At 39.0% G+C, this 144,179-nt stretch overlaps 3 protein-coding genes across 4 annotated transcripts in view; all 3 read left to right on the top strand.

The window, feature by feature from the left end:
* Positions 1 to 14,693, top strand: part of syne3 (spectrin repeat containing, nuclear envelope family member 3) — a 56,139-nt gene extending 41,446 nt beyond the window's left edge. Inside the window, exons 16-18 of the mRNA XM_053335220.1 lie at positions 5,070 to 5,255; positions 6,744 to 6,797; positions 14,318 to 14,693. Coding sequence (XP_053191195.1) covers positions 5,070 to 5,255; positions 6,744 to 6,797; positions 14,318 to 14,500 — 423 coding nt within the window. The 3' untranslated portion in view covers positions 14,501 to 14,693. The remainder of the gene's footprint in view (positions 1 to 5,069; positions 5,256 to 6,743; positions 6,798 to 14,317) is intronic.
* A 24,402-nt stretch (positions 14,694 to 39,095) lies between these two features.
* Positions 39,096 to 98,301, top strand: clmna (calmin a). Of its 2 annotated transcripts, XM_053335928.1 has the most exons (14): positions 39,096 to 39,463; positions 77,865 to 77,926; positions 81,567 to 81,662; positions 81,801 to 81,884; positions 81,971 to 82,063; positions 84,304 to 84,500; positions 84,594 to 84,787; positions 85,749 to 85,831; positions 85,954 to 87,892; positions 87,983 to 88,212; positions 91,136 to 91,314; positions 93,114 to 93,204; positions 93,313 to 93,374; positions 97,514 to 98,301. In XM_053335928.1, the coding sequence occupies exons 1-14, from the start codon at positions 39,379 to 39,381 to the stop codon at positions 97,635 to 97,637; spliced, it is 3,519 nt and encodes a 1,172-aa protein (XP_053191903.1). In that variant the 5' UTR covers positions 39,096 to 39,378; the 3' UTR covers positions 97,638 to 98,301. The 2 variants fall into 2 exon arrangements, with proteins under 2 accessions (XP_053191903.1, XP_053191902.1); XM_053335927.1 differs by having other exon boundaries at positions 85,954 to 88,212.
* Positions 98,302 to 109,306: 11,005 nt separating this feature from the next.
* dicer1 (dicer 1, ribonuclease type III) lies at positions 109,307 to 141,316 on the top strand. Its single transcript, XM_053335331.1, has 30 exons — positions 109,307 to 109,435; positions 113,546 to 113,593; positions 113,746 to 113,853; positions 114,923 to 115,117; positions 115,237 to 115,399; positions 115,554 to 115,684; positions 116,718 to 116,852; positions 116,932 to 117,092; positions 117,183 to 117,351; positions 118,563 to 119,035; positions 119,157 to 119,289; positions 120,430 to 120,672; positions 120,762 to 120,916; positions 121,463 to 121,595; positions 121,689 to 121,764; positions 121,849 to 121,988; positions 123,006 to 123,185; positions 123,690 to 123,903; positions 124,519 to 124,672; positions 124,762 to 124,944; positions 125,112 to 125,217; positions 126,199 to 126,374; positions 126,551 to 127,286; positions 127,431 to 127,583; positions 130,432 to 131,070; positions 132,237 to 132,495; positions 134,264 to 134,532; positions 136,278 to 136,440; positions 136,609 to 136,684; positions 139,218 to 141,316. Exons 4-30 carry the CDS (start codon positions 115,004 to 115,006, stop codon positions 139,381 to 139,383), a joined length of 5,700 nt encoding a protein of 1,899 aa, XP_053191306.1. The 5' UTR covers positions 109,307 to 109,435; positions 113,546 to 113,593; positions 113,746 to 113,853; positions 114,923 to 115,003; the 3' UTR covers positions 139,384 to 141,316.
* The last annotated feature ends 2,863 nt before the right edge of the window (positions 141,317 to 144,179 follow it).

Here is a 144,179-nt window from a genome sequence, read left to right as displayed (position 1 = left end):
AGAAGGAAGGAAGGAAAGGAAGGAGAGAAGGACAGAAGGAAGGGAGGAAGGAAAAGAAAGAAGGAAGGAGGGAAGGGAGGAAAGAAGGAACAGACGAAACAGACGGGGTCAATTTGACCTGGGAGGACGACACAAAGGTTAAGAGACTCCTCATGGCTCACCAATGCCCATTCACAAATAAAGCATAGTATAAGTTAAGGTAGAGCTCTGATTGGCTGCCAACACTTTGCTAGCATTCAAGGGAAATTGTACCATGCTGTTCCATAAATACAGGGTGGTGGATTTTAGTGGCTCAGTTGTTTTGGGAGGTTTTAATGCACTCAGTAATACTTAGTAAGCAGGGAGAAGTCAATTTGTTTTGGAGGATTAGCTCTCTAAGCAGAATCATCGTCACTTCTTGCATTTAAAAAAAAAATTCCTTCAAACAGCAGATACTCTTCCACCAAGTCTAACTGTAGAAGTAATTACCATTAATGGTCATTCTCTGAGGTAAGTGTCTCTGTGATAGGGCTGGGCAATATATTGATATTATATGGATATCGTGATATGAGACTAGATATCGTCTTAGAATTTGCATATCGCAATAATGTGATATAGCATAGGTATTTTTTCCTGGTGTTCTAGCTGTTCTTTTATTTGCCGTTTACACACTTTGTCTTTATTCTGCCCTCCCTAGGTTTAACTGATTGTAATATCGTGATATGGCAGAAGTGTTGTCTTTTCCTGGTTTTAAAGGTGGCAGTACAGTAAAATTATGTAATTTTTTGAACTTACCAGATTGTTCTAGCTGTACTGTTATTGCCTTTTACTCACTTTGTCATGATATCCACATTACTGATAATTATTCATCAAAAATCTCATTGTGTAAATATTTTGTGAAAGCACCAACAGTCAATATCGTGGTGATATCGATATTGAGGTATTTGGTCAAATATATTGTGATATTTGATTTTATCTATATCGCCCAGCCTTACTCTGTGACTGAACTGTTGAAGGTGAATCCCTGTAACCATCAAACAGCAACAGCAATATGTGTGTTGCATCTATAATCTTTGATTATGCAAATGCACTTTGAGCATTTAAGTTGTGCTCATTCATTATTCAAATCTACCAACAAACAGCAACTGACCTTCAATGTAGACTCAAGTTTATAGAGGAGGATCATTAGGAGTGTATCCGGCTCTTATAGTTTAAGATCATTTACAAACTCTATTTCCTCTGGTTAATCTAAATCAAGTCCGTTGTGTCAGCATCATCATAGTATCGTATAAATGGCCAGACTGTTGTTATTCTCATTACAGCAGCATAAAGGCCCATTTTGCCCAACGTTAAATACAGATCCGGATACAGACGGAGCCTTCTGTCCGTGCTCTGCGTTCATTTCGTCCGTATTTCTGCACGTTTCCATAAAGCTTACGGATACAGACCAAACGGAGCAGTACCACTGGAAACCATGGGGGGGCAGTGTTGCTGTCACTACTCGATACGTAACTCTAGAGAGACACGAAGAAGAAATAACAATGGCAAAACATTTTTGAGGAAAGGTTGTGTGAGTTGGTTAGAAACTTTAAACATATCGTTTTTGTCTTTTAGGCAAGAGGAACATTATCAATATCTCCTCCACAGTCTCCATGTTTGTTTTTGAGTTTGTTGTTGTTATAAACTTTTGACTCTGTGCTGCCCCCTGGTGGATGTATTGGTTAACATCCATGCCAACGTAAAGGACGCATGGAAGTATGTGAGCAGTGAGGGTAACATCGTTTGAAAAGGACGTATACATTTTCATACGTACGTTGAGCTGAAATGGGCCTTTAATGGCATTATTGTATCCTGGCATGACCATCTGGGGCTATTATTATTATTCTGTGTTTAAGCAGTTGAAAGTGCAGATTTAATAAGTCACCACTAACCAATAAGGTAACTGCAACAAAAGTAAAAGCTGACGCCATAAAGAGTGATATCACATGTAAAGAGCACACAAAAGACTATTTCCTGAGTTGTTCAGTGGAAGCACTTAAAGTGAGTGATGAGGTCAGAAATAGTACCATGAATCCTATTTAACAACTTAATGGATGATAATATCAGTATAATACATTGATGTGAAGGTGGATACTGCTGACTTGTGTCTTCAGTATAATAACCATTAACATTAGCTTGCAGTGTTGTTGTGTGGATGTTATTGTGTGTGTTAACATGCTACAGTTCCACATGTTGGTCTGCAAGAAGTGCTTCCACATGTACGGCAGTGATAAGGAATGTATGAATAGATGAGAGTAGAGAACAGTATAATCCACACACTGCTAAATCCCGCCAGAAGCAACACATGTAACATTTCAGAGATGCGGTGACTCTTTCAGAGAATGTGTCCTGTTGATAAGTCTGTTTTTGTGTGTGTGTGAAATGAACTAAACTGAAATAAGCAAGGAATTATTGGTATTTTTAAGTGCTGTAGAAAAACAACTGAATTTGAATTTGCAATTACTGAGCCAAAAGCAGGACAGATGTTTTCTACTGCAGGAGCCTGATAGAACAGAACATAATGTGTGTCCGCTGTCTCTGCTTTTATTTCCACTCTACTCCATCAGCTTTAAGATTGACTTCCTGAACTGAACTTGGGCACTATAGATAAAAAAAAATCCTCATTTTTCATTGGATGGCATTTAAGATTGGTCTAGCAGATGTTCTGTCACATAAAGGACAGAAATCATTTCACTGGTGCATCTGCAGGACAACTGATTCTTTTAACCCTGTAAAGTCTGAACCATCAAATCATTGCCAGAAAATTCAAATTCTTTGAACCGCTTGTGTTTATTGGACCGTCTGACAAATAATAACAAAAAATAATTAAATAAACACTTACCATATATGTTTTGTTTTGTATCACATTGGATTTTGCAATTCATTTTTCATAGCATGTTTTTTTTTTAAACAAATAAAAACTGTAGTAGCTTTATTATCATTATATTGAGGGTCAGACAACGTATTTTAGATAGCACTACCTGAGGCATAAAAACATTTAAGACAGTTAATACAATTTAAGATAAATAAAACATTGATAATCTATAAGGGCAATAAAGGCAATATGCAATATAAAAGGTGCAAACAGCAGCAATGCTTATTATAACATTAGGCCATATGTAAACAACCGAAACAATTTAAGGCACACAGGTTCTATTATAACACAAAAACAGTTTATATTTGTAGTCCTCCAGTGAGTATGTGTGAGTGAGTTGGATGAGGGGATCAGACCATTAGTTCATTAGTTTAGGTGTGTGACTGAATTGTCCTGTATCGCCTGCTATAGGGAAGTAGATGAAAGTTTTTAAGTCCTCATAGGTCCTGCATAAAGCTCATATTACCACCTACTAAATGTTTAGTATTTTAGTTTTGCTCACATCACTTTTTTCTTTCAAACAAACAATATAATACAGAGCATACCATTTTAAGCCCTTCTAGGTTCTGCATAAAGCTCATATCACAATATGAAATGCAATAAAATGACAGTTGACAGATTAACAGATAAATGAGCTTCTATGGCTGCTGTATCTAATCTGATACACACATTTTCAAAAGGAATTTACCATCAAACAAGCTACAAAACATTTGTCATTCCTATTGAAGTATCAGGAACTATACTTTATATATATATATATTTCTTTTCATAACTTTTTCTAAACTGGCAAAAATATCCAGGCCTCAAATAAAATTTCCCCTGGTGTTGTATCTGTGTACTACATGTATCTGATGGTATACATCAGGTTTTTACACTGATGATGTAGAGCTCTCTAAAACTCATGGATCGCACAAGATTCACTTGTTGTTACAGGGTTAAAATGAACAATAGTGGAGAGTGTTTTGTAAACCACGACGTCAGAGCAAAATAATTCCCCACCTCTGGCACAAGTGAGGTAGAGCACATAGCCGATCCTATGAGTTCAAAAAGATAAAGGATGTGCACATACAACTAACTAAAGAAGAGATGTGTAGAGAAGAAAATCTATATTTGTCTTTCTCTCAACCGCTTACATCACTCACCTTCCTAAACAGCATAGAAAATGCAACAATCAGTCCTGCTGCCTTTTTAATGGTGTTCATCCAAAACCTCCCAATTTATAACTGAAACACATGAACTTTGTATCAAAGCCTCACAACGTTCTTAGAAGTTGAAGATAGAACAAGCCCCAGTGTGCTCCATGTTCCTATAGTGAATAAACTAGTGGAGAACAGAGAATAGTGTATACTGTATCTATCTTTGACAACGATTCAAGGTTATTAATATTCTGTTTTTTGGCTTCTCGTGAAACTTGTTTGTTTGTACTCACAGTGTGTTTACAGGATGCTGCTCATTGTGAAGGTTTGATTGCTGGAGGATTTGATCAAGCCAGAGCAGTCATTGTGTTACTCATGGATCCTCAAAAAGTCTTAAAATGCCTTCCATTGAGTTTTTGATATTTTATATTAAGGCACTATATTTTATTTGAATGTAGTTTGTTCAGTTTATTTATTATTATTATTATTATTATTATTATTATTATTATTATTATTATGTATCTTTTTTTTATCATTATTATTTTACATGAACCAACCAATCAACTTCTTCATTACAGTAAAAAAAATAATCAGCAGTGGGAACTATAATGAAACTATTAGTTACAGTCACATGTGGTAATACAGACTATTACTGAAGTGACATCAATAATTTAAGTACAGTAAAGCATCTAAATACAGTGTTTGCTGAGCAATTTTAATATAAGAAATACATAAAGTTATCTATATACATGTTGTTTAAAAACCCTGATTACTGCTTAAAACAAACACATATACTGTACAGCAGCATGTGTTTGTTGTTTGGTGGTTATCCTGGTGATCAGCCAGTATGTTTTATTCACTAGATGTATGTTTAGCTGGTTTAAGAGTAGGTGTGAAAAGCTCTGTGTCACTGCCATCTTGTGGTTAAACGTTTGAATTCTGCTGTACCTGATGCTGTTGGTTTTTTCCTCACAGCTGGAGCTACCTGTTTCACCACAGTATATTATTAATCTCTCTCTCTCTGTGGTGTCTTGGCACAGGGTCTGAAGGCTGGAGTGAACTGGGGTCAGGAGCAGTTCCAGCTTCTGCTCCAGGAGGTTCAGGGTAGTGAGGTTGCTTCTGGACCAGCAGAGGATGTGGGTCTGGAGGAACTTCGTTACCGCTGGATGCTCTATAAATCCAAGCTGAAGGATGTAGGAGACATCAGAGTCAGGGCCAGTGCCAAGGTGAGTGGACTGACCTTCTGTTACTATGAACTCAAAGAACTGTCCTGTTTTAGGCTTTTGGTTTATCCATGCAATCATCCTAAATGGGATTAGAGAATAATCTGAGACTCTGTTTATAGAAACCTGGCATCCTGATGCCCAGTTGTATTTATGCTATTGCTAAAGTTCACTCTGCTTTCTTTAAATTGAGTCACAAATCTGCACATTGTCTATCCTGTAATCAACTTTATTCAGACGTCTGCTTATGTGAGCCACTGCATTTGTCTGACTGTGTCTTTGTTGTCTGAGTGATGGTTAGTCAACCTGTTTGTGAAGTCAGTGATATCAGTGTGATGTCAGTCAGATTCAGACTCCTAACAACCAAACATCATCTTTTTACTCTGAACTTATGATGTCAGAACATAAACGAAAGGACATATATGTTTCATTTACTTTAAACTGTGGTATCTCAAAGTGTAGGCGACACTGCAAATAGATCCAGATCAGATGTACAGTAGGGACACACAGTACTGTCTTGTGTTCCGTGTACTTTTGCCATGCATGTCTATGGATCATGCATAAAATTGGGTATTATTGATGTATGATTCATGCATGATGGGTTTTTTTCATCACTAATTCACTCAGTCTGTACCTTACTGTGCATGAAATCAGCATACAGATATGTCCAAAAGAAAACATTGAAGATTACTCACAAATGTATCCCAAACTTACCCCCCTAATAAAAAAAAGTGAGCTCCCCTTAAAGTCATGGCATAATTACTCTTCCCTGGTTATGTGGCCTACGATGTAACCATTCAGCTACCATGGTGCCCCCAAATCAGTATATTTGAATGAATATTTTTGCCTTTATTGATCATAGACTAGTGTAGATATCATAGTGGTTAATTATGCATTCATGAACATTGGGAGGGTGTGTGCATGTAAAAACTGAAACAGATAAAACTCATTAAACATGCTCCATAGTGCTGCTTTAACTTTAACTGCTGCCTTCACTGTGATCTGTTGTCATGGTTTTCCCTCTTAAGTGCACTGTTGATGTTTGAACACAGGGGGGCAGTGTAACATCATTTAGGCTCCTGCTTGCACAGTGAGAGGGAAAACTCAGTGCAGTTAGTTTGTTGTTCAGTAGACTCTGAATAACTTCTACAGTTAAAACAAACAAAAAATCACCTGTTAGGCTGAAGTGTCCCATGGGTGGGACAGTTTAATGCTTATTTTCAGGATCACTTCTACTCATTGTGTGTAAAAATTGAGTTGTGACTGTGATCAAAAGAGTTTAGGATCAGTAACTTCTTATTTTGGGTACATTGCTCTCAGAACAACCCACAGTGCTGTGCAGCATCACAGCTGGATACATCTGCCAGTATAACAGTGTACTTGTCATTGAGTCAGAATAAGGTCTGCAGTGAATGTAGACCAGTATACCAATGAATTGTTTGTGTAACAGTAAACACAGTGTATCAACTGATATATGTTGTGTCTCTGCAGAGAGTCCAAGCCAAAGAGGATGAGCCAGCAGCTGTCACAGCAAAGGTGCAAAAGGTAACACCAAACTTAAAAAACTAAATAGCTGTCAAATGTACATATTTCTCAATGTTGAGATTAATATTACCTTGATGATTCCCTGATCATTGAGACGAGGCATTTAAATATTTTGTTCTAAAACTTTCACATTCATTGTATTTAATACTCTCATACCAAAGTCTTGCATGGAAAAAGTCCATTAGGCTGCTGTGGCTCAGGAGGTAGAGATTGGTAGTTTGATTCCTGGCTCCTCCAGTCCACATGCTGATGTGTCATTGAGCAAGATACTGAGCCCCAAATTGCTGCTGAAGGCTGTGCCATCAGTGTATGAATGTGTGTGTCAATGGGTGAATGTGGTTTATAGTCGAAATGCTTTAAGTAGGTGGAAGACTAGAAAGGCATAATACAAATGCAGTCCATTCACCATTTAAAGTTGCATGTAAACAACATGAATCCTACAGTTAACATATTTGTGTACCAGAGTTATTTAATAGTTTAAAGTTTAAGTTAATATATGCTCATGCTTATTATTCCATTTGTTGTGCAGCCTCAATTTACAACAGGCACAGTGAAGTAGCCTTTTTGCCTTTTCTTACTGATTTGATCATGTAAGTTTATATACAGTTGTAAAATACAGGTGGTGTTTACTGCCTTCATCAGTCAATCAGACTTCATTTGTGTAGCACTTTAAACACATAGTAATGTAATACAAAGTGCTTTACATTTAAAACCAAAACAAGAAATAAATGATAACTCAATAAAAACAGGAAGTGTGGAATCACAAAGATAAGAAGAAAATGAAATAATAAAATAACTGATGAAATAAAAGCAGACATAAAAGGTGCATAATGGAGAGAAAAAAACAATCAAGAAATAAAAACTAGAGTAAAAAGGATAGTCCATGTAGTAAAACAGGATAAAACAGAATAAAAGACACATGGATAAATAAAATAAAGTTGAATTGAAATAAAGATTAAAAGGGTAAGTAATGTTTTAAGAATGTAGAGGTTAAGTACACATTTATTTTCAGTAACTCTAGCAGAGTATTGAGTAGAAATATTTCTTAGTGATCCTCGTTGCTAAGGTATTTAGTTTTTTATTGACCTACATGTTTGAGCAGTGTTAGATATATCTGCAGATGGTGCTCTTTCCTTTGTTTAAGCGGTGCACTGCTTATCCTAAACACACAGTTTGTTTTTTGAATTTATTCCACATGAACTAGAAATTTATTGTGGAGGATCAGGAGAAAAAATGACCTGCTAAAAATCCAAACATCCTCAGGCTGTAGAGCTAAAAACCTGACCTGACCACCCAGGACTGGCATCAAATCAAACATGTCACCGCCCCCCCCCCTTCTTTCAACACACACACACACCCTCCCACACCCCCTCAAACCCTCCTTCAACCAACCATTCATTTAATAAGCAGTGGGTGGTGAGCAGATTAAAGAGCGCCGCCCCCCTCGACCACCCTATTGACCCCTTAGACACCCCCACTGAAGCTACCCTCCAAACATTCCTGAGTGTGTTCACACAGTCTTTACAGGCTGAGGCCTCTGCATCAGCTTTTATATGTAGGTGAGGAGATGGTTTGTTGAGTCATGTCATTATTTCTCTTTTCTAAACCAGCCAGCTACTTCTGTCCTTAACTGTAGAATTGAGGCACTGAAAAAACTCTCAGGTCTTTCTATAGAGTCTTTTCAAATCTATTCACTGTGGAATGATTGTTATTTGTGCTGCATGTCAGCTCTTTATTGTACAATCAATAGTTGTCTGTTTTTGCCACAGTTGGTCTCCATACAGTCACAATCAGGCTAGTTTATCGGCCCTGTTTACAGTTTGCACTTAATCTTAACTTGTCTTTACTGGTACACGTTCTCACTCTTGATTACTCGCATTAGACAATACTAACCTGTTTCAATGACTACTTAATGCACTGTTCATAGTATTAGAATCTTTATTATCACAATTCCATCTATCCATCCATTGTCTGCTGCTTATCTGGGGCCAGGTTGTGGTGGCATTAGGCTGAGCAATGAAACCCAGACTTCCTTCTCCCCAGCCACGCTCATCAGCTCCTCCTGGGGGATCCCAAGGCGTTCCCAGAGAGAGATATGTAATCCCTCCAGCATGTTCTGGTGTCTGCCCTGGAGTCTCCTCCCAGTTGGATGTGCCCAGAACACCTCCAAAGGGAGATGTCCAGGAGGCATCCTCACCAGGTGCCTGTACCACCTCAGCTGGCTCCTTTCCATGTGTGTCTGAGGTCCTGACCCTATCTCTAAGGCTGAGCCCAGACACTCTCCGGCCGCTTGTATCCGCAATCTTATTCTTTCAGTCACTTCCCAAAGCTTGTGACCATAGGTGAGGGTATTAGCACAATGAACAATACAAAAGGGTTGGAGCAGCTAAAATGAACAAACACTAATCTAAAGAATGCTACCCTCACTACACTAACACACAGGTCATGTTTACCATGTTCATAATCTTAGTTTAGCATCTTAGCATGCTAACATTAGCTAATTAGCACTACACACAAAGTCCAATTGAGGTTAATAGGAAAGTCATTGTTTTTGCAGTATTTGTTCAAAATCAGTGTGTTGGACTGATACATTTAGATTTTGACCTGATGATAGAAAAGTCAAGACATGAATGTCTGAACCAAGTTTCATGACAATCTATTCAGTAGTTGAGATTTCAGTCTGGACCAAACTGGCTGACTAACAGGCACTTTTGTCCCTAGAGACACACTGCTAGCATTGCTAAAATAGTCCATCCACTGTTTAAGAACTGAACTTATTGATGTGTCTCCTCTCATATAACTCAGCGGGTCTGGTTCTTATGAGGAAAAAGTATCAGTGTCAAGCTTGGCTGTAGACCCCTCTTGTGTGTTGCTATAGTAATCCAAACAATTAGTGTGCATTAGGTCTGGTTGTGTCCCACTCATAGATTGTGAAGATGGATGTAGTGAGATGTGACATAGTTTATTTCAGCATCTTTTCAGTTTGGAGCCAGAAGCTTCTAATTAAGGAGTGCAGGGTGTTTCCTTTCACGCTCTGGAAACACACCCGCTACCTCAGACCAAAGCTAACACTAGCTTACTGGCCACACACTCGGGGTGACATTAGCTACTTTAAGTTTTACTTTACTTTAGGTTTTACTTTAAGTTTAACTTAAAGTAGCTAACATCGTTAAAGTAGCTTTACTTTTACTTTAAGGATTTCTAGAGAGACGTTGAGGCTGTTTTGAATGTGAGTCAGTTGTAGCATCTATAGTGGCTGTCAGTGGTATTGCACTTTAAAGTACCTCCACTTGAATTAAGCCTCCAGCCGCGTTCACAATCACCATTGTAAATAGTAGCCTTTGATTTATTATATATGACTCCTTTATAAATAACTTACATTTGAGGTTTTGAGTCTCTGAAGAAAAGAAGAAAAAAGTTAATGACATGGTTTGACTTGACTATATAAAAGCTGGTTGTTTTTCATAATCATTTTTAACACCTTCAGAACAAGATTTTTTGATAAATGCACCTACATGTGTTTTCATTGTTGAAGGTCTAGATATTACATGTGTATATATTCATATCTGATGAGATTTTTGACCCTTACTTTGAGCAGCACACTACATAAAATACTTCCAGAAGTTATAGGGCTCTAAGAAGTGTCAAGTTTCATTAATGGTGATCCAACCAACAGGGACTGGAACTATATTTATTTCCAATGAATTGAGTAATTTATTTGTTCCTGCTGGCTGTTTATGATCTAGTAGCTGGTGTACTGTGTGGGAGGTATACATCTTTCTAGGTTAGAAAAAAGAAGAAAGCACTTTAAATAACAGTTTTATCTCATTCAACAGTTGAAGTCATAGTAAAGCTCTCTCTAAACAACACACCCCTACTTACCTTTGCCCTGCAGGTGTTTGTCATGTGGTGGTATGATTAGTTAGTTTCACTTCCTGTTCCATCAATCATTAACCTTTACACACACACAATCTGTCTGTCTCTGTGTACAGCAGAGCAGACAAGCGTACATATGAAGTACTTGAACATGTTCTTAGCTTTAGATTACATTAGTGTTGAAGTTTTTTTGCTGCAGCCACTGTTTTCCTCACTGTCTTCCTGTGAGGACAGGTTGTTATTTAAGAGGCTGCAGATAGGAAGGGTTTGAAGGGTTTAGTGTTTACAGAATGACACACATGGAGACCTGGAGCTGTAGCCAGTAATTGATTGCATTAGTTAAAGCCTGTCTGACATAGTTAGATGTTTGAAGTCTGCAAGATCCATCAAGTTTTTTACACATATTAAATATTAATGCAAATATCAGTGTTATCCCTTGTATTATTAATCTACTATTAGAACTATTATTCTAACTATTCTACTGTGACATGGTCTATCAGGAATATAAAGGCACTACAGTAGTTACCATATATTAGTCCTACAGTGTGTCAGTATAATGAATTGTCCTGTCTTGTTGATGTACCTGTGTTCAACGCCCGGTCTCAGAGAATTTCATCTTTGCAGGCAATTGATTTGTTTTACATAAAATAATTTCCAGTGAGGCAGCCTGACGCAGTGCTCAGAAGGTGAAAGATGAATGTAGGCGGTGAGCATGATTCACAGAATAACAAGTCTGAGAGAAAAGAGGAAGAGTGTAGAGGCCTCAGCTTCATCAGTTTGCTGTTTGGTACATGATGTTGTTCACTGTGTGGGGGAGTTAGCAGAGTTTTTCACTCTGTTTGTTGATAAGGAGCAAAGTCATTTTTTTAACAGTTGTCCTGTTTCCACATGAATAATCACAAATCATGATGTCATTGTTTTTCATTCATCCTGGTGATTACTGATATTGGGAAATATTTCAAAATATGGATCCGAAATAAAGAAAAGAAACAGTAGAAGTACAAACAGACAAGCATCCTTTAAAAACGTTGTGCATGCTTCAAACTGATCTTCATTAAAGTCACATGTACAGACAAGCACAAAGTGATGATGATGATTCCTGTGAAAATGTATGGAGTCAGCGTAGCTCTAACCCCACACCTTCAGTCTGGTTTCACTGACTGAACTCCAGGTTTGCTTTAACTCCTGACTCCAATTAGCTTTAGTTTTTATGGTTTTTAGGTTCATTTATTTTTTCCAGCAGCACTGTGAACGTTTAATGTTCAATAAAAACAACAAAGATTATAATAGTTTGTTTGTTATGAGCTTCAGCACACAGGGTTTAGTTGAGGATAATGTGGGAAACTTCTGTTTGTTCCAAGTTCCCTGTTGAGGAGAAGTTTCAGTTGAACAGGTTTAGTATGCACTGTGAACATACAAGCTTCTAAGTGTACTGTTTGTATTGTAAACTATTACAGTTTCACCTTGTCTTTCTTTTTTTTTTACAGTAGCCAGAATTTCAATTTGTTTTTGTTTTACAACCAGTGCCTTCATAGGCTTGATAAAATTCATTTTTTAAAGAGAGGTGGCGTAAACATGATGAATCCCACCTGTTCTAAATGAACATGCGTTCCCAATAATAGTAAATTAGCGAGAAATTATGAGAAAAATGACCTGTACAGTGAACGCACCGTCTCAACTGCTGAGCACCTCATCACAGAGATAATAAAGAAAAGGTGTGACATGAAAATGTTTGACATGCCTAAAAAGTCACACTAGTGCCAAACCATAACCTCAATCACCTACGTTTGAATTAAATGAATACAAGTAATGAACAAATAGTCAGTTTGTATTGTGGAAAAGTAACTGTGGACAAGTCACTTTATAGTTTCAATTGCATATTGGAATGACTGATAATATCATGCCTAAATTGTCAAATACTTCTTTAATACTAAATTAACTAAAGTGTAATTGAAGCTCTGGTCTGTTCATGACATTTTGAGTCTTCTTTGCTGTCTGCTGTATTTCTTACTGACTAATTTTACACATTTTGAGCTTAGCTTGAGGGAATATGAAAAAATAACCTCTCTACTAGGTTACCTGCATCATCGTTCTATTTGTGAGAGTTTGAGATGGCCTGACAATAACACCTGTAGGGTTTTTTTATGTTTTTAGTCGTGAACTTTCATGTAAAAAACTCATTAAACATGTATATGCTTATTACAAAAGTAATAATAAATGATTAAAGAGGCATTGTCTCATTATTATTAAGTAGACATTGTTTCATTGTGATGCATTCATGAGGTTGTCTCTCCAAATAAACATAGTTTTGTATTTTTGATGTGGTTGGAGCTGCTTCTTCCTGATCCGCTGACGTCTGCAGAATCACATTCCTTTATGATCGACTGACTAAAACACTGAATAGATTTCACTAGTGCTGAGTAGTCAGGAGGTTATATTTATTGAAGGGGAGGTGTTGGATATAAAGGCACAGTGGTACAATTTTTTTTTAATGTTTCAGTATTCATTCGTTTTGTGGCAAAGTGTTTAGTGCTTTTCATAAAAGCAGCCATTTAATATTCATCTGTCACAAAACAACTCACAGTGTCCTAACACTAGCAGCTCTGTGACTGTTAAGCATTAAAGTCATTCAGTGCAACAACTGTATTATTTTCAGTCTCTAACTGTAGAAGGGTGTCTTCATTGATTTAAAAGTATCATTTCCCTGTAGAAATGTCTCTGCCACTGGACATGTTTGTCCTCCTTGTGCTGGTTTTTCATGAAGGTGAAGAGGTTACTGAAGTGGAATGAGACCACTGTATTTAGCTCTGCTCACAGCAGTTCTGTCCTGCTTGTGTTTAACCTCCTTCTCTCCAGCATAGTTCTACACACCATGGTCACAGCGTACTCTTAAGGGAAAAAGCCAAAGCTCCATACACCAGTAGAACATAGTTCCAGTACACTTGATGTCCTGTTGTTATTGAGACATTGCATGGAAATGATGGTCCAACTAAAGCCATCAACACATCCATGTAAGACTATTTTCCAACTGACCAGTTTAAGGTTTCCATCTATATACCTGTGCAGAAATGACTACTGTATTTAGCCCTGTGTGAAGAGTTAGATACTGGAACCATAATGGTGCATATTCAGTCCTATAAGAATTGCTCGGCCGGCACATATGCCAAAAGAAGTTTTTAGCTTCCAGGTTTACTTCCACATTATATGGCCCATCCACAAGTTCCAACTCAGCCCACAGATTTTACATTGTGAGAACATCACAGATTTTTAAATCACTTTTCATGGTTCGAGGAAGGTTTTATGAATTTAGAACTCCCATAGATGAACAATTCACTATAGAAATCATCATAATTGACTTTGTGTGCAGTTTGAGGTGTCCTGTCAACAGTTTTACAGATGTCTCTTTAACAATGGTGGTCAATGGGGATAATACTTCCTGGGTCACAGGGTTGTTGGGGGTACCACCCCTGCAATACCACCAGTGATCACTGGGAAAAAATGGCTGCAAGGCTGAGTGTCGGTGCCCTATCAGCTCTTTTGCAATAGGACAAAGAACTTTCATGTCATTTGTCACTTGTCACTGTCATTTATTGATTCATTAATACATCTCATGTATGTGTGTGTGTGTGTGTGTGTTGTTTCAGAAGCCTGGGTTGCTGCATCGGGTGTGTCGGCTGGCTCTTCCTCTGTGGCTGCTCCTGCTGGCTCTGCTGCTGCTGGCCTTCCTGCTGCCCCTCATGGATGAAGGTAGCAGCTGCTCCCTCTCAAACAACTTCGCCCGATCTTTCAATATTATGCTCCGCTACGACGGACCACCACCCACATAGGAAACCTCTCTTTGGACGGCACCAGATACAGTAACATATGATCTCACTCCCTACGTGCTATGTATATAATAGGAATGGCTTATGGTCCATTATAAGAAATGTTACCTGGACTTCATAAGGTGTCACATTCCCCTGCCCCTGGATCATCATGTGTGACTATAGCACATGAAAAGTTCAATCTTAAGGCTGTGCAACATTAAACTCATCAATGTTTCTTTGCCATATTAACTTTACTTATAACAACCGAAAATGGCTTTCATTGTTCCTGCTTTATTATGCCCCCTCTGAATGCTTTTTTGCAACTTCAGTATGATGACCTCTATGATATGTCAGACTACCTATCATGAAGGATCCATAAGGCTCCAGTAGGACTACGAATGACTGAGATGACTCATTCTGAGATGTTTAAATTACTTTGACTCAATTTTTCTTTTACTTATCTTAACTTATTGTAATTTATAACAAGAAACCCCTAGATGTAAACTTGAGGAGACACATGGAAAGCTTGTTAACACCATTGGTTTAGTGAGAATACTCAAAGCTCAAAGTCCTTATTTAGTTGAGTGGAATTCACCCTCACTGCTGGCTGTTAGATTTATATCACATAGTACATGGAATGAGACATGATACCTGCAAGACAGCAAGTAAGATTAAACAAAGCCAAAGTCAATGAAGGTCCATGGATAGAAGATCCAAACCAAAGACTACAGCAGCAGGACTGGACATGATGCACAAGCTAAAGCTGCATTTCTGTTCTGCTCCAGTTGTATCCTCTGAGATAGTATTTAGCCAGAAACTGATTCTTATTCACAACCTCCAAGTGTTCTAGTGGTCAGGGTTAGAAAAACCAGGCTAGGGACATTCACTCCAGTGAGCTAATCTTGTGCTCATCATATGTAGCGAAATGAAATTGTTTGCAAACAACCACAAAGTGCAACTTCTTAAATTTCAAATTATGTTTTGAATCTTTCTTTTAAGATTTTAAGGTCAAAGAATTAACATGCGTGTTCTTAATGTTACAAAATCAAGAAGCACTGTCACTGTGGTCATACTGAGAGCTACGTGGCTAATGCTAAACTTGTATTTTCCTTGTCACAGTGTTGACCTTGATGAATGTACTTTGAATTAATGTGTGGACACAGCTGGCAGTCACACAGCATTAAAGCCCCAGTGGTATACAGTACTGTGGCCCTGATATGAATGTAGACTGTAGGCTCCAGTCGAAAGAAGCCTAATCAAAGCCAATAACCTGCCCCAGTTGTCATAAAAGTAGACCCATTACATTTTTAGTCTTGTTGGTGCATCAGTCCTGTCACCTTTGCTCTTCTGTTTTATCAGTAGAATCAAACAGTCCAAACCACAGTTACAGAGCTATTCAAAATCACATGGAATTATTTTACATAGTTTTACATTATACATTAAACGTTTTTATTTTAACAGATGTTACAAGTGTTTTATGTCAATGTCATTTTGAATGATTTGTTCTGTTTCTAAAACAGAACTTTAAGTTTACCGTCAGCTCTCTGTGGTGGGTTCAGGCTGTAGGGAGGCAGTGTGTTCCACATTCATGAACACAGCCAGAGAGAGAAACAGACATTTAATAGATAGAATTTAAAAAGAATCCAAACACAGCTAGAAACTTTATGCATACTAAACATCACAGGCTCAGTACTTTGTAGGAACCTGTTGGGACAATACAAACTATGAGCTATACTTCCCAACAAGAATTACCATTAAAATCTCTACTGATTTATTGTAAAGCATCAATCCCAACAATGGATGCAGCTGTTCTGCTTATTTTTAGGTGTGACAGTCTTACAGTCATTTGATCATGTTGCTCACAGTGTGGAGATAAATGCTTCAGTAACTATTTATTTACATGAAGTGTCGGTGTGTTACATTACACATGAAGAATCAGAAGCACATCATCTCTTTCTGATCACTGTCAAATCAACTGGTGTGTTTATGTGTACTTGTATGGCTATCATTGTGAGGACCTATTTTTTTATACCTACAAAGTGAGGATTTTGGATGGTCCTGACTTCCTGACACAGCTTTAGTGAGCTGTGTGAGGGTGCACATCTGGTGTAGGTTAAGTTTCCGGTTAGGCATTTAGTTGTAATGGTTAAGGTAATGGTTAGGGGCTAGAAAATGTATTATGTCAATGAATGTCCTCTCTATGATAGCTATACAAACGTGTGTGTTTGATAGAAAGATAATTTGAAACAGTTCTTTATGAAAACTGCATTTACTGCTCTGAATTATAGATGTAAGGATGTTTTCAATATGTGTTCTATATATGACTGTCCTTTGCAGCACCAAAAGACCTTTTTAGTTTAACTGAAGTGTACATGTACATTCAGATGTTTTGTTTTGTTTGAGTTTTTAAACCTTTACTTTTGTTCTGTTAGCGCTGATGTCATGACAGCTACAGTATTCTGTAACTATGTGTTGATGATCTAGTGTACTGTAGATCTACTCATTTTTCAGTACAGTTAAAGCAGTCCTTTGTTCTTTCTGTGTACCTGTTTTAAACTGTACAACCATCTCACGAGAGCAGTTCCAGCTGCTTTTCTTATATGAAGGTGCTATTTTGGCTCGAGCACCACAATTAGAAAGCCGTCTAGCGTGGCCCCTGACGGCTTCTTGGACCGCAGCGTGCTCCTGATGCCAATGCCCAAGCTATAAAACTTGAAAACCATTGCTAAGTCTGGCCAAACACCTTTTTTTTTTTTTTTTTTTTGCAAGCCTCAAAATAACTTGTAACTGCTTTTTAAACCTGTATTCTCTCACATTGTTACACCACCGACACACACACACCCCCCAAAACACACTCACATACCTCCTCACACCCTCACACGCACACTCTTTCTCTCTCTATTTGGCTTGATTTCTGTGTTCTGTTGACTTGACATGTTGTCATAGCAACAGCAACCAAATCAAGTCAACCTATTAACATCTCCCTTTTATAAAACTGTGTGTTTGCTTCATATCCATGAGTAGACAAGAATGTTTTGGATGTCATGTTAAAGTTTTTTGGGAATGACTGAGCACAGGTGAAGACACTTAGAATTTGAAAGTAAAACTCCAGCAGCTTCTACACTGGTTTTATTTGCCACCTGAGGAACGTTTAGGATTGTTTTATGGCCTAAAGAGGAAGGAGGTGTTTTCAATTTATTCTGCACAGAAAAGGAAACGGTTACGCTCTTATTATTGGGGGAAAAACAGTGTCGTGCTGAACCACCCACACTCAACCAGTTTGAGTTTTATATAGCTGGAAAGTGAGGACATTTTGGCCGGTCCTCACTTTTTCCGATGTCCACCTGTGCTTCCTCGCCCATCTTCCAATTCTCCTGTAACAAGATGCTGTATATGACATAAAACAAGCAGGTTAATGGGAAAGGAGACAGACTTTCAATAGTGTCTTAGTTATATGTCAATCACGTATTTTACTGATGAGGTTTAATGTGTAAATATGCTAACATGTAGCACCTTTTAAAGAGAAGTGTAGCATATATTATTGAATGCATACAGTTATCATGGTCTTGAAGCTTTATTTAATCCATCCAGTTATTCATCTATACTCAGTGCCATAACCACATGTATGAATTCACTATAGCTTTATTAACCACTTGTGGCCAATGTACTGTTTAATAGTTCTATAACATGTATACGTTTAATGTAAGCTGTAGTCATAGTCCTGTCATGTGTGTTGATGCTGCATTGTAGACTGTATCTAACGGTACAGCTGCTTCCTGCACTGCTCTACTCTGTCTATGATGCATGTGTCCCTTTATTTAGAAACCTATGCAACGCCTGGCTCTAACTGTACGTTATTATGTGTCCATTGATACTTTATGCAACATATGAAGTGACTTGAATCTCCTGAGTACAGCTGGCCTGCAGATACAGAGTGTGTGTGTGGAGAAGAATGCCGTCAAATTGTCACATTGAGTTTACTTGTTATGCAAACATATCAGCTGTCAGACAGAGGTATTGATGATGAAAATGCACAGAGAAAGAAGTGAGCTTGTTTTTGTAAAAATTATGCAAGTCTATTTTATTAAAGTTTTGAAACAGAGTAGAAATGCTTCATATTATTCAAGAGGCTGTGTATGTTTTTTATTCTGATGAAATGAAAATAAAGTTGAAATACTTTCTGCTGTTATTTGTCTTTCTTTTTACTGCTCCAGAAAAAGCTAGAGTAGACTTTGTCAAACTACTACCCCACCTCTTGTCTTTGTGCTAAACTCAGCTACATAAGTACAAGATACACATAATGTAAAGTCATTAAGTCATATTTAACATCTTAATCTCACTGTGTCTCCTATAGCAAGTATGTATCTTTTACAAAATATTGTATTGCAACGTAAAAGCTTGATAGAGTCTAAATCAGTTTAATGGGAAACTGTAAAGAGTCCACAAGTCCTGTATTAACCAACACTATGATCCTGTTTACATGTGACATTAACATGTGTCTCAGGTGGGTTGATCACAAGTGGACAGCAGGGACACATTGTCATTAACAGCTGTCTCTATTATGCGTCTGGAGCTGACCATGTGTCCAGATCTCATTGCTAAACAGCCCCACTTAAAGTTATTACATCAGACAAGTACCAGATTTGTTGTCAGAGCTAAAGAGCTAAGAGCTAACTAACTCAATAACTAATTAAAGCTGCAAGCAGCGTTGGGCGGGACCTCGCCCCCTTGCACACATCGGGCCGTGGCGAAGCGGAAAGGTTTCTGTTAGGGGCATTTAGATGTCTTCAGACCTGGGCTTTTATTGGACACTGCAATAAGTAGATCACTCACACACACAAACTCACACATACTGTATAGACACACACACATAAACACACTCACACTCTCTCACTCTCTCCCTCTGACTGAGCAACTGAAATTAACTGCCAGTTAATTTCAGTCAAACAGGAGAGGAACTTATTTCCAGTGAAACCTGTAGATATGTTTGTAGGTCATGCTCTTGTAATTTGTGTTTGATCTAGACTTTGACAGCGATGTCAGTGAAGTAGTTGACTGCACAGATATCTAAAAACATAATAATACAGTCAATAAACTTAACTAGAAACAGAAAACTGAGGCACCTTTTCCTCATCAGGTATCATGAGTCATTACAAGTTTTCTCCACTGGGTGGCACACTAAGACCAGAAATGAATCAGGATGACTGCACAGCACAAATGAGCCAGCTGCACACACACACACACACACAGTCGTTGCCATGGTAGTTAACGACTGGAGCGTATGAGGACAGAGCATGCACAGACAGTATGGAGATTTGAATGGGAGGAACAAGGTGCACATGTGGGTCCGCAGATCAAGAAGTATAAAATATATCCAGACCAAATTACACACATCTATAGATGAGACTTGTGGCTACATTTTGACATTGGAATTTTGAATGGATACATTTAAAAGGCAAAATGTGCACTTCCTGTTGGATTTAGGTCAGGGGTGTCAGAGCGTGATTTGTAGGTCTTGATAAGACAAAAAATGAGTTTTGGTTTGATCTCTCTATGACATTCCTATCAGGCGCAGTGGCTGTTGTAGTGTTTCTATGTGGCGTTAGAGAGCTTGACATTGTCTGTTTTTCCATTTTATCGAATTTTTCGCCAGACCTGATGTGCGTCCCAAATTTGGTGAGTTTTCAAGCAGGTTTAGGGGGTCGAATTAAGGCTCACAGAGGCAGTAGAATAATAATTTGTTCTTGTGGTGTTGTTCAAAAAACAACACAAGAACAATAGGAGTCTCTGGAGTCCTCGTCCTCTTGCCTTTCGCCTCGGTCCCTAATAATAAACGTGTAATGTATATGCAATTCCAACTGTTCAGATTACTGCAACCACATAATCTATGCTCATCTCTATTTCTTTCAAACCAAATCAATCACCACATCCTGACATATTTCCTGTTACGTTCTTGCCGATGACACATCTGGACACATTAGCATTTACACTCCAAGATATGTGATCACATGTGTCCCAGTCCACCTCAGCAAGTGGTTTCAGTGATCGGATCACAATGTGTCTTGGTGGTCGTTTGTATTTAACACTGCACACCTGAGACTCATGTTAATGGCAGGTATAAACAGGGTCTATATATCTCAGTTAAAGCTAGTGCTAAACACTAAAGCTAGGTGTTTGAAAATGCCAACCTGAGGAGCTCACATTGTTGAGATCACACGTTGAAACCTTTTTAGTCATTTTATTATTTGACTGACACATTTTAGATGATTAGTTTGTTAATGGTAACTGAATGAATTGAGTATCTTAAGTAGACCTGTGCAGATAGCTAATTATTTGTACTGAACTATCAATAAATATGCTGAGTAACATCATATGTTCAGTAACATAGAGTCCCATACTGTTATTCCTGACATGATCTGATGATTCCATATCCTGCTTCAGCTTCCAGGCTGTGGTTGGGAAGTAAAGTGGGGAGTTCTTCACAAGTTTAGGGTTAGTTAGTACTTAGTTTAAAGTTCTGGTTTAACCCTCATCAGTAGACTGTGTATAGTTGATCCCACAGCAGCAGGACTGAATGAGACTGCCAGTGTTAATGCATGTGGTTAAACCTCTGTGTGACTGTGGACCAGATAAACTGTGACCCTGTACTCAGGTGTGTTTACTGTCATGACATCGGAAGAGTCTGTGGCTAATATTTACTTTTCAAATATAAATCAGGAAGCTTCATTTCCTCTGTGTCTTCTTTGATGTATCCTGTTACTACCTACTGCTACTTGAGTCCACTTTCTCCTGAGACATCATTACAGTTTCCTCTGATCTACGTTCATGTGTATGTTTGTGTCAAGAGTTTTCTCGATGAGCGTTGGTGTGTTTCCATTCCCTGTGTGTGTGTTCAGCCTCCTACACTGCTCTCCTCAGCCTCCCAGCCTGGCCCACCGAGCTGTGCTGCAATCTGGAGCTCTCACTCTGCCAAATACATGAAGCAAAAATACCAGAGCAGCCTGTCTTCCACACATGCTTCTAGTCCTCATCAATCTGCAGCACTTTCATAAAAACATCTTTCTCTGCTCTCTGACTCTTAGAGCTGAAACCAAACTGTCAATCACTTGTGTGCGTTTTGTGATTTATAGAATCATCTCACTGTCATGGTTGTATCTGATATGAAGTAAGTGAAACTATCACAACAATGTTCTATCACAACAAAAACACAATTGAACATATATCTGAGGTGACAGGTCTTAGATGAAAATTATGTTTTATGGTGTTTTGCTACAGCTACATTCATTCATTCATAATATGTGTTAGAACAATATTAATTCAATGTATTGTACATACAGCAGGAGCACATAGAGACAGAGTATACTCCTTTACATATGCACTTAATATTGTGCAGTACAGTTGTCTTTACTTGTTATAGACAGGAGCAGGAATGTGTTTACTTGAGATGGGAATTCACAGCACTATGTTGCTTGGAAAAGAAAGGTATATCTGTTCAGGTGTTGAATTAAGCAGAATCTTCCAGAGATGTTTATTGATGATTGTTGTTACCCTGAGCAACATGCAATATAAATGATAAATCATTTAACCACTGTACCTATATGATTAGTCATTCAACCACACAGTAAGTAAGATCTATTGAATTATAGATTGGCGTCTTTTTTTAGCTTGCATCCAAGTCTGGTCATTTATGATGCATCATCTGCCAATATTCACACAGGCATTTGTGTGCCTGTCTTCACTGAGACACGCTATCAGCATATACAGCAGGCCCATCAATCACCATCCACACGCTCCACATCCCAGCATGCACTGCCAGTCACAGCACAAAGCTCAACTAAATCACTAAATCCATTTATAAGAGCATGAATTCATCTTTGCTTTTTGCTCTCCTCACTTTACTCTGTTTTTGTGACAAAGATCCCTGCAACTTATACAAGGACCTGAGATCATCCTCAAAGATTTCTGAGTCCAATTTAAGGATGTATCGGTTTCCCTGGAACTAAATTAATGACCCTTTGACTTTCTCCTCAAGAAATCCTTTTCGGTGACACCTGGACCTTTCCCAAAAAATCCCCCAAACTCCTTTAAGATGTCCCTTTCTCTCCTGAAAGATTTATGGATTCCTGGAATCTCCAAAAAGCTTCTACAATTTCTTTACAGGGTACTAGAATCCCGTGTTAACTGGAAATTCTTCTTCTTTGGGAAAATGTTCAAGAATCCTTGGAATCTTAACACCTCTGAAACATGTTTTCCCTGGAAACCTGGAAATTATCCCTGAAAAATCTTCACATATTCCTGAGACTTTTAGTACCCCTGAACTTCCTTTAATTAAGCATTCTAAGGTATACCATAGGAATTCTTTAGGAATATTGGAAATGTACCTGGATTTAAACACCTTCTTCAGACAGTGATTGGCCAGCTGTGTGGAAGTGAAGAAGTAACTTCTCCCTTGTATTTCTGCCACTTTTAATGTGTGTAACTGTCGTCCAGGAGACACTGGAAGAGTCTGAAAATGTGCCACTATCCTCATAAGTAAACAATTATCACATCTTCCCCCTCTCCATGATCTATGACTTTACACTCATCAGCTATTAACACTTAAGCCTACAAGTCATACAAACTAGTTATTTTCTAACATAACAAAAGAGAAAGGGGAATTGTGAAGGTTCATAACAACAAGATTCTAAAACATACAGTAAAGTATTGTTTTCAATTCCAGTAGATTATAATCAGATCACTTTTCACTGTGCTTAGCCTTTGTTGTCTCTCTAAATACTCCTTCTCTATTTCATGACCAGCAAGGCCAAATGTACATTATAGTAGTACAGGATCACATGCAGAACAAACCAGCTGATTTTCATAAAAACTCACAATAGACTAATTGAGTTAAACAGAATATGAAACAGTATCCAATCCTCTTTAATGCTGGGATAAAAGAGGATTCCCTGTTTCCTGATTGGGCCTTACATGTTTTTTATATAATATCATCAAACAGAACATAAATCTGAACACTCAAACTTTGTTCAGCTTTAAGGAGAGATTCTGAATCTCATAGCAAGCTAGCTCCTGGAACTGTGCTGCCATGATTTACCCAATTACACAAACAAGATTCATCCCATTCTCATTTGACTGCAGAGTAAACACAGAGAAATCCTTTGTGAGGTTAAGTGAGAGAACAGTCCTCATTCTATTAGAGTCTATTACAGGCTTCTGTTGTTCTGACAGGTGGAAATGGCAGCTTCATTCCATGCATAGAAATGGACATTGGAAATTGTGTATGGCAGCAACTAACACTTATCTTAACAATCAGATAAAATGACCATTATTACTTTGATTAATAAGATTTGGAAATAAATCACACAAAAAATAAAACACATTTTTAGCATGTTTTTGCTTTAAATATCCAAAATATTGTATGTAAATAAACTGTACTTATATAGAGCTTTTCTAGACTTTTGACCATTCAAAGCCAAAGCGCTTTTAAACTACATGTCACATTCACCCATTCACATACACTGATGCCAGGGCACCAGTTTACCAACCTGCTCTAGGAGGATACTAACATTCATACACCTTTGGTTCAGCCATCAGGAGCAATTTGGGGTTAAGTATCTTGCCCAAGGACACATGGACATGTGGACTGGAGGAGCCGGGAATCGAACCTCTGATCTTCCGATGAATGGACAACTTGCTCTACCTCCTGAGCCACAGCCACTCCAGCTTTTCCTGATGTAACCAAATAGCAATGTAACTAGCTGTCATCATGTGTAAAAAAAAAAGTAAAGCTTTTTATAAACAGCATGTTGATTTACATTGTTCACAAAGTAAACTTTGTTCAAGTTTTAGCTTTAAGCACTGAACTGTTCACAAAACAATGGAGTAAACAATTAAAAAACACAACCTGAATGCTAACAGGCTACTGTATGTCTTATCAAAAGGCATCAACAACAGGACATGGTACCTTTAGGTTCACTTTAGGTTCACTCATCGGAATTCTTCTAAGACCATGGGAACCCACTCAAACAACTGTAGACTCCTCAAAATATCTGAAACGTTCAAGAACCATAGACCCTCCTGAAAGGTTTTTTTCTTCATGGTCTCTTTTAGAACCCCATCAAAGAATCACAGAACTTTAAAGACATCTGGAATCTCCTTGAAGATTTGTTCCCTGGACAGATCTCTTCCCTCTGACTTAAAAAACCCTGGACCTTTCTGAGGGATCTGCAGACTTTTCTAACAGTAAATATCTTGGGGACATCTTTGGATATCTTGGTCATTCACTCAAACATCACTGAAGCTTTTTCAAAGCACTGTTGAATCTTTTCTAAGACAACCTCCACCTTGTCAGTCAATTCTACAGTTGCAAACACCATGTCATGTACCAAGCTGTATCTTGAAATGTTAGCATTACACTATGACTCAAAATGATGTATACAGTATGTTGGCACTAAGCCTACTACAACTCACCAGAATGATAAAATGGAGTTGAATACTTGGTATATTCTTGTCATTTGCTCTTTCCATCATTATTATCATTCATGAAACTGAATATGTTCAGGCACTGACAACACATGCAACATTTTGCATTTGAACGAGGCATTCAGGGACAGCAGTGATTATTTGAGTAGATGAGAACGCTGAGCGAGAAGCTGTGGTTAAGCTTAGCGCTCAGATTGATTTGTATTGGACAAAAGCCTGGTGGAGTGACATTGATTAGTCAGAGAGCTTTCAAAAGCCTCAGTATTACAGACAATAGTAGACAAATCCCAGTCTGTGACATTATGAAATATTATAAGAAGATTCTCATTGAATCTGAATTGCAGCTTTATGATAAGAAAACCTTCTTGATAAAGGGAGGGTGCTTTTTCTTTACCCAGTGTCTTTCATAGCTGAACAGATTTGTGGATTTGTGTTTCCTGCAGGAAGTCAGAAGACACTTAATATGCTCATAAAAATTGAGGATCAACATGAAGAAGAAAATGGAGATAATTGAGAGTTGCTCTGATTAGCAGTATTGTATTAAGACAATGCATGGAGCTGCATTGAAGAACCAGTGGGATGCTGAAATAGGATCCAGGAAGTCCAGTTTGACTAATAGATCCAGTACAATTGCAACTTTTTTATATGTATTTTGTTTGCATTTGTTGGGTTGAGTTGGTTTGGGTTGAGTTGAGTTGAGTTGAGTTGAGTTGAGTTGAGTTGGGTTGGGTTGGGTTGGTTTGGGTTGGTTTGGGTTGAGTTGGTTTGGGTTGAGTTGAGTTGAGTTGAGTTGAGTTGAGTTGAGTTGAGTTGAGTTGAGTTGAGTTTGTATTGGTTTGGTTTGGTTGAGTTTGGATTGGTTTGGAGAAATAATGACAAACTAAAAAGAAAAATAAGAATAACAATAAATAAATAAATAAAGCAGTTTCTGACTGAAAATGTGTAGGCTGAAGCATTTTCTTACAAAACTGACTCTTTTTACATTATTCATTCAATAGATCCCAATGTACATAACACTCACAAAACATTTATAATAATTGGCCATATATACAATACACATATTATATATATATATATATATATATATATACACATATAATAATACAGTGGAAATACACACACACACACACACACACACACACACACACACACATATATATATACATATGCATGGCTATACATCCCCAAAATTGTATATTTGCTGATTGTGTTGCTGATCTTGTTTTGGGTGTATCATGGTTCATTGGCTTTTAATTTTTTTTTACTGATCAATACTTGGAATATTAGTTTGTGTGTTAGTGTTCTTTTTGTCGTGGCAGGTTGTTTTTCATATATTTTCTCTTGTGAGCTGTTTGACTGCTGTATCTTTTGTTATCACGCAAACGAGTTTCCCCAAATGTACATACAGTAGTTGTATTTCTGTCTGTCATCTATTTATTTCACTAACAAAGACTATGACAATATATATATTTTTAACGTCCTTTTTCCATGTTCCATGACTAAGACGAGACAATGACAACTGTGACTATGACTGTGAGAGTGAACCAAAACAGTAAAGTTGCAGCTGGACAGTTAAAACAAGAGCTGAAACTCACTATAAAGCTCCATAAAGCTGACAATATTGATTATAGCTTTAAATGTATCTAATTGGCCAATAAAATGTGTTGCCAAATGATGCAGTTTCCAGCAAACGCTGAGTCAACGTATTTTGCATGATGATTTATTATAAATCAAAGCCCTCATTGTAATGACTGAGGAGGCTGTATTTTTTCTCATAACCCTGCAGTGTAACACGTCAGCCATGTAACAGATGTACAGAAGAAAGACGCCTTTACACAACCATCTCTAGTGGCACACAAGACATTACATAATCTAACGACTTCAATAATATAAAGCAAAAAGGGCTCACTATGTTCTTTGTTCCATTGAATGTGTGTAGTGGGATGTACAGTGATCTCTGCAGCCTCCACTGCCAGTATAAGACTGTCATTAAAAGCTCCTGCAGGTCTCAGTCTGTGCTAACCAGTTGAGCGGATGTTCATTTGAAAGTGAAATGAGTAGTCTGAGAAATACAAGGCTATCCACAGTATGCAAAATTAATAGGAAAAGAGATCACATTATGACCATGATTTCACCAGCCCTGCTGCTTGTAGATACTTTTTTTTTGGTCATCTTAATTGCTCATTTCCAAGCTTGTCCTAATGCACCTACTGTATATAACTTCCTGTTCCAGATTCAGATGTGGACAACCACTCAGCATACAGTCATGCTCATTGAGATTGGACAGTGTGTGATGAGACAAACTGAATCAGCTCTGTGTTTGTGCAGTCAAGTGTTGACTTGCTCTTCCTCTAACTGCATGAAGTCTCAGTGCGTGGGAATGAGAGAAACTGATGTAGTGTGTGTGTGTGTGTATGTGGAGACAAAAGCCATGTTCCAAATCGGTAACAAGCTGATTTTTGGAGTCAGTGGTTAAGGTTGAAGTAAGGATTAAGGGTTAGGAGTTAGGGGAAGTCTCCAGAAAGTTAATGCAAGTCTATGTAATGTCCCCAAAAGTGACCATAGACTGATGTGTGTGTGTGTGTGTGTGTGTGTGTGTGTGTGTGTGTGTGTGTGTGTGTGTGTGTGTGTGTGTGTGTGTGTGTGTGTGTGTTCTCTGGCTGACTTCAGTCTTATGTATCCAGGCACAACAGGCACAACTCACAACAGATGGACAGGGAGATGGACACTGTGGCTGTGACAGGGAGGGGTTGTGGTTCTGACAGTGTGTTAGTATGTGTGTGAGTATGTGTGTGTGTGTGTGTGTGTGTTATGGGGATGAGGATAAGGTTTGAGGTTTGGTGTGATTTGTGTTTGTGATTGGATGAATCTGCTTCTGTTTGTTTGTGTGTTCTTGCAATAATATCATGTGTCTTTACTTTGACTTTTGTGTGTTTGTGCTTTCAAGTATTTATTTTCTATGACACGACTCAACCTACACTACACTCACTTCATAAAAATGTTAGTTAGTTGTTTACACACTGAACGTACTGTAGATCTGCTCACTATCCAATACTGACAGAAAAAAACTTTATTTCTCAGAATCGAAGGAGAGAATAACATAACGTTAGTTATTAGCTAGTACTGTTGAGTTATCAAGGACACTTTCTTGTTTTTGTGTTGAGAGGGCCTTTCATGTTTTTCACATGCTTGACAGGAGTGTGAGGGGGGGAAAATTTATTTTGTTGCAATCTGCAACCTCACAGCTAGATATCACTAAATCCTACACACTGGTCCTTTAATGTCTTAGTCTTGAGATGATCTGTTATTCCAACCATGGATCACTGGAGAAGTTTTATAATTTTATTACAGATACTTCTTCCACCACTTACATTTGCTAAATGCTCCTGTCTTTTTTACTTTTTTACTGAAACTGCTGGGGACAAGGTTGATGAAAGTGAGTGTTCACACACAGACAATAAGTACAGATTTGGTGATAATTCTCTATAGGATAGTTGCACCTTTCATATTATATATATAATGTGTTTATGTGTTGTTTAAATAAAACGATTACAGAAACTTTAACTGGCAGGGTTCAAGATGAAAAGTCACATTACACAGAATTGTCTGGGCCACATATGGTTAAATCTAGCCTACCCTGCTCCTGATTGGTTGAGTGTCCTGCAGGTATTGACTCAGTCTGTCCTCTCTCTCAGCCTGAAGACACAGAAATGTGTCCTGAAGATGCTGTGATAACTGACACCAGCAGAAAAACTACATTAACACCTACATGCTGTTACATGAGTCACAGACAGCATCTCTGCTCTGCTGTTCTACTCATATAGCTATAGATTTATACATAAATATAGATTTAAACATGGATATAGAAATAGAATGGCAACTTTTATAATCTTTCCTTTATGGAATTCTTACCAGCAGCACCTTACAGAACAACACACTGACTCATTTAAATATAGCGTACAGAGCGTACACATGGAGTCCCAGGAGATTTCCCACAATGGAAATTAAACAGATATAAAGACTCAGCCCCACCAGCACAAACATCATGTACACATTAAAAACAAACACAACACACACTAAACTAAATCTACATTCATAGATCCTTTTATTTCATTTACAATATTGTATATTAGATCCAGTTCATTAAAATAGTCTGTAATCTGCACTGTAAAGTATGAGGGTTTTTATCGATCATAATTAACTATATGTGACTTGTCTTATTCCAATGCCTTAAAAATATGCTGAGAATAGCAAAACCCCTCTCAATTCCACCATGGTCCATACCAGATTTCTCATTGAGAGGGATGGATAAGGGATAGGGATGAGAAACTCTTGTAGCCTGAGCACAGCATTAGTGAAATACTGTGAAAATAGTCCAAATGTGAGTCCTGGAGCCAAAGAGAGCAGCAGGTGAGCCAACTGTTAATCACAGCTATCAATCAACACCAACATGACATCAAAGCTACTACTAAGTTTTCAAGTCTTAATAACGGAGCAATCATTTCCAAAATGACAAGCAGCAAACTTATTGAAGAGCTTGAATTTAGAGATTGAGAACAGAATGAGCCATTGAAAAAAATTATAATTGCTGCTGTGTGTTCTACATATCATACAGTATGTAACATGTTGGTCCAGACTGAATTATCTTAGCAACAATTTAATGTTTTTCCTTGTAATTTCATGCATCCATGACATCCAGGTTACTCTAGGATGAATAGTAACTTTGGCTAATGACTGACTTTTCATCTAGCACCACCATCAGGTTTTCAATTTGTTCAGTACATTTATTTATGGCTAATTATCTGTAAAAGTAAAGGTGTTTGGTCATTTTAATATATGATTGTGAAGTTTGACCGCTGCTTTGAGCCTATAATTGTGTGTATCCTGAAGAATGCTCTCATTGATTACATTAAGGGGTCTGCTGGTCACCAGGTTCCTGGCTTGTGTCTAAATGAGGTAAAGATTTGAGGTCTTGGAAAGGCCAGGATGTGGTGAAGTGCCAGCAGATCATTTAAGGCTGAAGGCTCCATGTTCCTGAGTGCTGGGGATGTGTGACCCTCGCCTTGCCTGACATCATGCATAGGTGTAAATGAATGTGTTTGCTACAGTCATATAGGCAGGTATGTTTGACCAATCACAGGTAATTTCTGTGTTCCTTCAGAAACTATAATAGATTAGGTTTGCTGTTTGCTTGTTGAGATGAGCTGATGTCACTGATGTCTGTGTGCTGTCTTCTTATTGTACAATAATAATTGTTTAATATTTAACCCAGGTTGGTTGGATGGTGCGTTGGTTGGTTGGTTTGACTGGTTGGTTGGTTGGTTGGTTTGGTTGGTTTGATTGGTGTTATGTCTCGTCAGATGTTAATCATGGTTATGTCAGGTCATGTCTAGTTTAGTTTCATGTGTGGGTCCTGTATGTTTCAGTTTAGTCAAGTCACTCATGTCCAGTCCTGTCATGCACTTCCTGTTTTATTTTGTACTCACCTTTTCCCCTCTCGTTTCAGATCCTGACTTCCCCCCCTTTCCCTCCGTTGTGATTGTTAACCCCGCCCCTGATTGGTTCCACCTGTCTCCCTACCTCATGTTTAAATAGTCCTTGTCTCCCTTGTCTTGCTGTCAGTTCGTTTTTGTCTGTCTTCAGTTCCAGTCCTGTAGCCTTAGAAAGCCAAGTTTTGAGTTCTGTTTTTTGAGTGTTTAGTCTCTCCTCCTAGTGAGTGTTTTTTGTTGTATTTTCATCCTCCTTGGGAGCGTTTTTTGTTCTTAATAAACTTCTTTGAGAAGCGCATTTGAGTCCTCTCTGTCCGGTTCAAGGTCATTACGTTTGGTTGGTTTGATTGGTTTGGTCGGTTGGTTGGTTGGTTGGATTGGTTGGTTAGGTTAGGTTAAACTAACAAAAAAGTATTACTAAAAATACTAAAAAAATATATATATTTATATACATGTAAATACTTGGTGTACAAAAAGAGAAAAGGTGCCCTGATTAAGGTGCATTCAGGTGTATATCTATTTAATTTGGGTTTAAATACCTACTGTGATCTTAGCCAATGTAAAATTGTTTGCCCTTTCAGGAACATCAGTATAAGTGTTTTATGAAGTTCTAAACCTAAACATATTGTTTTGGCTAAATTCAAAATGGCACTCGATATCTTTTTCTGAAATTGACTAGACTTTATTCTTTGCACTCAACTTCTGCCATGTAAAAGGGTTCCAGACATATTCTTGCCCTGGTGGGAGTAAGTGTTTTCACTCAAAGGTACATTTCGGCGGCTTGTGAGCAATCCTGATAATGACAGGACCAAGCGATGACTCATCCTTCCTTTTTCCTTCCAGATTATTCACATCTCACATCCAAACAGCATGTCAGATTCAAAATGTTGCTAGGATGTAAAACCTCCTGATAGAGTCATTCTTTCATGTTTAGAATAGTTTTAAAGATAGAGAACAAAACCATGTTTGATAAAGAACAAAAGGGATGGAAGGGCAAATTGTAAGTTGATATCAAATGACAGGAAAGGCCATGATGTTCCTGCTACCAATGGTCATACTATTCCTCTATGTCACAGTGATATATGCGCAATTTGGTTTATATTCAAAATTAATATGTTTCTGCTGACAGTGGCAACATTTTACCCACAGTGTCATTTCCAGTGTATACTCCATATTGTCACAGACTGGATTACCAAGGAGACACTGCTCGGGAGTGGATTCATTGCAACGAATTTTGGTACAAACAGTCCCTAAAGGATGAATTCATTTTAGTAATCCTCAAGTTGGTGCCACCAGCAGGTCAAAGCTTTCACTTATTCATTGAAATATCTTGGCATTTACCAGACGAACTAGTACAGATAGAATAATGTGTACAGGTATTTATGGTTCATGGGTGAACCTAGTGATCCACTGACTTTTCATTTAGTTCCTTCATCAGGTAAAAATTCTACCTTGTCCAATATTTTGGTTTACTTTCATTATTTACTTAGAGTATTTACAGAGTATTTCTATCATAAAACACATGATTCAATAGTTGCTGCTGTGATACTTATCCAGAATTTTAAAATGCTTTCTGTGAGTATTACGTGCCAGTGTTTAGGTGTCTGATAAGCAGAACCAGCAGTGATCCAGAATGATAATTTGCTGAATCCTGCAGAATGTTTTCTTGCTTGTAATGTGATAGAAAATATTAATTTAAGATAAGAAATATTATTTCAAATGAATCAGAGCTCAGCCACATTGTTCTGGGAATAAAAAACAGTTTTCCCCCACTGATATCAAAACACATATCTCTTCCTGTCTTTGTTCATATTGCTGTTAGGTACTATGACTCAGTGTGCTTTTATATGTCCAGTGTGGCTGGCTACTTACACAGTCATGTTTGATTGGCTGAACTTTTATAAATGCCTCTGACACAGAGTAATTTGAGAACAGGAAAACAGGAAAAGATGTAATAATGTAAATATACTGATAATATTGATTTTATGACTGATATTTGGCATATAATAAGAGATAAATAAGCAATTTACAGAGGGACACATGATTAAAAGTGTGGAAAAGTAATTTTCATTTCACTGGGTCTTAACATTTTGAGTTTTACAAGCAGCATCTTAATTGGTGGAAAATGTTCAGAAGTCTGTGGAAGTGTCATCAGAATTCTGCAGACACATGATAAGTCTTTAAACTCATGGGTCTGTTACTCACGCTGGACCGTCTTCATGTGTTACTTGTATCTGAAACAACCTGTGAGACTGCTGGCTCTTATAAGAGTACAGCTCTTTACCAATAAATGAGTCACAACTGTTTATTTTAATAGTAAGAAACATGAGACTATGTCAATATTAAAATGTCCTGATGGGGATCTTCATGGCTCATTCTCACTGTTTTGCAACTCACAGCTATGACTCTTCCCTGCTATTCCACAGCAGGCTGTCCTCCCTTCATAACACCTTTCCCAAACCTTCTCACACAGACACTGAAATCTGTGTAGACTTTTTCCTCTCATCTGTTGCATTCTCCACATTCCTTCTGAGCAATTACCAGGTTGATGTACTTATAGATAAAAGCCACAAAAACCAACAAGGTGAACTGTGTCAACACAAGTATGAGACTTAAGCCACATAATAATCCATATGCGAGAGATGACAGCCGTGCAACACACACCAACAGAACCATTTTTATCATTGTGATTGGATGACTGATTGTATGACAGTAATGATAAGAAATACATTGTTGTCATGGAAGTGTTACTGTGTGATTTGATTATTCGTTGAGGACAGATGGATGCAATGAAATGTGCCAGATGGCTTTTAAACAGATTACTCCGGCCAGAGATTTGCTGATATTTAGCTTACAAAACATTAGGATCAACTTTAAGGCTGATACTTTCATTTCAGTGCCTTTCGCCATCAAAAATCATGTTCTTGTCAGTGGGTGGATGATGTAAAATGCTTAGGTAATATCTGCCTCTGCTCTGTATTGTGTGGGCTGAGGTGCACTGACTCTGCTGTGTGAAAGACAGCATCCGAGAGGAGGAAAAGAACCACTCAACTGTTGCACTGGGTTAATGTGGGTCAGCATGTAAATGAAAATCTCCCTCATGCTCATCTGTGTTTATTTATAGAAATCCCAGATTGTGTATTAGCTTGTGTGGGTTTCACCATGTGGGTTAAACAGAGAGGAGGCTGATCCTTGAAAAGTATAGAAATAAATCTAGTCGTGTATTGAAGTATCTGGTATACAGTTGTTGGAGGTTTCTATTTTATTATATAATGTCAGGTTTCTAAAGATGTGTTCAGACAGAAAGTGAAACAAACTTTCATGCTTGATTATTTATTTATCCAAACAGCAGATGTAGGACTGTGGTCAGAACCCTTCTACAGAGAGCCTGTTCATTTCCTATGTATACCATTACTGAAATTGGCTGCAATTCACCTAGAGGGCGCTCATGAGGGAGACTTCAATGAACATGAACGAATGGAGCTAAATGGCTAAAATAATAATAATAATAATAATAATAATTTGATTTTAGTTTTTGCAAATATAGTATTGATTATATATCACAACTGAAATTTTAAAATTACAGATGCAGTAATGTTTCTCTTTTTTTACCCCATAAAAGTTACATTTTGGGGCCACAGCTCCATAGGCCCCCATACCCATCAAGTTCTGAGAGTAGGAGTTCTCCTCCTATTAGAGACCCTAGTTGTAGGTTACAGTTAGCTCTAAGCTAGCTAGCATGTGAGTGTTCCTCTGACTCAACTTTTCCCTCTATAGTTTCTGAATATTTATGAAGTCTCGTGACACACATTTTGAAACATGTTCAACTCACACGGTTATGCCTTCATGCATTACATTTAAATTGACTTTTGACTTAAGATACAATACAGTCATGTATATGTATTATGTAATTAGAATATAAAGAATTATTTTCGTTCTTTCTGAGTATGAGATTAATATCAGTCTCATGCATGTGTGTTAATCACACAGCAAGTAAGAGCACTGCTCTTCAGCGCTCTGCTGTTCTCAATAGAGAGTATAGCCAGTCCACTGAGTCTGGAGTCAGTGCCTCTTCATTTACGGAGCTACCTTTTATAGTCAACTTTCATCCACTTGCTTTTTTTTCCTCCTGAAAGGAGAAACAACTGCGTCACGTCATGACTGACAGCTATCAAGGTGATTGGACAAATGATCATTTCCTCCTCCCATACCAGCCACTCAGCGTTAGCCTACCTTACTGACCCGCCCCGAGCTATTTCATTCACAAAAACAATACAGCTGCTGGACAGCTGCTTGGGGGGATTGTGGGACAAACAGCAGGGTAGTATTCATTTACTCAGTACTGTGCAAAGATAGGCCGAAAATAATAATAAACAATAAATAAAGTGAAATAAACATAAATAAATGAATAATGAATTAAATAATCACGAATAAAGTGTGAAGAAATGTCTTCAGCCCCTCTGTTTGTATGGGAGAGGCCTTCAAACTGACCTGGTTTTCTATCATCCTTCAATCATCCAAATTACTCAAACAAAAAGTTGTCAGTCTGTCTGTACCAGCACCTCTTTAGCCTTGTCCCAGTATGAACTCCAACACGCCTGTCTGAAGTATATAAACATGCTTCGCTAATATGACTCTCATTTCCCGTGTGGTGACAGAAAGCAGACACAGCTTCGGTCTGGACTTAATGACTGCAGCACAGGAAGGGATGCGTCGCAATTATCCAGCTGCTCATTCACTTTGAAGCCTTGTTCAGCTGCTGCTTATGCAAAAAATGAAATTAGAGGTATCAGCAAACCAGTGCAGAGCAGAACATAATGAATTGTTTTCACATAATCCTGCTTACATGAGGAACTCTGATTATACCAGCAGAAACATAAACAATGAGACAAAATCTTTTGTCTTATAAAATATTAAACTTTCTTTCTAATAAGGTTTTTTTTGTAGTTTTTTAATGACCAAAACTGTCATACTCAAGAAAATGTGGAATAAAAAAAGTGTAAGTTCTTATTGTGGTTGTCAGTATTTGTCCACTTGTACCAGTATGTACTGTGTGTGTGTGTGTGTGTGTGTGTGTGTGTGTGTGTACGATGCCTGTATATACTGTGTATGTGATGATATGTGTGGTTATGTGTAACTGAGGTGTGTGTGTGTGTGTGTGTGTTTGTGTGTGTGTTTGTGTGTGTGTGTGTGTGCATGTGTGCTGCAATCTGAAAGTGTTTTCATTGTGATTTTAATATAGACTTGAGCTAAAAGAAATCCAAATTAACAAATAAACAGGAACATATTTAATTGTTTTATTATTACTTTTTATTGCAGTTATAAGGGAAAAAAACATAATAGGCCTACAAGAAAACAAATGCATATTTTTTTTAAATCAGGAAAAGAAAACGATAACTTATAAAAGAGTAATGTGCAGCAGGAGCCAATAAAACCTTGGCTTGTGGCCCTCCTATAATGACACATACAACATAAACACTTATATTTGACCATGTTATGATTATGATCAAGTGTCTTCTTCCATCTATTGTTGAAAGAGAAATAACACTCTGAATCTAAATGTACTATACTGTCAGCTATAATCAATGAAGCTGTAGATTTCATTCATCATTTTCTCCTTTTTAACTGGCTGCATGAGTGATATAAGATTGAAAACACCTTTAATAGGCTACAAATCAAAAAAGACACTCAAGTATTAAAATATCATTACAAATCAATTCATCATTTTGTCCAGGCAATTTTAGAAATGTCTTTGTAGAATAAGCATGAATTGAGTTATTTTCACAACTTTTTTTGTTTTGTTTTGTTCCATTGCAAACCAATACATGTATACTGATAATCCTGACCGCTATCTACAACACACTTGTATCTGTTGCTATGGGAAACAATAGCGGATGTGCTCCAAAGATGCCATTTAAATAGCAGTTGAGTAATACAGATTTTAAATAGCTCTGTCTCTCTCACGCACTGTTATTATAAGCACCACTGTATTCCATTTCATATCCTCCAGAGCATTATCAAATAATCTGTGGGTTAGTTTCTCAAATAAAATGTCAGAAAATAACTGAGAAATATTCTGAGAGCCAAAGATGATGTCTTCAAATTGTCAAACAGTAAAAAGGAAATAAAAGAGAAGGAAGCAGCAAATCCTCATATCTCAAGTGCTGGGAATACAAAATATTTGACATTGCTTAAGAAATACTGTAAATAATCAGTCAATTATCAAACTTGCTGTATTTTATGTCTCTTTCTCAATCAATTATTTATTGAATCAACCAATCAATTTGAATCCAACACAAGTTTCCCTATGGGGACAACAAAGCATATTGTATCATATCATATCGTATCATATCAGTACCTAGTATAATACTATAATGATGTATTGATTATATTCTGCAGAATTTAGTTTCTCCTTTAAAAGGATGTTTTGGAAATTATTTGCTTGAAACTATAATGCCTTTAAGAATAATTGATACTTTGGATATAATGTACATAATTATAATTGTCAAAGAGTCATTCTTTTGTCCAATTCTCAGACACACAAAGTGGGTTTTTACTCTAGGTACAAATGTATTGAGCTGAACTTGACTCCACATGTGATGCCCTCTTCCATTCACACCTGACTCCTGTGGGAGGGAATGCCACCATAAATCAGTCTGCAGTGGTTTGATTTGCAGAAAAAATACACAGCAGCTTGGGTCTGACATATAAAGCTGTTAACTCAAAGCTGGATTATCTAAATAAGTTAATTGTAGAACTGATCCTAGACCTGAGAACTCCCAATTCTAGGTGGTATGAAAGCTCCACCTCACTGTATAACCAGTGGTTTGTGGTCATATGATGGACTGTTACTTTGTTATCTGAAATCTGAATATGCATGACAAAGACACATCAACATCAACAGACCAATTTATGAACTGGTCTTGGTCTTTTAAAAAGTAATAAAAGGTATACTTTTTAAAATCTAGTCTAAAAACCTTATCTTATTTCAGTTTTGTACTTTTATTATATTCCATATTCTTTCATTCAGATCCTCCCAATAGCCACGCAGTAAACATGAGGCCATGTAATGTTGCTGCAAAGGAATTATTACCTCATGTCTTTATGTGTCCATGGCAACCAGTATAATAAACTGCTACCTAAGGGTGTGTCCAAAAAATTGATCCATCAATTAATATCGATTTTCTATTTAAAAATTCAATATCAATTCAAAATTCTGTGAATGGATCTTTTCAGAGAGAATAGATGGAAGCATGACATTTAAAATAATAATTATAATTTGAGAGTTTACAACTTTGTCTTGTATTTGAACTGACATGCTTATCCATAATCTTTGGTTACATGATGACAACATAATTCAAAATGACATGATTTAAAATGCCACTGGTCTTCAGGGTAAATGCACATAAATGCTATCATGCTAGATCCCAGTGTTGGATCAGACTCATCATTTAACTTTACTCTTGAAGAATTTGGTGTCCACACATGACTGCGTGTTAAAAATATTGTCTGACTTACAAAACAGAAACTCAACATAAAATTGAATCAATATCGAATCTGGACCCTGTGAATCGGAACTGAATCGATGCAGGAAATCATTGACAATACCCAGCCCTACTGCTACCACTGAATGTCCAGTCAGATGTATGATCTACTGTCATCAGCTAAGTTTCTGACTGAATTTTAGACTCTGTTTATGAAAAGATCTAGTCTGATAACGTTTAGCATTTCAACACTTGTGAGGACATTGATGAATCTGTTGTTTTGCCAGTAAAATGTCAGAAAATGTCACAGAGGTTATTCTAACAGCTGTGTACAAATGACTCATTAAATCTGTTGACTTTCAACATCACATCGTGGAATAAATCTATGTCAAGAATAAATCAAAGCTCTCCCAGGTCATTAACCAAGCAAGCAAAATAAACAACTCAAACTCAAGTATCAGTCCCCCCCCCCCCTCAGTTATTACCATCAGGACGCCACTATTAAGTCCTCTTGGCCAAACAAAACACACACCGGAACTCAATTTCATTTTAAACAAAACATGGAACAACAATCTACTTTTACCCACTATGCCACCTTGTATGCACTCATATCATGTGTCATATTCTGCCTAAGTTAGCCTATTTGTGCTGTATATTTTATTCTGATTCGGATTCATTTTATTCTGATTTATTCCGATTCGGAGGATGTAGTGTGTCTGTGTTTTGAATGCGGAGCCACGTCTAAGAAACTTCTGAATCTGAAAATAGTTTTAAAAAGGCAACAAAATATTTTTCATAGTTCTCATTTGTTTTATATAGTTCTCACTTATTTGTGTTTGTAATGTCTAAATCTTTTCCATTTCATTTTAAGTTATCTATCTATCTATCTATCTATCTATCTATCTATCTATCTATCTATCTATCTATCTATCTATCTATCTAAAAATACATCCACCTCCACACACATTTTTTGTTTTCTGTTTATATTTCACACTTGCTTTGCAATGTAAACGTGTGTTTCCCATACCATTCCCATGAGAGAGAGAGAGAGAGAGAGAGAGAGAGTGTGTGAGAGAGAGAGAGAGAGAGAGAGAGAGAGAGAGAAATGGGCGGGGTCTGGATCAACTCCATCCCACCTCGGAAATACCAACCAGGTGCTGCAGCTCCTTCCTCCCTGCTCTCCACTCAGAGCTCCATCGGCAGCGCTGTGAGGGAGGGAAGCTATCCGCAGTAAGCAGCAGCATGCCCGGCTACTGAGAGACTGCTCCCCGTCATCTCAGCCTGTGTGTGCCTGGCTTGCATGGCTCCCGATCGGCCGGCAGGACAATAGACAGCCCGCCTGCCCGCTGCAGCAGTAACAACAGCAGCTTCTTCTTCTCCACAACCAGCCCGGGAGCTTTGTGAGTGTTCCTGCCCGGGATCCCTGCACCACTGTCCGCGGGTCCAGATGGCTGGACACGAGTGGGAGGACTGGTTCGAGCGGGAGGAATTTATCGGACAAATCAGTGACATCCGAGTGCAGAACTTGCAAGGTAAGAGCATCCTGAGCTGCGTTTCACTGCTGTTTAATAACAGAGAGGAGCTGTGTGTGTGTGTGTGTGTGTGTGTGTGTTTGTGTGTGTGTGTGAGTGGCCTGGTCACGCATGCACAACCTCAGTGCAAAGTGTGTGCATGCTGCCACTCACTCACAGAATGGCTTTTCTTCATTTTTGAACTTTTTGGCATAATGCTTTTCATCACTCTGAACAGCTCACTGAGTCCTAAACTTTCCAGATTTGTTTCAGGTTTGCATTCTGTCTCAGCCTCTCAGGCTTGTGCTCTGAGCTCTGTTTTAGCCGCTATTTGCAGAGGACTTCACTCACTGTGGAGTCATTCATAAAGAGCAGTGTGAATAACTAGAGCTCAGTATGCTGCTACAATGCTGTTTAAAAGCAGTTCCAGTCTAAAGTGACTTTTCACGGCTGGAAGTAGCATTCATTCAATTGATTAGTCAACTCTTCTCATTTAAGACATTCTATGATTGTGCCTTCTCAAATGTAAAGAGTCAGTGCAGCTCCTCTGTTAGATCCTGTACAGATCAGTGGATTCAGAGATATATTCATTAAATGTATCAGTATCAGAGTTGCAACTAATGCTGAAAAATATTCATCACTGTTTCCCAAAGTCCAATCTTACGTCCTCAGATGTCTTGTTGTGTCCTGACTAGCAGTCCCGAACTGCAGTTTTCATTTTACTGTCATAGTGGACAAAAGAAACGTCACTTTTGAGAAGCTAGAATCATGATTCATAATGTTTCTAATATTGTACATTGTGGCAATGTTGGGTTTCTTTAAATTAAATAAGAGTACAGTCTTGCTCTATGTGGAAAGTGCCTTGAGATGACTTCAGTTGTGATTTTGTGCTATATGAATAATGATTCATATTGTATCATACAGCCTATACTATACCTGGCAGATTATATAATTTGGTGTGTGTGCGTGTGTGTGTTTGTCAGTCAAATGTCAGATCAGCAAATGTCAAACAACATCATATCAGCAGCAGAATGAAAGTGTCATGCTCAATAGTTTTTGTAATGCACTTTTATCAGTAGACACTTTAGTGAGTGCATTCAGCCTGTCAGAGCAGATGTCGTGCACAGTGCAAAAAGTACTAAGGTCAGTTAGTATTGCATTTCCATGAAGGCTGAGATAACCTGGATTTCAGTGGATGATTGAAACTCCACAATCACTGACTTCTCCATTTCCCATAATGCAACTGCATCGTTCATTGGACCGTCTCTGCCTGCTAGATTCCCACATCTGTCAAACTCCACAGTCCTACTTTTAAAACAAGCTTTTTGTTATTTGTTTTATCTCCACACCCAAACCTGAGGTAATCATAATGACATCATTAGAGCCTTACAGTTACCTGAAAATAATGCACCTTATCTGGTTTTCTACCACGCTATAACTGCTCTCTGTGTTAGCAGAGTGTGGTAATAGTTTACCTTTACTCTGTCATCTGAGCGAGGTGGGAGGCAGTGTGTGTGTGTGTGTGGTTGTGTATTTGTTATTCTTTCAGACTCCTCCACAGCCACAGAAACCATTATACAACACTACAACTGACTTTGAGGTTTAACATTTGGTGGAGTAACCTTTAAATTCTCTTTAAATTGGTAACTTTGAGTCTGTAGTTATACTTGGTTGTACATGGGTGACAAAATATAAATATTGGGTGTGATGTTAGGTTTATCTCCTTATCCCTAAAAATAGCAATCCTACAGTTCCCAGAATTTGGTTGGATTCAATGAAGAATTGATGAAGGAAACCTTCTCTTTTATGTAACTGCATTGCATTCGGGTCTATTTTCTGCTCCTGTGGGTGTAGAAGTTGTTCTCTGTTTTTCTCTCCTCCATTGGATTTATTCCTGGATGACTGCTGAGGATTGCACCAGGTTGAAAGATGTTACTGTTTGATTTTGATGGACGGACACCAAAACCTGCTGTTCACTGTTTATATTTCAGATCACGAAAAAAATATTTTAAGATATCACATTTCACTGAAGTTTCTAGAAATATGTCACGCCAGATATTCACACAAATAAGATCCAAATGGGAAGCGCATCACACGAGCACATGAGCACATTTTAAGCTTGGAAACATTTATCTTTAATAACTTGCTCAAGTGTTAACACATGACTGTACTTAGGTTATATCATTTGTTAATTTTCTCCTGAACAGGGTTTTTGTTATGGGGAAGTTTTTCCTTTATTGGCATTATGGGAAATGAATAAGTTTGAAATGGGGAGTTTATTTTTTTTACCGGTTTATTGAGCCAGACATGACAGTAAATGCACCAGAGATAGTTGGCACACTAAGTCAGAGGACAGCAGTGTAATTAATGTTAATGTAGAATGTTGGTACTAATGTATTTTGGTATATACATATTGCAGACTGGAACACAACATACAGATAAACATTCAATAATATCCCAGTGGACCAATAGCATGCTCTGTAATTAGTCATGTGTTATGTCATATTGCTGACTCTTTATTCTGCTGGTGAACTGGAGTGATCCTGTAAATCATGTGGGAATATCTCATATAGTGAAAGTGTTGCCAGTGTGCCAAACAGGGCTTAACAAGAACTAGAGGAGCAGACTAACAATAATTGCTCTTTAAAGTGGAAGTAATTGATTTAATGAGTGTGGTGAGAATGAAAGCTTTGTTTTGGCTCTAACCCAGTTCATCCCTGAGTCTGTAACAAGCAGGCCTCATTCAAACCATCCCTGCATATCTTGTGTTGACGTAGAGTACAGGCGGGGTAGTGTAACAGCAGGCTGAGACAGAGGATTAAATAATAAGGCTTTTAGCCAGTGATGGTGATATATCATGGGCTGTGTGCTGTTTGGTGTACAGGTTGTGTTTCAAAGCTAGGGTCTGTCATGATAGCTACTTTTGTTGGACGATATATATTGTATCAGAAATAATCGCGATAAATGATGTTGTCATTTATAAACCATTTTATACCACTGATATAATAATAATTAAAGCTGCAAGCAGCGGCGAACGGGCCCTCACCCCCCCAATGCATGTCGGTTTACAGATACAATAGGGTTTCACGCTGGGGAGCGTTCGGGCCCTAATAATATACTAGCATAATATTGCAAGGGGGTCTATACCTTTTAATTCCATACAAGTGAGCAGTGAGGAATGGAGGACATTACTTGCTTAGCCAATGTAACATGAATAGCCTCTTAGCTGCTAATGTGAAGTGTGGCAATACTGAGGTAAAAAAAAAAAATATGATAAGTCCATATATAGACATGATGATGCTGATAATTACGTTATTAAAGATAAGTGGCAAATATAATTGTTGTGCCAGGCCTAGTACTGAGGAGAACTGAAGAGTAATGTAATAATTTTCTGTGGGTTCATTATCATAAGTGACACATTCTTCATATGAAATATTGATTAGTGGAGCTTTAAGTATTGAAGAGTCAATGTCAGCATTTATCAATACAGAGAGAAAGACAGCAGCCTTTAAAGACAGACTATACAACAGCAACCACAGTGTAACAGTGGCAATTATGGGACAATGGTAATGCTAAAACTTAGGGCATTGGTAGGTAAATAGCAGCCTGTGAGCCAAGTGTGTCCCTTCTGCAGAAATATTTGAAGGGAAAAGTACATCAACACTTTTCCATAATTTTCCATAAACACAAGGTCCATGTAAATCTCAGTGAATACAGTTTAACCTTGTTGTGTCTTATACTGCACAGACACAAGTAAAGGGATCCAAACTATGACTACACTGTGCTTTTTCAACAGTGCATGATGCTAAAATTGAGTCCCAGTAATTAAATTCTAATTTAATTCCACACCTTTTTCTGGCCTATCAAGCCAGAACAGATACATTTTTCACAAAGACAAATAGATGGTTGTCTAATAGAATTTGTGAATTGATGCCATGTCAACAGAACTTTCAATCAAGCAAAGAAGTACAACAAACAACATACATTCACATATGTGTCATTTTTCGTTGAATGTGTATTAGATTATTTGCCTTGAGATCCAATCACAATCCAAAACAGTGTTGTAAACAGTTGTAAACTCTTAAATGACTTACAAGAATTAAATAAAAATATAGTCCTGGAAAAACTGGCTCATGGTTGAAGCTCATAGCTGATCCCTGACATGAAGGACATTTAGCACGAAAAGAAAACCGTTACCAAAGTGAATCAATAACATCAATTATGCAGCAAAATCTTAAACTAGTTAGCATTAGCTAACATTAGCCATGATAAGCTACTAGTCAAACATGGCTATTGATCAGTTATTAGATAGATAGGTAGATAGGTAGATAGGGAGATAGATGGATGAACATAGCACAAACAGTAAGGAAATATGTGTTTGGTAGATTATTTCTTTGTTGTAACAATGCTTCTTGGCAATAAGCATTGTAAATCTTATACGGTTGGAAAGCCTGTTTATTTCCTTTTTAAATGGAGCCACATTTGTAAGGAACATGCATTTGTGGGATGAGCAGAAGAGCTCAGTACGTGGGTTGCGCCCATGACAAATGAGTCAAATCTTCTCTGCCTTCTTTGGTGGAGGCATTGTGGTGGTGTTGGCATCTCCCTCACTAGAAAAACAAGGCTTGTCATCATTGGAGGCAATCTCAATGCAGAGAGATATTGAGATGAGTTTCTGTAACCAGTGGCAATCCCATATCTCCACAGTCTGGGACCGAACTCTGTCCTCCAAGATGACAAAGCTCATCCCCACAGAGCAGCGTTTATCAGAGACTACCTCCACAATTTGGGAGTGGAGAGGATGGAATGGCCTGCCAGCAGTCCTGACCTCAACCCCATTCAACACTTGTGGGATCAGCTTGGGCGTGCTGTTCATGCCAGAGTGACCATCACAACCACGTTGGCTGACTTGTGACAAATGCTGGTTGAAGAATGGGATATGATCCAATGAGCAGTGTGTGAGCAGTCAGGTGACCAGTAGTTTTCATGGGCGCAACCCACATACTCAGCTCTGCTGCTCATCCCACAAATGCATTTTCCTTACAAATGTGGCACCATTTAAAAGGAAAATAAACAGGCTTTACAACAGTATAAGATTTATTGCCAAGAAGCATTGTTACAACAAAGAAACCAAACACAAAGTTCCTTACTTTTTGTGCTATGTTTAGATAGATAGATAGATAGATAGATAAATGACCCCTGACATGGAGGAAATGTCATCAAACTGACTCATTATGCAGCAACAAACAAACACTTAACCTTCAAGTCTCAAGCAAGTCCCAAGTCATTTTTGTGAGAGTTGAGTCAAGTCAAGTCAAGTCATAGCTTAGGTCAAGCAAGTCACAAGTCAAGTCATAGAAATATAATAAGCTGGAAGACAACCGTCTTAAAACTTTAAGAGACTGCAGCTTAAGTTTTATGTAGCCCTCCTTTGCACAAAAGGGCTAACAAATAGAGGGAGGGGATATAAGGCTAAAGGATAATTATAAATACTCACTAGGACCAGCAGGATCAGATAACGTTATATTAAAAAATAATGTGAAATTAGCTAACGTTAGAGACATTACTTACTTTTCTTTGTGTAGTCGGAAATGACGGATGAAATTTGACGTGGTGCTGGATGTGTCGGATATTTTTGCGCTGCACACATTGCACACGGCGAATCATTTCTTTTGTTGAGTTGAATAGTCTTTAAATCCAAATTTTATGATTTTGGGAACACTGGCTGCAGTAGCAGCAGAACTGGTAGCACTTTCCATCTTCCAAACCCTGACCGCTCTACTGTAGATGGCGGGCGCATCACCTAGTAGAGAGATTACTGGTTGCCAGGTTCGCCCACATGCAACAGGAAACATCCAATCGAAAATATATATATATATTTTTATAATTATTCACCAATTAACCAAGACAGCAATGACTTGTCGAGTCATTGCATGCAAGTCTAAGTCAAGTCTCAAGTCATGAGTAGCAAGTCCAAGTCAAGTCAAGTCTTTTCTCACTGTTGATCAAGCAAGTCACAAGTCCTCAATCTGGCAACTTAAGTCTGACTCGAGTCAAGTCACTAGACTCGAGTCCCCCATCTCTGGTGTATTTTAATCATAAGTTCAACTTTTCATTTTTTCAGATGAAGAATGAAGCATTTCTTCTTTCTAAAGCTGCATAGTCTCACTTTAAATATCAACTTTATATAGATTAGCATGATTAGCTTCTGGCTGCTATGACTGTGATAAAGATGATAAAGGCTTTGAAACATGATAGATGGAGATGGATAAAGTGGTCTGCCCCCCCCCCCCCCCCACACACACACACACACACCAGTGTGCCAGTGACAACACACAGAAGTGCATTAGAGTGAACTGTGTATCTTATTGCACCCGGGGAGCAACTGTTACCCTGGAAACACACAACTGTGAAACCGTGAGTCACAACACAATCATGGCTCTGAAGTCAGGGACAGCACACACAAGATAGAAATGTATTGGAATGTTGTACTTGAATTTATTTTATCTGTCACAAGTTGGTGTATAAATTTAGATATAAATTCAGTTGTCTGTTGTGTATAAACTCAGGATTTGGTTGGAGAGACATGAGTTTATTGATTTCTGCTTTGTAGCACTGGCAATGAATCAACAGTAAGTATCTCATTGGTTTGTTTATATAACCTCTGCCACTGGATCAGGTTCATGTACCGGCGGGAAATTGCAAAGTTTACAATGTCGTGAGTCAGACAGATGATGTGTTTGTGTGGCAGTCTTGGCTATGATGTATTGGAATTGGCAGAGGTGACATCAGCTACAGAGTGTCAAACCCCATAATAATGTGCTAAACATATTCCATCACTCTGTCTCTGCTGGATATGTGCACTAATGACCAGGTTGCACAGTTGCTACATGTCAGCTGCATGAAGGCTTCAGCTCTCTCCACACTCCTCTTGGCACTAAAGAAAGCTTTTCCCTTTTGAAATGATCGCAGAAGTTTTTCTACTTTTTGTTCGTATATTCTTCAACGCTGCCATATGAGCCCAAACTGTCTGATGAGAGGCTGGATTGAGCGGCTGCGATTCTCGGCATGAAAAAGCTGGAAGAGAAGTAAGCACTTTAAAACAATGGCCCCGCAGGCTCTTACATAACACATGATGAGACGGGAGAGAGAGAGAGAGAGAGAGAGAGAGAGAGAGAGAGAGAGAGAGAGAGAGAGAGAGTGCACTTCCCTCTGCAGCACAGTGCTGGAGTCCCTGAGCTCAACGTTCCCACATCACACATCCCACACAACCCTCTCTCTTTCTCTTTCTCTTTCTCTTTCTTCCTCACACACACACACACACACACACACACACACATACACATACACATACACATACACACACACACACACACACACACACACACACACACACCAAAACACAGTGCCTCCCACCTTACTCAGATGCAGAGAACAGTTACTGGTCTGAGCTGTGGCTTTTCACTGGCACAATATTTTGCTTCCTTAGCTTATATGGTGGGGAACCATTGATTCTGATTGGCTGGAGACCATGCATTATTTCAGATATGGCTGTGATGATGTCATCAGGGATTATCTCACCTTGAACAAGACTTCAATTTTTTGATAGAAAGCCTGCATTAAAAATGTATGTGTTTTACCAGGCAGTGAGGGTTTAATGAAAGATGCATTAAATTGCATTATGGGAAATGTAGGATGTACAGTTTTGAAGCTTAACTCATTCTAGAGATTATAAATCAGAATATCTCGTCCTCTGCTGCTTCAATTTGGAACGTTTTTAAAAAAAAAAAAATCTGCCTCTGTGTCGCCCACTCTTTTAGAAGTGAGTACAGCTCCAACTTCTCTTGTGTGCCCCTTGAAATTCAGCCTGTGGAAACATGAAATAAGTCAGCAATAGATAGCAGGGAGAAATGATACAGAGATGGAAAATAAATCAAGAAACCAACATGAAAGTAAGAAGGTTTTTGATAAGACAGAAAATGACCAGAATAGCTCAGAATAAATATGAAGTGTTGTTAACTCCTCTTGTGTGTTTTGCTTGTTACCAGGTTACAGCTTCTCCCACTGGTCAGTTAAGTCAGATTCATCCCAAAGTTCACAAAGATTGTGCCAACACACAGAGTTTCTATTTAAAGAATGTTCAGGCCCATATTTAGTGGCAGAACACTTTTAATCTGTGGAAAGTAGCGTCAGGTGTTGTTTTTTTGATAATAGCGTGTTCATACTGTGCTGTGCTGTACTTGACCCTTTGCCCCAAATCACCCAGTAAACATACTGTAGTGTGTATTTATATAGGTTTTACTGCTCACAATGTCCACCTATCTCTCTCTATCTTTTTTTATTTATTATTCTTATCATGTTTTCAGCCATTGTCAGAAATAGACAATCCAAAACATGCTGGTTTTTAGTGCTGGCATATTGATTCATCCAATATACCAGTTTCCATTTCCAGTACAACATGAATTTTTCACATACTGCTCAAACTCTTCAATAGGCAGCTAAATGTACAGTATAATCACTGCAAAGAGAGCTGTGTGTATTGAGAGGAGACCATAATAACTGTGTAACCACCCTACGGTAACTTTACAACACCACAATTAGTAACCCATAACAAGCAAAACACAACAATTGGTCACACTAATAATTGTACATTTTATAAAGTTACACTGCTGAACAGCATGATGGGTACACCTCATTAGCTTTTGTTAATGAGATTCAGGCGAATGGAGATATGTATAATTACGGTTATATGGGCAACCTCTGTCAGCAATCCACGTAACCTTAAAGTGATACTGATACCAACTGAGTACTTCATTCTTTACCCATTACACAGTGCTCTGTCTATTATCCAGTGCCAAAGGCAGGTAGTGTAGACACCATAGACTGTATAAAAGAAATGGACGTAACATCCGTGACGTCACCCATTGGTTTGTGGACTGCTGCTCGGAAGCCAATAGTTTCGGATCTGGGCAGCGCCATCTTGAAAATTTCAGGTGCATGCTGGGAAAAAATAAAAACACGGATTCTGGGCATGAGGCGGGGCCATTGGTGGAGCCAACAGCGGAGCGGAGAGGTTGCGAGGGCTGGATCTCGAGGACATTGGTCAATCAACCTGTCAATCACGATGTAGCCACGCCCTAATGCATACCCTGCTTTATCGTCAAATATAAAATCAGGGAGGCCAAAATTATACTGCATTGAAGAAGGCTTTAAACTAGCGATTGAGACCATAAACACATTTTGAAAGCGTTTACTGAGGTTAGAAATCAAGTGAGAAGTTGGTGAATTCTCCATTGACTTGTATAGAGACGGAAGTCCTTTTGACACCAAAACGGTCGCCCCCTGGTGGCCTTTTGATAGAATGCAGCTCTAAGTTATTTCCGCATTGGCTTCATTTCAGAGGACTGGAACTCCCCGCCTGGTAGACACACTTGAATTTAGGTGGCATCTTGGCTGCTGAACTGCTAAGCGCATTAAGTCAAATTCACCACAACTTCACCACCACAGACGGGTTGTAGCTGCTGTGGCAATGGGCCAATCATGTCGCATTAAATTGAAGAATGCAAGTCCATACAAATAGTCATATTTTCTACCTCTGGGTGCAAAATGGGTGTATTGCAGGTATCGTTTGATGGGAGACGCTACTACTTGGTATAGATTTATTTCGGTCTATACCTTAAAGATATCCAGTACCAATACCCAGCCCTCCTTCTGCTTCCTTAATACATTTTTTTTACATGAATTGCTTCAAAAGTTTGTGAGTCTGAATGACAGTAAAGACAGGAATCAGTGTGTTTATGAGTTTCTGAGACTGTGGAGAGCTCATTGTCTGTTCCTGTAGAGAAGTAGTAACTAAGTACATGTAAATACACTGAATGAAAGTTGCCAAATTGTAAGGATGAACTAGATCCACACTGAGCAGGTTTCATGTAGTATGCTGTTTACAGTATATAACTGTGAGTCACATTTTTCTAACCATGTGGAGATCAATGTTTGGTTCAGCTGGCCTTACTGATATTTTTCTGGAGGTTAAAAAACCTGGAGGTTTCCAGGACGACAGTGTTGATAAATGCTGTTAATCTATGTGTAGTAGTTAGATAGCTGGGATGACTCTCACCTGTGGACACTTGTAGATTTGTTAAAGTATGGCAGCAACAGCAAAAAGTTTTCCTCTTCCGTCGACTGCAGGAACAGCAGCAGTTTATCTCAGATAATGTTACTCTAAGTTGTCTTTCCTCACAGTCCTGCTGCCTTACTGTCTCCATTCATTGTTTTTCTTCTTTCAGCTGTTTTATCTCCTGTTTACTCCGGCTCAAGTAAATCCAGTTGGCAAATCCAGTGAAATGACTCATAATAGTCCACAGAATCATCCATCATTGTACTGATTTTTTTAGTTTCCTTATACAGTGTAACTGTGGTGTAAGTCGGTCTCATAATGTAAACCAACTGCCATGTGTGGATGAATATGTCAAACTGCCCTAAATATAGCTTTCTATACAGTTACTTATAATACTGCTACAGGCGCCTAGTTCCTGTGTTTACTGTTATTAAATACTCATTAAGTGATTCATGTAAACTCTATGTACTCCTGACAGTAGAATAAGCCACTATAAAGCAAGACATATACATATAATAAGATTAAATTATACATCACAGCTGTAATTGAAGCCTCAAAGAAGCCAGTTAATAGAAGACACATTAGCAGGGAATTAAAGCAGCTGAGTGTTAGATAACAGAGTTTTAATAGAAGTCTCTTCTCATTAAACATTTTAAAGGCTCAACTCAGACAGAACATTTAGCTGATGTAGATACTGTTAAATAATGGTGCACACTGAACATGATCATGGTTCATTGCTTTCTTCAGTGCACAATGCTAATTATTGCAAGACTTCTTACTGGTAGAGGAATTATGTGTGTGTGATGGAACATTTGAGCACAAGAACAGTTTGATGTATCAACAAAATCTATGTTGTGCTCAGTATATGTAAATGTATGTTAGCTATTGTTTACATAAGCACTAGAGAAAAATGGACTCCAAATGTGTTTGTGTGGCTGAATTGACCGTTTTTGTGTGTGTGTGTGTGTGTGTGTGTGTGTGTGTGTGTGTGTGTGTGTGTGTGTGTGCACACAGTCCTTTGCAGTAGAGGGGTCACATCTGTACGTATTGTGAGGCAGAAACATGTGTAAAGGATTGCCCTTTAAACCACTGTGCTGCAGCGTGTCAATGAGAGTTCAGACAAGCCAAACACTGATGCTTCCTCCTCTGTGCTCTGTTGACTCTGTGTGTGTGCATGTGTGTGTGTGTGTGAATGAGACTGTCTGCAAACAGTAGTGACAGCCTCTGCTCCTCACACTGGGCTGAATGTGTCCTTATTGAACACTCGCCCAGTCCCCCTACATCCAGTAGCAGTGTGGATGGCACAGAGCCTCGGCCTTCACCGACTCTCCGCTGTGAGTTATTTGGAAGTTTGGGAGGGGGGGGGCGGTGGCGGGCGGTAACAAAGGTCCCTTCTATTCAGTTCGTCCCCTCCATTCATTTTGAGTTTCCTCTTCCATATTGCTCCTGAGGCAGAGGCTGCGTAAACACTTTCAGATGTCTGCTTGGTTCACAACAAATAAACAGTCTCTGTCCAGAAGCCTCAGGGTGATACTTACTGTGTATGAGCTGCATTTTTCATGAGCAGCACATGTTGAACACACACCGCCACACTCAACTGTACAGATACAAATTAGGGCTGCACAATTATTAGAAAAAAGTCACATTGCAGTACCTTTTTTTTTTTTTTGTGGTGAGAATCAGCTGATATTTTTCTCTTCTGTGTTTAGAAGTGATTGAGATTCCAACTTAAGTAAGAATGACTGGTCCACTTTAAAGGTCAGTCCACCTTTCGTGAGCCTATCAATCCATTGTCACTAACTTCACGGTGAACCTCTTTCACTTGAATCAACAGGTGTTAAGCAGGACATGGAAAGCTTAGTTTGGGTCGTGAGGAGTCGTAGCATTAAATCACTGAAAAACAGTCTAAACCAGGGGTGTCAAACATATAGGCCCGAACCAACCCACCAAGGGGTCTAATCTGTCCCGCTCGATAACTAAGTATGATGTCAGGTTTCAGGAGCAAGTTCAGAGTTCTTTCCACCCTGACCAGCATATTTCTCTCTGAAAAAATAATGAATACATATTGTGGTCATATTTAAACCATTCACATATTAAAAAATTGTGAAACATGCTGTCAATCAGCAGCTAATGTGTAAAATAATATGTAAAAAATTGAGACCTAATATTATAGAAAACCCTTCCAAATTTTAATGATTTAAAAAAATCGCCAAATATATGAAATTAGGCTTCAAAGTTGTGTAAAAATCTGCTTCTTTCTTTGCTCCCAAATGCCTAAACCCCGCCCCCTACCAAGTGTCACCTGTCAGTCAAAGTCACCACCTCTACCAGAAACATGGACGCTGCAGCTCTTTCTGCTGCTAACTCACCTGCTAGCTCGGCGGCTAACTCGGCTAACTGGCTAACTGTAGACTGTATTGGTAATAGTTAGATGTAGTAACAATAACTGGCCACTAGGCAGGTTAACCACTGAGGAGAGCAGACTCTCGGTCTTATATAGTAGAGGAGGGACCAAGAGTACGCCACTACGTTATGGAGTAGCCCTTTCTTGCATGCTCAGAAAATCAGGAAAAATGAGTGAATGAGAAACAGTTTAAGGCTCTATCTGCATAGTTATCAGCCTTTGCACATGTTTTCTGTAACCATTTTCTAACATGTATAATATGTTTGGAAGTAAATAAATGAATTGACTTTACACAGACTAAAAATAGATTTATAGTTTTATTACAGTAAAGTTAAATTACATATCATATATTATATATTATTTACAGGTTATTATGAAATGATTTTACTTTTAAGGCCCATTTGAGATCAAACTGGGGTGTATGTGGCTCTTGAACTAAAATGAATTTGACACCCCTGCTCCAAACTGTACACATATTGCTACGTTCACAACTATACTACAGGCCTGTGTCACTAACTGTCTAACTTTTAACCAGCACTGGAAAAGCTGCTTTTTAGAACTGATAACACTTTCTGTCCCCTCCTTCACTCTATATCATCTGTCCTTATCATTTTTTGTGTACATTTTAACTTCACATGACTCTACAGTTGATGGTGACTCAAAATGATGACGATTGGTTAGTGCCTGAAATCTTGACTTGCTGCTCACTACTGAGTGGAAGCATTTAGTGTTATTATACAGTGAGTAGTGATTTTGGCACAGCCTGACTCTGCATACAGCTCATTATGTGTTCTGGTGAAGAGCTGCTATCCATCAGCTTATCAACCTAAACAGACAGCGCTCATTTTCAGGTTGTGGTACACGATTAGTGAGGCTGCTGCTGTCCTTATTTGATAAATTGATGAAGTGCACTACTTCATCAGAGCATGTCAAAAGTTATAGTGTAGTTAAGTTAATTTGCACATGATAGTGTTGATGCTGCAGTGATATATCATACAGCCCTACTCTAAATAACATTGTATTATGCTTGTTCTCATCCAGCCATGTGTGTAGATGTCAGTGCAAATACTGCAAGTTTAGTTCCAGAGTCAGACTCACTAGATATTTAAATGATTAAACTGTCTGAGTGAGAGAAACTTCTAGAATTAAGGAGACAAACTTGATTATTTCATTGATTTATTTGATTGTGAAAGTTTCTTTTCTATTTATTAACTTTCTCTGTTTGGAGTTAGAAGTGTATCCGCAGCAATCTGCTCCTCACTTGTATGAATTTAGTAGAACTCGGTTGTTTTCAGGCCTGTCCCCTCCGAGGAGTGTTTTGTGATTGGGCAACAGATTTTGGCCCAAAAACCCTGGAATTTCTTTTTAATGTTGTGAGACGAAGATATCAAAATAAAAATAGAAACTCCAGTTTTTATGTATTTCCATGGAAGTAAAAGCAAAAACATGATAATGATAAAGCAGGCGTGACACTGCTGAGCAGCTGCAGGTGATGGTGGTGGATCAGTGAAAGCAAAGCATGTAGAAAGCAGTGATTGAAGCCAAATGTGGCGACTGATTTGATTTAGTGGTGGTGTGTACTGCAACCTTATGAGCACAACTGATAGAAATGCTGTTTTTAGTTATGTTTCTGTTCTACTTTTCACATTTTTCTTAGATTTGGGGAAATGTTAAAAAACCTCGTCCCTCTCATGTCATGTATCTTCTCTCCTGATCAATTTAGCTCAGAGGTCTCATACTCATTTTTGTTGAAGGGCCACATACTGTACAACACAATTTGATCTCACGTGAGCCAGACCATTAAAACCACTGCCTTATAACCTATATATAATAAATAATAATATTTACTATATTATAACATTAGAATAGCAGTGTGTTTTATTAAAAATCAGAATTAGTCTTCTGCATTTTTCACACTTTGTAAAGTTATCCAGTGGGCTGGATTGGACCCTTTGGTCGGCTGGTTCTGGTCAATGGGCCGTATGTTTGACACCCCTGATTTAGTTAATAGATGACAGCATTTACTGCTCTTTCCTCCTAATTAGCTCAGTAAAAATCTATTGAGCTGCATGTCATTATATTACATATTTTAAAGTAAATGAAGACTTAGAGTGGATGAAAGCACTTGAATTGGTATCATGTATACAGAGGAGTGTGTTTCGGCTGAATTCCCCTCCAACAGAATGAAAGTCATACTGTACGACATAATTCAACTCATGATGTCATGATAAAATATTATATAATTCATACTAGGTCTGTCACAATAACTACTTTTATTGGACGATATATTGTATTTGAAATAATCACGATAAATGATATTATTGTCATTTGAAGATCATTTCATACCACTGATATAATGATAATGAAATAGTATAATAATGCAAATTGTGACAGGCCCAATTCATACAAAATTACTTAGGAACATACCAACCCATATAAGTTTAAGTAATGGAAAAGGTGTACATAGCTGCACAAACAGGATCTCCACAAAGTAATTCAGAGCTTTTTATGCAAATATTCCTGCAGCAGCCTGTGCTTGCCTGTCTTCTTTCCACCTCCAGACTTTGCATGTAATATTCATTTGCTTAGACAAAGTTTCTGAGCTTTAGTCTGCTGATGTTTTAGTACAAAGAAGAAGAAAAAAAAGAGTTCTGTCAGATGTTCTTTCTGTTCCAGCTGGCTGCCTCCACAGGTAGAGGAGGTGAAAACAACAGCAGGGCTCAATTTACCAATAACATGATGCAGCTGAGCAGTTTTTATTAATATGCCAGCTACAGTATTTGATTCATTATGCTTTTGGATGACAAATGTGCCATTTTCTATTTCATGTAATGGCTGGAAGCTGCAGTTTAATCCTGCAGGGTTTCATCCTTCATTTTTTCTGTCATTCTGTCACATGCATCCTTTCATTCTTAAAGAGTTATCACACCATCAGCTGTTTGGCACCCATCCTTCATAACCAAAGCTACTGACTTAATCACTCAGTCACACTCTTATTTCTACATTAGCTTCAAACTCAATCAATTCAACACATAGAGGAGGGGCTTTTTTATTCATTAGCCATGTTAGTGGTGATTGTAATAAAACTTTGTATAAGTATGCATGGTTCCCAGAGAATGAATCCTCCTGAGTTTGGTGATCACATGACTCTTCCTGTAGCACCACCATGAGATTCACAAGTGATATTTAGTGAAATATCTAACTATTGGGTGGATTGCCATGACTTTTTTTTTTTTTTTTTTTAACAGACATTCATGTTCCCCTCCGGATGAATTATAATAACTTTCTTGAATTTCAGTTTGTCCAGTACTTTTATTTATGGCCAAATACCTGCACAACTAATGGCATTTCCATCAGCTGTACCTCATCCTTATTGCACTAATCAGCAAGTTAGCCTGCTAACATCACTTTCTGTATAAGTTCAATGACATCATATTTCATTTTTAATAAGATAATAGCGACATAGCGTCCATGTTTCTGGTCGAGGTGGTGACTTTGATTGACAGGTGACACTTGGTAGGGGACGGGGTTTCAGCAAACTTGGCGGGCACTCCCACAGCGTTTGGGAGCAGAGAAAGAGGCTGATTTTTACACAACTTTAATTTCATATATTTGGTGATTTTTTTAATCATTCAAATTTGGCAGGGTGGTTAACAACACACTTTTCTGTGGTATGTCAAACTCAGAACACATATTTATTCTTACTTTACACAGACTTTAAGTAGCAAAGACACATTCACACACTGTATTCTGATTCTGTAATATGTATGAACTGAAACTAAAGAGTCCAGATACAAACTCTTAGTAGTATACTCAGCCTGTGTGGGCTCAGAGGCCACACTAAGCTGATTTCTGTGGAGGAGGTGATGAGAGATCAGTGATATCACACATTTCAAAAAGCTCTAGAGTTTCTTCTGAAGGTATCCTCATCTCATGAAGTCTGTTCTTTACCTTCAAAAAACCTTCCAGGTGCTCTTCAGTTGAAAACACTTTTTTTTGAGATACACTTTTCCTCCTTCTTGTAGTGATTGGATGGTTTTAATGACTGATTTCAAACAAACCCTACAGGTTTGCTGACTCTGACGTAATGCAAAGCAGGGAGCACATCTGTCAGGTTATACAGCTGTGACGTGTTACCTGCTGTCATCTCAGTCACACTTTGACTTTGTTTGGCTTATGTGATTATGTGATTATGTGATGGTGGGTAATTGAAAGCAGAAGACTGTAAAGTAGTGTAGTATACACATATTGTACTGTATATTACTGAGAGCTGAGCAGGGCTGGAGCCTGTTCAAATCACAGACTACAGCAGTTATAGGTAGCAAACAGATGATGTACCATTGAGTACAGTTTAATCATTTTGCAGATGATGCGTAACTATAATAGTTTCATCTGTATATACGAGTAAAAGTCACTATATATAAAGATTTTTATATTTACCAGCCTCAATTGCAATGCATGATTTGGGTAGAAGCAGGCTAGATCAACATGTTTCACCTTGTGGTCTTCATCAGGACATTACAAACATTTAAATAGAATAGTGAAAAAGTGAAAAAAATTTAAAAACTTAAAAAAATATATAAAAAATAAGCACTTATCTGCTTCCAGACATGTATCAGCCAATCAGGTATTTACCAAGATGGGTTGGGTATATGGTCATGTGACTTCAGGCCAGTTATTATCATCATATGACCCTAATGCATGATTTTGGAGTAGCTTTAATGTCCCAACAATGGTGGTTTACCTTTTTGTTTAATCTGAATGTAAAGAACAAGCTTTAAGACAATGAAACTATTAAAATTCCATCTCCTCTTTCTCCCTCATTGAAAAATCCTAGATTCTATGAATAAGCAAATATGCATACTGGAAAATGATTGGCTACAAACTAGTTATGATGTCACAGATTCCTGCTGGTACTGTACATGTGCAAGATAAACTGTGGTGATGTCTGTGGACATAGCTAGAATACAAAATGTATAGACTGTGGGTAAATAGTTGAATCATGTGATTGGAATATATTATTATATATCAGTAGTTGCCATGTATGTATTATAAGAGCTGGATACTGGACCCAAAATGGCACCCATTCAGTCCTATAAGAATTGGGTTGCTGGGGGATTTTTCATTGCAATACTGTGAGTGGCCATCGGGAAAAATTGGTGTCAAGGCAGAGCAGCGTTTCCCTGTCCAGCTCTTATAATACATCCATGGTTCAATGGTAGTTTCCCAGTTGTTTGAGTGCATTCTGACAGACATTCCTCTTGCCTAGTGGAGCTTTAAGTCAGTCCCAGTGTCTCCACCAGGCAGTTACCTGTGAAGTCATGGCTTGGTAAGTGTCCTAAAAGAGCTGGAATAAGTCTGGCAAAGTGCTCCTGTTATAAAGCTCTGTCCGTTCGTCCCCCCCTTGGCCCTTTTTAAAAGGTCAGTGGTTATATTGTGAGATAAACCTCCAGCTGGGGGGGGGGGGGGGGGGTGACGTAAGCTTGGGTTAGCTTTCTCTTGTGTGTGCAGTGTGTGTGATTGGTCTGGAAAGAGGGTTTTTTTATGAGATGCAGGTGGTTCTGTGGCCCCCAGCAGCACTAAAACACACTCTACTGACTCTACTGAAGCAGAGCTGCCTTGTAAAGGGTTAACACAGAGCCGTGTGCTCTCACCATGCAGTGTTTCTAAGAGACGACGCTCTCAGGTTGACCCCTGCGGCCCCCGGGGGCGTTCAGTGAGCAGGTAGAAGCGACACACACAAAAACGCACCCACCCACCAGCGGTTGCTGCTATCTCTCTCTGCTGGTTTTCCCCTTGCAGTCAGCTGATGTTATTTATGTGCACAGAAAATGCTCAGTCTACCTTAAAAACTTGCTTTTTAAAATCTAGATCTATCCTCCTTCTTGACACCAGTGCTTCGTTTTTTTGTTCTAAGGATTGCAGTCACTCCTCATCCTCAGGTGTTGTGTGAACTTATCAGTTAAATCTTACCCACGAGCTTCCTTTGAAATACAGCCGCTTTACGCAATCAGCTGGAATGTGATGTAGGATGACATCAGCCAGTTTGCCATGTGTTGAGCTCTCAGCAAGTGAGTTAAACATTTCAGACAGGAGCTCCCTCAAAGGTACTTTCACTGATTCAATCTAAGGGATCAAAAAGCTCATTATCTCTTTGTCTGTCTGTCAGTCTGTAGTCAGCTCAACTTAGAAAATACATGCAAATATAATAACACGTGCAGCATTTAGAATTGAATGCTGCTAACTTGCTAAGTGAAAAACCTCTGAAAATGTGTTTTCTATGTAACTGTGTGTTACTATCTGTTTCTAACTCTTTCTTTCTTCATGTTAAACACATATTGTCCCATTCTTCAAGAGACAATTTAAGTTTATGATATTTGCTCTGAACTACAGTCTGCAGAGACCCAAACCTGAATTTCATCATAAACTGTGGTGTCTGGGTGAAGCTGAAAAGAAGAGACAAACAAGTAGCCTCCTCCTGGGCTGACTCATGTCCGTCAAACACACATCTATCACCTGTTAGGAATGTGTATATTTTCAGTCAGACTGGATTATCTTCACTTTTTTTGTGTCAGATAGAGTCTCAAGCTTCTGAGCGGGGGTTTCCCATGAGGACAGCTGAGTGACAGCTGAGAGCCAGCATGGATACAAGATAGAAACCTGTAAAACCTCCCTAATGCTCTGCTCACTGCACAATTTACTGTAGCCTAGTAATGTTGATATAAGGAATGAATGTGAATATAAGCATTAAGCCATGAATCATCTTTTTTTGGGGTCATATCCATAATGTTGATTCAATTCTTACCCTTCATAAGCCTCATCTTCATTCCCTTGTAGTAAGGCAGCTGTCTGTTTTCAGCTGTCACTCAGCTCTGTATGTGCTCTGTGTAAATACACTCTGAGTCTGACAAAACATATAGAGAAATGGAACATGCAGAAATAGTCCTCCTTACTATCTAGTATGGAAACAGTTCTTTGGTGCTATATTGGAGATGTGCTGTAAAGTGTTCTAAGTCTAAACCAGGGGTCTCCAAACTATTCCACAAAGGGCCATGTGGCTGCAGGTTTTCATTCCAACCAAGCAGGAGCACACCAGACTTGATTCATTTAATCAGCTGATCTCAGTCTTCAGACAGCTGATTGGTCAAATGGTGTGCTCTTGATTGGTTGGAACTAAAACCTGCAGCCACATGGCCCTTTGTGGAATAGTTTGGAGACCCCTGGTCTAAACTAAAGCTGTGCTGTATATTCTGATATGACAATGGAGTTTGAAACCAGCTACACTAATGGAATTCAATAAAGTGTATTCACTGCCTTGTAAGGGTTTAACCATTACATACTTACCTTGAATGATTATGAAACATTAAGATCTAATTCCCCACCTCTAATACAATGGCTCAAGTTCCATATATAAGTATGTTTTACCTGTCATGACATGTATTGTTATTAATGTTGACATTATCAGGTATGGTGGGCTTCAGAACCTCCTTCTAACATGGCAGCTACCTGGAATGTAGTGCTGTGTTTAAAATAGTGTACTTCTGTACTTACACTTAATATTTGAGTGCATAAGTGTGTTCACACTGAGAAGTATGGAGAAATGCAGTACACTATGGTGGACTCAAAATGGTCAAAAAGTTGAGTGTGGATCTGTGTATACTTCTCGCCCTCAATGGTCACCATCTTGGCTATGTAGCAGAAAAGGAGGGAGCAGGAAATGGCGACTGAGGATGTTGTAACTACAGTGAACATTGCTGTATTATACAAATGTAAATTAAACGTTATATTGTGCGCAACATCATACTGTTGTCAGATATTAGCCATCAGCAGGTTTTTGGGGTAATTTACCAGTCTGTAATGACTTAGTATTTTGAATGATAATGCTAGCTTGCTAAAACTAGCTTGCTAACTAGCTAATCTTCATTTCCTGGTAAGTGCGCAATAGCTGTGATTGAATTGAGACAATGCTAACCTGTCAAAATTTGCACACTACTCAAGAATGTACACAGTGTACTACACAGAAGTGTACAGGGGTTAATTTGTGCCGGATCCTGCTGGAACAGGATCTGGCACCTCTTGATTTTGACCCCCCTGTGTTCCGGGACTTATTTGGGCAGATCCGGCACCTCTAGTGTATAAAATAGTAATGGCCTAATATAAAATATGTTTATAAAATAAAATAGTATGCATGCTCATTTACAAAATCAATACCACGAATTTTACGTTATTTATTAAGATTTAATGTAATTTTAGAGTCGGAGATTTGTTGATGCACTGGGCCAGCAAACCACGCCCCTGACAAAAAAAAACAACTTTTGAAATTTGCGCATCAGAGCTGCTAGCAAGAGGAGAACAACAAACGGCATTTGAATGGAAACATGTCTAAAAGACAATTGAATTTACTGTCCTTTTTTAAAAAGAAGGAGGAGATACATGATGCATCAAAACGTGTAAGAAAAGCAACAAGCGACGATGCAGACGTGCAAAACCGGCTGCAGCAGGAGGCTAGCGCCGCAACAGCTAGCCAGGTTCATGGACAGCTAGCCAAGCCGGGGCGGGAGGCTGATCACATCAACCGGCAGCCAGAATCAGAGCCATCTACAGCAGTCAGTCAGGTGGACCACCAACAGCCGGAGCAACAGGCCAGCACCCCGACACCGGCAGGCCCGATACAATCAGAGCAAGAGGCGGGAACCGCGACATCAGCACGCTCACAGGAAGATCCAGGAGAGGAGAGTGCACTGAGTGGAGAAGAATGTGGGACCTCCAGCAGTGACAGGTCAGAGCAAACAAAAATCGAATGCAGTTGAGAGAGTGTGCTGAGAGCCTCGATGTCCAGCTATGCAAAATAGGTCGGATTTTAGACACTAGATGGGTGGCATCAAGTTTTAGAACCGTTGAAGCTGTGTGGAAGAACTACCCAGCACTTCACAAGCATTTCAAAACGGCATCAGAAGATCCCTCCCGTGATAGCATCACGAAGCAAACTTATAGTGGGCTTGCTATGCGCATATCTTCACATGCGTTTGTGAATAACCTGGGCATCATGTGTGATGCATTACAAGAATTATCTGAGCTCTCAGTCGAGCTTCAAAAACGAGACATTAGCATCATTTCAGCACACAAGACAATTTGTCGGGAAATCAGGGTGTTTGAGGCAATGTCAGATCGGCCAGGGCGCTACACTGAACTGAGCCAAAGGGGAATTGAGGAAAACTCTTTCCATGGCGTCACACTGAATGGAGGAAAATCAAGCGACAAAACACTCGACCCCAAGCAGTTTTTCCTAACTGTGGCCAAAAACTTGGAGGATCGTATGTTATCACAGATAACAGATAAAACTGGATATAACAAGTTCATTGAGGAGTTGAAGGTGCTTTACGCACAGTATTGGCCGGAGGATGCAGGTGCGCTGTATGGAGAGACTGAGGTTGAGTCACTGTGTCAGCGCTTTAACATTGCCAACCCACGCTCAGTTATACGGGCCTACAGAAAGTGCAGAGACTCCGATGGAAAAGAGACACCTGATGAACTGATGGAGTTACTTGTGGCTGTCAACAGCATTCCCATTGCAAGTGCTGAATGTGAGCGCAGATTTTCTCAAATGAACTTGATTTGCACCCCCAACCGCGCCTCTCTGCTCACATCCACCATATCATCTATATCAGTGGGCATTTAAATGTTGTTTTGAGCACCCTTTTTGTGTATGTTCCGGGACCTGTGTCCATCCCGTCATCTCTGCGCTGTCATTAACACTTTGCGTTCCGGTACCTTTATGATTTACAAATTAAGCACTGGAAGTGTACTAACAGACGTATGTGATTAGAGACACAGTGTGTGCACTAGCCACTAGTCATTAAAACTCACTTTAGCTCAAAGCCTCCACCCTCTCCATATCTAGCAGGACAGGTGTATGTAAGTCCTCCCAACATAAAGCAGTATATTGAGCAATACTGACTGTCTCTACTCAAAGTTTACCCATATTACTCACTCCTCATAGTTTCAGTTTAAAATCATCAGTTTCCAAATAAAGAAAGACATGAAAAAGATGTAATTGACTCTTTTCTTACACTACAGTTTTTATAATAAAACCATTTTTCAATTCAATTTCAATTTCAACTTTATTTATATAGCACCTTAAACACAACATGGTTGATCACAGTGCTTTGTAAATGTTCAACAGTTCACATGTGAAGTAAAATGTTCCACTTATATTTCTGTATGAAACACGATGTTGCTACTTTTAATCTTTGTCTCAGTCTATAAAGTGTCCATGTTTTGGAATTTCCATGAGTAATGCCTGATGCACAGTAGCAGATAATCGTCCAATGATTCAGTTCAAGAAGATAAAATAAAAACATACTTTGATCCTTAGTATAATAGTACAATCAAGAACAAAAGAGCAGTCTGCTGAGACAAGCAAGGTTAGATGAGATGAGTCAGTGGTAGAGTTTAATCTAGAGTTTAGTCTGGATGGCAGGGAAAGACTCCATTTTCCTGAGAATCTCCCATGACATGCTGTCCGTCTAAACAACCCCAGCCAATGCCTGCTTGAAGTGAAAATCTCAGTGTAGAGCTCCTGTCTGATCCACTCTATCCATTTAACTCATGCCACCTCCAGTGTCTGCTCCGTCAGTCCTCAAACACAGCGTTCTCAGCTCTTCTCACTGATTCCCTTCCAACAGGAAAGATACACGATACATGGCTCCAAAAACGTAACCTGCTAATGAACAATAAGGTGAATCAGTTCAAAACGTGTATTTCTTCTTCTTCAACAAATCTCCTGTCACTCTCAGTCAACAACCATCTCAGAGTCATGAACCTGCTCTGTGTTTCTGTGCGAATGTCCGATGTTATCTTTGTCACTTATGCTTACCAATAAAATACAACACAGTCAGGAAAACACCAGTTTAGCCTCTTCATCTCTCCACCTACATGCACACTTCTCCACCATAACTGAGAACTCTGACACAAACATACAATTTATATTCCTACAGGACAATACATCTTCCAACATCTGTTACAGGACAGGTTCAAAAGTCTGCCTTAAAAAAAGAGTGAGGAGCTCAAATGAACATAGAAACCCGTTCCTCTACAATGGAAGTGATGGAGGAATAAATCCACAGTCCTCCTTCTGTGTAAACATAGATTTAAAAGTTGAAGCCTATATGAAGCTTCATCGTCCAAATGAGTCAAATCTTCATCTTCTATGTTTTAATGTTACAGTGTTTTTAGTAGCAAAGTCTTTTTGTTACTATACTTCCACCACAGCTCAACAGGAAACACTAAGAGGGAATTTGATGGTAAAAAGACTGTAAATATGTCAGATATCACTTGATATGGCTAACTCACACTAATGAAGCTCAATAGAAGCTGATCAGAGACTTTTAAATGATGGATGTAGTCCTCCATCACAGCACTTTTTTGTCTTTTTTTAATCTATTTTAATAAAAAAAATTCATATTCTCTCTTATTTTTATGTACTTATTTATTTATTATTGTCTCTTATTTATTCTTTAAAATGATTTAAAACATTTGTATCATTCTTGTTTTCTCTTGCATGCACTGGTCTCAAATTTAAATCTTTCTTTTTAATTTGTTCTTTGTTTTTGTTCCTTCATTTTTCTTCCTTTTCTTTATGTTGTCACTTGTTTTGTCTTTTTATCAGCTTATCAGTCAACTGTGAAGCACTTTGAACTACACTAACCTGAATGAAAGGTGCTATATAAAGTTTGATTTGATTTGAACAGGAGGAATGATTACAGAGAGGAAAACCTATTTCACTGATCATACGGACACATGACTTCTGCTTTTAACCAGGCTTGAAAATGTGTGATTTGCCCTTTAATAGACCTCTTGTGACTTTAAATGCTTTCTGAAACTAATAACAGAAAAGCAGGCACGTTCAGTTTGAGTTGTGACAGCGTCTTGGGGCAATGACACCAGGATGAATGCATTCCTCTGGCCATTGACCAGTGACTACACAAACATGCTGACTACATCACAGAGAAGGCTGATGTTCCTGTTGTGCAACTAAAAAAAAGAGACTCTTCAGAGGGAGGAAGGTTATGATGAATCTGTAGTATTCTATACTGACTGTAGAAAAAATAGTATCTGACACAAAACAGAAGAGTACAGCAACAAAGACCTGAGCAGACGTGAAATAAACCAGCATTTCCTTCAACCCACTTAACTGAGTTTAAACAACTGCTCATGTCTGGATAAACTTCAGCTGTTCACGGTGTATTTTAGTCCAGCAGAGTGAATCTAAACGTAGAAAGAGCAGTTCAGACTATCGCTGGGACTGTTTTGGAAGTTGCATCACACCTGCTTATTATCCAACTTTGTGATTGAAGCACATAAATAACCCTGAAATCAGACTTGTTTAGATCTGTAAAGCAAACCCTCTCATTCTGTTTTTTTTTCTTTCTTTTTCTCTTCCTCCTCTCGCTCCGTGACTCATTAACCCTTTCCACTAGATAAGCTGGAAGAGTAACCACATGCTGATTGGCTCCATCTGTTTTCATTCTGTGCAATCATTCATAGACATTAGGCTTTATTTTATAGTTTCATTGCACTTTATATGTCTTTACAAGGAGAGCATGGTGGTAGTCATGTGATAGCTCAGTGACTAATCAAGCAGGTAGTTGAGGTTGTTGAAAAAACTTTATTGATCCTACTGAAAGAGCACAGCTTTAGGAGTATGGTTATGTAATCTGGCTCAGACACTGTCCCATCCAGCCATCTTCCTTTTCTTTTCTTTTCTTTCCTTTTTTTTCTCAGTCACTTCCTGTCTGTCCAACAGTTTGGTTCAGAGACAGATGATCATTCATCAGACTGCCAGAGACATTGATCTGGATGTCTCAGTTTACAGAGGATGATGAGACTCTCACAGCAGACATGCAGACTAGTCTAACAGGTGGACATGAACACATTAACAATGGCTGAATTCCTGTCAGGTGTAGCAGTGCCAGGGTCCTGTGTGTGTGTGTGTGTGTGTGTGTGTGTGTGTGTGTGTGTGTGTGTGTGTGTGTGTGTGTGTGTGTGTGTGTGTGTGTGTGTGTGTGTGTGTGTGTGTGTGTGTGTGTGTGTGTGTGTGTGTGTGTGTGTGTGTGTGTGTGTGTGTGTGTGTGTGTGTGTGTGTGTGTGTGTGTGTGTGTGTGTGTGTGTGTGTGTGTGTGTGTGTGTGTGCTCAACTTGTTGGCACAGTAAGTGGAAGAGAGTCTTCTTCACTCTACCTTTTCCTGCTATGAACAGTAAAATGAGAAATCTACCTGTTAGGCAGCCAGTTGGCTACCACATGCAGTTGTTTTGGAAGCAAGTGAATGAGAGATGCTACTTATATTTTATATTATTTTCATACATTTGCAGGATGTATAGTAAGATTAATAATTGTAATATGACAACAAACATACTTAACATATTTATTTCTCAGCTTCACTCTATTATTTTTGCTACACCACTGCTTGCTCTCTTCATTCACTTTCTAGGACACTCTACCACTACTTTTACCACTCTCTCTCTCTCTCTCTCTCTCTCTCTCTCTCTCTCCCTCTCTCTCTCTCTCTCTCTCTCTCTCTGTCTCGCTCTCTCTCTCTCGCTCTCATCATATCATCATACGTTTCATAACCATTTCAAAGTTCCCTGTAGTAACATTTAACTTCACTAACAAGACAGAAAGTTAATCATGATAATAATTGTGATTTATTTCTATTCTTCTTATGATATATAATTACAATAATTCTTATTACATAACTATAAATGAATCCAAACAAATCATACAGCATATGTAATGAGTGTAGAGAAGTATGCATAATTCCTTGTAGTATATTATAAATAAATATAAATGATTGAGTGTAGTGAGTGTATCAATATATGAATTGTATTATTATCATTATTATTTGTAGTTGTAGTAGTAATCATTGTGTTTAATAGTCCTCATGTTTAAATGAATAGGTGAAACTTACAGTGACACACATTTCATTTCTCATTGTAAAAATATATGTAGATTGAGTGTGTTAATGTGAAGTGACATATGCAAACACATTTTTTAAGCTTATACAGATCTGAAATGCTAATGTCCAGCAGGTTACATGATTTATTCCAATAGACAGCAGTTCAGAGAGCCGCTGTGTGAACTCTGCAGTTATGTAATATAACTGCTGAATGATGCATCAGTGCAGTGTGAAGGGAAAGCCCTGTCACACTGCTCATGAATATTTCAATAAAAAGCCCTCCTGTTATTCCTCATATTTTACCTTGAGCCTCTTTCTAACACAAACATACATTCATACTCTGATTATGAAGTAGTTTGACACACAGGACCTCCACACAAAACAAGCAGAATCATTAAAAGAAAGGAGTCTCTGTGGGGAAATCTATCACTTGGTGTTATTCATCTCCTGAGTCTGTGTTCAAAGACTTTCTGCTCTCAATTTGGGTCTTTGCGTAGGTGGTTCAAGCACATCTTTTTACTGTTTTATCAGTGTGGAAAAAAGTGGACTTTGTGCCTGTAATTGGCCCCCAGTGAGACAGAACTCTCTCAGCTAAACACTGAGGTACCAAAAAAAGGTCCTCTACTTCCTATATTTGGCTTTTTAGCCAATAGACCATATAAAAGTAAAGTGTATTGATGACACCATATGTTTACAGTCATCCACATAGAAACTGATGAAAGAGCAGCTGGAAAAGGAGTGAAAATTAGCATGTCCACCCAGGTGAGTCCTGTCATTTGACCCAGTAATGAATGCTGATTAAACCCTTCTTACTGAAGACAAAGGCCACATGTTTGCAGGCTGTTTTGTTCAGTGTATGAAGAGTTGTAGTTCTCCTTATAACTTATAGTTCAGCCTGCAAACACACACATATGCAGTAGTGCTTTTGGTTTGCCAAGTAAAGCTACAGATGGCAGATGATGTATGGACTATGGATGTAAGGACTATTGTAGACGTGGTGACTTCAAATCAGTATTTGTGTTTATGTGTGCTTTATGACTGTTATAGTTCCACTTTAGAACTGGTTCCAAATGGTCAAATCCATTGGAATTGTATTTGAATTGAGGGCAGAGCAGCTTCCAGACTAAAGTTATCTTCAGCTATCTTGTAGTTCATCAGTTGCAAACATTTAATTGAATGACTTAATGTTAATAACAGCAGTTAATAACCACCTCCCTCTTATTTTGTTAATCTCATACAGACAGGAGACTGTAAGATGCTTTCTAATTCATTCATTCATTCTGTTAACTTTTAGCTGTGGACCTTTTATCTTGTCTACCAGTTATGTTTCATATATTCATCAGGTCATTAATAAACAGTGGAGATAATAAACAGTTGATCAGGAATTAATAAGGGAATCAATAATGAATCAAACCGATTAGGCAGATCAATAATGGCATTGGTATCAGTTCCCATCCCTAGTTATGTAGCCTAGTAGTAATTGTCTGTTGTTATAAAGGTATCCAGTAGCACAGACTGTACATTATAAATAGCTCTGCTCTAAAAATGTCCACATCTTAAACTGAGATCTTGAACCAAAACAAGTTGAACAGTAGATGGAAGCAGTGGCAGACAGTCATTGTAATGTTTACTTGATCCTTTGTGGTTACCACAGTTGTGATTGTGTTTGCTTTGCCCTGCTTTACTTTAGCAGGTGTGGAGGAAGCTCAGGTAGCCTTTCACCTGCACACACATTCATAACAATGACTAATTCTTATTGTATGTGTGCGTTTGTGTCAGAAGCACAGTCGTCTCTGATATCCATGAATCCACAACACAATGAACTGCTTTGGTCGGTTAGTGAGCAAAGACACACTGACGCCACTATTCCTCACAAAAGTCACTGCCTGTCTAGTTAGTTTTAATAGATGTGTGTTCGTTTACAAGCCTCATACAGCTAATTGCCACTTAGTTATATTTGCTGGCTCCCTCTGTGACGCCCAGAGATCCTATTAAAGAGCTGTCATCTTAAACACATCATTCATGTTAGCAGTTTGTGGCAGTATACTCAGCTGAGCCTCTGTTTGCATGACAATCACTCAGAGTCAGTGAGCGCTTATCTCAGATCAACTGCTCACAGAGATGAAGGGAAAGAAGAATATCACATTTACTAACTGATAAAAATCACTCTTTACTTCCTGTTATGTTATTTGCTGTTGGGATGTCTTCCAGTTTCGGTCTCAAAACGCTGACATTTAATTTTGATCAACAGAAAGTGTGTGTGTGTGTGTGTGTGTGTGTGTGTGTGTGTGCGTGTGCGTGCGTGTGTGTGTAAAAATAATGCTGCTGGTCTGGATGCACCTGTATGTCAAGAAGAGCCTCCAGTGTGTAATTTGAGAGTCAGAGCAAAATTATGCTGAACTATGAAACAATGATGTACGTTGTGTTTGTCGGGGGGGTTAAGGTCAGACACAGGTTATATTAACATACCTATATGTTAACATACTGGATTTTTGGAGCAGATAGTGATTTTAAAAATTATGATATTGCCCGATAAACGTATATGGTTGGATGCATGATATTTTATAGTTTAACAATAATCTTTATTGTATAACATGACTCATAAAATCAGTAAACTTCACTGTGAATTTAATAATTATGAATTACTATAAATAAGACCAAAAATAGGTCTGTCACCATAATTATCAACTTATCATGCAATATTGTAATTATCAACATCATCATGTCTATATATGGACATGTCCTGTTTTTCACCTTTTAATATTGTCACACTTCACATTAGCAGCTAAGAAGCTATTCATGTTACATTAGCTAAGCTAGTAGTGTCCTCCATTCCTCACTGTGTACGTCCTGAGTGGAGACTGTAGAAGAATTAGACGGAAATAACTCTGTCCCCAACCATAATGACCCCCCACCCCCTCTTTCATTATTATGCTATTATATAATCATTATATCAGTGGTATAAAATGATCTTCAAATGACAATAATATCGTTTATCACGATTATTTCTGAGACAATATATCGTCCAATAAAAGTCGTTATCATGACAGGCCGAACATAAACATATTCAACTTAAATAAAGAAAAAGTCAAATATGCATCAAATGATGCCTATATGACTTTAAAGTTAAAATTATTAAGTGATAATGAATATATCAGTCCATATCATACGACATATATACGCTGGTACCACTATATGATCATTATAGTATGGATAGATATGGATGGATGGATAGATATGGTTAATATCGGTCAATAATATTGGCTGACTGATATTGATTGTGCTCTATTCTTTATATCTGCTAAAGCATCAAAATTCCCTCATCTTGTCAAGTGAAAGTGTCTTACAGCAGCACTGAGCTCCATACATGTGCAGCATCACAAGCATGACTGGACATTTTCCTGCTGACATACAGGAGCTTTTATGTGTGGTGGCAAAACCAGTTTCTAAAAAAAAGAAATAGAAATGAGATCGATCACAAGCCAAGCTCTGAACTAACTCAAGGTAAAGTTATGAGGTGCATGATTGTATTTTACTGTCATTTTTAGGTCATTTAATGTCCTTTAATGGACAGTGCAGTGACATGGAACAAAGCTACCTGTTTGGACTGGAAACAGGAAATATTCTAAGGAGTTTGAGACTCCAGAGTTCATCTCACCAAGTTCAGCATTAAGATAAGATAAGATAAGATAAGAGAAGATGAAGATGAAGATGAAGAAGAAGAAATTAAGTACCGCATTTTTTAGCTTTACAGATATCTTTTTACAAATGAGTGATTTATCCTCATTTTCTGTAGTGTTGTCTCTTGTTCTTTAATTAGCAGTACACCGTTCACTAAAAATGAACCAGTAGGTTTCAGAATATAAAAATGCTCCTGTTAGTTTCTTTCTCATGACTCTAAAATAAAAGTGTTTTTCACATGTTTAGATTATAACTACCTGTGGTACACTCATTTTCAAGCTAATTTCTCTATAAAGGTTTGTAGAGTTGCTTTTAAAACACACCAAACAGTTGTGTATAAGGAGAGTGGGCCCTGTTCCCAGAGCCCCACCTCTCTCTCTCTCTCTCTCTCTCTCTCTCTCTCTCTCTCTCTCTCTCTCTCTCTCTCTCTCTCTCTCTCTCTCTCTCTCTCTCTCTCTCTCTCTCTCACTCGGCCACACTGGATATGTTTGAATGAATTAAAAAGGCTTGGCACTCGTCCCAATAGTGAGTGGAGCTCTATTTATAAATTCCACTCAGGACTCTCATAAAGGCCCGGGTTAGCCCCATATGCACACACATACACACACACACACACACACACACACACACACACACACACACACACACACACACACACAATATCATTATGCAATTCGATTCTGTTGTGTTTGAGTTTACTGAGTCATTGGCTGACATCCAGAGCAGACTATACAGCCAATCCTAATCCTTCATTCTTCATTCCACATTAACACCTGCTGCTATTACCACTGAGTTTAAATATCTCAGATAAACACAGTGTGATGCTTTTACTAATAGTCCTCACTGTGAAACTCACTCTGGTAACATCATATTATGGTACCTGTTACTATTGCAGTATATGATTATAAGATTATCATTATTCCATGTGTGTTAGTATAGCTCAGTAAGGAAGGGGGGGTGAGTCCTGACTTCATTCTTGGTAATGCTGACACATTCATGCAGGATGTAAAATTCATGCAAACAAGTTCAAATGAATAAAATCTAATAAAATGGAAAATATGTGGGTAAGTGCTTTCATATAAACAGCCGGAGTGTGTTGATGATGATGATCATACTCCTAAACACAAATAAAGGTAGTGTGTTGGTAGTGTGTAGGCCTTCAGTGCAGTTCTTGCTTTTTTATTGGTGTTGGTTTCTGTTGGTAAGCTGTCACAGCTGTGTGGCAGCACATTCATCTCTTCTAATGAAATGACTTTGTTTATTCAGCCAAAGAATGCAGGATTTAATAAAACACTGTTTGCCCTGCCAGCAGTCAGTATTGATCATTTCTCTAAGGACAGAACCAAAGTGGAAAATTTAGCCTTTGACTAATACTCAGCCAGATCTGCTGAAGATTACAGCCAAACAATGATAGAAGTTTATCAGTAGTAGCTTCTCAAATGTGAGGATTTGCAGCTTTTCTTTGTTTGATGTTAATTTGTCATATTTGATAGCAAGTGGAACATTTTTAGGTTTAGGAGTCGATGATGACGTCTGAACTACTGAGACGCTTTGACTAAGTGAAGGAGCAGAAACAATGATCATAAACTATAGAATCAAGGAAAAAGTGAACTTTGAATTTCCCTGAGCACGCATAATACATTACAGTTACTCTCCAATGGAATGCACACACACACACACACTCTCTCTCTCTCTCACTCTCACTCTCACTATCACACACACACACACACACACACACACACACACACACACACACACACACACACACACTGTCCATTAAAGACCTAAAATGACCTTAAAATCTAGGTTGTATGAACACACACACACACACACACAGCACCAAACTAACAAGGCAGTACATACAGAAGCATAATTAGGGTTTTTTCTCTGAGGCACTGTGGCTCAAATTTAATGATCAAACAGTAACAGTAAAGCTCACACGCCTTCTTATGGGCTTCATTTAGGGCTGTATATACTGTATATACATACAACACAACCACTGCAGTGTATAGTCAAGTGCTTTATATGTGTTTCTGCAAAGCTGTCATTTTCCATATAAGATGAACAATGCCTCTCTTGTGAGTAATTACCTAATTAGTTATCTTGGACACACAGACACAGTCAGGCCTGTAAAGTAACATGAGCCACAACTTTTAAAAGGAACCTATTATATGCAATTAAAGTGATGTAGTCTGCTGATGTCATGTTTCCAGGTGTTGTATCCAAAGCAGAGCTGTGGTTCCTGTAAAGAGAAGAACTGCAGCAGCCTCACACTGACTCTTTAATGAAAGATGAGGTCACAGTGTTTGGACCTGCTGGGACTCCATACAGTGTGTCCTTATGAATGTGTCATATTATAAGCTGTTGATTTATTTCTTTGAGATTGGCAAAGAGAGACGCATTAAGTGAAATCACTCAGCTCTTACTGGCTCGGTCTGGTCTCACAGAGAGTGTGCTGTTCATATTCCTTCCACATGATGTTATTGTTTATTTGTTTATAAGGAAAATACAAATCCCACAATGCAACATCAGATGGGAAAAAGAGAAACAGCTACTGGCAAGGTTTCCTGTATATGTGGTTCAGATATTCATGTTTCTCTTAGGGTTAGGTGAAGGTATCAAACATTAGCTATTAGATGGATTGTCACAGAGTTTGGTTACAGATACTTGTTTTTCCTCCACCATGAAGTCCACATCTCTATTTTTTTAATGAAATGTCTCGACAGTGAATGGATTGCAGTGTTATTAGCTTCAGATATTCATGTTCCCCTCAGAATTACTTATTAACACTTTTTTCTATCATCAGATCAATATTTCAATTCCTCCAGTAATTAGGTTACACAGTCAGCTGTACTTTGTGGTTAATGTTAACATATATTAGCGTGCGCTCGTGTTAAGTTAGCGTAAATGTGAATATTCTCCATTTTCTTTAGTCCCTTATGGCAGTAAACTGATTACCGTAAATTCCGGACTACAGAGCGCACCTGATTAAAAGCCGCATGCTCTAATTTTAGAAAGAAAATCAATTTTGTACTTGTACAAGCCCGCACTGGATTTTAAGCCGCAGGTGTCCCACGTTGTAATATGAGATATTAGCAAGGGTTGGTCCGGCGATGGCTGTCAAACCCCCCCCCGCGGCTACTCTGACTACACACTGTTCATTTAGGGCGCACTAGGCAATCGTACCATGCCCAAGCACGTTTGCCCCCTAAAGTCTGGATTATTTGGCTAGTTTGAGTGCAAGTGTACCGTGCTTGAGGGAAAAGAGGCCAATTTTCCAGGGAATCCCGGGAAATCGACGATTTTTTAAAAGGCAACATTAGCTGAGCCCTGGTCATTTCAAGCAACGCTAATGCAACACGGAGACATTATTCATATATGGGTTCCCAATCCGACCAGTTATTGTGTATTATTTTGTCATTGCTAAGGCAAAATGGACATTATAATGAATAGGCTATAGGCTTAATATTAGTTTGCATCCAGCGAGTCATTACATCTGCTGCACCGCTGCTACCACAATTATCAAATGGTAAGTTTATTGTCTGTGACTGTGACCCTCATAAAAGTAATATTTTACTAATCTGCATTATATAAACTAACGAAATTCGTTAAAGTAAGTCATTTGGCGACTTCTAAGTCATTAAACTAAGTCTTACTTTTACTGGAGTAATCTACCTCGTTGGCACCTGTCATTGTACGTCTTGTATTGGAAAACTTTGAATTGAAACTTACCCACTGAGCAAACTCTCCCGTTCTCTCCTATGAACGAGTCGGACAACAACAACGTGTATCAAACATGAAGCAAAGTGAAATAATAAAGTACGTAACAACAACACCCACGAAAAAAAAACATGCATTAGCCGCACCGTAGTACAAGCCGCATTGTTCAAAGTGTGGGAAAAAAGTAGCGGCTTATAGTCCGGGATTTACGGTATATTTGAGTTGTGGACTGTTGGTCACGACAAAACAAGACATTAGAGGACATCATCATGGGTCATCATGTGTTAGCATGTGTCAGTGTTACGTTAGCATGCTAACAAGCTAAACTAAGATGTTGAGCATTTTTGTCATGATTAGTCAATTATTGATTCCTTGCCAAGTATTTTGATAATGGAATCATTGTTTTGAGTCATTTTTTAAGAGAAAAAAGGTAATTTGTCATTCAATCAATCAATCTTTATTTATATAGCGTCAAATCACAACAAAAGTCATCTCAGGGCACTTTACACATAGAGCAGGTCTAAACTGTACTCTTTAATTTAATTTAAAGTGACCCAACATTCCTACATGAGCAGCACTTGGCCTTTTAACAGGAAGAAACCTCAACAGAACAGGGCTTTAAGTGGGTTAGGGTTAGGGTTAGTGGATGTCAATATTCTCTGTATTCTTTAGTCCTCTATGACAGTCATTTGAATATATATATGGGATATGAACGGTTGGTTGGGACGAAAGAAGACATTAGAGGACATCATCTTGGGCTTTGGGAAACTGTGATCAGCAGTTTCCTGACATTTTATAGACTAAACCATTCATCTATTGAGAAAAGAATTGACAGATTAATCAATAATGAAAAAAAAGGCAGTAGCTGCAACCACTAATCCAACTATTAAATGAACTGCCAACTATATTGATAATCAATGAATCATTTAGAGTCATTTTTTAAGTTTAAAATTCTCATATTCTTTCTTTAGTATTTTAAAACAAATAGAATATAATTAGGTTGTGGACTGTGGGTCTAGATGTCATCTTGGGCTTTGGGAACCCATTATCATCATTTTGCACCATTTTCTGACTTTTTATGGACCAAACAAATAATCGATTAACTGAAACAATATTCAACAAATGAATACATATTAAGAATAATTGTTAGTGGCAGCTGTAGTGTGCATTGATTTCTCATTGATCTCTTTATCAGAGATGGCTTTATTGATAGATTGTGTTTCAGATTTCAGCCATTCATTCATTCACAATCATTTATATTGATGACGCTCTGCTTTTATTGAAGCTTCCATCATTGAATAACTCATGCCAACATGTGGTGGGTTGTTTTCTGTCATTTATAACATTGGTTCTTTTCTAAATGTTCTTAAACACACTCTTCATTTCATCTCACGTCTCGCTCATCTCGCTCCAGGCTCCGTCTCTCACTTCCTCCGCATCACATCCTCTTCCTGTCATCCTCTCTCTCTCTCTCTCTCTCTCTCTCTTGTTTTCTCACCTCCCTCCATCCCTCCATCGTCTTCCCCCTCCCTGTGTCTGCTCTAACAAAGATTCATGCATTAAAGCCTCAGCGACGCCTCTTGAATACCAACTCTGGCATTCTGTGAGAACAGTGGGGGGAATTCTCTGTGTTGAGGAGTTCCCATGTGAGGAAACACTGGAGAGGACAGACATACTGTTGGACTGATGGGCTCAACACCCTAACTTTGACCCCCTCCATGATGTAAAGGGGACATTTCCCTCCCCTGTATCTGTCTCTACCCATCAGGCCACAGTGAAGCAGCCCTGACTCAAATCAATATTATTACAGCAGCCTCAGCTCTCATTACCCTCGGTGTTCACGAGGCACAGTTATCCCCGGTGCTTCCAGTGAGTCACACACTGGACATAAAGATGAATAACAGCTGACTTTGCTGCCATGGTAACCCCTCCAGAGCTCCTCCCAACCTCTCTCTCTCGTTGCCATTCGCCCCCATACGTTTGCGGTCTTTGCTCTGGTGCAGTCTGGACTCAGGGTTACAGAGGAGGGCTGAGACATGAGTGGAATTTTCCAACATAAACAAGTCAACACACCAACATGCTGCAACCCCCCCCATCCCAATCTATAACACGTCATGCTATTATCACCTGTTATTATAATATCTCATAGATGCTTTATACTTGTACATTAGTACATTAATAATCTGTGAAACTCTTGGTAAAATTAACTAGGGCTGCACGATATGGTTACATTATCTCATCTCAGTATTAAAGCCAAATATATCTCGATGTCAATACGATATACGATATGGCACCTGAAAAATGAAGCATTCTTAATCAAAACAAATAACACCAAATGGACCTTACAGTGCAGTTACTTAACAAAATAGTTTATTAATCACAACAGACAATAACAATAACTGTCTTAAGCTGCATTGAAATAAAAATAAACTATTTTCTTTAGCTTCTACTTTGCAACAATGCTTTAATAATATTTTAATGTAACAACAAAATGAAACAAAAAAGGACCTGTTTACTCATGAGTCCAGATGTCGTCATCAAGGAAAGGGAGGAATAAAGTTCAATTTAAAACAAAAATAAAATACAGCCACAATGGTCTGACAGACTGTCATATGTTGATGAAAGTAAATGGTGAATAGACTGTACTAATATAGCACTTTTCTAGTTTTCTATTTTTTGACTATTCAAAGCGCACATTCACCCATTCATACACATTCATACACTGATGACAGGAGCTACCACACATCAGGAGGAAACGAACCATTCACACACATAAAACTAGACATGAGTACATTTTTATTGCTGAATTAATCAGGATTTGGTGAGTCTCTTGTGCAGCAGGTAACATTCTAGATGTTTCCTCCAAATCTGTGGAGCAGTCTCGTAAATTGGTGTTGCAATTTCATCACTAAATTTATAGCATTTCTGTGCTGTTTATTTGTGACATATTTTTATAGAAAGACCTGTAATGTGCTGAGAACATTACATTAAAGACTATATAAAGTGAATTCAGACATTTTCTTCTAAACACATTAAATAGGTCATAAATGTATTTATAAAAAAGATGTAAAAAGCATTTCAACCATTTAGATTTGAATTGTGGAGCTAGGCTTTACAAACTGTGTTTCAAGATTTCTGTGTTCAGGATTTAGTGGGCGGGTCTGAAAATCATAAACCCGCCCCTGCTGCTGTAGAGGTATAAATACATTCAGCACACACTACTACTGCTATAGTCTACAGTTAGCTGAGTTAGCCGCCGGGCTAGTCACTGAGTTAGCAGCAGAAAGCTCTCAGACCTAGCATCCATGTTTCTGGTAGAGGTGGTGACTTTGATTGACAGGTGACACTTGGTAGGGGGCGGGGTTTCAGCAAACTCGGCAGCCACGCCCACAGTGTTTGGGAGCAGAGAAAGAGGCTGAGTTTTACACAACTTTGAAGCCTAATTTCATATATTTGGTGATTGTTTTAATCATTCAAATTTGGCAGGGTGGTTAACAACACACTTTTCTGTGGTATGTCAAACTCAGAACACATATTTATTCTTACTTTATATGGACTTTAACTGTGCATTACATGAAGTCAGGAAAAGATGATAGGAACTTCAAACATCAGCCAGTATGATAACATTGATTTGTTGTCCAGCTGTAATATGAAGACCTTTAGAGTGGAGGAGCAATACCTTCAAAGTCAGGACTAGGTAATGTATTTACCTGATTAGACGTCTCCTCAGGACTCTGTGGGTGTGATTTTGATTGACATGTCCCTCACAGTTTGTCAGCGCTGTTGCTCCCGTGAGTGCCAGACAACAAACACCTTCATTAGTCTAATTGGTACACAGAGTCTGATGATGTAACCATGTCGTTTTCCTGCATAATCAGAGCTGCGTGGGTGAGCAGGGACTGTAAGTGTGGGAGATATTCAGAGAAGCTACAGTGTTCAGTAGTAGTTGGTCATATGAAGGTTTAAAATACTGCATTACAAAATGACATTATATGTGTTAAATATGGGTTTAATTTCACTGAACCATGGCCTTGAGCCTTGAGCCTTGAGCCTTGAGCCATTTCTGTATTATTAAGCGGCAAGTCAAATATAGCAGAGCTTTCAGAAAAATCAGTTTCTCAGTTATAATTAGAAATAGGTGATATACATATAGATATAAATGTTGATGTGAACATATTTACAAGTTGAAAAGATTTTAAACTAGATATGACATTACTGTAAATATCAAATGTGATGTTGAGATGTCTAAGTTTATTAATGGTCCTCAAAAATCTGATTATTGCTCTCTCAGATTTCACTCTTATATCAGGAAGTTTAATGTGAGATAAAGCAAAAAAGAGAGAGAGTGTGTGTGTGTGTGTGTGTGTGTGTGTGTGTGTGTGTGTGTGTGTGTGTGTGTGTGTGTGTGTGTGTTTCCCAGTGCTGTTCCTCTGCTACAGAATGATGAAATCCCTTTGAGGGTGTTGCTTCTCCTCTCTCTGTTAGAACTCTGGCTCTGGCTTCATGATGACTGACATTATTTTTTCTTGTGTTTGTGTGTTGCAGTTGAGAGAGAGGTGGTTCAGAAGAGAACCTTCACACGATGGATGAACCTGCATTTAGAAAAGGTTTGTTTAGAGCTGCATGAAAACATGCAGAGGAGAAAGTGTAATCATGGTTTCCACAAGACTATTTGTTTTATCACCACTTCAGCCTTAAAGGCCAGCATAACTCCATCCTCACCACACTGTTGATCATGAAGCTGTATGTACTTTACTCTGCAGCAGAGACACGTGCTGCACATAAACACCAGCTGCACTCTCTCCATCACTGTGTGAATTATACATGCAGGAGTGTGCAGCATGAAACTTTAATGAGGATGTAAAGTGTTAATCTGGGAGAACACTGGTGATGTTACATGTCTGGTCAGCCCAAGGTGGTGTACTGTCCTCACCACCCAGCTAGCTGTATGTGAATAATGGCTGGGTGGAGGAGCAGCGCCCCCCCCTCATCCCCCCTGCCCCCACCTCCTCTGCTCCTCCAGGCTTTTCGCCAATGAGAGTTCTTCAACAAGTGGGACTAAGAACTGATTTGCGGAGGCCCAAAGGAGACAAATATACATAATAATACATACAAAATCAGCATTTATTTATTTATGTGTTTAGTCATGTATGCATATATTTAAACATGTATTTCTGTATCTATTTATTTGCACATATTGAAAGAAAGTTAAATAAATATGGAAATTAGAACCCAGCTGATATTAGTTAACTGAAAAAATAGATAGAAATGACCATAGGTCCAAGGTTCTCTAAGGATCTCTTAACATATCTAAAACTAAAGATGTTTGGTTTACAATGATATAAAACAGCAAATCCTCATATCAGAGAAGCCAGATGCATGTATGGTGTTATTGCTGGAAAAATTACTTAGATGATTTATCAATATTCAAATTAGTTGACTGTACATTTGAACCCTCTTGTTGTCCGTGGGTCAATTTTGACCATGGACAGCAGGACAGTTAACCCAAAAATGAAGTATAGTTGGTGCAAGGTGCAATTTTAGGTGAAGAATTTCTGTTTATGAATAAAACATTTGGCGTAAAGAATGACAAAATTAAAAATTATATATATATATTTAATGTATGTGGTGTAAGAGGTAGAAGGGAAAAAATCCATACTGACAATATAACAAAATGAATAAGAAAATAATGTGAACCTCTGTATTGTTAATGCACTAACCTTACTTTAATCATGTTTAGTTTACTTGATGGAGATCAAAAACTTAATAATAATAATGGTAATGTTGGATTGGTATCTTTATCACAGAGTTTACTGATGTTAGATTCTAGCACATTCTAAGAAGTGTCTTACCTGTAAATACAAGTAAACATTCAATGAATTCTATTCAAGTTTTACCCAAAAAATGTGCACTGAAGGTGAATATTTGTTCCACCCTCAGCAGGGTCTGCAGGTTCCTCCCAACCTGCACCAGGTAGGACAGCCTGTATGTAGCCTGAAAGGAAAAACTGGGGCTGAAAAGCTCCTGTAAATCCCTGTCTAGGCCTGGTGCTGAGTGCACAGTAACAACTACAGGCACTCAGAGAACATCAATATTTTCATCTACTCCTCAGTCTTTCCTCACTGTCCCTGTTTCACTCCTGAGCCTCTGTGTTTGTCTTCTGCTTTCATGGCTGAGTCAGAGTGAGCCGGGAGTCTGAACGTCTCATCAAGCCTTTTGTCTTGTGTCACACAATGAGCCTCTCTTCTCTTACTCACTCTTTGGCCTCGCATCAAATCTCTGACCCACTAATTGACAATCATACATTTGTCTTCTGTCATCTTTGGAAAGTTCCAGTCACTTTACCCCCCGACCGCTGCCACAGTTCACCGTGTTCAGACGAGTCCAACAAATGCCTGAGTTAGTAATGATAACATGTTAGCTGAGCCTCAGGGTCACTGACTGATCTGTAGAGATAAATCTGCATAGTCTATGCTTTATCACATGGTTTATTTTATTCCACTGAAATGTCATAAGAACATGTTTATCTTTGAGAGACAAGAGTTGAAAGGAGAGCTGTCCAGTACCATCTGAAGTGATGAACACACACCCATGATTTCTAACTCATATTTATCTATTTACTTGCATTTATATTTTTATTTATGTAACTTTATTATTATTGTTGTTGTTTGTGCAGAGCAGATTGTATGCAGTCTTCAAATTTATGACCTCCCATCATCATATTACCAACCACAGTTTGCTAATCATCATAGAAGCTGCAAATGATTCATGAGATTTTGATTACAAATCAGCTCAGAGCACAGCCAGCACTTCTCAGTATTATCTGAGAAGTGCATAAGCACTGCTGGTAATGATTATATTCATAAATCTATCAATTATTTTGTAATGAATTCATTAAAATGAATGATGAATGAGTGAGTAGTTGGAGGCTAACCAAACCCAAAACCTTCACATTGCTTATTTTGTGTCATTAGAAGGACAAGTGTGAATTGTTCTCTTATTCTGGATTTAAATGTATTGATGCTCATGATATTTAACCCCAGCATTAACCACATTTCTTATACCTTCTTATACCTTATTATGCATGTATGTACTGTAGGCTATTGAATATTATAAAGACTTAAGTTGGTGCATATTGGATCATGAGTTCAGTATTATGTTATAAGACATTTTCTGCCTTTCTTTCTTTTCATTTACTAACCTTTGATGGTACAAAGAAAGAACCTAAAAATAGAAATGTGTATATTTTATAATGGTATTAATTAGTAATTAAATAATTTGTATAAGTACAGGAAGTAATTATTGTTGAGATCCATATATGGAGGAAGCTGTTATTCTAGCACTCATTGATTTATGGAGAAGGTATGGGATTTAATAAGTGTTTACTTCTTCTCACTCCTTTTTTGATGTGGTTGACAATCTTGCATTGTGTTATGCTTACTGTTATGTGTAAGGCTATTGTTTTCACTATGACCATTTTGTTTTTCACACATACAAAATAACATTTTCAAATCAAAAGAAAGCCATTGTAGTGTGTTAGCTGTGTTGCACAATCTACTTATACTTGACTTCATCTGTCACAATATAAATTGTTATACTTGAAAGGTTTGCAGGTAGTTATGAGATATTAATATATATATATATATATATATATATATATATATATATATATATATATATATTGATATATTAATCAATGGTACAAATATATCTTTTGAATAAAAAGCTAGCTAATAAGCTTCAGGATATCTACTGGGATGAAATGATGTACAACACTAAGAACAAAATACTGAGGGGGAGAAAATGCCTCAGTACAGAGAAACTAGAAAGAAGCAGGGAGTGTTAGTGTGACTGACTAGTGCTAACATGTTTAGTGTTACTAGTGTAACATGACTAGCTTGTGAGCATTAGCTGGGCCAGCTTCATGAATAGCTGCAGGCACAGTCTATTTTGTGGATGAAGTTTGCTGTGCTACTTTGTGATGTGACTGTGCCTTTAATAATCTATATTAAAACAACATGAATCCTTTGTTTGACTACACTTTAAACAGATTAACACATGCTGCTGCTTTTCTTCATGTGTCTGACCGTAGCTGTTTGCTGCCCCTAGTGGTCATTACTCACATGGTTTCCAACAGAACTGTGGGACCTGAACTTTTAAAGCAAACTATTAAAACAAACAGGGTGAAAAAGGTGTTTACAGTAATGTCTAATACTGTCTTTCCTCTTTCTTTCCCTCCATTCTCAGTGTGACCCACCCATCGAGGTCCATGATCTTTTCCGGGACATCCAGGATGGACGCATCCTCATGGCCCTGCTGGAGGAGCTGTCTGGATGCAAGCTGGTCAGACTCTGTTTTTACACAGTATACAGTGTTGTGTATAATAATCACATTAGCAGTACTTGTAGTAAGAATTGTGGTTGTACAGGCAGGTTTTAAACTGTTTGATCAAATTTTGTCTCACTCTGAATCATCTTCCAGCTTCATGGCTTCAAGAAGTCCTCCCATCGTATTTTCAGACTCAACAACATCGCCAAGGTCCTGTCTTTCCTTGAGGAGAGAAACGTAAGTAATCAAGCATGAAGATAGTGTGTGTATGTTATATGGCTGAAGTGTTTTACATATACAGAATGTGTGCGTGTGGTCTTCAGGTAAAGCTGGTCAGTATAGATGCTGCTGATGTTGCTGATGGAAATTCCTCCATCATCCTGGGACTCATCTGGAACATCATCCTCTTCTTCCAGGTAATTACACAAAAAAAAATCCATACTCTTATTTAAAACCTTTTCATCCACTCTTATCTGTACCATGAGTTTCCATCCACCCTCCTTTTTCCTCCGCCTCTCTTCTCGCTCAAATGAGGTCAAGTGTACCAATAAAGTGTCTGCTTCACAGCCTGTGCACTTTCCATTCAATGAAGTCCATCTGGTAGTTTATGTAATCCACACTGCGGTTCAGTGCTTTCGACGGACACCATGAGGAAACAATTATCTCTACAGTTCACTCAGACTGTCCTCTCATTCTGTGTGAAGCTGTCTGAACTGGCAGGTCTGAGCTGGAATAAATGCTAATGATGAACAGGATTCACTGAGCCTCTATGATTCCAGTTCCCCTGCTGATGCTGGAGATGGAGATGTGATATATATATATATATATATATATATATATATATATATATATATATATACACACACACACACATATTAAAGGAAAACCAGTACAGGTGTGAATGCTTGACCCCTACATTGAGGGGGTGAATGCTTGACCCCTACATTGAGGGGGTCTTGTGGTTTTGCTGGCGAGGTTTGGGTCCACTTATCCCATGATGAAACATTTCTATCCTGATGGGAATGGTCTCCATCCAGGGGACATGTGGGCTCACTGAATGGTTTGAGGAGTATGAAGATGATGTGAATCATATGCTGCGGCCTTCACAGTCAACAGATCTCAGTCTGATTAAACACCTATTAGATATTTTGGACCAACATGTTAGACAGTGCTCTCTACCACCATCAACACCAAATGAGGGAATATCTTTTAGGAGAATGGTGTTCATCCCTCCAGTAGAGTTCACAGACTGTAGAATCAATGACAAGGTACATTGAAGCTGTTATGGTGCCACATGGTGGAGCAAAACCTTCTAACACACTTGTTGGTTTTTCCTTTAATTTTACAGCAGTCTGTGTGTAAAGTTTTCTTATCATTATTGATATTACGTATATTCCTGTTCAAAGTAGGGCTGTAGCCAACAATTGTTTTCATTATTGATTTATCCACTGATTATTTTTTCCATTAATTGTTTGGTCTATAAAATATCAGAAAACTGAAATATGTCCATCACTATTTCCTAAAACAATATTTTACAATCACATCAAACAGAGAAATGACAGTTAGGAACCAGCATTTATTGGTTTATTATTTGCTTGAAAACTGACTTACATGGTTATTCAGTTATTAAAATAGTTACCAATTATTTTCATGTTTATACAGTAATCAATTAATTGGCTACACATAGCAACCCTAATCCAAAAACATAATCCACCAGTGAAATTACCTCACTAAAGCTAATAAAGTCAGTCTATTATTACACAGTGGTTCATCTATCACTAATAAGTAATTGACCCTCCTTAAAAAAGAAAGGTGGATCAGCTTTTAAATAAAGGGTTATGCAATTAAGCATTTATTTAATGGTCAAAATATGTGCTGCATAGGCTGAGATGTCCTGATTTTTTTCATCCCTGGTAAAGGTCAAACTCCCAGAACACTGGCTCCTACATTTCACATAATAAAAACCAGCAGTCTCTTTTCATTGGACCCTCATACAGTGACACCTCCAGGTTATAACACAGGTTTAATTTTATAAATGTGACTCTGAATCTTGATTACATCATCAGGGTTATTTTCTCAGACTTTAGAAAAGCTCCCACAGAAGCCACAGAGAACATTTCACATCTGTTCTCACAGCCTGAGTAATACTCCCCATGATGACTTAACTTATCTTTTAATAAAATAGTTAGACTGCCCCTTTAATCCCATCTGTAAGGTCCAACCACAGATTCAAGACTGGACATATCCTCTGAGTGTTTGAGGGTTTTGATTACAGCTGTGGAGGACAGCGGGTGAAATGTGTACATGGTGTGTCATGGTTACCATGATAACCATTATATAATAAATCCTGTTACTAGCTGGGCTTTTCACTTTTGTATTGTCCTAACATGGAATTTTAAGCTGGTATGATCTTATTTTATACCTGGGATATAATAGATTCTAAATACAACCTTATGCACTGAGCATGAACAGAATGAGTGATACACACTAAGCAGTTTTTGGTTTAAGGATTACAGGTAAGGATTACAACTAGCCTGGCCTTTATTAGCGACTGGCCCTCTGGTGTAGTACCAGCTTTTATTCAAGAATTGAGCTGTTGAACAGTCAACTCCAGGCCAGTGTGGGTAATATAATCTAACTATGTGTCTCCTGCCAGATTAAGGAGCTGACTGGAAACATCAGGAGCCAGTTCCCCTCCTCCTCCAGCTTGTCATCCATCCCCACCAGCTCTGACTCTGACACGTCCTACAGCAGCACGCCGTCAAACGAGAGACAGTCAGCGTCAGCGGCCATGCGAGAGCACAGCAGGGCCATCAAGAAGCTGCTGCAGTGGGTGCAGAAGCGAACACGCAAGTGAGTGTGCTCTGCCATGTTCAATAAAGATTGCTACATTAAATCTTACAAGTCTTGAAAAATAACATTGACACTGTTTATGCATTGTCTTAGGTACAGTGTGGCAGTGCAGGACTTTGGGAAGAGTTGGACAAGTGGTCTTGCCTTCCTGGCTGTCATCAAGTCCATTGACAGCAGCCTTGTTGACATGAGGAAGGCCCTGCTGAGGAGCGCCAGGGAGAACCTGGAGGATGCCTTCAGAATAGCCCACTTTAGCTTGGGCATTGCACGCCTCTTGGAGCCTGAGGGTAACAAGAATATATCTTACACATCATTGTAATCTGAATATAACAATCAAGTTAGAACAGTATTTACCCTGCTCAAATAAAATGCTGTCATAAAATAATGTTCCCATCATGTGTGAGTCCAAGCATGAGGGTGAAAACCAAAAGTGAAAGGTGTGTTTTTTAATAATGTGTGATATGTTTTCCCACAAAAAAGTATAATTATCACTGTAAAATCCTTAAAATCGCATATTCTTCTCACTCATTAAAAATTCTATAACCTATTAATATGCAAATCTATTAATTTCAGAAGTTTGACTGCTTCACTGTCGAGTCCATTCTTAAGTGTATGTACAATGGAAGCTTCATGTTTCCACATCACATGTGTTAGTTAAATATTGGACTAGGATTGGACCAGTCATTAGGTTGTGACTCTCATTTAATTCCTGTTTGCTCACATGGATATAAAATATATTGCTGGATATTCATACTGTTAGCAGTTGGGCTGGATAAAAATGCAAGGAAACTGTCCGATGATTGATGCAGTTTCCAGATGATTTTTCCCCTATTTCCCTGAATTATGAGGTTAAAAAAGCAAAACCCATTTATCCAGGCTTATCCCTTGACACAAGACAGCTGCTCAACAATCTACAAATCTCTCTGTGTGTCTTTGGCCTTGTGCTGCTGTAGCTTTTGGGTTAATGTGACAGAATTCAGCTTGGACTTGTGCCATGTTGGAGCCGCTACGGAAATGTTAACAAGGCCAGCCTTGTAAGATTGCCCTCATGAGTTTTACAGAAAAGTGGCTCATGGTTTTATTCAGACATGAGTTCTACTTGTAAAATTACCATTTTGCCATGACATTTGCATAATTAAGTGCAACTCTGAAAGGGGGCTTATGACTGTTAGGAGGAGGAGGAGGTGTGATTGACATGGTAGCCTTTATGTAAAATGTCACTGTGGTAATTATTCTGTATCTGCCCAGACGTGATGATCAATACACCAGATGAGCAATCCATCATGACGTATGTGGCACAGTTCCTGGAACACTTCCCTGGAATAGAGGAGGTACAAGTCCCTACATACACTGCATGATTTTATGAGTCTTACATCAGATTTTGACTGAATACACACTTCTTAAGGTGAGCCCTGATAGATGTCTGCATTCTTCTTCTTTGTTTCCCTCTCAGCCGGAGAAGCCCTGCAAGCTGATTGAACGAAGCGTTTCCATGGGTGGACTAAACTACCGTGATCCTGACTTCCACCACACGAGGAATGGAGCCTCCCGAGGCCGAGTGAAAGAGAGGTCCTTCATGTTCGAGAAGGACTCTTCCCAACCCCCACCCAAAATCTTAATTTCTTCTGTGTCAGAGGACAGAGGGATCTTGTCACCCCGCTTCAGACCGGCTGCATCTCGCTCGTGGTCTACCGAAGAATTCTTAATGGATTCCCCCCACATGGATGACAACTCCAGTAGTGTGGTAGAAGACCCCAATGAACCTGACAGTGAAGTCTTACCCAACTCAATCTCAAACTCCCCACAGCTGTCGTACACTCACTCACCCACTGGCTCTTCAGTACCAGAGTTAGTGAACACAGAGTCAGTAATGGGTGACTCAGCTATCAGCTCACCAGACTCCTGGGTGGAGAGTGAGTTCGGCGTAATGCCAGAGAAGTTATGCGAGAGTCGAAGTGACAGTTCATTGTGTGACAGCGGAACAGCCTGGGATGTGTACCGTGCCACCCCCGTGGAGGTCACCAATCTTGATGAAGGATTTGTCCCTGCCATAGGGGATAGAGTCTCCGATGACCAGTCGATTACTGAGTCATACATCGATGAAGGGATTTGCTCATTGAGCTCATTGGAGAGCACCCAGGAGAGGAACCAAGGAAATACTGAGAAATATCAGGAGGACAATCAAGAAGTCAAAGAGACAGAGGAAAACCTTGAGAATCATGAGCAGGACTTGTCAGCTGAGGATACAAAAGAAGTAGACTCTAAGCAGATGGATGCAATTCTGCCTCAAAAAGACGAAGTACCCACAGAGCAAGAACCTTCTTTTGGACTCCGTGATGCAGAAGAACTGGCCAATTCTACTGTTGGAGATCTCCTTGAAACTGATCAAACTAACCAATCCCAGCCCAGATCCAACACTGAACTACCACCTCCTGGCCATATTGAAAAACTTGTGCAGAACAGTGTTGAAGCAAGTATTCACAAAGAACCTGAAGGTTTAAAGGAAGCGTTGGACATCACTGGGAATGCACAGGACTGTAAAGGACTATTTAACGGTCAAACTGATAGTCTGAGTGAGAGAAATAATCCTGAAGAGGTTGAGGTGGAAACTGAATGTCAGAAAACTGATTATTCTTTAGAAGAAGAAAAAGACAAGTCAAAAGATGAGTCAGAGATTGTAAAGGAAAAGGATGAGGGGGTCAAAGAAATACAAAGTGAAGCAAGTGAAGTTCTAACAGGCTACCCAGATCCCCAAGAAAAGATACCCACAGAGACTGGTGACTCACATTCAACCAATCAAGATGGAGAATCAATACCAAATTCCTACCCATGCATGGGCATAAATATTCCTCTCATCTCAATTTCCAGTGAATCAAAAGAACAGGATGAAGAGGAAACATCTGGCCCAGAAGGACAAGATCATGCTGGGGATGAAGATGTACCCCAAACAGAGGCACATGGAAGTAAAGGAACTGACACAGATGTCAACAGGGCTGAATATCCTGATGAACTGGCCTGTGATTCCAATGAAGGAGATGCCAGCAAGCTTGCTGAGATTGCAGAAAAAGCAACAACTTTGGAGCAAATTACAGACAGGCATTTGGATGATACAGATGAACATGACATCAGGAATTCTTTAAACGCACACATATCTGGGTTAGAGACAATAGATGACATGGAAATAAGTGAAGACAAAGAGGAACCTCCTCAGACAGGTGATACTGACAAAGACTTGATTGGTCAATCTTCTACAGATGCTGAAACACATCCTGTGAATACTGAGCAGGACATAGATTCAACTTATCAACCTGATGAGCACCAAGATAAACTGGAAGAAACCATTCCAGCCACTACACAGCAGAACACAGATCCAGAGAACATTCAGCCCAGTGGTAAGATGGGGGCTTTGTGTTTTGAACAAATTAATGTGTCCAGAGACATGGATTTGTTTGATACAGACTTTGACCCAAGTTCTCCCACAGAGGATCTGGTCGGTGATTTTATGGAGCCCATGGATCTGTTCTACCCTGACAAAGAGGAGCCCATGTTTACAGAGCCACCTGATAATGAGATGCAGAGCTGGCCCTCTGTTTTGAGTGTATCTGCTCTCCAGCCAGCACCAGCTTCAGATACTCTTCCAGAAGACCAGCCTCTTAACCTGCTGGAGGATGACATCAGGAATGGAGGAGATTTATTACAAGAACAGGAAGAGGTAAATATATTGACTAGGGCTGCAACTAATGTAACATTTTCATCATTGATTAATCTGTTGATATTTTCTTGGTTAATCGATTAGTTGTTTGGTCTATAAAATGTCAGAAAACTGAATATATATATATATATATATATATATATATATGTTCAATTTACTGTCATAGAGGACTAAAGACACCACAAAATATTTAGATTTAACAAGCTGGAAACTTTATTTTCCCTTTTATTAAAAGATGACTCAAAACAGCTCAAAAATAGTTGGGTGATTAACTTTCTGTTGGTCGACTAATCTTAATCGGTACAGTCTGTGTTTAGTGCTAATTAGAACACGTTAGCATGCTAAGATACTCAACACACAATAGATGCAAACAGGCCTCTTACGTACTAGCATACATTTGGGTCAAAATATCTTCCGCTGAATCATAAAAAAGATTTGTAATCTGTTTCCCAGATTGTAACTGTTTCCTATCCTGGTAGCCAGTGGAAACAGAGTCACATATGTAATAGATATCAAAGGTAAAGGAGCAAAGGAGCTAGAATGATGAGGCTAAATCTACAGAATTCAGTTACTTTTGAGGATAGTTTTTTATTTTTTCTGTCAGTGTATATGTGGCATCTTGGAATACACTGCCTTCAGAGTTTGTGTGTGTGTGTGTGTGTGTGTGTGTGTGTGTGTGTGTGTGTGTGTGTGTGTGTGTGTGTGTGTGTGTGTGTGTGTGTGTGTGTGTGTGTGTGTGTGTGTGTGTGTGTGTGTGTGTGTGTGTGTGTGAATGTATAATGATCCATCTGTCTGAACAGGAACATGAAGCACTGTGACATTTCACACTTCCACACCTAACAGGCAGCTGACCTGCTGACATTCATCAACTGGTCACACCATTGTGTTCCACTGATGCTCTGTGAAAGCTTGTCAATGAGACTGGCTCATACTAAAGTTATCTGTTATTATGAAATATTCCCTGAAAAGGGTGTGGATGTTCAACTAGAATAGAATCACATCATTTTCAAATAACATACTCTAATCATTAAAGATCATTAAAGATGTCACATTGTGATAGATAATGGTTAAAAAATTAACTTAAGCATATGAACTGAACACAGTATTCTTTTATGAGTAGTTTGTTGCAGTAAGATTATATTTAGAGATTCTAAACAATAATAATTATGACCCAGTTTTGATAGTGGCAGTGTAGCTGAGTAGTTAATAATGTATCAGAGCAGTTTTTATCTGCACTGCATTGTTCCAGAGGTTAATCCACCACTGTGGTCCAGACTAAAATATCTCAATTACTGCTAGATTGTGTTGGCGGATCGGCAGGAAGGAGTATGTTTTAAAAAAGGTGATATTCATTGATTAAAAATACTAATGAAACATAGGCAAAAATGAACCATGGGAAACATAACAAAAGTAAACTGAATCAAAACACAAAAAAATCAGCAGACTCTCCCTCACTCCTTCATTCATCACAGTCACAAACAAACTTTTACTCTTAAGTATGGCGTCAAATTGAATATGTAGTGTGATCCAGCTGCATACTATATGGATTTTGTGGACATGAGAAATACGCAGATATATACTCCAGTGATTCCCACAGAATTTTGAGACTATGGTGTTTGGACTTCAGTCCAGGGTCCGGCTCCCCTGGAAGAACATTTTTTTACATTTTTAAGTCAAATGCATCATTCTGCTAGCCTGGCTAACACCAGACTACGTCACAATCTCATATGAGATTGAGGTAGGGTCTGGCGAGGAGCCGTTCATTTCCTCGTATTTGAGGTGGGATCAACGAATGTCTATCAAATGCTTCTGTACGCTACTGGACAAAATTACAGCCAATCATATCAACGATACACGATTACATATTCAGAGTGTGTAGGGAGCAGCGTGAACGCTTCATGTTTATGAAGGAAAAATCATGTAACTCAAGTTTTTGTTCTATTTTCAAAGTGAACTTGCCTTCCAATGTATTTAGCACACAATCTACTGCTGCTTTGAACGGTTGCTGCACCTCCGTGGCCGCCATGCTGAATGTAAACAGAGTCGCTCTACGGTCGTCATTGTCTTGAGCCCGCCTCCCCGTTCTGTGATTGATTCCCTATCTAAGGCAAAAATTTTGTCTTGGTGGCCATGCTAACTTTCTGAGCGAAGTAGAAATTCCCAGGTGATAAATCATCTCCTGACTTTTACTGTAGCTCCACCATAAGGTTGACAATTGTCAGACATAGTTTTTAGCCACAATTATTGGATAGATTTAATGAAATTTCCTACACACGTTAATGTCCCTTGACTTTTAACATCAGGTCAAAATTTCAATTTGTGCAATACTCCATTTTATGATCAAATACCTGCTGTACTAATGACATATCCATCAACTTCAGCTGCCCTTTCTATTTTGTGCTAATTAGCAGCATGTTGCTAATTACAACAGTAGATTCTAATCTTGATAACTAACAGAAGAGGAAAGATCTCAGTGTACTTCAAATGATGTGCGTAATAGGATGTGTTGTCTGACTATGTCTGAAGGTAATAAGGTTTATAGGGTATAAAGTCAAATAATTCTTCTCACTTTTGAACAGTCTCTCCTCAAACACATTCATCTTGTTGTACTCAGTTGTGCAGATGTAAATTGAAAGGGATATCTGTGTGAAGAATTAAAGAAAAGCTTGAGAGAGAAGTTTACACCTCTGTACACCTGACCTTTTATAAAGGCGGTGATTGTCAGATTGTCTGCTTTAGTTTACAGGAATAACTGCGACCCCCTGCTCTGCTAGGTTTCAGCTGCTGTTAGATGATCCAACATCTAACAGGTCATTTGAAGCATCCAAATAGTTAAAGAGCCCTTCTTTAGAAAGGCATAAATGTTTGTTACACCTCAAAATATAAAAGTAAAAGTACATATTTTGTTTCTTCTTGTTTTTAGGTGATCACTAAACTTACCCAGGAGACTGACAAAGCATCTGAACTGCAGGAACAGTGTTTATTGCCAGAGCAGAGGAGTGGAGGATTGTGGGATGGTGATGTTCCTCCGGATGGCAGTGATCTCAGTGAGGCTGAGCTTCAGAGCTCAGACTCTGCCAGGGAAAACACAGAGGCTGTGAGGTAGGCTTTCTATTCTTAGTCAGTTCACTGGTACACTGAGAAACACACTGCACCCAGGGGGAAAGCAGTGTTATGGCAATGGATGGGACTGCTCTGACCCGGCCTCTCTCAGTTTGCTCACATATTTCCTTAAATGTACTGAACAAAGTGATCTTGTGTAGGCTGGTGATGGAAATAAAGGCAGGCCTTATGAGGATAGAGTGTGACTGTGGCATGAAGAAAGGTGATGAGGATACAAACACCAATATGGTTGAATTTATTTATCCTTACATACTGTTCATATTCAGTCTTGAATCCCTGAAGAATCTCCTCATAAAGTGTTTATACCACATTTTGAAGCACAGATGTGTTTAGAAAGCATCAATAGTTTATCTGACTGATCAATAAATGTGATTAAACCTTGATTCATGTTTCAGAGAGCAGAGAGAGTGTATTTTTAGCTCCTATCACAATATCATGTCCTATTTGACCTAAGACATGAAAATATAACATAGCAATAATGATGTAAATGTATTTAATGTAAAGGTAAAATGAGCAGAACTTTATGGAAGTGTGGGGTTTATTGTAGAACCATTAGAGCCATCAGTCTTCACTGCTACATCATAAAAACTACTATCTTATTAAAACTATTAACTATTCATTTAACATAAACACATGGCAATAGATACAGAGATCATTTAACCCAGAACAGCCTCAATGGACAAACATTTGTAACATCTATACAAAAGTATAACATTTTAAAATATTTTCATTTTTGTGCCTTTTGGGCCACTTTAGGAAAAGTCATCATCTGTTAAATTTGACCTGAACAGTATATAAGGGTAAATAAGAGCATAATTCTGTTAAAGTTCAAAACTGGAATTAAACTATAATATTTAATATTTTATATATATATATATATATACTATATACTATATATGGGTGGCATTTTTCAGCAATAACCATTCATTTGTATTTACATGTTCTGTCTCTGTTTATACTCTAGTAGTTTTCATTGTTACAACCAGGATTTATGTATTATGTATTCACACGTAAGTGAGTTTCAGAAAATGATGCATGCATGTGCTGGATGGGATGCAGAGGGTAGAAGTTGGTGCATCTGATCATATTATATAATACGGAATGAAGATCATATTCTATCATCATCATCTGTTTACTAACAGTGTGACATGATGAATTCTCTCAGCACATTTTTTCAGAGTAGCTACTTTTAGTCAGAAAGAAAAGAGAGAGAGAGAAGAAAAAGGAGGAAGAGAAAGAAAAGAACAAGAAGGAAGATGAGGAAAGAAATAAAAAAGAAAAAGGAGGAAGACAGAACAAGAGGAAGATGAAGGCTGAAAGAAAGACAGAACCAGAAGAATAAAGAAAGAAAGAAAAAGGAAGATAAAGAAAGAAAGAACAAGAAGGAAGATGAGGAAAGAAAGAAAGAAAAACAAGGAACAAGAAGGAAGATAAAGAAAGAAGAGGAAGTTGAAGCCTGAAAGAAAGAAAAACCCGAAGAATAATGAGTCAAATCTTCATCTTCTATGTTTCAACGTTAGTGGTTTTTTGTTACTATACTTCCACCACAGGCAGCTCAACAGGAAACACTAAGAGGGAATTTGATCTATTGGGTGTTTTGTTCCCCTCTCTTAATACATTCTACATTTATATTATTTAAGCAAAAAAATACATTTCATTGCAGCTTTTAGCACTGTTTCCTGTGTCTGCTCTCTCTCTCTCTCTCTCTCTCTCTCTCTCTCTCTCTCTCTCTCTCTCTCTCTCATTCAGACCTAAACTATGAGCTCTTGTTCTCTCAGGTGTGACAGTAGAAGCTCCAGCAGACAGGAGGATATCCAGATCCCTCCACTTCTCCGTCACAGGAAGGGAGCTCGCTTCACAGAGGCCACGGTTGGTTTGACACTCCATTTCCTCTGTGGAGATATTGCTGTCCTTGGATAAATATTCTGTCTGATACTGTATACTGAGAGTACGCCTGCTCTTTTATCCCACTCACAGGACAATCAGACAGCCGTCACTGCTCCCACCAGAAAAGATGACAATGCTGAATCTGATTCTTGGTAAGAACTTTTCCTTCCTTGCTTTAGTTATCTTTCCTGCAGAGAGCTTACATGACTACTACTCTGTCAGTGAGCAGATAGTGAACATGTGTGTCAAACAGGACTTTTAAAGCCTGTGTAAAGGAAGAATAAATATGTGTTCTGAGTTTGACATACCACAGAAAAGTGTGTTGTTAACCACCCTGCCAAATTTGAATGATTAAAAAAATCACCAAATATATGAAATTAGGCTTCAAAGTTGTGTAAAAATCAGCCTCTTTCTCTGCTACCAAACGCTGTGGGTGTGCCGGCCGAGTCCGCTGAAACCCCGCCCCCTACCACGTGTCACCTGTCAATCAAAGTCACCACCTCTACCTGAAACATGGACAATAGGTCTGAGAGCTTTCTGCCTAGCTTAGCTGCTAGCCCGGCGGCTAGCTTGGTGGCTAACTCAGTGGCTAGCTTGGCGGCTAACTCAGCTAACTGGCTAACTGTAGACTGTAGTAGTAGTAGTGTGCGCTGAATGTATTTATACCTCTACAGCAGCAAGGGCGGGTTTATGCCAATCACACGGCAGCGATTTTCAGACCCGCCCACTAAATCCTGAACACAGAAATCTTGAAACACAGTTTATGAAGTCTAGCTCCACAATTCAAATCTAAATGGTTGAAATGCTTTTTACACCTTTTTTAGAAATACATTTACGACCTATTTAATGTGTTTAGAAGAAAATGTCTGAATTCAGTTTACACCAGGGGCGATTGCTCTGAGACAACAAGGGAAACTCGCCTTCCCCTAAAATTTCATCGAATAAATTGTCACAACTGTCATATTAAATTCACACTAAAATTATAATTTACATCAAATCTGTTCAATTTTACAACTATGTCATCCTGTAACCAGCTTGGCCGACGCTGTTATTTTCCGACGTGATGGACTTTATCTGTCTGTTTTATTCATGTTTGTTGCTGAAATACGATCGGGAGGCTGCACGGGTTGTTTTATTTTGAAAAACGAAAGTTTTATTATGCCGATTCAGTGTCGGACTTCCTGTCTGGTGCAATCTGCTCTGTTGAGCTTGTCGCGATTGGGAAACGGCTCCGTCAAAACTAGAAATGCTACCTATTGATAGCGCTGCGGCGTCGAGAGCCGCTGCTGAGACGTTCCCGGTGGAAACACTCTCATTGATTATAGTGTTACCTATCAGCTCCGGTGACCGCGGTGCAGCTGTAATGCGCCGCTGACGGACCCGGTGGAAATTGGGCTTGAGCGTCAACAGCGTTCAATGAAGCTTCTCCCAACAGCTGTTTTGGGCTAGGGCGGGAAAGCCAGGATAAGACGCTCATTGGATAATGCGACAAACTCGTCCCGCCCCTGGACGCTGAGCGTCTCTGGCGGTCAATGGAGCAGTGGGCGAGGTCGGACGCTCTGCTTCTGTATGATGATTGGATGAAATGCTTTATAGGGCTTAAAGCCCTTGATAGACAGCTTTGGATAGGCTGACTCTTCTGAGTGTAGTTTTGCCAATGTAGCTTGACTTTTTCGCTAAATCTGGCGACTTTCCAACTCTTCTTAGCAACTTTTTTTCTCAAAGGCGACTATCGACAAATCTAGCGAGTGTTTCTGGTGTTATTGGAGAGTTTTCTGATGTTTTGGAGACTCTGACATGAAAGCACGTATCACTCTGTCCTCAACGAGCAACGGGTGCTGCTGCGAGCCCTGCCCCTGTCCCAAAGCACTCACAGACGATCAGGTTCACAAAAAAAAACCAAAACAACAACCTAGAAATCAATCTTGTTACTCATCAATGACATATCCAAGACTGTTGTAATCCCTCCAAACCAAATTCAATTTGCATTAATTAAATCAATGGTTTGGATCAATAGAGGAGAAGTGGATTAGAAGATGCATGCAAAAACAAAATGAAAAAAATCTCAAATATGCCATCAAACACGTTGGACACTTTTGTCCAATGTGGTACTTGTGCCAGTTTGGTTCTGAGAGTCACATGGACAAAAAACTAAAACCCCCTGGAAATCAATCTTGTTACTCATCAATGACATATCCAAGACTGTTATAATCCCCCCAAAGCAAATTCAATTTGCATTCAGTATATTGGAAATAATCACCTTTTCATAGGGTGATTATTTCACCTTTTACTATAGGGCTCTGTTACCTGGGTGGGTGAGGTGTTAAGTGTTGCTTTAAGGCCCTTTGTCCTGTGCTGGCCTACCTGGGCAGGCTAGTGGCTAGTTTTGAAAATCTTTTTTTGTGTGTGTGTTGATGTGGTTCTATGGCATAGATGAAGCATACAACAACCTCAATTAAACACTCCTTTTATTTGTAACGGCCTCGCTTCAATATGACAAGTTTTATGATGAAGATGTAAAGTGAGCATCCCCTGTTTAAAACACCAGCAGCCGCCACTGCTTTACACAGTCTTTAAAGATGAGGCTTAGTGACTCACAAGTATGTGTTGGCCAGCCTCACCGGCATTGTTAACATTTCCTGTGTTTCCTTTTCACAATAAAGTCACAAATCTTAATCTCTGTGTTCAAAAATGTCATTATTTTAAATATAATGGGCCTAGTTCTACTTTTGTACTCAGTATATTTTAGACAAATGATAAAGTTATTGCTGTATATGGAGCCCAACCAATACAGGATTTTTAATATTGATATATATTTGCCAATAATATTACATGTACTGAATATATAATGATCCCTCAAATGTAATAAAGGTGTGATATTTTGCAGTTTAACAATAAACTTTGTCGTATAAAATGACATCAGTGCACTGAAAACAATAAACCTAACTGGGAATTTAATCATTAGAATTATGAATGAATATGAATGAATATGAATAAAACATGTATTATTTTATAATAGATACATAAAACTTAAATGAAGAAAAAGGTCAAACTTAAAATGCTGCCTATATAACTGTTTTTTTTTAAAAAAAAAGGAAACACATAAACACATACACCGATATATCTGTGATAGGCTAATATCAGCTGACTGATATATATCGGTCAGGCTCCAGCTGTAATGATCCAGACTAGTAAAATTGTCACTCATAGTATTAGAGCTGCAGTCGATAAGTCACCAACTATTAAATTAATCAGCAACTAATAATAATAATAATAATGATAATTTATTAATTGTTCAGAGTCATTTTTTAACCCTCACATACTGTTCATATTCTGACTCATAATTAGACTCTACACCAATTCTCATTCATAAATTCACCATCAGTTATTATTAATATTTGATTAATCTTTAAGGAATAAGCAAATAAAGTGTATTCTATTAATTTATGGTGAAAAAATACATTTAAATCACTATATATAGTCTATATATAGAATATGAAGAATTCAACATGTTTGAATGGTGACTTGTTGATGTTTTTAATATACACAGGTCAAAATTGTACATTTGCATGAACAACAAATGTGAATCAGCTGCACACACATGCAAAAATGATGCGTTTTATTTCCATTTGTGTATACTGTGGTTCACATTAGGAAAAGTCAAACTAAAATAAATATGTATATGGTGTTTTAGTGCTTTCATATCTGATTCCAGCTTTTTAGTTGTGAATGTTTACTGCTTCTTGTGCTGCGTCACGTATCAGGAACCTTCAATGAACCTGTAATGAACCTCTCAATGCAGACTGACAATAAGATCAATCTGGCTTAGTTTACTTACATGCTGCACTGGCTTTGTATTGCACATTATGTCATATATCTACCAGTGACATATGCTCACTTGAGTATGTCAAGTTTACATATTTCCAGTGTGACGGAGGCTCACTCAGTGTACCAGCAAACATTGTGGAGTATTTCTCACTCTCATTTCTTAGAATAAAATAGTTTTGTGGACCCAGTAAGACTTAATTACTGCTGAATGCAGACTGGCAAGAAAGTGCAGCCTAAATCAGGACACAGCACATGAGAACACCCAAAATAAATGTATCATGAATATTTACTTTGTGGCTAACATGAGATTTGATTTGTCTAATGACTGGAACCTGGTGGCAGCAGCGCTGCTTGTGACTGTGATCACTGACCTTGTTCTAAACATTCTTCTCTTTTTATTTCTGTGTGTGTGCGTGTGTGTGTGCGTGTGCGTGTGCGTGTATGTGTGTGTGTGTGTGTGTAGGTGGAGTGACAGCTGCGAGCCATATCTGCTGCTGCTGCTGTGGCTGCTGCTCTATTGTTTCTGGTTACTACCACAGATGGATCTGAAGTCACTGCCCAGCCTGCTGCTTAACCTCAACCACTGAAGATACACTCCCACACACACACACACACACACAGATACAGATACACAGACATACATGTACACACACTTGCATGCACACACACACGTCACATGAAAAAAGAGTTTATTTTATCAGATACAAACATACACCTTGGCGCACCATAACAAACACACACACACACATACAGCTCAACTGCCACTCCTATTTCCTTCTCAGTACACTTATTCCAGATCAAGTGAAGGCATTTAAAAGATGTATATTTCAAACTACTAGAGCTTTTTTTTGTTAGTTTTTTTGCTTTCGATGTGGCTTGAAGTGATCTGTATGACAAAGTAATAGGGTAACTGCTGGGGAGGAATACAATCATACACTAATCATTTCTACACAAAACTCAATGTTATGAGAGTGAAATTGTAATTTTATGAGAAAAAAAGTCTTAATGTCTAAAGATAAAAGTCATAATTTTATGAGAAAAAAATCATGGTTGTATGAATTTTAACATTTTAAACTTGTGATATTTTAAAGTAATCATTTGTACACAAAACTCATAATGTTATGAGAGTGAAATTGTCATTTTATGAAATAAAAAGTCATAATGTCAAAAGATAAATGTCATAATTTTATGAGGAACAAAATCATGGTCGTATAAATTGTAACAAAAAAACTGTTATAATTATAAATTAAACCTGAGAAAAAGGGAAAAAGTAAGTTGTAATTTTACAAGGAAAATAAAGACATGCAGGCCAAGAATAAAGTCATAGTATTTTGAGAAAAAATATAATTTAAAAAAGTAATTGTAATTCTGAGAAAAAGTTTCAAGAATAAAGTTGCAGTTGTACAAAGAGGAAGTCATAATGCAAGAATGAAATCATGATTTTACAAAAAGATACTGTATAATGATATCTTAAAGTCTGTGTAAAGGAAGAATAAATGTGTGTTCTGAGTTTGACATACCACAGAAAAGTGTGTTGTTAACCACCCTGCCAAATTTGAATGATTAAAAAACCGCCAAATATATGAAATTAGGCTTCAAAGTTGTGTAAAATTCTGCCTCTTTCTCTGCTCCCAAACACTGTGGGAGTGCCCGCCGAGTTCTCTGAAACCCCGCCCCCTACCACGTGTCACCTGTCAATCAAAGTCACCACCTCCACCAGAAACATGGCCACGACGTCTGACAGCTTTCTGCTGCTAACTCAGCTGCTAGCTCTGGTACTAGCTCAGCGGCTAACTCGGCTACTAGCTCGGCGGCTAACTCGGCTACTAGCGCGGCAGCTAACTCAGCTGCTAGCTTGACGGCTAACTCGGTGGCTAACTCAATGTATTTATACCTCTACAGCAGCAGGGGCAGGTTTATGCTAATCATGCGGCAGTGATTTTCAGACCCGCCCACTAAATCCTGAACACAGAAATCTTGAAACACAGTTTGTGAAGCCTAGCTCCACAATTCAAATCTAAATGGTTGAAATGCTTTTTACACCTTTTTTAGAAATACATTTATGACCTATTTAATGTGTTTAGAAGAAAATGTCTGAATTCACTTTACACAGACTTTAAGAAAGAAGAAAATTGGTATTTCACAAGTCGTAATTGAAAGAATAAAGGAAGGAAAATTCATAGTGTTACAAGTTAGATTGTAATTTTATATGAAAGTTTAAAAAAAGATGTATTCTCTTCATCTTCACCTCATGTTATTAAGACTTTTTCCTTGTAAAACCGTACTGCCTAACTTACTGCCTACTAAAAATGTCTTTATTCTCATAATGTTTCCATATATTACAATTTTATTCTTGAGATCTCCTCAGCGTGACCCTAATCCTCTGTCACAGACCTGCTCCTGTTGTTTGTGGTTTATTGCTGTGCAAAGCAGACGGGTGTACTGACTGTACAGCACACACTGATTTGTAGATAGAGATATATAAATATAAATATATATATACTATGGATGTATGGATGCACAGTTGCCTATCTGAAAAGCCATTTAACCCAGAAGAAGATGTTTTAAAAAGTGCTTCAGGCCGAAATGGGAAAGTGAAAACAAGAATATAAATGATAAAGTCAGGCTTGTACTTGTGTTTGTTGTAAGGAGAGCTAATCAGTCTGAATGAAGGGTGACCTTTGGATCTGTTGCACTTTTTAAAGAGTTCACAAACTGCCAAAGAGTGTTGGAAATGTTGATACAGAGAGTGCACAACTCACCATAAGCCCAACAATGAAAATATTATTTTTAACATGCAGGACATTCTAGTAGAACTCTTGTACTAAACCATCAACCCCCCCCCCCTATATTGTAAAATAGTTGAGGCAGAATATGTATTTGTAATATTTTATGGCTCATAAGATTTATGAATGGATTTCTAAAAAGTTTTATGATAAAGAAATGTTTTATGTGATTCAGCTATGCTTGATCTCATCCAAGCCTGTCAATGGAAAGAGAATGCTTTACAATGAAATATGTTATTTTTTGAATAATGTCTGTAGTGAAACACAATGACAAAGTGATACTCAACATCTTTCATTTATTTGAACATTGTCACACTTTGTCCTCCATACAACAAGCGCAAATGTTGTTCTGCAACAGCCCGTCCAGTGCATAGTGTCTCTGTTTACTGTGAGGATAAATAAAGCTCCTTCATACTCAGAGGAGCAGCAGAAAAGCCATTCATTCAAATTCAGTCCAAACTGGGTCGGCCCACGGCACAGTGCATCATAATCACAGCTCAAGTATGTGTGCGGATGTGTTTTTGTACTTTTATCCTTGTGAGGACAAGAGCTGTGTCCCCATTCCATACCATTTACTGACTGCACACAGTACAGACTGTAGGACAGTGGTACTGTTTGTACAGTTATACAAGCAACAGAAGACTCAGCAATGAATGCATCGACAGATATAAATCAAACTGTTACTTTGAGAAAAAGCCACTGCCAGTCAAATCTTCTCCAAAGAGGAAGCAGCTTGTTTCTTAAAGACTTACTACTTTTTTAAGCATTCCTGATGTTTGAAATATTTGACGAAACATTCCTAACTAAGGGTCCACTTCCAGGCTTTTTTTTTACCCAGAGCTTTTTTAAGTGTAAGCCAACACAGACAAGAACATTCTCAAACAAATGGAAGTTAATTAAATTACCAAAAATCAGCAGACTCACATTAAAAACGGCTCTGAAGGGTTTATGGTCCTGAGGCAGCTGTGTTTCCACACTCAAAAATCAAACAGATTTAGTTTGTGTATTTACATTTATGACTCCAAACTTAGCTAACAATGAATATGTAGTATAGAATTGGGACACAGCTAAGTTTTACACTTTGTTTTTCTCAACCCGCCTTCAATCAACAGCTAGTTTAGAGTTTAGGGTTGTATGGAAGATCATTGAGGCCAAGAGAGTTATTATGTTTTGATTGTGGAATAATTATATTATGATCTTTACATGATGTCAACTTTCTTCTCATGATCATTAGATAAATATTTGTTGAATCTATAATTAAGGCAAAATTATTTCAATTAACTTAAGTGAGTTAAAATTGTCAGTGGTTTGATTTTGGTTTGGTTGCGTGATCCAGCACTTGCTGAAGAATTCATTTGGATGCACATGCCTCCCTCCTGCCTTTTTAATATCTATACTTTACTAACAGGAAGTAGTTTTGCAGGGATTTCTTCATGTCAAATAAAAGGTATAATTATACTGTAAATGTTGGCAATGTCAAAATGTAGGATTGAAGGCATATTTCAGTGCCTTTAGTTGCAGCTGCAGTCATTGTTATCAACTCATATCTATAAAAAATTAGTGATTTAGACTCAGAATTTTCAGAATCTCAGGCATTACAGTGTCAGTAATGCTGAAATAAACATTAAATTATTTGGATGTTGTATCATAAAATAATGTTCTCTGTCATGAGAAAACAAACATTGGTCATCAAGTAGTCTCTTTGTAGAGTTTAGAATGAGCATACTGTACTCCCTCCAAGAGTTCTTTACAAGTGACTATCAAGTAATTTGAGGCCTTTAGCTTTATCCTAAATGTGAATCAGAAGTGAGTTTAGGTTCATAGCGTGTCTTAACTTTCCAGGCTGGTTTAAGGGGCTGGAAATGATTGTATGTACCAGATGAACCTTTGAAATACAAACATGTCTATCTTAATACTGTGGATAATGTTGACTACTTAACATGCCTTATGCTAAAGTCTTATCATGCACAGATGATATTACTCCAAATTTTCCCAAGATACACTTGGGCAATTTTTGGCCTGAGTCCCAAAATACTGCAGCTGTCCTTCAGAGTCTGGGACACGAGTTAAAGAGAGAGAGAGGGAGAGAGGAAGTTTATTATGCATCTACCAGGATCTCCTTTGTTGCTCTTTTGTTTTTATGGAGTTTTTCATTATTTGAATAGAGGGTCTAAGGACAGAGGCTGTTATGTTACTGTACAGCCTGTAAACCTTCTGAGGCAAATGTGTTATTTGTGATATTGGGCTATACAAATAAAATCGATTTAACTTTGACTACTTTGACTTAAGGTCTTTACAAGGATGTAAGGTGTGTGTGTGTGTGTGTGTGTGTGTGTGTGTGTGTGTGTCTGTGTCTCAAGTGACCATGGCTACCAGCCATCCCCCACCCCAGCCACCACCAAAACATTGAAAGGACTGACCTAGTAAAAGCATATTATTAGCTTTTGTATGGGAGCCTCAAATATACAATGATTCCAGTTTCAACAGCACCAACCATGTGCAATAAATGACATCTTTTAAACTCTTTGTCCCTTGTTGTGTGTGTTTTGTCTGTGCTTTCCATAGTGTTGGCAGAGGTTTTGGATGTCTAGGAATAGTTTAAAGCTATTCAAATGAGTGAACTATGTTATTCAGGCTATTTTTGGTTTGCATTGTGAACATGAACAATCAGCAAATGGTGAAATGAAAGAGGCGGTTCATAATGACCAACCCACAGAGAATTACTGCTAATTATTAATAATTGTTTTTGTTTTTCAACTCAAATGAAAAATAACACACTACTGGTTAAATCCATGTGATGTAGTTAAAAGTCCCAGAAAAAGCCAGAAGGTTGAGTTTAATTAAAGTCCCACTCCATTCAAAAATGTGTGTTTCTTCTTGTTCCTTTAGTCGATTGTTCTCTTTTCTGTGCTGAGTCTGTTTTTTTACATCCATCTGCTGGAGATGGAAAGTTTCTCTGAGTTCTTCTTAAATCTCAATTGAAGATGTATTTGTGACATCAGAACCAGTTTAGAGCCAATCATGGTCCAGTATACAGCATTTACAATTAATAAACAATGTCATAAATGATGTATATTCAAACCATAATCCTGATTTATTATGTTGACTGAGGTTGTGTAAAATACTATAAATCTCACATTAGGTTGGTTAGCTCACAGACATATTACATAGATGCCACATTGACTGCTGGATTGTATGTGCCGTAATATAATATGCATAATGTGATATGCATTCCCTAATATTCATTTTAATATCACAGCCAAATGAAGGAATACATTTGTGTTTTTACATAGGTGTAAAGTAATTACAGTTATTTTACACCTGTGTAAATAATTCATGTTTTTTTCAAAACAAAATCTTTAAAACATGTAATTCATAAAAGATAATTACGAAACAGGTTTAATGAACACAAACCAAAATGTTCTTATTGCAGAACAATGGAAATATACCCTAGTCATAATTGCAAAATTATATGGATTTTTTCTGCAAGTTGAAGGCATTTCACATTGGCTAAATAATTTTAATGGGATTAGCCTATAAGCTACTCATATAGGTCAAAAACAATAGCCTTGTGATCCAGAATCCAGAATCCAGAATCCGCTGTCCTGAAAATGTAATGTGGTCTACCATGTCAAGTCAACCATATAAGCTCTATGTGTCCCACGAAGGGGGAGCGTTTCACTGCAGGAGTGCATGTAAGATGGCAAATTGCCATAACTGTCAGTAAACTGGACTGGAAAAAAAGATGTCAGGCTCGTGTGCAGCTTCAGGCTGTACAAATCTTTGCATAGTCTTGAACAATTGTTGGGTCTTACCTTTCACAGGTAAGACACAACAACAGACTTTTAATAGCTAATGTTAGCAATAATTGCCCATAATCAAGATTTTCTATATCTCTATATTGGTGTTTTAAGGCAAGTTACTAGTTTCGGCTGACATAATGAATGTGACTGTAGTTAGCTGGCCAACTACCTTTTCTCAGACTTTGAAGGTATCCCAAAGAAATAATAATTTGAGGAGGCAGTGGGGAGTAACAGTAAGAAGGGGAGGTTTTTCTACCATTTGTGAGTCATTTGTGCTCTGTGAGCTCTGCAAGCCAGAAGACTGACAGTACAGGTCAGAGTGTCAGGTTTAGAGATGGAGCTAAACCATCTGTCTTCATTTTCCTTCTCCAAACAGTGGGTGTATCACTAGGCTATACGGATTGATAACTAGTTAATGTCACACTTGGCTGTAAATGTTTTTGTTGTTCTCCTTTCTGAATGTTCAGTTATTGTCAGTGATGCATTGTGAGACAAAATTCAAGAAAAGCTCAAGAGAGCCGGTCAGAGGACTCTTCTCTGAATTTGTAAAAGATGGAAATTCTGCCATAGGCTGGATATACACACAGATACTCTAGGCACATGTCTAGGACCTCCTTGCCACTAGGGGGCCTAGACAGAGGGGTAAAGAACATCAACTGCTGCCTACTTTAAATAATGTTTATCATATATCTATTTTAAAATATTGAGCAGCAGGGACATTGGATACCTACTTTTTCATTTTACAAAGGTGGATGGGTTCTGTGGATGCCAAGCCTGGCCCCAACATAATGATGTTGGACCTGCTGAAGATGAGAGGAAGACCCAGCTGAATATGGATGTGTGAATCTCACGTCAGATACCATGGCTGTCAAAAAACAGGTCCAGTACCATTCTCATACCCAGAAAATATCCGGATTTGTGGACATGGGGGATTGTATGAATGAAATGGATGTTGCCACTGAGGCTCTTTTTTACGGTGGTTGGCTTACAAGGTCATTGGAAGGCTCCAGTTGCATAGTACCTCACCAAGTCTCTGTCACCATATACACAGGAGGTCCAAACTGGGCATGCGTTGGAGGAACTGCATAAGCATAGAAAGGGAAGATTTCCTTGCCACTGTCACAAAGTGCTGCTCCTGGTGGAATGTTGTGTCTCTTTAAATCAAATTAGAAAGCACAGTCTAGACCTGCTCTATATGAGAGGTTGATTTGGTGCTATATAAATAAAGATTGATAGCATGAGAGCACTATGTTTTACAATGAATATGCATGCCTCCAATGTTAACATGTGAAACCCACTTGGGTGCCAGTTAAAGGCCCTCTTAAACCCCTAAAAACCTTTTTTGCAGATCCAGTGACTGTTGAGAGGGTGTTTGTGATGATGGATGCTTGCCACATGTTGTAGCTTGCATGGAATATGTTGCAGGCTTACAGGCCAATAACAATAGCACCGCTGGCAAGATCAACTGGACATTCATTGTTCATCTAAATGACGTCCAAGGGTTAGGGTTAGAAAAAAGATGGATTGCATGCTGCCAACAAGGTGACAGACAAACATGTATTTCAGTCCCCTGAAGATGAAGGTGTCCTTGAGTCTCTCTGTTACAGTAGCTCTGTGCACACAGAGGGACCTTGGCTTCCATCACAGTTTAAACACTCAAGCAACAGCCGAATCCATTGGGATAATACTACAATGCAATGCAAACATTGTTTCTCATCAAAGTTTACTGGCATGCTAGGGTTGATTTTTTTATATTTTAGAAATGATTCATGGAAGCACAAAACATTATATATTTATGGTGCATTCAGGTGCTTTCAGTTAATGCCAACATTTTCTTTTAGATGATTGACAGGCTCTTTGACATAGAGAACAGCTGCAATCAAAGCTCCATAGGGCCATTTGAATTGGACTGAGAGAGAAGAGTTCTTGTTGAGAGGCAAGGAATAGTTGATCAGTTTGGTGATGAAAGATGGCTCACTCCTTCCAACCAATGAAGTCTTTTAAAATTGTGAAGCTTCTGTTGTAAGTTAAAAGTTTCATATGACGCTCTGTTCTCTCTGTTTCGATCTTTTTGCAGTCTACTGTTTTGTTACTGTTGGAATTATTCTATGTCCAGTGTTTTTCAGTTCATACAGGTGACAGTTGTGGCACAGTTTTCTTGTAATATCATTCCATCCATCCATCCATCCATCCATCCATTTTTTTACCGCTTATCTGGGGGCCAGGTTGTGGTGGCATTAGGCTGAGCAATGAAACCCAGACATCCCTCTCCCCAGCCATACTCATCAGCTCCTCCTGGGGGATCCCAAGGTGTTCCTGGGCCAGGAGAGATATGTAATCCCTGGGTCTGCCCTAGGGTCTCCTCCTAGTTGGATGTGCCCAGAAGACCAGGTGCCCACACCACCTAAGCTGGCTCGTTTCGATGCGAAGCAGCAGCGGATCTACTCTTAGCCTCCCCCGACTGTCTGAGCTCCTTACCCTATCTCTAAGGCTGAGCTCAGACACTCTACAGAGGAAACTCCTATTGTTCCTAGTTGCTTTGATGTCCTTGAGGCATCCTAACCCTGACACTGGTTTATACTCCTAAGGTGCACCCAGTAATTTTGCAGTAAAACAATTTGCTGACCAGAAAACCGGGCCTGAATGTTTTCTCAATAGCCTGAAACATTTCAGGTTTAAAAATAACTTTGTATCATTTGCCATCAGTCTCTCTGATTAAACTCACTGTGAGTCAACAGAGCAAAATTTCCATTACTGGAGGTACAGTATCTATTGGTCACTGCCCTAACTTGTTACCCTGTGTTGTTGTGTCACATCCCATGAATATTTATAGAGATGTCCATTTACAACTTTTAATGAACCAAATTACTTGGTGCTCTCTTGAGGCAGACTGTATCCTTGTTTACCATCATGATCATGATGCCATGATTGTTTTCTGGGCTGCTGGAATAACAATCCTCCTGCAGGTAGGTTCCCAGGCATTTTCTGTTTTCTCATGGTGAAAGAGCACAGATGTACATTGTTGAAGTAATCTGAACAGTTGGAATAGGTCATATATGTATTATTATCGATTAGCTCTTACCTCTTAAGCCAGCACTAAGAACAAAACTGGTGCTTGTCTGATGTAATAACTTTGAGTGGGGCTGTTTGACCTTCTAGCAGAAGTGAGTTAGGCAGCAATGAGATCTGGACACAAATGGTCAGCTCCAGACACATAATAGAGACAGCTGTTAATGACAATGTGTCTAGACTTGATAACATGGCACGTTATTGCCAGGAGTAAACAGGACTGATAAGACCATGTCACTATCTGCTATTGAGATATTCTCTGCTATAGCAGCAGAGGAAATTGAAAAGTTTTTGTTAACACCTCTGCAATTCTGCATGACCATAACTATCTACCAATCCACATAGGTGTCCTTGTGGACAATGCTCTTGACATTAAATCTGTGCAAATAATTCAGTTCATGTACTGTTAGCCTAACATTGATACACACTCTTCTCTTGAGAGTCTAGCAGTGATGATAGCCTAATTATCATGATTCTGCATAACTAAGTACTCCATGTAGATCATAAACCCTTCAATATAAAAACAACTAATTAAAATGTAAATGTTATAGTGTTTTTTATCCAGAATTGCAGTTACCCAGTTAACTTGTATTTGTTTACCACCAGTCTTGCCTGGTCCAATATGGTGGACACGTTGGCCTGTCACAGCAACAGGCTGAAACATCCAGTTAAGCATCTATATACAGTACATATATTTGTCTGTATGTTGGCTGAAACCTGCACATTATGTTATAGTTTATTCTTTTCTGCAGGTCTGTGTATCTGGACAGTACCTCTCCTTCAGGACATGTCATGCCTTGTATGTGTAGTAACACTGCCATCTAGTGGACATCACATAGCAGGTAACAATTTCCAGAAGGCTGAACAGATTTAGGAGGATTACTAAACTGCACATAAAGACAGAGAAATGTTCTTATATTGCTACACTTAAGTTGTATCTGAAGCATGCTAGATCAGGAAAGTGTTTATCATATGAATTTTAAATAACTTGCTGATAATTATATGCCCATCTCTTGCATAATTCCACATTGTCATGTGCTCTAATGTCTCACCATACAATGTATTTGTGGATAAATACTTTATAGAGACACATAGATGTAAATGATCGAATACATCTGCAGTATTTGCTTTTCAGCTCTCTGAAGGTGGAAAATCATGGAAAATATATGAAACTTTGCCTCAGAGCCACAGTGGATAAACTGCATATGTATTATAGTTTGGTGTCAGTTGGTAGATACCATCATGTTCATCATTATATCATCTCTATCAGTCTGTGGCAGCCGGTGCTCTGGCATTAAGCAGAATAAATAAGCGGGTCAGAGAGGTCACATCTGCTGTTGAGCTGGACCTACACAGTGTGGAGGCAGAGGCAGAGAGAATGAGGGAGAAAATCAGTGCCATTGATAACCCTTCTCATCTCATGGTGAAGTGTTGCACATGGACAGCTCATTCAGGCAGAGACTGATCCCACCAAAGTATAAGATAGAGTGCATATAAACATTATATAACACTTTTGTATCTTTATCTATGTATTTTATATTTACATACATTAATGCAACTATAATTATATTCACATTATATTACATGCTTTATTAACTATAGATATCCCAGCTTCCATATGATTAACAAGACTCATTACTTCTGTGCAGGCACATTTTTTGTACAGTGTATAAATCATGTTTATGGCTAAGCTACGCAATGTACTATGTATAGTTACTGATGTTATTTTTCTTATTTTTCATTTTATTTTGTTTTATTCATCATGGTGGCCTTGAGCGTCAAAACACAACAACATTTGACCAAACACAACATTTCACAAAACACAACATTTAAGGACAATGACATGTCATTGTGTTTTGTGAAATGTTTTTGTGTTTTGAACAATTCTCAATCTGTTCCTTTCCTTTTTAGACCGTTTCTTTTTCTTATTTTTCTTATTTAATCTTTGCCATCAGACTTTACAATGATAACATCATAAGATAGTGACGGGGCACTGCAATTATTATTCTGAATAGTCTTTCCTACACTTAATATAATTTTCTTGTATATTTTTGCATAGTTTGATCATTTTTAGGTTTTTAAATTTTTTTTAAATTATTTTTTAACTTTTAGGCTATTTGTATATATTATTTGTTGTTATTTATGTATGTATTTGCGTTTCGTGTTTATGTATGAGCTATTGGATACATGAATTTCCCTTATGGAGATGAATAAAGTCTATCTACCTATCTATCTATCTATCTATCTATCTATCTATCTATCTATCTATCTATCTATCTATCTATCTATCTATCTATCCTCAAGTGTTCCTTCACTTGTGCTTTTATTAATGAAAGAAAAAAATAGAATAAAAAAAACTGGTGTAGTGTAGTGTCATGCTAATCAAGCAGAGCTGCCAAATGTTGCTCTAGAACACATGAACTGAGGGCAGCTCAGCGTCTTTCTTCTCTCTGATGAGGCCAGTGACAGAGCTCCAGACTTCTGGCACATTACGGAGAATAGCGATTCTCGTTCACTTTCCTAGACTGGCTTTCCGGAGTACTAGCCGATGGTTACGCAGTTTACGTTAATGTTTTGGCGTAGCAGAGGCCCAGGTGAAAGGAAGTGGTCCCACCGTGGACGAGTAGCCACCAAATCGGGACAGCAACAGTGAATGGCAGTGAGGATAATATACGAATCACTTCCAATCTTTTTAGCCAAGAAGATCAATTGAATAACACACATCAGGTGAGATGGTGTACTGCATTCTGCTATCCGTCTTGCTGGTATACTCTTTTAGATATGTTGGCCTTTGCTAGCTATTAGCTGTTAGCTGTGTGTGTCTATGTGTGTGTGTGTGACATGGTGCATGGTGGCTGCAGTCACTGCTCACACGTTGTGTTGCATTACACGCTGGACATTTTGGATGAAGCCTTTCTTCATTTTAGCTCCATAAACACACAGGCAGACGGTGGTTTTGCTTATTCAGACGCTCAATAACTGCGTCTCATTCCATACAGTAGTGCTAGCTGAAGTTAGCTAGCTAAGACTGCAACAGGGTTTCCACTGCAGTTCAGCGAGTGTGTGTTGAGTTGGTAACGTTGTGTAAGATGCTAATAAACTATCAGAGATATTGTTGAACTTAGTTTGTAAGGAATTTTTCTTCCCAGCGTGGTACACCAAACGTAGAGCTAACCAAACCTACATATGTGTGTTTGTCATGTTAGCGTTAGCAGCCAGGTGTTTGTTCATGTTAGCTAACGGCTCGGCTACTTTTTCATCAGCTGTAAGGCCAAGGACGTTGAATTGTTCTGTTATCTTTGGAGTGAAGAAAACTGAAAGCTGGAACACAGGACATTTAATCAAATAGTCTTATGATACTGCGTATTTACCAGGCTAACTAGTGTTAGCTAACGCTTGGCAAAATGATAGCAGCTTGGTTGCTAACTAACGTTAGTCAGCATGCTCCCCGCTAGCCACTCAATCGTTAATGGTTAGATGTCCTGCTTCTCAGCTGAAGGCTTTCTGTTATAATATATTCATTCACACTTATTATGTGAGTGCAGAACCTGTTAATATAATATGATCATACTCCACAAAGATGGACGTGTGTTAATACTAGGTAATATAGTGCGGGTTGGGTTGAAATGAATGTCATATTGTGCTGAGGTCGTACAGTTGGAGCTTGTCGATAGAACGCAGTGCTAATGAATGATTGTGGCTAATGTTGTTCTGAACATTGAGTTCTGTATGTGTAACTTGCTGATCACAGCTGCCACACACACTGGACTGAGTTGCTGGCAGCAACTGTTGTTCCAGACTGTGAGACAACATCAGATGTGTCAGTGTGTCAACATGAGCTCACAGCTGTGGCACATTTAAGTCCTTTAAGACTGAAGTTTGGATCAAGGTTATCAGACCAACACTTGTAGTAAATATGTAACACGCTGTTATCATGTTTAAAAGAAGACAAACATTGAAGCTGTTCATACACATTTCTGTAGCTCTCAGTATATGTCTGAAGACTGTACAGTCACATTAATAGGTACTAACACATATAGTGTAAAACTCCAAATGTCTTAACATACAAAGTGTGTCTTGTGATGAAAGCTTCTCATGACAGTACTTGCATATATACTAGTAATTACATATGTAGGCCAAATGATCATCATACGTGAATCTGTTTAATTAACCATCTTATGAACAAAATATTGTGAATGTAGCAGTCTTAAGTCAAAGAGCTAATGTTCATGATTCTAGAAGTGACACAGAGGTTGATAGTGTTTGATGGTACGACAGTCTTGTTTTAGAAGCATGTGTTGATGAGTGATATGTCACTGTTCTTCATAAACTGCTGCCTAATTTGCCTTATGTCACTAATAAGGCTAATCTCACAGGCTTGTACAGATTTTTACTGATGTATGACACTGTTGTGGTAACTACTGATCCACAGACATATTCAGTTTCTTACAATAAAGAACAGCTTCGCAATTGTTCAAGTCTATCTTGTAACAGCAGTCATGTGTCCATATGAACAGTAAAGAGTTTTCCTCTCTGTAATCATTCCTCCTGTCCACAGTGTGTCCACATTTAGTGCATAAATCTAGTGTAGTGGTTTCAATTTCCCATATGAGATGACATTTTCATATACCTTTTTATATATAGCTTAAATATTAGCTGTGACTCTTGAATAGGTGGGAACATTCACAGTATAATCACCACAAAGAGTGCTACAGTTGAGGCCAACTGAGAGGGGAACCCTAATACCTGCGTAACCTTCTTATTATAACACAACAATTAATAATCCACAGCTAACTAACTAACTAACTAACAAGGCAAAGCACCAATGTACATAACAGTTTGTGACGCATAAACAATTTGTAACACTAATAATTGTACATCTGGAAAATGACACTGCTGAACGGCATGCTGGGTACAGCTGGCTAGCTAGCCACATCCTGGACATTCAGATTGAGATTCAGGTGAACGAGGCCTCGTGTATAATGATGGTTTGAGAGTCTGAATGAAAGTAATGACAGGAACTAGCTGTCTGTAGCAGCATTATGGTTAACTGCAGAGGGAGCTACATCCAGGGCAGTTCGTTCATTGGTTCATTTATGTCTGAAAATATATATATATATATATATATATATATATATATATATATTTGGGGGGTAGAGCCAGACTGATATATCCATCAGCCGATACTATCGGCCAATATTGGCCTATCACAGATATATCAGTATCGGAATATGTACCAATATTTTATATTTGATCCTTTTTATTTTTCAGTTTAAGTTTTTTATGCATGTTTTTTTTTTGTTGAATGCTTTTTATTATTTATAGGAAGTTATAATTATTGGGCGGCACAGTGGTGCAATGTTTACTGTCTCTTCACAGCAAGAAGGTTCTGGGGTTGAACCTGCTGGCCAGCTGGGCTTCTTCTGTGTGGAGGTTGTTCTCCTCCGTCTCTATATGTTAGACCTGTGATGACCTGTCCAGGGTTGTACCCCGCCTCTCGCCCAATGACAGCTGGGATTGGCTCCAGCCCCGCTGAGAGGATAAGCTGTTTGGATAATGAATGAAAAGGATAATTCATTTATAATGATTAAATTCCGAGTGAAATGTACTGTTTCAGTGCACTATGTTCATATTTAAACTGTAAAATAGCCTACCCCCATTTATTACACATCTTTATCACAAGTGTTTGATAACCAGATTGCAAAAAAAGTGCATTTTATGAACATATTCTGTATATATAAGATTATCAGCTGATATATCTGTATATTGAATATTGGAATATATTTACTCCCTAATATTGGTATTGGTATTTGCCCAAACACGTTTCCATCTTTGAGCTTTAAAATTGTGTGTATGGTGTTGTGTGAGGCTACAGAATTCATTTTAAAGTATTTTCTATTGGTTTCAGTGCTTTTGAACTTTGTGAAATAGACAGCAGAACTCCCAAGAAGGTTTCATCAAAGTACAGCAGCTGTAATGCTGCTTTTTTAACATTACTGATGCAGGGGAATAAGGACAGAGGTGTATCGTGACATGGTTCTGCTCATCAGGCTGTACTGACACACGTCCATGCTGTTTGATATGTGAGCCGAAAACCAAAGATGCAGGTTGTGAGATAGCCAGAATAAAATTAATAAGTAAATGTATAAATTGTGTTACTAAAACTGCAGCAGATGGCCCAACATTTGTAGCAGCTGGACTGTAACAGTGTTGAAAATGCAGCTGTAAAGAAGCAGAATGATGGTGGAGGTGGAGTTCATCACATCACACACCACACTTAGCTCCACAGTGCTGTAAAACCACTCTGAGCTTTTAACTTCTCCTCTTAATTCCTCACCTGAGTGTTGACATCTTGTACGTTTGAAACGTTGAGGCTGCCAGTATCGGAATCCCAAGTGCAGCTCTGTTCTGGTTGGAAACACCTCTTTGGCACTGAATATGTCAGAAAACTCACTTTCAGAGCTGTTGAACTTCATTCTTGGCAAAGGCAGATGAATAATTACGTTAGATTTGATTTACTCCTTGAAAGTAGCTCCATAGATGAGCATCAGGTTGCATTATGTTTTTGATTACCAGCAAACGTGAGGGCGCTCCTTTTAATGTAAAGACTTGTCTCTGCTGCACAAAACTGACTGCTATGATTGGTTGCAGCTGTGGGGCTCCGAAATTTCACAGCAGGGCCGTGTGGTCTGGTGATGATTTTAGGCTGTGTCAAAAATGTGTTGAAAAGCTTGTCTGGGACTAGTGTTGGACCCTTCTTCCCTCCACTTCATGTACCTTTGTCAGCATCTGGCACCCAGCAAGACTTTACCATTCTTTCTGCTTTTGTTTTCACAGAGCTGGAGGACCCAGTCACAGTCCCCACCACTTCCTGTTTGTGTAGAGGTGAGTATTAACTTTTATATTATAACAGTTCTAACTATTCACATAGCCTTGGAACATGCTGATTCTTATTCATAAGTCAATCAGAAGTATTAATAAATATTTATGGCAATGTCTCAAATATGTGATTGTTACAATGCTTTTTGTTTTCTCAGGTCTGTTCCCACATAAATGTGGGCAAGCATCAGGAGTTGATTAAGAGATATTTTATCATGAAGCCCAGATTAAGTGTCTGCTTATTCAGAAAGTCTCACTTATTACCTGTAAGTATATTTCCAAACAAATCCATTTTGTTTTGAATGATTCCAGCCAATTCACCTCTTTCCTTTTAAGCATGTGTGTTTTCATGGTCCAAGCAACCTCTAAACAAGCTGTTCTCAATCTCTAAACAGTTTACTCTCGTACTCTAAAAGAGCTGTTCTCAAGTTCCAACTTCCTTCAAGTTCTGAACAAGCTGTTCTGGAAGTTTAAAACATGTTCTCAACCTCCAACCTCTTCTCAGACTCTAAACAAACTGTTCTGAAGCTCTAAATAAGCTGTTCTCAAGGCCCAAAACTATTTGGCATCGCGTTCCTCAATCAGCTCACTGTGTGTAAACCCGATCCTCCCTCCACAGGTATTGTCAAGCTCTAAACAAGCTGTTCTCAAGCTCTAAAACTACTCTTCTCAAGCTCTAAAAAGCTGTTGTCAATATCTAAACAAGCTGTTCTTAAACTCTGAGCTGATCTCGAGCCAAATTGTTGACAAGCTTTAAACAAACTGTTTTAAAGCTCTAAATAAGCTGCTCTCAGTCTGGAAACAAGTCTGTTCTCAGGGTCTAAAACTGTTCTCAAGCTCTAAAAAGCTGTAGTCAGTACCTAAACTGGCTTTTCTTAAACTCTAAATAAGCTGTTCTCAGGGTCTAAAACTGTTCAAGCTTCAAACAAACTATTCTCAAGCTTCTAACAAACTGTTCTAAAGCTCTATACAAGTTGTGGTGAAGCTCTAAATAAGCTTTTGTCAATATCTAAACTAGCTGTTCTTAAACTCTAAATAAGCTGTTGTCAAGGTCTAAACAACCTGTTCTAAAGCTCTAAGCAAGCTGTTCTGAAGCTCTAAATAAGCTGTTCTCAGACTGTAAACAAGCTCTAAATAAGCTGCCATCAGTCTGTAAACAAGCTGTAGTGAAGTTCTAAATAAGCTGTTGTCAATCTCCAGAGAAGCTGTTGTCAGGCCAGATACTTGAAGTGTGATGGTAGACATATTGCTAGTTGCTGTGTGTGGCTGAGGTATCTCTTCTCAAACCTGACTGTGGTGATATATATGATCTGTTGTCCTCATCTTCCCTGGCAGTGAACTCGTGAGAGGATGATGAAATGAGATAAAGTGGACACCTGGAGGAGCCCAGCCCCCTCACCTCCACCTCTTTGAAGCATGGCAGGCCTGCAGCTTGTCACCCCTGCCACTTCACCCATGGGGCCTTTCTTTGGTCTGCCATGGCAGCAGGAGGCTATCCATGATAACATCTATACACCTAGGAAATATCAGGTAAGGAGGCTGCTGTCCAAATGGATGTGTGGATGTAAACTAATACAGGATATGACATTAATTTGGCATCGCGTTCCTCAATCAGCTCACTGTGTGTAAACCCGATCCTCCCTCCACAGGTAGAACTTCTTGAAGCAGCTCTTGAACATAATACTATCGTCTGCTTGAATACTGGCTCAGGGAAGACCTTTATTGCAGTACTTCTAACAAAAGAGCTCTCCCACCAAATCCGTGGACATTACCAAGAAAATGCGAAGAGGACTGTTTTTCTGGTGAACACAGGTACCTTGCAAGATGTCTGCTATCATTTAGAGATCATCAAAGAAAACAGGAAGGAAACTATGATTCATTCGCAAGTTTCATGCATTGTCTTTGGTGTGTAGAATAACTCAACTTGCCCACAGTTTTTCAAGTGTCTCTTGTGTACTTTATCCAGCTTCGTCTGTAGTTCAGCAAGCAGCTGCAGTCAGGACTCACTCTGACCTCCAGGTGGGAGAGTACGTAGATTTGGAGGTGACCTCAGCATGGACCGACCAACAGTGGAGTGAAGAGATAATCCAGAATCAGGTGAGAACATTATACTCACTGCCCTTGACAGTGTTTGGCTTATTAAGCAACACTGGCTTCATGATTCTTTCTATGCTGTGACTGCCCTGCAGATGTTCAGTAAGAATGGTCCTAGGTGGCTCTTTTACATATGCTATTTTCATTAATATAATGTACAGTTATTAGAAAACATATATTACTACCTTGGGCTACTCCAGAAAAGTGGATGATTCAAATCAGTACAGAAACTACAGAGTCAACTCAAGTTTTATCAGTTGAATCACTGCCTTTTTATAGCTAAATAAGCTGTTCTCAAGCTCCAAACTGTTGACAAGCTTTAAACAAGCTTTATACAAACTGTTCTAAAGCTTTAAACAAGCTGCTCTCAGTCTGGAAACAAGCTGTAATGAAGCTATAAATAAACTGCTCTCAAGGTGTAAAACTGTTCTCAAGCTCTAAAAAGCTGTAGTCGGGGCTCTTCTTAAACTCTAGATAAGCTGTTCTCAGGGTCTAAAACTGTTCTCAGGCTTCTAACAAACTGTTCTCAGGCTTCTAACAAACTGTTCTCAAGCTTCATTTACAGAATAACAAAATAAAGGTCTTTTTATACCTGCTTTAGATGACTCTATGGATAAAGAAATGTTATTCCACTGAAAAAAGTAGTTCCATAAATGTCGACCCTTAATATGTGATTATAAATGGATTGAATTGAATGTCAGATGATTGGGAGGATTAAGATCAGATGGTTGTCTGGTTGAGTAAGAGTTAGTTTCAACATATGACCTGAAAGTTTCATGTCACCTATGACAAACACAGACAGGTCAGGAGTCTAGAGGAATAAAACATGAGTAATAATAGTAAGGATTAATAAGAATGAAAATATATATGCATGTAGATCATAAAAAGGCATACGACGACATCATACACCAGAATTCATAGACTGAGAATGAGAAGGCTGACTTAAGTAGTTTCACTTTTAGCAGGCAGCTCTAATAAATTCCAAACAGTCATTTGATGGTGTGATCCTGTCTTTCTCTACTCTCATCTCATCCAGGTGCTGGTCATGACTTGCCACATATTCCTGCACGTACTGAGGAATAAAATCTTACCGTTGTCTAAAATCAACCTGGTGGTTTTTGATGACTGTCACCTGGCCATCACAGACCACCCCTACTGTGAGATAATGAAGGTGAGATTGGTGAGATCTGAGTCCCTTCCTCTCGTTAGTGGAAACGTGTCTGACTTTGCATCCTTTTCACTTTTCGCAGCTGTTTGAGGGTTGCTCGTGCAGTCCTCGTATTCTGGGCCTCACCGCCTCCATTCTGAACGGAAAGTGTGACCCATCAGAACTGGAGCACAAGATCCAGAATCTGGAGCGGATCCTGAAGAGTAACGCTGAAACTGCCACTGACCTCGTGGTCCTGGACAGGTACGACAATGCAAAGACACCTACGCTTTAAAAGTTTGAGGATTTCCTTTTGCTGTATGCTGAAGCCTCCTGCGTGTCCACTCTCTGCAGATATGCCTCTCAGCCGAGGGAAGTGGTGCTGGACTGTGGCCCCTACGTGGATAAGAGCGGCCTCTCCTCCCGTCTGCAGGTGGAGCTGGACGAAGCTCTCCACTTCCTGAACGACTGCAACATATCTGTGGCCAGAGAAGACCGTGACCCCACATTCATTTCCAAACAGGTCAGAGCCACAGAGCTTTGTGCTGGTAATGATCAGGTCATGGCTTCAACTGAGAATACAGAATAAGTTGTGTTAATTTTCACTAAAAGTTATAATCTTGGCACACTAGGCTGCATACAAACTGAAAAAGCTTCTGTATCATTACATTTTCTAGACAACATAAGACAACGATTCAGATAAAACTGCAGGTGCAACAGCATCCTGATGTATGTATGTGTGTGTGTGGTGCAACTAAACACAGCTTTAATATACACCTTTTTTTAAATACTTCTTTCTTTATGTAATTCAGTCACTCAATCTTTATTTATATAGTGCCAAATCACAACAAAAGTTATTTCAAAATTAGACCCAGTCACATAAGTATAATTTACTCCTTCACAAGTGTGATGTTGTGAAAGATTTGAGAAAGCAGCGTTCAGACTTTTTCCTTTAGGACAAAGAAATAATTTGAGGTAAAGCTGCACTATTCAATGTTTTCATATTGAAAATACAGTAGTAAATACAATAAGTATTTGGACAGTAACTCCTACTCTTCTGTGCGTCAGCACATTCACTTAGAGATAAATAAACTGATATTACATATATTACAAGGCTGCGTCTGAAATCACACTCTTAATCACCCATTCACTAGAGTTCACCCAGTAGTGAGCAGCAAATCAAGATTTCAGATAATAACTAATCTTTGTCACCATCGATGATAGTTTCTACATCTTTAAAATGTGGAGCATTGCATTGTGGGAAAGTGGTGTACATGCCATGGACACTATGTTTTTCATCCATGGTGTCAGATATACTATATAGAGCCCTCAATATTTGAAGGCTCTATATAGTGGAGATATTTACACACTCAGCATTCAGACACTCAAATAAAATGACGGAGGGTAATCATAGTAAACAGAGTGATTTCACACACAGCCTAACTGTCAGCTTTAATTTGAGCAGGTTTATGTCAATGTAGAAAGAACTGTGGGGGAGATGAAGCTTTTTTTAACACAGACAGAACTATGTTTCTTGTCGCTTCAATGTTAGTTCAGAACAAAAGAGCTCACATGTGGCTCTCAGTTGATTGAGAGTTGAGAGTTACCATTTAGAATGAGGTGGAGCGATTCTAAAAAAGCAGCTGTTCCTGGTTCCTGGAAAGGAGATATAGGAAACATTGGTGCAAACATGTCATATATCACAATGTCTCAACCTGCTCCTGTCCCATCCAGGTCCTGAGTGACTGCCGGGCCGTGCTGCAGGTTCTGGGGCCCTGGTGTGCAGACAAGGCGGCAGGCATCATGGTGCGTGAGCTCCAGAAGTACATCAAGCACGAGCAGGAGGAGCTCAACCGCAAGTTCCTGCTCTTCACCGACACCATCCTGCGTAAAGTGCACGCCCTCTGCGAGGAACACTTCTCCCCAGCCTCGCTGGACCTCAAATTCGTCACGCCCAAAGTCCTCCGGCTGCTGGAGATCCTGCACGAGTATAAGCCCTTCGAGAGGCAGCAGTTCGAGAGCGTGGAGTGGTACAACAACCGCAACCAGGACAACTACGTCTCCTGGAGCGACTCCGAGGACGAAGACGAGGACGAGGAGGTGGAGGCCAAAGAGAGGCCTGAAGCCAACTTCCCCTCACCGTTCACCAACATCCTGTGTGGGATCATCTTTGTGGAGAGGCGTTACACAGCTGTCGTCCTCAACCGGTAAGATTCTGAACAATTTAATCACTGTTTTAAGAGAAATGATTGTCATTGTCAGCTGAGAGAAACAGTAAAATATCATCGATGTGTTATCAGTGACATTGTGTCTGTGTGTCCTCCTCAGTCTGATTAAAGAGGCGGGGAAACAGGACCCAGAGCTGGCTTACATCAGCAGCAACTTCATCACGGGCCACAGCATTGGTAAAAACCAGCCCCGCAACAAGCAGATGGAGGTGGAGTTCAGGAAACAAGAGGAGGTACACACACTGTCACACATCATGTGGAAACAGCTCTGGACATTTCACTTATTTGTAATCTCTTTTTTTAAATTCATTTTGCATTTAATTTAAATTATGTATATAATGATGATATTTTAAAAAATTGTCATCATCATCAAGTTAGGAGATAACATGACAGAGGTTCCTTGTCAAACGATAGAGAGACACTAAGGGAGAATCTGTCTCATTATTATTATTATTACAAAGATGCTGGAACTTTGTTCTCTATTATAATGTAAAAATCAACAAAGTAAGCAGATCTGTGCTCATACTGTGTGTGTCACTGCTGCAGCGCTGCACTTTAATATGCTGCTGGTCAGTTTGGTGTGTAAATACTGAAACATCACAGCAACTAGTGTCTGAAATACTTCTGATCAACACACTGAATCAGCACACACCTCTGAACTCAATCAATCTTTATTTGTATAGCACAAAATCACAACAAAGTCATTTCAAGGCACTTTACACATAGAGCAGGTTCTAAACCGAACTCTCTTCACTCAGAGTGGGAGAATATCTGCCTCGACCAGTTGGAGTAGAGAGGAGGGAGAGGAAACTAATAATTTGTGAACAATACATTTTTACACAAAACAAACTCTGTTACCTTATTAGAAAATCTTTAAATTAGATTATCTCTAAATATATAAATATTAGTTGCTGCTGGAAACAGGATGTCTCCTACTTTACTGTAAAGTCTATTATCATTGTTTGTGCACTGGAAGATTCAAATTTCCACATCACACGTGTGTTAGTTGGATACTGGAACATGTTGTGATGTCATAAATCATGCCAGTATGTACATTTGTTAAATTGAGGACAGAGATACTTTCCTCTTTCAGCAGATAAATTTGAAAAACTCTTCCAGTCATAAAGTGTCAATTCAAGCAAAAACGAAGTTAACTTATTTATTTATTATTTATTCCAGTCATCAAAACAGATATTAAGTTGCATTATGTGTGTTATTTTAAAAGTTGTACATTTAGAGAACAGTGTAGAAACACAGAAAAATGGCCATAAGAGAAGTTGGACAAAGGTCAACCAATATAAGGTTGTGGTGATGTTTTCATGTTCCTGTGTATCATGTCCTTTACTAACCAGACCTGCTTCTTCTTCCTGCAGGTCCTTCGCAAATTCCGTGCTCACGAAACCAACCTGCTAATCGCCACCAGCATCGTGGAGGAAGGCGTGGATATTCCAAAGTGTAATCTGGTGGTGCGCTTTGACCTGCCCACAGAGTACAGGTCCTATGTGCAGTCCAAAGGCAGAGCTCGTGCGCCCGTCTCCAACTACATCATGTTGGCCGACAGTGAGAGGACCAAAGCCTTCGAGGAAGATCTGACCACCTACAAGGCCATAGAGAAGGTCAGGTTCTCCCTCTGATCCACGGTGTAGAACACACAGTGTCACACTGAGGTATTTACGATGATGTCATGTTTGTTTGTTTGGAGCAGATCTTGAGGAACAAATGCTCCAAGTCAGTGGAGGTGAGCGAGTTTGAAGTGGAGCAGGTGCTGGACGATGACAACATCCTCCCACCGTACGTGCTCCGGTCTGAGGACGGAGGCCCCCGAGTCACCATTAACACCGCCATTGGACACATTAACAGGTACCCTCACACTGATTCTGGTTGCCACGGTTACATTTTCCGCAAAGATTTAAAGACTGTAAAGTGAATTTTCTTCTAAACACATTAAATAGGTCATAAATGTATTTCTAACAAAGGTGTAAAAAACATTTCAACCATTTAGATTTGAATTGTGGAGCTAGGCTTCACAAACTGTGTTTCAAGATTTCTGTGTTCAGGATTTAGTGGGCGGGTCTGAAACCACTGCGTTACGTAACTCCGAGTTAGCCGCCAAGCTAGCAGCAGAAAGCTCTCAGACGTAGCGTCCATGTTTGTGGTAGAGGTGGTGACTTTGATTGACAGGTGACACTTTGTAGGGGGCGGGGTTTCAGTGTTTGGGAGCGAAGAAAGAGGCTGATTTTTACACAACTTTGAAGCCTAATTTCATATATTTGGTGATTTTTTTAATCATTCAAATTTGACAACACACTTTTCTGTGGTATGTCAAACTCAGAACACATATTTATTCTTACTTTACACGGACTTTAATGAGCTTGTAAACTATCCTATCGTTCCTCTGGTGTTCAGGTATTGTGCTCGGCTGCCCAGCGACCCCTTCACCCACTTAGCACCCAAGTGTAAAACAGCAGAGACGCAGGAGGGACGCTCCCAGTCCACTCTCTACTTACCCATCAACTCCCCTCTGAGAGTTCCTGTTAAGGTGAGGAGGGAAGTCTTCATACACTAATACAATGTTATTTTATCCAGCCTGCTGGGGTTTCTAAAGGCATGATGCATCTCTCTCTCTTCACAGGGTCCTATAATGAACTGTGCCAGACTGGCAGAAAAAGCTGTTGCACTATTATGTTGTGAGAAACTCCACAAAATAGGTAAAAACCAGTCTTTCTTTCATAGTGTTTCTTATCATGAGCGTTTGCTGGTTTTGGTGTTGAACCTTTGCTTCTTTCTCTCAGGTGAGCTGGATGATCACCTGATGCCGGTGGGGAAGGAGACAGTGAAGTACGAGGAGGAGCTGGACCTCCACGATGAGGAAGAGACCAGTGTCCCAGGACGACCCGGCTCCACCAAGAGGAGGCAGTGTTACCCTAAAGCCGTAAGAGAACCACTCTGCTCAACTCTTCTCCATCACAGGCAGAATTCAGTAACACAGAGAAATAGGAATGTGAACAAATCTGTTATGAAAGGTTTAAAAGATTTTAAAGCAGTTATATAATCCTGTAGTAGTTGAAAGTGGTTATCAGACATAGCTTTTGAATATACATTTTATTAACCCTTACATACATATATTCATATTCTACACCAGTATGTTCCAGTCAGTTTGGACCTGGAACATAAATCAATAAAGAGTCCCTGTGTAGTTATTTTTTCACCTACTTGCTTGTACATATTAGTCATAAGTTCATGTTCACTTATGTTTGTGGATTGTTTTTTTAACACTAAATAACTTTATACTTAGCAGCTCTACTTATAGAGTGCATGAGAGACAGTGTTGAAAATATACAGTGAAAAGTAAATAGATAAAAAATAGTATAGGTCAGGAGTTTTAAAAGTTTTGTTTTTAGCCGATGTTTAAAATAAACCTGGTGTTGATTGTAGACTCATTATACAGTTAAAGTGCCATGTCAGCAAATACAGGGTTAGTGTTGTTTCCAAACCTAGACTTTGGAACTACAAGAAGAGCTTTTCATGACAACCTAAGTGTTCATTCTCCTACGTATGAGCTTAGCAGCATAGAAATGATCCATTTATTGTCTTATGATAAATTTAAACCGTATTATTAATGTAATTGGAAGCTAATGAAGGGATGCTGTAACTGAGGATAACGTGTTCTCCTCTCTTAATTGCAGTTAAAAGCTGAGCAGCTGCATTTTAGACCATTTACAGATGACTTAGTGCTGAATAGCGTGTTAGTAGTATAACATGCTTCATCAGGACTGTGTGGGGCTGCTCTGATCAGAAATGATTGGCTACAGTGTTGCCCTGACAACAACAATGATCAGATTCTGATTCATAGATTTCTGTTAACCCTCTGCAGCACACTAAAATCCCTCTATGTGTATACGTGTATGTAGTTTGTGTTGTGTGAGATATTCTTCTCTGTGCTCTGCAGATACCAGAGTGTCTGCGGGACAGTTATGCTGTACCGGAGCAGACCTACTACCTATATGTGATTGGGATGGTCCTCACCACCCCTCTCCCCGACGAACTCAACTTCCGCAGGAGGAAGCTCTACCCACCGGAGGATACCACCAGGTGCTTCGGCATCCTGACTGCCAAACCTATACCTCGAGTACGTCAGATCAACTACCTGAGTGCTTAACATAACTCATTACTTTAAAGACTGTGTATTCAGACATTTTCTTCTAAACACATTAAATAGGTCATAAATGTATTTCTAAAAAAGGTGTAAAAAGCATTTCAACCATTTAGATTTGAATTGTGGAGCTAGGCTTCACAAACTGTGTTTCAAGATTTCTGTGTTCAGGATTTAGTGGGTGGGTCTGAAAATCAGGTGATTGGCATAAACCCACCCCTGCTGCTGTAAATACATTCAGCGCACACTACTACTACTACAGTTAGCCAGTTAGCTATTTTATATTAGCGATTTTTTTTAATCATTCAAATTTGGCAGGGTGGTTAACAACACACTTTTCTGTGGTATGTCAAACTCAGAACACATATTTATTCTTACTTTACATGGACTTTAACACCAGTTCTTTGATTGACAGTAGTCATCAGCAGCTTATTTGGGGTTTGAATCATGGATGTTAAACACCGCTCTCCCTCTCTCCAGATCCCACATTTCCCGGTGTACACTCGCTCGGGGGAGGTGACCATCTCCATTGAGCTGCAGAAGTCGGACTTCACACTCAGCGCCGCCCAGCTCGACCTCATCACCCGCCTGCACCAGTACATCTTCTCCCACATCCTCCGCCTGGAGAAACCTGCACTGGAGTTCAAGCCCACGCTGGCTGACTCGGCTTACTGCGTTCTACCTCTGAATGTTGGTAAGTAGAGTCGCACGCTAACTTTCTCCTCAGCGTCTCAAAGGTCTCTTGTAAGACAATAATTAGCTCAGCTGCAACACATCAAACAGTATTAGCAGAGGAACCAAGCTGAGATAGGGAGAACAAAGCACAACCATGTTTTTTCATAACTTTTATATAAAAATAATGTTTAAAATTAATGGTTGTATAAAAATATTCAACTGCAAAATTTAGTAGTGAAAACCCAAAATAGTGAAAATGTATCACATGTATCTCTGGAGATAATCATCAGAATGACACTAACTTTGGACTGGATGTTAAGATCTAAATATTTCTGACATTTTATAGACTTAAAGAATTAAAAATATAATCTACAGATGAATCAGTAAGGTAAATAAGTATTGATTGCACCTCTGGGTGATGTGTTCAAGCTGCAGAAAGCATATCTTTTGTATGTTAGTAATTATGTACAAGATGGAGAAATCAGGTTACAATTTTATTAATGCAGATTTAATGGATAGTTTATTTTGAGGCCTCATATTACAGTTCAAATGTAGTGGTGAGGCCTTATTATCCAAATGATTGATAGTTAATACATGAGTAATACATACAGACTGATTAGTTTGTTTTGTTTAGTTGGGGATTCCAACACACTAGATATGGACTTTAAGTTCATGGAGGACATCGAGAAGTCTGAGGCCCGCACTGGCATTCCTACCACTCAGTACACCAAGCAGAACCCCTTCACCTTCAAGCTGGAGGACTACCAGGATGCTGTCATCATTCCAAGGTACCAGCGCATTCACAGTTACATTCACTGAGATAGTGTAAGAAGTGTAGGGCTACATGACGACATAACAATACCGTTGTCTTTCCCAGGTATCGTAACTTCGACCAGCCTCACCGCTTCTACGTTGCCGACGTCTACACGGACCTGACGCCGCTCAGCAAGTTTCCTTCACCAGAATACGAGACGTTCGCCGAGTACTACAAAACCAAGTACAACCTGGACCTGTCCAACCTGAACCAGCCCCTCCTGGATGTAGACCACACCTCCTCCAGGTCAGCGACACGCAGATCACATGATCACATACATGTAGCTGTAAACTCGCACATGGTTAAACAGAAACATTCAAGTCAGTCCTTTAATCAAACTTTAAATTTCAATGTCATGAAGTGTTTGTGTTGGTGTATATTTGGGTTTAGTTTTTGCCCTCCTGTGCTCACAGACTGAACCTGTTAACCCCTCGCCACCTGAACCAGAAGGGCAAAGCTCTGCCGCTCAGCAGTGCAGAGAAGAGGAAGGCCAAGTGGGAGAGTCTGCAGAACAAACAGGTAATGGCTGCATGCCATCAATCCTCACATACTGTTCATATTCTACACCCTCACAGTATTTAGGATTAATTTTGACCCGGTCTAATCTATCTCCTCATAAAAAGTGTTTATATCAGTCTTATCAGTCTTCACTGCTACATCATAAAAACTACTATCTTATTAAAACTATTAACTATTCATTTCACTAAAACACATAATAGATACAGATCAAATTTGACCCAGAACAACCTCAATAGACAAACATGTGTAGGATCTATTTAGGAAAAGTAATCAAATTTCAGGATAAACAACATTTGGGGTGTTTTTATAGTTGTCAAATGTCAAAACGGGTCAGATTTGACCTGAACAATAAGGGTTAAAAAACAATGGCGACAGGGAAAAAAAGTGAAACCTTTGCAGCAACGCATGTTGACGTCATTCAGCTACAAATAGCACTGACCAGTCAAAGGCCACATCAGAGGTTTACATGACATTACTCAATAATATTCAGTTATAATCAGCTGTTATTTTTCTTGATAACAGCTGCATAGTTGGAGCATTACAGTAATGAGGAAACTAGAACTGCTGCTTTTGGAAAAGACTGTATTATGTTTATTTTCAGGTCTATCAGTATTTGACATCTAACTGTTGACCAGTGATGATAGGCTGGCAGCTCTGGACTTCAGAAGTTAAATCTGATGTTTTGCATTAAAGGAATTTAGAAGAAGGTCCATTCTGTTGGTGTTTTTGACCAGCAGAAAGAAACCACACACTGTTTTTTGTGATTTTGTTAAAAACAAGAGTTGAATTGCCCAGCAGTACCTGTATATGAAACTGTCTGCCTTGCATTTTTTAACACATGGCTGACACAACTCCTTGGTTTCCCCTGTAAAAGCACTGCTGTTGGTATAAACTTACATACGATGTGATTGTGATCTACATTGTCTTTTTTATTTCTGTACGTCAGCACTCCCTCTCTAACAAGCGTGTCATGTTTCTAAGATCCTGGTTCCAGAGCTATGTGCCATCCACCCCATCCCTGCCTCCCTGTGGAGAAAAGCAGTGTGTCTGCCCAGCATCCTCTACCGCCTCCACTGTCTCCTTACCGCCGAGGAGCTCAGAGCCCAGACAGCCAGTGAAGCTGGAGTGGGAGCCCAGAACCTCCCCCCTGACTTCAGGTCTCTATGACATACTCTATATAACCTGTCAGTCTGGACCAAAGTGATGGACCGACTGACTGACAGACATTTCCATCCCCAGAGTCTTGCTGCTAGCATATTTTTCCGTGAGTTCACCTTAAACTCTACATCACTTGCACTGTAATGTAAAGCTGGTGTCTCTCTCTCTGTGGCAGGTATCCAAACCTGGACTTTGGCTGGAAGAGATCCATCGACAGCAAAACGTTCATCTCCTGTTCTGAATCCTGCGGCGAGGATGGCGAGGGTCACTGTAAGCACCACGAAACTGTATCGCCCGATTCCAATTCCCTAACACATCCCAGTAGTCACCACTCTTCCAAGCCCGGAGACGCCACCTGCACCAGGAACCTAACTAACGGCACTGCCCAAGTCGCCCCCTGCGGCGACAACGGCCACCAAGAAGAGCACCTTCACCAACATGACAATTGCCAACGCTCCCAGTCCAGGTCCCCTGGGCTGCAGAGCTCCGAATCAATACAAACCACTACCTCAGTTCCTGTGCAGCCCTCTCACAGCTTGAAGAAGCCCAGCTCGAGTCCTCCGCAGCCTAGTGATGAATGTACACCAGGGAGGACCTCAGACCACACCAATAAAGCTACCTCAGTCTGCAGCCGGGCAGCAACGGGTCCCAACGCTCCCACAGCACCTTCTCCCAACCTCGCCATCGTCCCCCAGCCCAGAGCCGAGGCAGGAGACTCCCCTAAAAGCCTGGGGCCCAACCCGGGCCTCATCCTGCAGGCCCTGACCTTGTCCAACGCCAGCGACGGCTTCAACCTGGAGCGCCTGGAGATGCTCGGCGACTCTTTCCTCAAGCACGCCATTACCACGTATCTGTTCTGCACCTACCCCGACGCCCATGAGGGCAGACTCAGCTACATGAGAAGCAAGAAGGTGAGACACTAAAAAACCGAATGAGGTAGTGGTTAAATAACCACATGCACTGTTCACTGACTGTCATTAGTTATTATCCAGAAAGACAATAGCAGTATTACATGTCACAGTGTGTTGATTATGTTTGGTCTGCCTGTTGTCCAGGTGAGCAACTGTAACTTGTACCGTCTGGGGAAGAAGAAGGGGCTCCCCAGCAGGATGGTGGTGTCCATCTTCGACCCCCCTGTTAACTGGCTGCCTCCTGGCTACGTGGTCAACCAGGACAAGAGCAGCACCGACATACTGGATTCAGAGGAGGTCAGTAGACTTCCTTCATAAATCATACTGTGCATCGAGGACATTTTTCTGATCCCTACACTCCTTCAGTTGGATTAAGGTTAGAAATTAAAATGAGCATTAGCAGTATATTTTAGGGTCCATTCTCACAAACGTAAGGTAAATTGAATTCATTCATTTGTGTCATGATGCTGACTGGCCTCTAGAGGGCAGAGTTCACCTTGTTTGACAACACAAGTTTCAATTGTAATTCCCATAAGACTTAACTCTACAGTCTACACAGTCAGATATAATATATGAATAAATGGTAGCTTTTGGACAAAAAAAACATTTAAACAAACATTAAAAAAACAAAAAACTCAGTAACAGGTTTATTACACAAGTTATTAATCAGTATACAAACATTTCATAAAAGGTTTTTAACACATATATAACACATATAGCTACAAGCAGCCAAAAGAACATGTTGAAGTGTTTATCAATGTGCAGAATGTAATTATAACTTCTCTTATGAAGACGTATTATCTGTAATTGGTGTGTTATATCTGTTTATACAGCAGCCTGCACTCATTGGTGACCACAGGAAGAGTTCTAGTACATAACATTTAGCATAACAACAGTTGTGAGGTGGGATCTCCATGGATCACACTTGTTTTTGCAGCATATCTCACAGATGCTCAATCACATTGAGATTTGGAGGCCAAGGCAACACCTTGAACTCTTTTTATAGATCTACTGTCACAATGTCAAAATCCATCAGATCCTTACGCTTGTCTATTTTTCCTGCTTCCATCACTTCAACTGACTGTTCACTTGCTGCCTAATATATCCCACAGTCTGACAGGTGCCACTGTAACGAGATAATCAATGTTATTCACTTCACCTGTCAGTGGTTTTAATGTTGCAGCTGATCAGTGTAAATGTTACAGAGGATCTCTGATATACTGCTTTTTACACCAAAAATGACTAAAGTTTCAGAAAGTTATTGTTTTAAATAATCAGTTTAAGGGATGAAGATAACACATTTTATTATTAATGATGATCTTGGTTCCAAAAGTACAAAGTAACGTCTTCAAATGTCTTACTTTGTCTAACCAACAGTCCATAATGTTCAGAATGATATATACACAGATATTAAATAAAGAAATGTATTTGAATAATATGAAATAATGAATTAAACATGTTCACTTCTCTGATTTTGCTTCAGACAAACTTTCACATTCTTGTTAAAGATCTTTAAATCTTTTCATCAATCAGTTTTATCTTGGTTCTTAATGTGTTCCTATAAATATGGTTCAGCTGTAGCCTAATAAATCTGACACATCTTTTTTTCACAAATTACTTGATACAAATGGTAAAAACTATTACGTTATGAAGGTAAGATCAATGATATGATGTGAATGAACGTTAAGTTGGAGAATGCAGTACATGATCAATAGGATCATTGATCTAGACATGACTCGTCACTCTGATGGCATTTTGGGGACCACAAAAACATTCAGTCCTCTATGATTGGACAGTGATATTGAATTGAATTTGCTTTATTGTCCACCTTAGTGGAAATTTGTCTTCGGCTTCCTCCAATACATTAAAAATACAAACAATACACACCATATCACACCATACTGTTCATATTCAGATTCACAGTGTGTCTTCATAATTAGTCTATGTTCCACAGTTCTGCACAACAAATCATGAATGAACCTCATCAGTCACAAATAAATGTGTGATTAATCCTTAACGAGGCTCTCAGAGAGCAGAAAGAGCTTTTTAAACAAAACAGTAATTTTTCAGTTTTTGAATAAATATAGTTCAAACACTCGACAGAAATGTATTTCCGCTGCACACAAATGCTTTTAAGAAGTAGAAATATTTCCATTTTTTGTATATTCTGGTTTACTTTAGGATAAGTTGTAAAATTTAAGGCTAAAAATAGAAGTATTTAGGGTTGTTTTTTTACAGCTCTCAAATGTCAAAATGGGTTAATTTTAACTGTGAATAGTATGTGAGGGTTAAAAACATATACCAACACTACACGTCATCCAAAAACATGTAACAACTGACAATTGTGCAAATGGGCAGGAAAACAGCAGCAACCATTGTAACAAGCTAAAACCTTTTAAAAGGTGTCTTTATAAAATAAATAAAATATAAAAAAAAGTTAGTAGTGCATTCATTTTACATTCAGTGCCTGCATGGCATAAGGGATAGAAGATCTCTTATATATGTTATAATAGATTGATTTCCTTCACAAACAATCTTCAACTGTACTGAACCGAGTTTCTGACAAGTCTCATTTTGGCCTGTCAACACATTGCTCACAGATTTAACAGTAATTAAAAACAGCTGATATCAGAAGCTGCTGGCATCATTAGTCACTTTAAGCTGCTACCTCAATGTTTTCTGCATTGCTTTTTGCTAATAAGACAAAGAGGAGAGATTGTTTTGATAACAGTTTGTTAATGTTGGAGTTTAACAGATGAGTTTTTTGCTAAGTTAACCATATATGGAGTCACTGTGCTGCAACACTAGCATGCAAGAGGTGAACACAGAGCAGTGAAAGGATGAGCTGTGTTTGAGCTGATAGTGTGTGAATCAGTCCTGATCCAGACTCCTGTGATCATTTCTGTGTTTCTACAAACAAATAAAATGTGAATTATAGCTTTATTATTTTTTATAAAGATCATTCCCCATCACAACCCAAGTGTAACTGATGTCTGAGTCATGGGTTTGGTTTGGCAGCATCTCCTACACACTGCACTGCGGGGGGGTTTGACTCAGCATGTTAACCTTTACGAAAGGCTCGAGAAACACCGAAATACCCTTAAAATCATTTCTCATTACTTTCCCCTTTATGTCTATTATTCAGGCCAAAGAGGAGCTACTGGCTAACGGGCAATCTGGGAATGACTATGATGAAGATGACGAGGAGGTCGAGGAGGCGGACGAGGACGGCGAGCTGATGCTGAAGGACGAGCCGAAGGATGAAGTCAACATGGAGGACGACCTGGAGTACTACAAGGAGCACATCAAGTTCATCGACAACATGTTGCTGGGATCGGGGGCGTTTGGTAAGAAGATCTCTCTGAGTGGCTTCCCTCCCCCTCTCACCCCTGCCTCCAGCTCATCGTCCCCTGCCATGGAGGCTCCATACGAATGGAAGGCCCCCAAGAAGCCCCTGCACCCCACCACGGCCCACTACCCACCGGAGCCGGCGCACAGCGGACCCTCGGCCGACGAGTTCGACTACAGCTCGTGGGACGCCATGTGCTACCTGGACCCCAGCAAGGCCGGCGAGGAGGACGACTTCGTGGTGGGCTTCTGGAACCCGTCGGAGGAGAACTGCGGCGCCGAGCTCGGCAAGCAGTCCATCTCCTATGACCTGCACACGGAGCAGTGCATCGCCGACAAGAGCATCGCCGACTGTGTGGAGGCTCTGCTGGGCTGCTATCTGACCAGCTGTGGAGAGAGAGCCGCCCAGATGTTCCTCTGCTCGTTGGGCCTCAAGGTGAGCAAGGATCTCCAGGCCGTCTTGGGAGATGTTCGGGTGACGTCTAGGTTGTCTTGTTATGATACAGTTCACATTACAGTGTGCATGTGTATAGTGGTATCCATGCTGTTAATCAGCTCTAAATGTATATACAGTATATCAGTCATCATAACGCTCGTGCTGCGTTTACTGCCACAGAAGAGAAATGTGCAAGGAGCCTCGCTGGATAAACTTAGAACTAGAGTCTCCCAACCACATGTCACATTGTTGGAAGGTAACTCTACAGAAGCCACATGAAACTGATAAATAACATATGAAAAACACTGATTATTAATTCTGTTAGCTATAACTCACAGATCTACTCTCTCGGTCCAAATGTGATCTCACTCACTGATGTCACTTTAAAGAATGCAGAGCAGATCATCATCTTGTAACATCATTGGCAACGTTCTCTACAGTCTGCTTTTGCACTTTGTTTCCACTCCAGTGACATGGAACACACACAAACATCTTTAAAAAATCCTGTTGGTTTCACTCACCGTGAGGTATACAGCTGCATCAATTGATTATTTTATTTATTATATATATATTATTATCGATTAATTGATTAGTTGGTGATGAAAACAGTTGCCGATTAATTTAATATCTAATTGGTAATCTAATCAATTAATCAACTCGACAAAATTTGACATAATGACCACTATGTGTGTTAAATTCTACTAAATGTTATAGAATAATAGAGGATTACTAATGGAAGTGCATTTTGGGGTGAAGTTACTCTTCAATATGACACAAAAGTAACATCTATGAGCCTTGTCAGACCAAGCAAAGTTTGGAGGAGTGCTTTATAAGATCAGATAAAAGAATCCTTATTAGTCGCATGATGGGGAAATGTACAGTGTCACAGCAGCAAGTGGATAGTAAAAATAAAAAGAGCATTAATAAAAAGAATAAAGAACAATAAATAATAAATACACAAGCAATAAATGAGTAGTAAAAAAAAAATTAACATTATACAAGAGTAATGTTGGTGTTGTCAGAATGATAATGATATTGATATTGCACAGATTTTAAAGGGGAAAAAGGACCTATGATATTGCTGCTTCTTTATATTATATATCATCATATCTAAGTCAATGTATGTGCTTGTGTGAAACCATGTGTGTCTGCATTAATGACTCCAGGTGTTACCATGGGAGAGAGGGAGCCTGACACAAGCAGTGGTGTTACACAGCCGTCAGACCACAGCTCTGGACCTGTGCTACGGCTGGCTGAAGATCCCACCCCGCTGCCTGCTGGCCCACCCAGACGCAGAGCGGACCCTCAACCACCTCATCTCCGGCTTCGAGAACTTCGAAGCAAAGATCAACTACACTTTTCAGAACAAGGCTTACCTACTTCAAGCCTTCACCCACGCTTCCTACCATTACAACACCATCACAGGTCAGACTGCGCCGCCCAGCGTCGGGTCATTTTGGGTTGTTTTTTTTGTGAGCGAGAGTTCAGAATAAGATGTTTGGGAAGTACATGTGACATCTGTGGAAAAAGTATTGGCAGAGGATGTTGAACATATGGTTTTAATATGCTTGTTGGTTGATAATGTTGACTGTTTATTTAGATTAAATGCAATATGACAGACTTTAGATGAAGGCAGTTGCCAAAATTGATAAAGGAATAAGTTGGTTATCTATCCATCTTTTTTTTTCTTTTGGAATTGGTCAGTGCATGTCAATTTGTCCTCTTCCCAACCTCAGATGCTGCCTGGCTTTGGTGCACAAGCTTCTCCACAGAGATGAGAGTTCAAATCCATACAGCACAACCACAGATATATTTTATTTTCCTTGTTAAAACCTGGTGCCTACATTTTCCAACTCAATTTAGCTCACTTGACCGCACAGATTCAGCCATGTTATGCTAGTTGCAGCTAATGTAGCCTGGAGCTGCTAGCTGTTTTCTTGTTGTCTTAAGCCCCAAATGAAATCACTGGAGTTTCTTTTTAGTGTTATCAATATATAAAGTTACACGTTAGCTCTGCCGTAGCATGCTGCGTCACTACTGAATCAGCTGTAAAACATGGATAAATAGTTTTTTAGCATCACACAACTCCCACAAAATGACTCATTTCAATATCAGACTTTAATCTCTTTATCTGATAACACTTAGAAAGTCTAGTAGAGCCACAAAATGAAATGATTTTATTGCTATTAACGTTAGCAGAGTGCTAACCAGAAGTGAACTGCTCAGCTAGCTAGTGCTCATACTCTGCCCATAGAGGGAATGTTAAACCCAACACCAGATGAAAAACTGTAAAATATGCAGATATTTACCCATTTTATTACATATGTTTTATTTTATTTTGTTATAAACTCCAACACTAACATATTATTACTTTCTAACTCTAACCCATTGGTTAGCAAGCAGCTAGCTAGCAGCTGTTTCACCTCCAGCAGACACAGAACATCATTAGCATTGAAATGGAGTTGTGTTTGCAAGTTTAATCCCCTTGTAGTTAACACAACATATTGTAAGTGTTTATTAACTGAATTAAAACGGGTCACAGGTACACTACTGTGTAACTGCCTGAACCAGCTAACAAAATAGTTTTACTCATGTGCTCATGTTTATATTAAGAGTAAAAAAGTATAGATAATAATCTAAACTGGGGAGATTTTCAATGACATTTAACAAAATAACAAAACAAATGTTATAAAGCATTGGAAATTAAGTTTAGTTAAGCCTTTGTGCTGTAGTGACCTGCTGTTTATCTAGTGTATAGTTTTCAATTGGACAGCACTACATACTGTTGTGTTGTTTCCCAGCAACTAATTTACACCTTATAGAAGTCTTTACTAACAAAGACTCTCCTGATTAAGTTAATCACCAGTTTGAAACTAACTACAAGTTAGTAAGAGCACAAAGAGGATTTTCCACACAAACCTCATGATAGTTTTAGACTTTTTCACTGGAAACAGCTCCAGCTGGAAACCAGGTTGATGAGAACAGAATTGGCCGGCAAGACAACAAGCTAAAAAAGACTAAAAGAGACTGCAGAGCTGAGGCGAACTGCAGAGTGGGTGATAATGTGTGTGTTGTTCACAACAAGCGACACCTTTCATAGTAGACATGTGGTCATGTGGTCCATGTGGAGCTGGTGCATGAATAAACTCCATGCACATGTGTGACTGTTTGTTTCCTATCCTCTTCTCTTCAGATTGTTACCAGCGGCTGGAGTTCCTCGGCGATGCAATCCTAGACTACCTCATAACGAAGCACCTTTACGAAGACCCGCGGCAGCACTCTCCCGGCGTTCTGACCGACCTGCGCTCTGCACTCGTCAACAACACCATCTTTGCCTCTCTGGCCGTCAAGTACGACTACCACAAGTACTTCAAGGCCATCTCGCCCGAGCTTTTCCACGTCATTGACGACTTTGTGCAGTTTCAGCTAGAGAAGAACGAGATGCAGGGCATGGACTCCGAGGTGAGCCCCGTTCCTAGCAACAAATGCGGCCTTGTAGGAATAAACCTAAACGTTTTTCTCTTCTTCTTCAATAATAGTCAGCTTTCAAAAAAAAGATCTGCCCGAACAACACGGACTGTCAGCTTCTATAAATCTGTTTCATATTCAATGATTTCAGTACTGAAGAGAAAATGCAGTTGGATTTAATTTGCCTGGAAATGACTATCTTGGCAGCAGATCTGCCTCATTCTGCTCGAGAGGTACTCGTATGCCTCAGGGAGAGCAGGCACATGCACAAACACGCTGAGCAAAACAGCTGAAAGGAATAAAGAAATGCGCTGCAGTAACATGGTACCACTTTACTGTTCACCAGATCATCAAATGACACAATGAAGCTGCTAATGTAGCATGCTTGAAACCGTTATATGCCGTGTTAGTACGTTAACAGTCTACATGGTGTCGGAAGAGAATTTTATCACCAAGTGAAGTAGGAGGAACTGTGTGTGTGTGTGTGTTGCATTCATTCACTCCCAGTAGTGTGGTGCTCTGTTCAGTTTCTGCAGTAAATTCATGTTGAAAGTTGAGTAAGTTTATCTAAAAGTGCTTTGATAAAATATTCTTATCACAAGGCCCTTCCTGAGCTTTCAGTCACATCTTGTGGTCTTTATCAGCAGATGGACATGTGTTAGTTGTCAGTCATGTGATAACAGGTGATTGTATAGAGCTGGACCTCCTATCAGTGGATGCTGGGAGTGGTTTTGGTCTGGTGTGTTTCTGCTGTTGATTCAATCTCTTGTCTAGAGTTGTTGCCATGGTGATGTCACTGGGGGTTGAATGTTTTGTGGAAAGTGTTGCCTCCTTCTGGCTTGTAGACTCTGCTCAGGACTTCTATCCACTCCCTCTTTGTTTGTGTGTTTATGTGGAGGTTCACCATATTAAAGGGCTGTCCCAATCAAATTAGCACAGAGTTTAAGTGCAATGTGCGGGCTTATAGTCAACCTAACAAGACGTGCAACAGGAGAATGAAGGAAACAACACGAATGTAAGAGTTTAAGTCACCTTTGTCTTCTTCACACTAACTTCACATCTGTGTGAAACATGTGTCTGTCACCAGCTGCTTCCTTGTTCCGTTTGAGGTGCAAGGGCTATCCATTAATACTGCCCCCTCCCCTGCATAAGAAGTGCCCTCCACAGCTGGGAACGTTACTGGATTTGTAGTGACACTCAGTGGTGCAGTGGTAATGGGTTTGACTGATTTGGGACTGGGCCTACATGTCTGGTAGCAGTTTGGTTTAGCAGTTTCTCTTCTGGTCTTAATTCAGAGTCATGCCTATTCCTCTCTCCTTCTCTGACTGATAAGTTGTTGGGCTCTGTGCTGGAGACTCTTCACCACTGACATTCTCTGACGTGGCCAAACTGTGTGCTGGTTAGAGTTCAGACTGAGATATTGATCTTTTGTTGTAGATTGAAGCATTTTTCAGCAGAAAAGTGCCAAAAAATCATTTAAATGAGGATTTAGTTTTTCTTCCCAGATAGTAAACATAAGATGTTTTAGTTTTGTTGGTTGGACAAAAAAGACCTTTTTAAAATGTCAACTTGGGAACTCTGAAATTATGATTGGCATTAATCACTATTTGTGACATTTCATCGACTAAACAGTTGTGTGTCAGTGCCAGGACCGGATTATTAAGTCATTATTGTCCAATCATACAATGTTTGTTCTGCTCTGTTAACGTGTGCGTGTGTGTGTGTGTGTGTGTGTGTAGCTGCGACGCTCTGAAGAAGACGAAGAGAAGGAGGAGGACATCGAGGTCCCGAAGGCCATGGGGGACATCTTTGAGTCGCTAGCCGGGGCAATTTACATGGACAGCAGGATGTCACTGGAGACTGTGTGGCAGGTGTATTATCCAATGATGAGGCCACTTATAGGTGAGGAGGAGTGACAACACATGGTTCTTATTGTGTTTTTTTGATTGTTTAGTAGTTCATGTAGAGAACTTGAAGTGATTCAGGATTTTGGCCAATTGAAGAATTGAAGGTGTGAAGATGTTTATGATGTCATCATCTTTTTTAACCTCACCATTTTCCCACTTACAGAGAAGTTCTCTGCCAATGTGCCACGCTCTCCTGTGAGGGAGCTGCTCGAGATGGAACCAGAAACTGCCAAGTTCAGGTAGGAGAGCAGTACTTACAGATGAAGCCATTTCAAAGTTCCCGTGTTTCCTTGATGGCTCCTTGACTGGCCCTTGACCGGTCCTTGGCTGGCCGATAATGGAAGTAGGGGGGAAATGCGATCCCCCCGCGATGACGTGGTCAATGAGGCCCCGACTGGAAACGCCCCTAAGCTGCCCGAGTGAAAACCAGCTGCAATGCCTCATTTATCCACGGGGAGGAGCAGTGTGTTTAGACCCACTGCTCATAGGAAAGACTAGGCTGTCCAACGATTAAAAAAATTAACTGGATTCATCACGTTACAACCCTGTGATTAAACCTGATTAAAATACGAGGCTAAATATTATATACACTAATATTACTTGTTTTACTTCTATTCTTCTGTATAAACTCGCCGAATGAAGCATACAATATAGTTAATCCATTAGAAAGTAAGGATGCAATTGAAGCTGACGTACATCTGACAGGACACCGTGTGTCACAGGAAACACTCGCGGACACTTAATAATTCCTCTGACTGATCACTGATCACTGTCAAACCAAGAAACAGCACATGAGACAAACCCAGTCTACTGATTTAAAACAGGACGCACTATTTAATACGTAATGTTTATATTATATGGGTTCCCAATCCGACCATTTTTTTGTGTATTATTTTATCATTATTAAGGCAAAATAACTCAATTTATGTCCATGAACATTATAATGAATAGGATATAGGCTTAATATTAGTTTATATCCAGCGTGCTGCGTGGACTTCATTACATCTGCTGCACCGCTGCTACCACAATTATGAAATGCTAAGTTTCTACAGTCTGTGACTGTGACCTTCATAAAAGCAAATCTGCATTATATAAACTAACGAAATTCGTTAAAGTAAGTCATTTGGTGACTTCTAAGTCATTCAGTTAAACTAAGTCTGTTCTATAGCTGCTCCGCTGGAGAGGCTGCGAGCGTGAATGATATCAGTGCGTCTTTTTTACACAAGTATCTGTAGCAGGCTACTGCATGACTCAGCCATGACTCAGAAGAACATGCTTGTACTTTTTAATCATAGTGCGTTGTGTTAATTGATCAGCTGTGTTTTGTGTTACCGGCGCAGCACGCGTTATGTTTTCACGCAACGTTTGTGTCGGAGGCAACCGTGCTTGAGTACACTTGGGTTTTGAGGTAATGTGAGTGCGGGCCAGCGGGGGACGGGGGGCATTCGCTTTGAAAGACAATGGGACAGCACTGTAACCATCCCCCTCAACCCATCACCTTCGAGCTGGACACCTCCCCCATCGAAAATCAAGATCAAGACACTGTCTGTGCCCCCACTATATCCAGCACATATGCTACTGTATGTGTGGTTGAGTTTTCAGTTTTACATCTTTTCTAAGTGAGTGAGGGGTGTAGTTGTAGATGTGTGTAGTGCCCCCATTCTGTCCAGCATGTATGTGTGGTTGAGTTTTCAGTTTTACACCAATAGTTAATTAACTAGTTAGTTACTGTAATAATAATAACGAATCTGAATTTAAACTAAATTTGTCTGACTTATATTTATCTTTTTCATATAATTAATGCTCATTAAACTCTGTCTGGCCCATATCTGTCGCGGCATCTGAGCGCTCTTTCTCAGCCTTGAGCAGGCTGAAAACCTGGCTGCGCAGCACCATGACGCAGGAGAGATTTGACTATTATGAAAGCTCACAGTGACCCCTCTCAGAAAATAGTTCCGACGTCCATGAACACTATTCTGATTCTGAATCTCTGTGTGTGATTTGTGTGACAATGGAACCAAATGGCCCATTAAACCCAAACAAAAGGTTGAGCAATGATAATGCTAATAAGGTGGCTGGGCTTACCTGGCTTAAAGCATGCACTGAACAGACCGGGGTTGGCTGGCACATATGCGCTGTATAATTGCACATAATCAAATACAGTCCTGTGGCCCGTTTTCGTCATTTCGTATTATTTATCTGAGCCTAAAAGTAAAATATGAAAAGGCTTTTTTTTCGTTTTTTGTGTTAGATTCAAAACAAATAACAAAATAATCAGTAGTCAGTAGGCTATTTCATTTTTTGATTTGATTCCATGAATTTCGGATGACCACTGACCTGTCAGTAAAAAATCATAAAACATCACAATGTGGGCTAGTTTGTGACAGAAGCGCCATCTTCTGGTCAAACCCTGTATTACAATGAATAGGTGGGTTTACAGGAAAAGATAGACACGCCCAGGAGAAGGAGGGGGTCTCTCCAGCTGCTGGAACTCAGCTGGAACTTGGCTGGGAGTCAGCTGCCATTCAGCTGGCGTTCAGCTTGGAGGGGAACTTTGAAGTGGCTACTACTGTAGACTAGACTAAACTCTTATTATAGTTATCATATGGAATAGATGAATATGTATATGTGTGTGTATTTGTGTTTGTAAGGCTGTGAACTTTATCATAGTTTATTATGTTTATACAGACAAGCTGCACTAATATCATTAGGGCCTGGTTCTCTCTAGTTGAGGAAGAACTTATATGTTGTTGTGTGTGTTATGTGTTGCAGCCCTGCAGAGAGGACGTACGATGGGAAAGTCCGGGTAACGGTGGAAGTCGTCGGGAAGGGCAAGTTCAAAGGAGTCGGCCGCAGCTACCGGATCGCCAAGTCGGCGGCGGCGCGGCGAGCTCTGCGCAGCCTCAAAGCCAATCAACCTCAGGTCCAAAACAACTGAGCTCCTCCTCCGAGCTCGCAGCATTAGCACCTAAGCTATTGACGCTAACGGAGAAAGAAAAAAAAAAAAAGCAACGTCGGCTTCCCGACACAGTGTGATGCTAGCCCTGTATCTTCAGCCCGCAACGGCACAACTAAGGCAGCCAGGGAACACTGTGTGGAGATGCAAACAGAAGAAGCAGACTGATCACACAACAGATTTCACTTCGGAATTTCTTTTTCTTTTTTGTTGTTCTTTTTCTTTCTTTTTTTTGTTTTTGCGCAAACACAATCTTTACTTTCCCTCTCTGCTTTGTGTAATCACATGAGTGCTTTATTAACGTTTAGCAAAGTGTTTAAAAAAAAAAAAGGTCAGGTTGCAGCAGTGTCTATTCCTCACTGTTCTAGTTTTTTTTTTTTTTTCTTTGTTAACCTCTGTGTCAGTGAGATGAGGCTTATGCTTATTGTGTAGTATTAGATTGTACATAGTTCAATCAAAAGGTGTAAATCAAAGTATGTAGGAAGACGAGAAAAAAAAGAAAGAAAAACGCTAAACTCCTCAGCCTGTGCACTAGTGCCAGTCAGTTTTAAAGCGTTTTTTTTTTTTAATTTAAAAAAACGCTAACGGCAGACGTGGCTAACAGATACCACTGGAGCAAAGAACCTGGTGGCACTTCTGTCTGAAATCTGTCTTGAAATGGTATTCTTAATCATTTTTGCACTTAGTCCATTAGGGTCTGTTATTTTGAGAATTGTGTGGTCACATTGACACCAAAATCATATACGTAGCAAAGTATATAAATATATTATTAAAAAAAAAAAAACTATAAAAGACATGAATGATATTCTTGGCCTTAGATTACTAAAGGCTCACCCTCATATCCTGCGAAATGGATAGGAATTTCAACATTCCCAGTTACTGTAATTTAAACTAGTTTTTAACCGCACTTGAGGTTGCATGTTCTTGTAGCTTATGTATAAAACCATGACAAACTGGATGGCTTCTATAAATGTTCTAAAAAAAAACAATAAAAAAAATCAACGGATATATCTAGAGTGTGTGAGAGTGAGCGAGCAAGATTCGGTGTTTAACGGCATTATCTTGGCAATTTGGTTTTAACGCGTTTTTTGATACCGAGAATGGATGGATGGAGTTGAATTAGTCATTCTTATTTGCGCACTTAAAATGTCTTTCCACGGAGCGATCATCCAGTTTTGATATAAGCAGGAGGAAGACATATCACAACAGTACAAATATGCTGCAGACTTTTCTACATAAAAAAAAAAAAAATTGGATACACACACAAAACCTTTTCAGATAACAGTCTTTATGAGAAAAAACAAAAAACAAGGCCAATTCATTTCAACATTGCTAGTGTTCCTCACATCCCATACCTACCAAAGCTACATAGCAGATGTGACACTATGAGGTTGAAGTCGATTCCTAGGGATAAGGATACCAGCCTTCTTTTATTTTTTGTGTTTTTTCTGTTCTGACAAAAAAAAAATTGCCTCTTGCTAAATGTCTTTTTTCCCCCCTCATCAATAAGCCCTTTTTTCACTTGAATACCTCAGTTAATTGCATGCATTTCTTGTCTTTTTTTTTTCTTTTTTGTTTGGTGCTATGTTTTTTGTATTAAGCTTGAATTTCTCATCTTTTTTGCACTGTAACTGTAATACCTCTTTATTTGACCCCCTTTTTTTTTGTTGGAAATCTGTTTGATTTGGTTGTCCCGTTGGTCAGCCCTCAAGCTGTAGAGGAGAGCTGCGTTGTTGTCTCTTCCCCCCCTCGCTCCCTTCTCTCCCCCCATACTTGAGGTTGATGATTTTTTTTCATGGGGGGGAGGGGCAGGAGGGGTGGAGGAAGTGTATTCTCTGCACATAAGCCTAACTGTTTTATTTTTCCTCCTCGTTCATTAGCTAGCAGGTAAATTCTGGTAAAAGCGACAGAAGGGGGGGTGGAGGGGTTGAGGTGGGGTGGATTGAACACATGGGTATAAATGCTTGTAGAGGTAATCAGATTGCACTCTTTAAATCTTTCACTTTATTCCAAAAAAAAACAAAAAAAACATAGGCTGACAGGAAAAATACTTGACTTATTTCTTCGCATCTATCCTCATGAATAAAGGTCGGAAGAGATATTTTACCTGTGCGGTTCCTCAACTGTGTTAGTACAGCTATCTGAAATCTAATTCACAGTCAAGTAATCCCACCTGCAGGTGCTTCTACCTCAAAGGACTGTGCACTCGGTGTTTGTATCTGGATAAAATCTGCATTTCAATTAACTTCCTCTGACAATGACACACAGTCTAGTCTCTCTCTACTGTGATATATGTACTGTATTTGTCATGTATACAGGATGGAACACGCTCATCTGTTTCACTGAGTGGACATTCCCTCAGTAATTTGTGTGTCATGTTTTGAATATGATCTAAACTCAGTGCCTTCTCTGTGGGAGGGCATTAGTGTCAGCACAGAGTGGATTATTTGAATCATACTGAATGTTAATATAACAAAAGGCAGAACTAAACATGCTTGTACTTTTTAAAACTTGAACTATTACATATTTTCAACTGTATATTTTAACCAGACTTTCATAGGCAATCTAGCCAGTCCTGAGTTAGACACAGCTGTTCAAAAACAAAAAAATAACTGACCCACCCCAGAGCAGCGGACGTCCCAAAATGTAATCCATTCAAACCAAACAAAGTGAGCAAAGTGGATAACAGCTACCAGTGATAGGGACCTTAAAGCTGCACTGTTATGTTATTCCACAAGGGGGCAGTGCAACAAGCTTTAAACACAACACTGACATATTATCACCTCATTAAGTTATTATGGTGAATATGTCAGCCATAACTTTACTATTTACTCATCCAGCATTAACTCTCAGTGTAACAACGCTCCTTTAGCTCTGTCAGTGGGTTTATCAGAACACTTTGAAAATAGAACACAAGTGTGATGAAATCCAAAACAATGTAGAGCAGTGTAGGTAATCATTCTGCGTGGGGTTTTCACTCTCCGTTGTTTATATTAAAAAGTACTACTGCAGCTTGAAGGCAATATTACTCAAGGATTCCATGCTGTAAAGGTGCAGTAAGTTAGAATTTAGTGTTAGGACCTTTTTATTTATTGTGCACACAAGGTCTTCATATTCCTAAATTATTTTGTGCTCAGTCATTTTGTTAATTTGCTGCAATTTGACTGAAATTCAGCTTTCAAAAACAAGTAGAATAAGTTGATTTATTTCCACTCTTTGCTGGTACTGGTCTCTTCTTCATCTTCTGTGGTCTGCCAGCAGCTGAATTCTTCTCAGATCTGTCCATCTTTGGGTGCCATGTACTTCTTATATTTGGATCCAAGAGATAGCATGTGAACGCTTAAGTGTAAATTTCTGAAATCTTTCAGTTCTCATGTGAAGAAAGCAGTTACACCATGAAATCATTTAGCTATGATCTATCACTATCAAACCGAGTGCAATCTGTCATTATTTCTCAAGCAGGTGTCTGACTCTGTAGTCCACCAATAAAGACCCGAGAATCTGCCCTTTGGTTTTTAGATTTCCCCCAGTAGGAAAAAAACGACTTTAGATTAGGAGTGTATTTGGCCCTTTTTTTCTTCTGGCTCAACACACTAATTTTCCAAGACTCTGAGATGGAAAGGGGTGGGGGGGGTGTTAATAAAAAAAAAAAAAAAAAGAATGTGAAATCACTCATACGGTGCCACGCCCCACTCTATTTTTGTCTGTGACTGATGAAAATAAGTATCACAATTAATCTTGTCAGCCAGATGACATCCAGCAACCTCGTATCTTTTTTTGTTTTGTTTTGTTTCTTTTAATTTTATTTTCTTTAATTTCTTTTTTTTTTTAATTGGAGGAGGGAGGACCGTTTTGTGGGAGTGCTGAAGTTGAGGTAGACTTGTGTTAATTCAGAGCCGAATATGTTTTCTTGTAATGGCAGATGTTTTCTGTTTGTTTTGTTTTTATTCTTTTCTTTTTGTACATGTAGCACAATTGAGCATTGCACTTGGGCGCCATACTTTACCTCATGTCAGAGTGTGAAAGGGAGTGAAAGATGGAGGGGGGCGGGTGGGTGGGTGGGTGGGGGGAGTGTATATATGATGCCGTAATGTTAAGAAGACTAACTTGTGGTTCAGGCTTTGCTGCTGTTTCAATTGCTGGTATTACACAAACCTATTTAAAAGAGAATAATGGTCTATGGGAGGGCAGACAAAAATGTGCCTGTGACTTATCATTGAAATAATACACTGTAAAAAGATTCTCTGCAATTTGGGGCTAAAATGTCTGGACGTCCCGCCTTAAACAGTCGTTTGGAAACAAAAAAAATTGTAAGTCAAACTACCACGTCCAATCATGACTTGAATGGTGAACTGACACTCTTGGTTTCATTTAGTTGGGACTACTTTCATACGGACATGTTGCGATGCTCCCGGTCTCTTTTCTACTCCTGTGGTGCGTTAGTTTGGAATAGAAGACAAACCTCCCCCAGCCCCTTTACTGGGAACTTAAAGGAAAAATCCACTCCCGTTAACTCCTGTACTTTAAATCATAGACCATAATGAAGTGTTATGAGTTGTTACAGTAGTGGTCACACTTGTCTTTAACATGCCTAGTCATATTCTACACTAGTCAGAGAATTGCTGTGAACTAGGGCAGTCACTTTTTTTGAAATTTGAAATACCATTACCATGTTCGAACAAAATACGTACTCGATCTGTCATGGTCTATTCATATTGAAAAGTCTCTCTGTAAAAGTGCAACAGGCCATGCCTTGTACTCCAATAGGTTGCAATCCT

This window comes from Scomber japonicus, chromosome 16 (assembly GCF_027409825.1).
Source record: "Scomber japonicus isolate fScoJap1 chromosome 16, fScoJap1.pri, whole genome shotgun sequence".
Classification (NCBI taxonomy): Eukaryota; Metazoa; Chordata; class Actinopteri; order Scombriformes; family Scombridae; genus Scomber; species Scomber japonicus.
Note: the sequence above shows the minus strand (reverse complement) of the source record. Positions and strands in the feature narration are given on the sequence as shown.

What these genes read in the sequence shown, in the direction of transcription:
- dicer1 (XM_053335331.1), top strand. Translation starts at nt 115,004, where the DNA reads ATGGCAGGCCTGCAGCTTGTCACCCCTGCCACTTCACCCATGGGGCCT. An exon ending in AACCTCCCCCCTGACTTCAG is followed by an intron (nt 126,375 to 126,550) that starts GTCTCTATGACA and finishes TCTCTGTGGCAG; the next exon opens with GTATCCAAACCTGGACTTTG. An exon ending in GCTACATGAGAAGCAAGAAG is followed by an intron (nt 127,287 to 127,430) that starts GTGAGACACTAA and finishes CCTGTTGTCCAG; the next exon opens with GTGAGCAACTGTAACTTGTA.
- clmna (XM_053335927.1), top strand. Translation starts at nt 39,379, where the DNA reads ATGGCTGGACACGAGTGGGAGGACTGGTTCGAGCGGGAGGAATTTATC. An exon ending in AGCTGTCTGGATGCAAGCTG is followed by an intron (nt 81,663 to 81,800) that starts GTCAGACTCTGT and finishes ATCATCTTCCAG; the next exon opens with CTTCATGGCTTCAAGAAGTC. An exon ending in CTCGCTTCACAGAGGCCACG is followed by an intron (nt 93,205 to 93,312) that starts GTTGGTTTGACA and finishes TCCCACTCACAG; the next exon opens with GACAATCAGACAGCCGTCAC.